Raw genomic sequence first — 136,320 nt, forward strand, 5'->3', positions numbered from 1 at the left:
GGACCATTTTCAGGGTTATTAAATTAATGTGTTGTGCCTTCTGTGTGTAAACACACACACACACACACACACACACACACCTCTCTCTCTCTCTCGCTAAATTTATCTATCTCCAGTAGGAGAACACTTCCACCTCTTTGGTCACTCAGTAACAGACTTAAAGTGGCAATTTTGCAACAGAAAAGCTTCAAAAACAGAAGCCAACGAGAAACTGCTGAGCTTGAATTAATATGCAAACTAGATACCAATAACTTGGGCTTGAAGAGAGACTGAGAGTGGCTGGGTCATTCCACAGATTGAATCGATTTCCCCATGTGAAGTATCCTCACACCTTTTTGACAACTGTCTGAAATGGGCCATCTTGATTATCACTACAAAAGTTTTTTTCCTCCTGTTGATAATTGCTCATCTTAATTAAGTAGCCTCTTAGAGTTGGTAATGCAACTTCTACCTTTTCACGTTCTCTGTATGTGTATATATCTCCTCACTGTATGTTCCATTCTATGCATCCGATGAAGTGGGCTGTAGCTCACGAAAGCTCATGCTGAAATAAATTTTTTAGTCTCTAAGGTGCCACAAGTCCTCCTCTTCTTTTTGCGGATACAGGCTAACACGGCTGTTACTCTGAAACCCTTGATTAGCTGAGGCAGTTTGAGAACCTCTAGATTAAGTCGAGACTTGTGGTTTTCACGCAGGTGATGCTTGTTTGACTCCTGGTCGGGGGGAAGAAACGAGATTTTGCTCAGCGAGAAGGCAGGCAGTGTGGCCATCAGGTCCATCTGGCCATCCACATGCCTCATTACTGACTGGCATCTGTGTGGTCAGGACCACCCGGGGGGGGGGGGGAGACAAGTGGGGCAATTTGCCTCAGGCCCTGGGCCCTCACGAGAATATAGTATTATATAGTATTGCAACTTTTTTTTTTAATGGAAGGGGTCCCCGAAATTGCTTTGCCCCAGGCCCCCTGAATCCTCTGGGTGGCCCTGTGTGTGGTCCCTGGCACAACAGGATCCCCAGGGTCTGTAAAGAAGGCCCTTGTCTCGATCATATGTGAAAATTGTGTCCTTCATCTTGAGAGGCCTTTCTGCCACACGTGGTGCAACAGAGACCCTGGTCTCAGTCAAGGTCTGTGTTGGTTGGTTATTACCCCAACCCAGTCCAAGTGTGCAGAGCAGGGGGGGGGCGATAGCAGCTTCAGTGGTTAAGGGCCACACACCACTTGTGGCCATTAACCATTCAAATTTCGATCGACCGCAGCACCCCTAGCTTTGTTGCTTTCGTGATCGTCATTGTGATTTTCCTGCTCTCTCTGGCGTAATCTTGGTCTTTTCCTTACCAAAGCATATAAAAACAAACAACCCCCCCTTTTACTTTTATTCTTTACTATTCCTTTTCTTCACGTTGTTGTTGGTGTCACTTAAGGAACATGCAACCACACAAACCAGACCATGCAACCGTTCTGGGTCCATGCAGCACCTCCCTGAACAGGATTTGTAGCGCTGCAGCCACCAACAGACACCAGAGCAGGGGCAGGCAAACTTCTTGGCCTGAGGGCCGCATTGGGTTTTGTAAATTGTATGGAGGGCCAGTTAGGGGAAGGGGACATGGCCCAGCCCCCACCTCCCTCCCTGCTTCTGGCCCTCTGACAGCTCCCCCAGACTCCTGGCCCATCCAAATCCCCCTGTTCGCTGATGCCCACCCCTCAGCCCCCTGACTCCCTGGCCCAGAACCCCTGCTGCCCCATCCAACCCCCTCTCCTTCCTGACTGCCCACCCCCAGGACTCCTGACTGCCTGTTCTCTGCCCTCTGACCACCCTGCCCCCTATCCACACCCCTGCCCCCTGCCAACCCCCCCCAACTCCCCTGCCCTCTATCCAACTCCACCTGCTCCCTGCCTGCTTACCGCGCTGCCTGGAGCACCAGTAGCTGGCGGCACTAGAGCTGTGCTGCCCGGCTGGAGCCGGCCACGTCACCGTGCAGCGCAGAGACCGGCTCAGGCCAGGCGCTGGCAGCCCCGCAGCCCAGAGTGTCACCTCCCAGGGTAGGAGCTCAGAGGCTGGGCAGGAAGGTCCTGCAGGCTGCACTTTGCTCAGCTCTGGTTTATGGGAAAATGTGAATGGGATAAAGCACAGGAATATAAAATAATTTTTATCGCCCGAACAGGGACTTGAACCCTGGACCCTCAGATTAAAAGTCTGATGCTCTACCGACTGAGCTATCCGGGCTCTTGGTTCACATGGGGAGGCTTTATCTTTTTAAACGTACGTCCTGCTCTCTGATTGGGCAAAAGATTAGCCAATCGGGGGAAGGGGGTGGGCACTGCCCCTGCAAACTGAAACCCTGCGCAAGAGATGTGACAACAGCCCAGGAAAGGGACCCCCCCCCCGGGGGTGCAAATCTCCGCTCTTGTAGCTAAAGGCAGGGGCACGGGGGTGTCATCCTGCTGCTCAGCACCTGATCATTAATTACCCTTCTAGCAGCAGCCTAATTACTGAGGAGGGGGAAAGGTCTGAGTGATGCAAGGAGGTGATTTGTCCAGGATTGTCAACCCCAGATACTCAAAACTAATGAGTTTGGCTCAGCAAAAATCACCAGCTTGACTTTAAAATCATGAGATTATGTAAAAATAAGAGACTCGAGGAGTTCATTTGTTTGCCTTCTGCTTTTGGAGCCTTTAGGGTGCCCATGGGGTGGGGTGTGTGTGTTGCATTTTGAAGCTTTCTCCACAGCCACCAGGGCCAGACACTTTATGTTTGCTTTAAGAAGGAAGGCTGAAGTCAATCCCATTGCTCACCTGACTCCGGGAGCTGGGGCTTTAAGGAAAACAATAATGATCTTTTCAGAATGGTAGCTAGGTGAATCTGTATCAACAAAAAGAATGAGGAGTACTTGTGGCACCTTAGAGAGGAACAAATTTATTTGAGCATAAGCTTTCGGGGGCTAAAGCCCACTTCATCAGCTTTAGCCCCCGAAAGCTTATGCTCAAATAAATTTGTTCCTCTCTAAGGTGCCACAAGGACTCCTCGTTCTTTTTAATGATGATTGTGAGACTGGTGACAAAACGATGAGAGTTGACAGCCCTGTTTTTCCATATTGTAACAATACCTTGCAAAGGGTGTTAGCAGAGACCCTAACATAGTAGTGATGACACTCTCTAGTGCCGTGGCTCTCAACCAGAGGTTTGTGTACCTGTGGGGGTACCTAGAGGCCTTCTAGGGGTCCACCAACTCAACTAGATATTTGCCTAGTTTTACAACAGGCTACAAAAAATGCACTAGCAAAGTCAGTACAAACTCAAATTCCATACAGACAATGACTTGTTTATACTGCTCTATCTTCTATACACTGACATGTAAGTACAATATTGCTATTCCAATTGATTTATTTCATAATTATATGGTAAAATGAGCGTCAGCAATTTTTCAGTACTAGTGTGGCTGTGACACTTGCGTTTTTTATGTCTGATTTTGTAAGCGGGTAGTTTTTAAGTGAGATGAAATCGGGGGTACGCCAGAGAAATCAGATTCTTGAAAGAGGTACAGTGCTCTGGAAAGGTGAAGAGCCACTGGGCTAGAGTCACTTAGCCCTTTGCAGAGAACCCTCATCAATGCAGCTAAAATGGTGAGTGCGAAAGACTGAACTAAACGTTTCGCATGTTACGACTGCAGAATCAGCGAAAACTGAGGGGAGGTCGCCAGTCCAACCTATTGGGCTGAATTGCGTCCATTTAAAAGAACTCTCCAGAAAACAAAACATGCTATTTCGTATTCCGCCCCAGGAGGAGCTACATTACTGCATCCAAAACGTTTGTATTAACACCGCAAGTACTGGACTTGAAAGCACTTGGAAGAGAGAATATTTTAAATACATTTAATATTTACTTTTTGCTAAATAACCTAACGTTTTTGGTGTGGCAGTGAGCCAGACTTCAAGACCCCTTTTTTGGGTCGTTTCATTTTGCGGCAGGCTGAAGGTTCAGCCCCCCCCCCCCCCGTACAATGTGTAACCCTGAGATCTGTTTCAGAGTGGTAGCCGTGTTAGTCTGTATCAGCAGAAACCCATTGCAGTGGGTTTTAGCCCATGAAAACTTATGCCCAAATAAATGTGTTAAGTTTCTAACGTGCCACAAGCCCTCCTAATTGTTTTCCCCTGATATCTGTGTAGACCCCAAACCCAAGCATCACGTGCACACTTTGATCTTAGCATGGTCTGTGTATGACCCCCATATTCCAGATCACATCATTCTCCAGAACAAGCCCCAGCACTCCCTTGCTCTTCTACATCTGGGGGTCAGTTTATGATTTCAAGCCCAGTGTGATGGACTAAAAGGCAGATCTTAGGCCTGGGCAATACCCTGAACATTGCCCTGAAGCACTTCACAGATTTTAGTGCCTTAAAAAAAATTTTTTACCTCCCTCCCCCCAAATAAAAATAAAAAGTAGCAAAAAATATAACAGATAAAAATAGCATTGTTGTTACAATACAACATATACAATCCAGTCAAGCCAAGCCAGGGTGTCCTTATCAATGGCTATTGAAGGGAGCAAGACCTCTGTAAAGCTGATTTCAGAGCAGCAGCTGTGTCAGTCTGTCCGCAAAAAGAACAGGACTTGTGGCGTCCAGTCACTGCCTGACGTCAAAGATCAAGACCGGCCGCCCCCGGCGCTTTGGTGTGAAACATTCCCTCTCCCCCCGGACAGGGGTCCCTGCGGGGCCCTAGCAAAGCGGGGGACCTCAATGTGTCCCCCCCCCGCTCCCAGCAGGGGACCCGCATTTAAATGTTTGCCAACCCAGCAGCGAAATTAATAGACTGACCCAGCCCGCAAGGAAAAATAACCCTACAACTCACTTCACTTTGATTCCCCCACCCTCCCTCCGTAGTTGCAAGTGAAGACGGTCCCTCGCTCAGCAGCGGAGATTTCACCGACTAGGGATTTCAGGTCGCGCCTGGGTTTCCCCATCTCCCCTTCCCGGGGTGGGAGGGTGGCAGCGAAAGTGGGTATTTGGCAAACATCGCTGCTTGTCCAGGGCGAGATTTTTGTTAGCAGAGGGGCAGAATCCTGTCACTGACTCTGGGTTACTGCGAATTATGCACCCTGACTTTTAACAAATCGTTTATGTGGGGGTCATCTAAGCACTCTATCCAGATATAGAGACACTTCTTAACCTGTGTATTCTACAGCTAGTGTTAAAATTCTATTCGGTTTTAATATTTGATTTTAATAAGCACTTAGTACGGGATAAAGAAGCACCACAAACTATCTGATTATTAAATCCTACAGAAGCCACTAACGTGGCACAGGAGAAACTCCCCCAGTCTACAATATTTAAAAAGTTGCACTGCCTTTTCATGTCAGGCGCAAGCAAGCCCAGCCCAGCGCAGCCCGATCCGGATCCACCTCCCACTTAAAGTTACTTAACATAAACAGACAATTAAAGGAAGTAAGAAGCCAATCAAGACTTGCTGAAGCCGAACACGACCCGGCAAAGCCCCCAAACAAGCAGCAGATTGAAGAAACCAATATGCACTTAGAATAACCAAAAAAGTCCAATATGTGCTCTGCTAGGAGCTACCGTGGCAAGACAAGTTGCTCACGCAACGTACAGCGATTGCAACCCTCTCATGGAGACAGTGGGTGGCTCTTAAAAGAGCCTTTGGGGTTTTGAAATTGACGTCTCTTTGGGGGAGAACCACGCGGCGCGGTTACTTGGAGCTGGTGTACTTGGTCACGGCCTTGGTGCCCTCCGACACGGCGTGTTTGGCCAGCTCCCCGGGCAGCAGCAGGCGCACGGCGGTCTGGATCTCCCGGGAGGTGATGGTGGAGCGCTTGTTGTAATGCGCCAGGCGAGACGCCTCCCCGGCGATGCGCTCGAAGATGTCGTTGACGAAGGAGTTCATGATGCCCATGGCCTTGGAAGAGATACCGGTGTCGGGGTGAACCTGCTTCAGCACCTTGTAGACATAAATGGAGTAACTCTCCTTCCTGGTCTTGCGGCGCTTCTTATCCCCTTTCTTCTGGGTCTTGGTCACCGCTTTCTTGGAGCCCTTCTTGGGCGCGGGAGCGGATTTCGCCGGTTCAGGCATCTCGGTCACTAGTCACACAGCAAATAACTAAACTAGCAATGCAATAATCCACTCGGCGGAGAGTCCTGTATTTATAGCGCCCCTATGCAAATGAGGGTAGCCTAATTCCAACCTTCCTATTGGCTGGTTACATGTTGGGCTGCCATTTGAAGTCATCACCTAAGATGCAAATAGCCTGACTCCAAATGCTGCGCTGCTATTGGACGTCAAACGCCTCTTTCTTTCCCGATTGGCGGGATTGCGAAGCGGCTTTCTCATTGGGTGTTTTGGAACAGAAGCATGAGGCAGCCAATCAGGAGCCGCTCGGCCTATCCCCGTGAGGCAATAAAAGGCCGGCAGCGCCGGCTTTTGACAATAGTTGTATTGTGTGTGTTCGCGCTGAGTTGGAAGTGGTCTGGGGTTAGGGAAGCGGCATCATGTCTGGCCGTGGAAAGCAAGGCGGGAAAGTGCGAGCCAAGGCCAAGTCTCGCTCCTCTCGTGCTGGGCTGCAGTTCCCAGTCGGGCGGGTGCATCGGCTGCTGCGCAAAGGGAACTATGCGGAGCGAGTTGGAGCTGGGGCTCCCGTGTATCTGGCAGCGGTGATGGAGTATCTGACCGCTGAGATACTGGAGCTGGCTGGTAACGCCGCCCGCGACAACAAGAAAACCCGCATCATCCCGCGGCACCTGCAGCTGGCTGTGCGCAACGACGAGGAGCTGAACAAGTTATTGGGGGGAGTCACCATCGCGCAGGGTGGGGTCCTGCCCAATATCCAGGCGGTGCTGCTGCCCAAGAAAACCGAGAGCCACAAAGCCAAGGGCAAGTGAGCGCGGATACCAGTTCCCCAAAACCAAAGGCTCTTTTAAGAGCCACCCACAATTTCAGAAAGAGCTGGGGATCGCTCCATGTGCTGCGGAAAGAGGAGGTGGGAGTGGCTAGAGAGAATATTTCTTTGTTCTCCTTGTTATGCCCACCTAGCATAGTTTTGGAAACCCTGTTCTGGTCTTGCACTAATGAGATCCCAGAACTACACACGTGGGTGAGTGGTTGTAGCTGCTGTGTCTCCTGGACCCCTTCCATCCTAGAGTTTTCAAACAGACCAACCTACACCCAGGACTGAAAACATTTCAAACTCCCCTAAAGGCAGTGCCTGGTTCATTTGGGGTTAAACCCTTTTTTATGCTCTGTTGTGCAGTTTTATTATTTTCATCTGGGATTGCTGTGCAGTGGTGCAAATAAACATCACACCCTGAAAACATTGGACTAAGCTCTGTCCTAAAAGTGCACAGAAAATATAGTCAAGCTGAGGAAGGAACCAGGCATCTGGGACTCAAGCTGTGTGTTTTAAGCCCTGGACCAAGGCTATCTGCTAAAGAAAAGGTGTAATTCACAACAGCTGTGGGTCTCCGCATTGCAAGAAATTTGAATTAAATTTGTTGCAAGTTTATCTGGCTAGCTGGCACATTACTTTTTGTGTTTTACTGGATTTTATGCATTATTTTTGTCAGTTGTAGGCAAAGTTAGCTGGGAGTGTTCTTGATACTGTCAAGATAACTAGGGATAATTAATTGTCAGGCCAGCAACTTTCTCAAGTAGTTGTTCCACTTGTCACTACTTTCAGATGGATCAAATCACTTCTTAACGTTGTCTGTATTAAGCTGAATAGAGTGAGCTCTCTGGGTCTATCACTGGGGAGAAAAATTATGCTACTATACAGAAAGAGTGTCTAGCCACTGTATGCAGTCTAAAAGATTTGCAGTCATGTCTACATGGGAGGACGTTTACTGTGTGGACACAGACCATTCACTCCTGTGGTTATTTTAGATGTAGAAATCTGATCCTAAACTCTTATGCTAGAACTCCAGAATTACAATATGGAACTATCCTATAGCAAAGACAATGAGGACCCAATTGCAGATCCTGAACTCTATCTACCCTAGTTCAGATGTGTTCCATTAAAAGTAAATGGTGTGCGTATGGTGAGAGATTTCTAAGAATGCAGCAGGAAGAGAGGAACACAACCCAGAGTCCACCCAAGGAAATTAATATTCAGCAGGTTTAATACAAATAAGAGGAAGTATTGTTTCACACAACACGCAGCTAACTCAGTGCCATGGGATGATGTTCTGCCCAAAAGCATAACTTGGGGGTCAGAAAAGAACTGGATACGTTCGGGGAGGACAGGCCTGTTAATGCAGCGTTTCTCAAAGGCGGCCACCAGGGGCTATTTTTGCAGCCACAGCCTCCTGGGCTGTGATTGGGGATGGGGGCAAAGCAGGGGCCCATCTCCCAGTGCTGCCATCAGGGATTGAGCTCTGTTCCCCTCTGAAGACACACATGCTGAAGGTGCTGGCTGGCAGCTGTTGAATTCCCCACTTTACTTGGGGGGTGGGGGGAAGACTTCAGCTGGAGGGCTTCAGGCTCTATCCATGTGATGGCAAACTCCAGCCCCAGGCTCACCATCCCCACCATAGTCCCTGGGCCCTGCTGCCTCCCTGCCCATCTCCCCACCCAGGGTTTAATTTGTCCCAGGGCTTGCTGGGGCTGAGTAAACTTTCTGCTGTGAAAAGTGATATTAATAAACATGCAAATATCACTTTTGACTGCTGCAGCCTTCCTAGCTAGCAAGTATTTTTTTTAAAAGCATCCGAAAAAGCAAAAGAAACAACAACAAAAAATGCCTTATTTGTGTTTTTATTCTGTTTAGGCCCAGTAAAGAATAGAGACAATTGTACATTATTTTCATGACCGAGTCCGACAAAAACCCTACATGAATAAATTACAATGATTTGGACATGTGTATTTACATATTCATTTGTCTGAAGCTAATTAAGTATTTTAGGAAGAATTGTCAGCGTGGCCACCAGCAAGAGTTGGTGGCTGTACACTTTGGCCACTAAAAAAATGTGTTGGGAGAACCCCTGCACTAGTGGTTCCATGTGACTCTAACTCTCTGACTACCGGGAGCCAGGAATGGAAGCCAGGGTAGATTACTCTGTGATTACCCTGTTCTGCACACTCCCTCCTGAAGCTCTGCTATGGACCACTCTCAGGGATAGGATACTGAGCAAAATGGACCATAGTCTACCCAATAGATGGCAGCTCTTATGTTCTTGTTACTGTCATTCTGGGTGGTCACAGTTAAAGAAGGGAGTACATTTTGAGAAATACAGATCCCCCCCCCCCATTTTTGTTTTTAACAGAAGTAAGAAGAGCTATATTATAAGGTTTGGCAAAGCATGTAGTTTAGGCATGTTATGGAAAACATATTTATTTTACTGGGCTTCCATTTAAAAGGCCTAGGCTTTTTGTGGAGTACATGAATGCAAAGGGAAAAAACAAAAACAAAGCAGCCCATGGAGAAATGAGTCAGGACAGCAAGTACGAAGGCACTGCAGAAAACCCCACTCAGAACCAAAACTTTGTGATGTGTTACTTTGGTTCTGAGACAACTTTAGAACCTTTTAATTTTACCTTAATTCTCTTATTTACATAACTTTGGTTTGGAGCAAATCCAGCTCTTTGCCTGCAGGCAGGGAAGGGCTTTTAGATGGAACATCTACTTTGTGAGTGTGGCTGAGGGTTCAACCCTCCCCAAACCCCCAGGTAAGGTGCGACCTTGATGTTTCAACATATACATCATATCCATGGTCTTCAGGGTGTTTCTCTTAGCATGTTCTGTGTTGAGCATTGCACTCCAGATCACGTTGCCAGGAAAACACTGAGCAGGCCCTGAGTTTCTTTGTGTATTAGCCCTAGAGTTGCCAACTCTGAAGTTATTTGGGGGAGACCCTCCCCTCCCCAACATGACTGTTGTTTTCTTAAAATAGCCTATTAAAATCTCCCAGATTGCTTTCAATGCTCACCTGGAGATGGATGCCAATTCCTGGAGACTCCAGGCCAAACCTGGCTAGGTTGGCAACCCTAATTAGCCCTGAGATGAGCTTCACATCCCCCTGTGTGGCAGGCAAGACACCCCCCAGGCTCACAAGTATCCTAAATATTGGATGACAATCCTGACTCCCTCCACATTCAAGGCAAGCAGAAGAACCACCTACCTGTACTTTACCTCCCCAACCCTATAAAGGTGTCGGTTCTCCTCTTCCACCAATGAGACCTCTTGCCCCACTGGCCAATCACCATACAACCCATACAGCGATTGCGCCACAGAGACATCTGCTTCATTTCCTATGTCCTCTCCACTTCTACACGTAGTATTCTTTCGTCGCAGTTTCTGGACCAGTGACTTGTTTCTATTACATGTCCTCTTTTATCATACAAGCTCCACGCGGTGTAACCACAATTGAAAAGACCGGTGCGGCGGGGCTGAGGCGAAGCCTCCCTGTGGGAGCAGAGATCAGCAAAGAGAAGCTAGTGAGGGAAAGGGACCAGATATGGATGGGGATAGAAACACGAATCAGTGGGTCAGTTTAGTGAATAACCCCCCCCCTCCCCCCTGACACACTAGGAAAAACAGAGCCACTTGGATCCAAATATTTGATTTCTTTCCTGCCTCCCCCAGTCCCAAACTCTTGCACAGGCGCAAACCAGGCTTTTCAGAGGGTGCATGAAACAGGGTCACCACTCAGTGTCTGGGGCTTTGTAAAGAGGCAGCTCAACCGGAGCTGGGGGGAACCTTTGGTTGGTGCTGAGGCGTTCAGCCCAAAAAGGGAACTCAAGCGGAACCGACGAGGATGGGATTCGAACCCACGCGTGCAGAGCACAATGGATTAGCAGTCCATCGCCTTAACCACTCGGCCACCTCGTCTTGTGTGCCAGCACTCCGAACTAGATCTTCATGGACACCAGATCCTGGGTGCTGGGCACCCCACCCATAGGCAGATGTGTTCAAAGGGAAAGAGGGCACTGATGTCCAGCAGGGGATGTAGCTCAGTGGTAGAGCGCATGCTTCGCATGTATGAGGTCCCGGGTTCAATCCCTGGCATCTCCACTTACCTTTTCCCCCCCTCTAATTATGTGAGGCAGGGAAAGGAGCAGGGGGCGGACAATGATCCCACTCACCTCAGTGGCCGTGTAGCTCGTGTCTCGCAGCAGCTCTGCTCCCAGAGAGGCTTTCCCGAGTGGTTGCAGCCAGGTGGGACAAGAAGGTCAAAATGTGAGGCGCGATGTATAATCCGGAGTCACCACTGAAAATAAAGCGCTTTCGGTTTTGGCGGAGGAAGGAAAGGCCGCTGAATTCTTCCCCAGCGTGCTGGAAAGCAGCGGGTGCGCGGCTGGGTTAGAAGGGCCAGCCAGGGCTTTCCACTCTGACTCCCTGCAAAGATGCAGCGTTGGCCGCCTAGGACAGCGGCTTAGCAACCCCCTGTTTGAAACCCTGTCGAGAAAAAGCAGCCACCGTCTCCCACACCCGGCTGCTCCAGGGGCCAGCTGAATAGCAGCAGCGTCTTTGAAGCCTGTAGCTTTGTGTCAAGAAGAGATTTCAATCCTTTCTCGAGTCGCCAGGATTTTTCTTTTTTACAAGACTCCGCTTGCCAGCAGCAAATGACAAGTAACATCGCCAGTTGCCCAGGGACCCAGGCAGCTCGGGGCGCTCCCTGCCTGCTGTGGTTTGAACTATAGGTGAGAGAAGCCATGACACTCCAGATTGGAGTTGCACAAGAAAAGCAGAAGCGAAGCCGCTCGCAGGAGCGTTGGTGGTATAGTGGTTAGCATAGCTGCCTTCCAAGCAGTTGACCCGGGTTCGATTCCCGGCCAACGCAAAGGTATTTTTATTTTTAATTAACAATATGGATTTTTGTGGGGTTAATTTCCCACCTATGTTCCTCTTTATTGGCAACTAACCCTCCAAAGAGTGAAGAAAGCAAGGAGCCCCCAGCATTTCCATTGCCGACAGCAAGCCCTGAAGCGGGCTGGTCGTGCAGGCAGTGCTGGGTGAATGAAACGCAGCAATGTCACCAACCCACAGTTCTCCCGGCCGGGCTCTTTGCTGCTCTGGCTGGTGCCGGCTGCAAGTGACTGCACGTACAACTCTGCAACTTCCAGTCCATTAAAAGGAAATGGTGTTAAATCCGGATTCCCTCCCCTCCATGCCACTGGCACAAGAACAGGAAAATGCATGACAACCATTGCTAGAGAAAGTAAAACAACAGCAGCAGAGTGGCGCAGCGGAAGCGTGCTGGGCCCATAACCCAGAGGTCGATGGATCGAAACCATCCTCTGCTAGGTATGTTTTTCTGTCCCAACAGGGCTAGAAACTTTTTCTGGTTTCTTTTTCAATATAGCACAAAAACACACGTGCGCTGACTTTTTCCTGTTTGACAATAAGAAAAGACAGGGTTGCCTATGTGGGAAAAATGTTTTTTTTGGCATTGATTTAGTTTTTTTTCCAGTCTACGCTGCCTCGTGTCCACAGACAAAAGTTGGATGTGCTTGAAAGAGCTATAAATCAGCTTGGCAAACACTGTACCATTGTAAGGTGTGTTCACGCTTCGGTATTTTGGACTGATTAAATTGCTTCCACTAGTCCACACCCGCTTTGCATTGTTTCACATCTGGATGAGCCTAGTGAGATACATGTATGCCTTCCCACCTCCCTGTTTAAATGCTGACCCACACTCAAGCATCTGGCAGGTGCCTTTGGATCCAGATGCCAGGCTGAAACCTGCTTTTGTTCCCCTTGGGGCTGTACAAATCCCTGGCCCTACCTTTCAGCCTCCAGGAGGTGCCCGTGGCCTGCCAGCGCCAGGTGAATCAGTTACTGCGGGGGGATGGAGAATTTTACACTAGCATACATTGATCTTTGTGCCATTAGTCAGATCTGGGAGGACTATGTGTCCCAGGTGAAGTGGGGAACCGTGTCGCCTCCTGGATGCATGGCTGACTGTAAAAGCTGAGATGTGAAAGGTGGGGATGGCAGAGATGTTGTATCTGGACCACAAGGTGGAGTGCGGCTGCCTAAAGCTGGCCAAGGTGGGGACGATCAGAGACTGGCCCGCTCCCCAGACTAAGAAACAGGCCCAGTCCTTTATCGGAATGGCAGGGCACTACCAGAGGTTTGTGCCTCACTTTAGCTCCATGTCAGCTTCCATCACTGAGCTACGCAGGAAGGGGAAGCCAGGCATGCCAGTGCCAGAGGGCTTTCTCCGCGCTGAAGGAAGATCTAGTCAAGGGCCCAGTGCTGGGAAACCCAGACTTTGACAAGCCCTTTATGGTGTTCATATGGCGTCTGGCCCAGGACTCCACAAGATGGCCTTTGCTGAAAGTTACTGATTTGTGTCAACAAGCTCTGCTCTACGCTGTGTCCCTGTTGACTAATAAACCTTCTGTTTTACCGGCTGGCGAGAGTCACGTCAGAATGTAGAGTTGAGAGACAGGGCCCGCTGGCTCCCCCAGGCCACCCCCGGTGGACTTGCTGCAGGAAGCACACACTGTGGACGTGAATGCTGAATGCTCCAAGGTCAGACCCAGTGACAATCTACACTACAGGATAAATTCGAAATAGCTTAAACCGATTTTATAAAAACGGATATTATAAAGTGCGCATCCACACTAGGCACATTAATTCGGTGGTGTACGTCCCTGGTCCGAGGCTAGCGTCGATTTCTGGAGCAGTGCACTGTGGGTAGCTACTGTAAAATAATCAGGCCAATAACGTCGATTTGCGTCCACACTAACCCTAATCCGATATAGTAATATCGATTTTAGCATTACTCCTCTCGTTTTGTAGGAGTACAGAAATCGATTTAAAGAGCCCTTTAAATCGATATAAAGAGCAGTGTAGTGTGGACGGGTGCAGCATTAAATCGATTTAACGCTGTTAAAATCGGTTTAACAGCATAGTGTAGACCAGGCCTCAGTGACACATGCTTTCAGTGATCCCCTCAAGTACTAGTGAAAAATCACACACACACACACACACACACACACACACACACACATTGTAATGAAAGAGGTGCTGAGGCTCAATCAATTTTTTTACATTCATCACTGATGCAGCAAGCCTAGAGGTGCCAGGACTATGAACTGCCAACCCGAACCCCAGCAAGGCCTGACACAAATTAAGCAGTGCCCCGCCGTTTGGAAGCAAAAGCATCGCATCTGTTGGCAGCACCTTTCTGCGCATGATCTAAAATCAGGCCCAAGCGCCAAAATTCCCTCTTTAGCATTTAAAATAGAAGGCTAGCTCAGGATTGGCTGAGGGTGCGATGCGCTGTGTCTCATTGGTGGGAATGGAAGGAACGTCAGCAGGTACTGCTGAGAAGGGGGCGGGAGAGGGAGTTCCCGCCGGCTTCCCTCGCAGTTCTCCCTCTGGTCCGCCCACAGCCTAGTTAAGTTCTGGCTGCCGGTGGTAAAGAAGTTTTATTGCTGAGGTGGCGGTAAAATGTCTGGTCGTGGTAAGGGCGGAAAGGGGCTGGGTAAGGGAGGTGCTAAGAGGCACCGTAAGGTCTTACGAGACAACATCCAGGGCATTACTAAGCCTGCGATCCGCCGCTTGGCTCGCCGTGGTGGGGTAAAGCGCATCTCTGGGCTGATCTACGAAGAGACCCGCGGGGTGCTGAAGGTTTTCTTGGAGAACGTGATCCGCGATGCGGTGACCTACACCGAGCACGCCAAGCGGAAGACGGTGACGGCCATGGATGTGGTGTACGCCCTGAAGCGGCAAGGGCGCACCCTGTACGGTTTTGGGGGTTAAACTTTTAGCCTAGAAACCAGAGTAACTGTAGCAACACAAAGGTCCTTTTAAGGGCCACCCACTTCTGCACAGAAAGAGCTGGGTTTGTGAGACACAGAAATCTAGGTTTTCTACTACAAAAACTTATTTCTATGCTATTGGAGTTGTATTAATGAGGTAGCTTCTGCTAACACTTGTTGTCTGGAGTCTGTTGAGCACTTAGCTTTTTAGTATTTTTACAGTTTAAATTAATTTCAATTCATAACTGTAAACTGGCTCACCTATACTACTCAGTATATAGTATTCTATTATTCAGAGCAAGGAATTTCAATCCATTTCTGAAGAATGATGGAATAGGAGAGGTTTCACAGTAGCAGCTATATTAGTCTGTATCTGCAAAAAGAGTAGGAGAGCTTTTCCTGAAATAAAGAAACAGTGATTTCCCTGCGACTGAATAGGTGAGATGCTGTAGGGGTGTCATGACTCCTCTGTCGTTTGATTTCTCTGAAGAATCTGTTAGGAGGAGACAGCGCTTGTGATGTGAAATCCTCCTGCAGCTGACCCTAGCTGCGAATCATTGGATTCGCAGGTAATGTCCAGCTTTTCTTTGGGAATAAATATCTTCCTTCTCCCCTGTCCCTTTGAAACATTTTGATGGTAGTTTGTAATAAAGCAGCTTCCTTGCATTCCGCAGGAAATTGCATTTGAGTGACTGGAAATCTGGTATTTTCATAGTAACCTAAGGTTGACTAAACTGAAATACTAAAATTGTCACTTTCCTTTCTCAGAGAATGGTCCCTTGCAAGTCGTTCTCTTTTGAGCTGCTTAAATTTTTCTACATTTTATCTTCCAAGCCCCTCATTGGTGATCAGACATCACTTCCTTTCATCTCAGCTCTACACACCTGCTGTAACAGCTTGTTCTGCCTGTGGCAATTGTCTTGTTCCCAACTTGTCCAAGACTGCAACTTGCCGGGATCCCGTAAGCGTGTCCCTGGTTTGTGACTAAGCAAAACAGGTGTTTACTACAGCCTGTAACTGAATGATTTTAGTTTCTTCTCAGCTATTTTTAACAGCGTTTCTTCTGCGCCAAATAGAGTTCTCACTGAAAATTCAGATCTTAAGCTGTCAGACATCCCACTGCCAAAATAGACCGGTCATCAGATAGCGTCATCATCAAGAGGTGTCCCTGTCGAAATGCTGCTGAAATTCGGTGGCATTTCGGCGGGTGCTCTCCCGGGGGCCAGGACGTGAGGGCATTAAGATGCCCCTGCGGGCGCTGTGTTGGGGCCCACTCCCTGGACACTCAACAGACTTATAAGTGGCTATTCTTCAACAACAAAAACAGACCTTAACGAGAAACTGCCGAACTGGAATTAATTTGCAAACTGTAACCATAAAACTGGTCCTGAATAGAGACTGGGAGTGGCTGCTGCTCCCAAAAGTCATTTTTCCTCTGCTGATACTCAGCCTTTCTTGTGAACAATTGGAAATGGCCAACCTCCACCTTGATTGCATTGGCCTCCTTAACACTACAAAATGTCCCCGCTTGATATTCACCCTTGTCAACTGTGAGAATAGGCCACTTCTACCTTAATTGAAATGGCCTCTTTAGCACTGACCCCCTTAAGGCAACTCCCATCTTTTCATGTGCTGTGATATATACACCTGCCTACTGTATTTTCCACTCCATGCATCCAGTGAAGTGGGGTTTAGCCCACAAAACCTTATGCCCAAATAAATGTTAGTCTCTAAGCTCCCACAGAACTCATTTTTTCTTCTTCTTGAACAATGCAGTTTCTTAAAGAAAGTACAGCTCTTTAAGTATTACTGCTAGTTTATACTCTCTAGAGTTATATCATTACTGTAACAAGAACAGGAGAACTTGTGGCACCTTAGAGACTAACAAATTTATTTGAGCATAAGCTTTTGTGGGCTAAAACCCACTTCATCAGATGCATAGACTGAAACATATAAGGAGATATAGATAGATACACACACAGCATGAAAAGGTGGAAGTAGCCATATCAACTCAGACTAAAGCAATTATCAGCAGGAGAAAAAAAAAAACTTGATTATCACAAGATGTCTTGTCAACTGTCTGAAATGGGCCATGTGAGGATACTTCACAGGGGGAAATAGATTCAATCTGTGTAATGACTCAGCCATTCCAAAATGGTATCTAGTTTGCATATTTATTCAAGCTCAGCAGTTTCTCGTTGGAGTTTTTAAAACTTTTACTGTAACAGTATCACTAACATTGTAGTAACTTAGTTGAAAACACATTTAAATTCTAATATCCATACCAGATTTAAACACCATGTTAATATCCATGTAACTTAGATAATGTTTTTACTTCAAGGTCCCAGAGACACAGACAAGGTTTTCATCTTGAGCCTAAAAGACCAAAATCACGAAACTTGATCACAGCCTTGGATAAGCCAAAAGACTACTCGCGCTTGATCTTAGCTCACAATACACAGCAAGACCAACTCTTTTTATGCAGCAGTGAGTGGCCCTTAAAAGGACCTTTGTGTTGAATAGTTTCTAGGCAGGGTTCGAAAAGAAGATCAGCCCCCAAAGCCGTACAAGGTGCGGCCTTGGCGCTTCAGGGCGTACACCACATCCATGGCGGTCACGGTTTTCCGCTTGGCGTGCTCGGTGTAGGTCACCGCATCGCGGATCACGTTCTCCAGGAAAACCTTCAGCACCCCGCGGGTCTCTTCATAGATCAGCCCGGAAATGCGCTTCACCCCGCCACGACGAGCCAAGCGGCGGATCGCAGGCTTGGTAATACCCTGGATGTTGTCTCGCAAGACCTTGCGGTGCCTCTTAGCACCGCCTTTCCCCAATCCTTTCCCACCTTTCCCGCGTCCAGACATAGCACCGTTGATTGAACAAAACAATATAACTCTTTACACAGCTAATATCAGCGCTTAACTAGGCTGTGGACGGACCAGAGGGAAAACTACGAGGGAAACAGGCGGGAACTGTTCGCCCCGCCCCTTTTCCAGCCCTAGCTGGTGACGCGTTTGACACTCACCAATCAGACACCGAGTATCACACCCCAGCCTATTATTAGCCAGTTCTTAACTTTAAATTTGGAGCCCGGCCTTAATGTTGAGCATGCGCAGAAAGGAGCTACAAGACGCGTGTGAATAAACACTTTATCCTCAGTCTTGTAGGACCCAGGAGCCCCCACCCTGCTGCAGTAAGTGGCGGGAGAGCTGCTGCGGCCGGCTCCCCAGCTGCCCGCGCTGTGGCAATCCGGTGTTGGCATTAACTCAACAGGGAGGGTGAAACTCTAAAACAGAATCTGTCATCGTGCCAAAACCTTCAATATCTTCTCCCAAAAAAATCGCTTCTCCCGCTGTATTGCATGGAAGGCTGGGGATGCACTTCCCGGGGATTTTTCGCTCCTCTTTCCTTCTGCGTGTAAATGCCTAAAAGTTGTGAACTCTGTTCCGAACACTACGGGTTCAGCGAGTTCTGAGTACATGGAAATCCTTCCGAAAACTGTTCCCAGAACTAGCTACACTCTTAAGGTTTACTTCATCTTTGCTAAGCTAGAAACTAGTTTCTATTCCCCTAAGTTTTTAGTCCCCTTATTGCAACTAAAGGATCCTATTACTACTCCCCTACAGACCACTTCACAACACAGTAGCGTAACCAGCTCTTTCCCTGGAAGAGTGTGTGGCTCTTAAAAGAGCCTTTGGGTCGACTAAATGCGTTTCACGCATGGGAATACTGAATCAGCCCCCGAAGCCGTACAGGGTGCGGCCCTGGCGTTTCAGGGCGTACACAACATCCATGGCCGTCACCGTCTTCCGCTTGGCGTGCTCGGTGTAGGTCACCGCATCGCGGATGACGTTCTCCAGGAAAACCTTCAGCACCCCGCGGGTCTCTTCATAGATCAGCCCAGAGATGCGCTTCACCCCGCCGCGGCGAGCCAAGCGACGGATTGCTGGCTTCGTAATACCCTGAATATTATCCCTCAATACTTTACGATGCCTCTTAGCACCACCTTTCCCCAACCCTTTCCCGCCTTTCCCACGACCTGACATAGCCACAAAATTACGAACAACAAACTTAAACAATACAATACTTCCTTACAGCTAGAAAAAGGGTTTATATAGCCTATAGCCCGACCGGAGTGAGAACCGACAAGCACAAAGGGGGTGCACATCTCTCCCCGCCCTCTCGCCCGCCGAGGATGACGTTTGCTTTCGCACACCAATGAGACACTTAACATCGCTCCCTGGCCAATCATTAATCAGAAATTAACTTCAAATGCAAACAGTTTGGCGCTGCATCTCTTCTCTATACCTTCACCCACGCAATGATCAGAGAGTTGCTATACAAACATGCTCCGCTTTGGGAGCCTTTGGGGACAGGGAAAAGCAGGAGGGACCACTGACCCAGATCCCTGTAGGACAGTAGTTCTCAAACGTTTGTACTGTTGACCCCTTTCATATATCAAGCCTCTTGAGTGCAACCCCCCCCCAATAAATTAAAAACACTTTTAAAATATATTTAACACCATTGTCAATGCTGGATGCAGAGCGGGGTTTGGGGTGGAGGCTGACAGATCACGACCCCCCTGGGTAATAACCTCATGACCCCCCCCGAGGGGTCCTGACCCCCGGTTTGAAAACCCCTGCTGTAGGACCGGGGAACCAGCCCTGAATGAAATGAGCCATGTGGGCAGCAGACCAAAAGGACACAGTGGTTCTGGAACAATTTGTATAGTGCAGGGTGCTGAGAGCCATTGCACCAAACTGTAAACCCTGTACATGATGGAAACCATTTCAAGCCAGAGGGGTGCAGCATCATCCTGAGTACAAGCACTTATGAAAAGACAAGGCTGCCAAGATTTTTTCAGCAACTGGGAGCAACGTTTGACCTGACTCTGAACAATCGGATGATGCAGTTCTCCCACCAAAAAAGCACAGAAGGGAGTTTGCAGTCAGCCTCCAACGGAGTCTGCAGTCCAGCCAACTTGTGGATCCCATGCTGCCCTTGGTGCTAGAGAGCCAGCTGGTGGGTCTGCTAATAGAGGAGGCTTGTCACCCTTCTATCCACTGAGGGACTTTGTTTTGCTTAATAGAATGTTCATAGAATCACAGAACTGGAAGGGACCTTGAGAGGTCATCTAGTCCAGTCCTCTACCCTCATGGCAGGACTAAGTATTATCTAGACCGTCCCTGACAGGTGTTTGTCTAACTTGCTCTTAAAAATCCGCAATGATGGAGATTCCACAACCTCCCTGGCCAGTTTATTCCAGTGCTTAACCACCCTGACAGTTAGGAAGTTTTTCCCTAATGTCCAACCTTAAACTTCCCTTGCTGCAGTTGAAACCCATCTCTTCAATTACAGCCAGGATGGTTTAGGTTGGACTTTAGGAATACCTTCCTAATGAGGATCCAGAATGCACACGGGGTTTGGTAGGGAATGGACCGTGGGAAAACACAGCATCATCCCTGCTGCTATAGCAGCTGCTTGGCAACAAGCAACCCAGCTTCCAAAACAGCATTTCTCCAGCCCTGCTTGCCCAGGGCCTGGCCAAGCAGAGTCACTGGCTGGATGTTCTAAGCACACCAAGGAGATCTCTAAACAGGTGCAGATGTTCACCAATACGATATGAGTCCAGCAGCAAGGCAGAAGCCCAATGGCCGTGGTGGGGGGATACCCAGAAGGTAAGACCGTTTTGACCAGATTGGTGGACCCATCTGCACTGAGATGGCCATAACAACAGGAGGGGCTCACAGAAGGGAGTGGCTTTAAACAGAAATTTCTTGGGGTGGGGGACCAAGCCCCAAAAGGGACAACTATTATGTCCAATTTTTGCGTGGGAATGCCAAGTGCCCAGTCATCCTCCATGGTGGACAGATGAGTGCATTTCTGGACACTGGTTCCCATACGGCTATCATCTGGATGAAAACAAATTCTTCCATCCCAGATCAGAGCGAATAATGGTGCATCCACCAGGGAGACGTCAAGTACTCATAGGCCTGATGATGGCATCTTTTATTCTACTCCATATGATTCCTGCAAGCCCTTCCTCATTGTAGGGTGTGTAGGGAAGTAGACAGCTTGGCTAAAATCATTTATAAAATGTCCCTCTCACTTTCCCCAAATCTCTCTCTGTTGAGTGGCACCAGGGCCAGTAAGAGGTGAGGAGGGACCCTCCTGAGCACTGGATTCCTGGCAGAGGAAGCTAAATTTCTCAGCCCCAGCCAGGGTCTCTGGCTCCTGAGGGGAGCATCCCAGGAATGGGAAGAGGGGGGAACCTGGTGAGGGGGAAGGGATCCTGAAGTGACTGTAGGAAAGTGGCAGGGGGAATCCTGAGAGTATAGGAAAGGAAGGAGAAGATCTTGAAGGCCAGCATCTGGCAGCCCCCCAGGGTCAGGGCATTTGGAGCCACTACTGAAGGGAAAGTGCGGGATAGGCTCTTCTCCTCCTTCCTTTCCCCCCACCTTCACCCCCCCAGAATGTTTTCACCAGCTGTCTACGTTTTCAGCTGACATTACTTCTCTGGGGCGGAGCTCAGACCAGTTTGGGTAGTGTTTGAGGGGGGATGACGAAAGGTTTTTCACCCTCAGTACAAAGAGGATTTTTCATGATCTTTCATTAATTGTGTAAGTATCAGGATATTCAGTCCCCCCACCATTCACAAACTGAAAATAACAAGGAGTACTTGTGGCATAAGGACTCGTCATTCTTTTTGCTGATACAGACTAACACGGCTACCGCACTGAAAACTGAAAATAGACCTGCACTCCGGCCCCCCATTCCCACCTCCCCCCAAAAAATATTTTGGCATCCTTTGTATACCAAACACCTTTCGCTCTGGTTTGTCAGAGACCATAAATCTAGCATTGGGTATTCAGCATTAAACTATTGTAAAGATCAATTTAATGAAGGTTTTAATGAATAACTGGAAAATAAGCCACTTTGAGAGATATTTTTTTAAATGAAAAACCTTGCCCCTGGGGAAGCAGAGAGAAATCTGAGAAAGTGTCAGGGATCAGAGCCTGTGTGTGGTGTAGAGGCCACCTTAGGTGTAGTGTGACTGGCTTGAAAATGCACCTCTCTGCACAACTGTCCTGCAGACCTGCCACCCCCAAGATCTCTGTAGTCTCAGAGTGAGGTGCTCCTTTGTGAGCTGGAAACTTTGTGCCTGGTTCCAGCAAACAAGGAAAGTACGATTAGCACAGCCCTACCCAGACTACAGGAAGAAATAGATACATTTACTACCGTTTGTGTCAGACTAAGAGCTGGATCAGTGTCTTGCCTGCATCTGGAAGTGACAGGCACTCTGCCTAACATACACTAAATTCCCATATCAGTGTCATTATAGCATTTCAGACAAAGGAAATCTCATTGCCAAGAATATTCTCCCAGAAACATATGTCATTTCTATGCATTCTTAAGTTTGCCTGAGTCATGTGTGAAAGCCTGTGTGAAGCTTGAAGGACTAACAATTCTGCAAGATACTCCTTCTTACCCCACAATCATAGAATTGTAGGACTGGAAGGGACCTTGAGAGGTTGCCTAGTCCAGTTCCCTGCCCTCATGGCAGGACTAAGTATTGTCTAGACCATCCCTGACAGTGTTTGTCTAACTCGCTCTTAAAAATCCCCAATGATGAGATTTCACCACCTCCCTCAGCAATTTATTCCAGTGCTTAACCACCCTGACAGTCAGGAAGTTTTTCCTAATGTCCAACCTAAACCTCCCTTGCTGCAATTTAAATCCATTGCTTCTTGTCCTATCCTCAGAGGTTAAGAACATTTTTTTTCCCTCCTCCAGCTGTAACAACCTTTAATGTACTTGAAAACTGTTATCATGTCCCCTCTTGGTCTTCTCTTCTCCAGACTAAACTCAATTTTTTTCAATCTTTCTTCTCTGTTGATTTTGCAGCAGAAAATACGAGCTGTAACAATCATCCCATATTGGTTTCCCAAGTCTATATATGCATATATCAGCTGTGTGTGTGTGCATGTGTGTGTGCGCGTGCGTGCATGTTAAGAAGATGGTTTCCAAGAATAGCTGGAGTTGTATAGACCTGAAGGTGCTCAAGATTGTTTCAGATACAGCATCATAGATAAAATTCCTGAATACTTGTGGTCAAGGACCAGTGTTCTGAGCTTTCAAATTCAGACACACTCTTTGTTGAAGACAGAGATTCTAAAGAGTAGTTACTATATACACGGATGAAATATGCAGAAAGAAAGAATGGAAAGGATTAATATTTACCAGCAGGTGCTAACAGTGTGCGGTGGAGAAGATGGAAGAATGAGAGCTAAAAGGCAGGGCTGGGGGATGAGTAATACTTCTGTAGCGCTACCTAGCCACCATGGTGGGGATTATCCATGACAGCACTAGGGTGACCAGATGTCCTGATTTTATAGGGACAGTCCTGATTTGGGGGTCTTTTTCTTGTACAGGGTCCAATTACCCCCCCACCCCCTGTCCTGATTTTTCACACTTGCTGTCTGATCACATTAGACTGCACAGATCCTGTGAAGGTAAATACCACAAGACATACTTCTGGAAGGCTAGACTGACAAGGTATCTTCTGGCCCTTGGTTGGTCCAAGCACTCGATTTAAGCCCAGGAATGCGACAAGATGGATTATCCTGCCAACGATGCACTGGCTGACACTTGAACTCCTGACGCTGGCTCTGACCCTTGGCTCCAGGAGTACTGGGACAATTTGTATAGTCGGGGTGCTGAGAGCCATTGAACCAAAGTGGCAACCCTGCATGTGATGGAAACCACTTCAAGACAGAGGGTGCGGCAGCCCCCACAGTTTCAGCACCTCTTCACCCTATGCACCATTGTGCTAATCTTTGTACCAACTATACCTTGCGAGGTGTTATTTGAAAACGGTGTGCAGCACCCTGCTACGTGAGGTTAGGATGATGTGGGTGGCAGTCACGGGTGCAAAGCTATCTGGCCTGGAGTAGGCAAATCTGCTCAAGCAGGCCTTAAACAAAGGGCAAATTGACCCCTCTAGCCCGGTGTCATCAAAAGGGATGGGCCATCACTTATCAAAAGGCCTTTCTTTGGCAAGGGAGGGAGGGAGAAATACGGGCTCAGATACCAGTTACTGAGGGATTTAAAAGGTGCTATAGCAACAGTTCAACATGGAATAAAGTTATTAAGACTAAAGAGGTCAGTCCTTGTGTGCCAGTGGGATTATTCCTGGAGCAGGTAAACACCTAGGAGGGATTTTATTCCCATAGTCACCAGGGGAGGATTTACAAGTGTTTCTGACTCGGGCACAGTGCGAAAAGCTGCAGCCGGCGCACTCCCTTCTTGCAGCTCGCCCATCTATTTGTAGAAATGAGCAAAAGGCGGCACTGGAGCTGCTTGGCATGAAAGGGAAAATTGCAGCCCCTTTCGCAAGCCGGCGCCGTGGCTTAGTTGGTTAAAGCGCCTGTCTAGTAAACAGGAGATCCTGGGTTCGAATCCCAGCGGTGCCTTTTCAGCAGACAAACCTTTAATCACCGCTCCCGGGTCCCTTCCGCTTTTATGGGGCCCGGCGCTGGGCAAAGAAGCCAGGTCCGGCGCGACTGTACGGCGAGAGACGCCGGGTCGGGGCTCCGGGTTTTTCTGCTTTGCAAGGCTCTCCCCCACCTCGCGGGGTTCCTGGTTTGATTTGCCCCTGCCGGGGCCAAAACCTGCAGCTTCTGCGGGCAGCAAATCAACCCAGCTCCGGTTCTGTCTGCCTGCTGGGCTGCCACCCGGGACGCGCGTGGGGCTACAGCAATTTGCCTCCTTTGGTGGGGGTTGTGGGCGGATCCTATAGCGTGTTCTGCCCAGAACGCCGCAGGGCAAAAAGTAAAATAAATAAAAATTTAAAAGAATGAATCCTTCCCTGACCGGGAATCGAACCCGGGCCGCGGCGGTGAGAGCGCCGAATCCTAACCACTAGACCACCAGGGAGGCGACGAAAAGTAGTTTCTATAACACGGTGTACAAGGGAAGAAGCGGCCCTTCCCTGCTCCGTGTGAACACACACAGCCCAAACCGCTTCCCTCTGCTTAGCTAGCACGAATTCAGACCCCGCCCGGCTTTAGCACCGCGCCACCAGAGTAAGTGCCCGGATCAAGTCATCATAAATGCACGGATAGACCCTGACAGCGGAGAGCACCTCTCTCCCCCCACTGCGGGTGGGGTTGAGTTCTGGAAGAGACCCGGCCACTCCTTTCCTTCGCCCCATTCCCCTGGGGTGCTGGAGCCGGGATGCTGGCACAAGGGTAGGAGCCGTGTTTCACGCTGTTTGTTGGGAGGTTGGGAACTGACTTTGTTTGGAAGCCTCGACACCCACTTCTCAGGGGGGTTGATTGAACTTGGGGGCACCAGTGGCGGGCAGCGGACCGGAGAGGGGCTTATTTTTTCTGAGCTGCTGTAATCAGTTGATCCCTGTTTTCCCCCCGTCCCAGTCACTTGCATATCGACCCACCCTCTAGTGAAGGAGGCGGGGTTGAATAAAATGGCTATTTGAAAAGAAAAACAAAATTTTCCTCCAACTAAAGCTGCAAATCCTGAGCCGGATCCGACTCTGAATCCTCACTGCACGGTTTCGAAAGAGGCTTGAAAACAAGCCAGAAACATAAAACAAATTCGATCGATTCTTTTCCTCCCCCTAGAGAAACTCACCGTGGCCGCTTCCTTCCTCCAGCCACTCAATCACTGTATCGTCCAACTACCAGCCTTTATGTTTTCTTGTTCCCGGAATACCAGGACCCCGTCTGAACGTGCTGGTTTGAGCATTGGAGAAGCTACGTTTTTAAATAGGGCATTTTAAAGTGAAAATGCTCATGTGAATACCCACATGCATCCAACGAAGTGGGTATTCACCCACGAAAGCTCATGCTCCAAAACGTCTGTTAGTCTATAAGGTGCCACCGGATTCTTTGCATGTTTGCACTGAACTCCTTCCGCTACAGGGAAGGGATTTAACGCCTACGGGTATTGCCTTGTAAAGTTAGTCAGGTTAAATTCAAACTTTTCCCTTCAAATTGTTATAAACAAACTCGCAATTATAAAACGACCTAATTGCGAAATTATAGGAAGCCGAGTACAAGTTTTGCACCGATCCGGTTCTATGTTTAGAAAAACCACTAGGAAAACTTATTCCGGATTAAAACGGGACAACGGATGAATTTCAGCTCTTTCACGTGGGCACGTGGTGGCTCTTAGAAGAGCCTTTGGGGTGGTTGCCGGGAGCCGGCGGCTCGATACGGGGTAGCTCTAGGCCCTCTCCCCGCGGATGCGGCGCGCCAGCTGGATGTCCTTAGGCATGATGGTGACTCGCTTGGCGTGGATAGCGCACAGGTTGGTGTCCTCGAAGAGCCCCACCAGGTAAGCCTCGCTCGCCTCCTGCAGGGCCATGACGGCCGAGCTCTGGAAGCGCAGATCCGTCTTGAAGTCCTGGGCGATCTCCCGCACCAGGCGCTGGAAGGGCAGCTTGCGGATCAGCAGCTCGGTGGATTTCTGGTAGCGGCGGATTTCCCGCAGGGCCACGGTTCCGGGGCGGTAGCGATGGGGCTTCTTCACCCCACCCGTGGCGGGGGCGCTTTTCCGGGCAGCCTTAGTGGCGAGCTGCTTGCGGGGCGCTTTCCCGCCGGTGGACTTACGAGCTGTCTGCTTAGTACGAGCCATCCTCGGTGCTGCACGTTACCAACCTCTCTCCAGGCCAGGCACAGAGCAATAAGCGCCCAGCTCTTGCTGTGCGCAATTTATAGCCTAACCCTGTCTCCTGATTGGCTATGAACAGCCCCGCGACCGTTGAGGGGTTTAAATTTCCCGGGCTCAGCAGGGATTGGAAAGAGGTGACCGAGCCCCTCTGCTTCCGCTCCCTAGAGCAAGGAGCTAAGCGCCTGGGGGGAGGGGAAAGTGCGTTCTTAGTGCTTGGGGGGGATACATGGGGGGCTTGCCAATGCTCGGCGCCTGGGGGCGTAGAGTGGCACTTGGGGGGACAGAGGGGACACTGAGAGGAGCTTTGCTCAGTGCCCGGGGGATAGACGGGGAGTGGGGGACTTGCTTGAATACCTGGGGGACCACAGAGGGGCAGTCTGGGGGGTTGTGCGCTCAGTGCCTGGGAGAATAGAGGGGAAGTGGGGGGCGTGCTCAGTGCCTGGGGGGCTACAGAGGGGCAGTCTGGGGGGTTGTGGGCTCAGTGCCTGGGGGCCATAGAGAAGTGGGGGGTTGTGTGCTCAGCACCTGGGGGGACATAGAGGAGTAGTCTGGGGGGTTGTGGGCTCAGTGCCTGGGGGTCCATAGAGGGGAAGTGGGGGGCGTGCTCAGTGCCTGGGAGAATAGAGGGGCAGTCGGGGGGGTTGTGGCCTCAGTGCCTGGGGGGCTATAGAGAAGTGGGGGGTTGTGTGCTCAGCACCTGGGGGGACATAGAGGAGCAGTCTGGGGGGTTGTGGGTTCAGTGTCTGGGTAGGCATAGAGGGGCAGTCTGGGGGGTTGTGGGCTGAGTGCCTGGGGGGGGCATAGAGGAGCAGTCTGGGGGGGCGTGCTCAGTGCCTGGGAGAATAGAGGGGCAGTCGGGGGGGTTGTGGCCTCAGTGCCTGGGGGGCTATAGAGAAGTGGGGGGTTGTGTGCTCAGCACCTGGGGGGACATAGAGGAGCAGTCTGGGGGGTTGTGGGTTCAGTGTCTGGGTAGGCATAGAGGGGCAGTCTGGGGGGTTGTGGGCTGAGTGCCTGGGGGGGGCATAGAGGAGCAGTCTGGGGGGGGGTGCTCAGTGCCTGGGGGAATAGAGGGGCAGTCTGAGGGGTTGTGGGCTGAGTGCCTGGGGGGGCCATAGAGGGGCAGTCTGGGGGGGGTGCTCCGTGTCTGGGTAGGCATAGAGGGGCAGTCTGGGGGGTTGTGTGCTGAGTGCCTGGGGGAACATAGAGGAGCAGTCTGGGGGGGGGGTGTGCTGAGTACCTGGGGGGGCATAGAGGAGCAGTCTGGGGGGGGTGTGCTCAGTGTCTGGGTAGGCACAGAGGGGCAGTCGGGGGGGTTGTGGGCTCAGCGCCTGGGGGAACATAGAGGGGAAGTGAGGGGTTTGCTCAAGTGCCTCTGTTCTGCGCTTCCTGCGGATTTTCATTAACTCGTCGCAGCGGCAGTTCAGCTGTTTGAATTTCAGGGGCTGCGCGGGGTTGGCCGGAGATAGAGCCCTCCATCGCATACGGGCGCGCTGCGAAGGGGCGTGTGCGTTCCCTGGGCCTCCTTCGCTGATGGCTGGCGCGCAGCAGTTTGTACCGTTTGAATTTGCCGGGCTGGGGTGAATTCCACCCCTAGCCCCCCGCACATATATTCCACCCCGCTTCCCTCAGATTCCGCTGCGGGAGAAGGGTCGGTGGCTGAGCCATGTCCCGGGACTGGAGACAGCAGCTCATCCAGAACTCACCTCTCCTCACGCCTCTCCTTTAAAGAGACGCACTGAACCTGTGGCTGTCGCCCCTAGCAATCCGCACAGGAGCCCCTAGCAAAGCCTGGCCTGCTCCTGCTGTTGCTGCGTGGAAGGGGGGCAAAAAGCGTTGTGGGTTTTGAAATAAAACCAACCGCGCTTGCAAGGCACTAGCCAGTAACCTCCCCCCACAAAGCGCTCTCGATTAGTCACCTCCCTCTTCCTCTGAAAAACCAGCAAGTCTCTTGTCCTATTTACTTGCTCTGTTCGCATTTCAGCTTATTACACCCACTTTCATTCTCTCTGCAGCACTGGACCCTGGCAGAAGACAGGACACGGGGCTAGATGGACCTTTGGTCTGACCCAGTGTAGCCATTTTCTTACTGCTCTTCGCCCTGATACAGCCTAACAGCCTCTACAGCAAGGGAAAACGCGCAACCCGACTCGAGAACGAAAGTTTTTCTCGCTTTATTAAAGTCATGACCTGTCTCCCGCCTCATGTACCTGGCAAAAGAGCTTATTTCTTCACATTACCAGGAGCACTGTTTCCAGTTCTCTGGAAAGGGATCAGGTTTTCTATCCGTGGGGCGTTGTCCTGGAGAACATTTAGGTTCCTGTATATTTTAGCCACCCGTTTTCTCCCGGGAAAGCACTACCAGTTTTTCCTTAGCAACACCCCCCAAAACACCAACTTCATGGCGACAAAACAGGGATTAACAACTCTTTGCCTGACGTTGTGAGTGGCTCTGAAAAGAGCCTTTGGGGTTGAGATATTGAGTGGAAAAACCTCCCTCGCCTATAACGCAGCAGCAGCAACCTGCTCACTTGCCCTTAGCTTTGTGGCTCTCGGTTTTCTTGGGCAGCAGCACCGCCTGGATGTTGGGCAGGACTCCACCCTGAGCGATGGTGACTTTGCCCAGCAGCTTGTTCAGCTCCTCGTCGTTGCGGATGGCCAGCTGCAAGTGCCGGGGGATGATGCGGGTTTTCTTGTTGTCCCGGGCGGCGTTGCCAGCCAGCTCCAAGATTTCAGCAGTGAGGTACTCCAGCACCGCAGCCATGTAAACGGGCGCGCCGGCTCCCACTCGCTCCGCGTAGTTCCCCTTGCGCAGCAGCCGGTGAACACGACCCACAGGAAACTGCAGCCCAGCACGAGAAGAGCGAGACTTGGCCTTAGCCCGAGCTTTACCTCCCTGCTTTCCACGGCCAGACATTATGAAGCTCTTTAGAGAACACACAAACACTGCGCGAACGAAATAAAACGGAACAAAGTGTGTTCTTTGCTTTTTATCCCTTCGTTAGCGATCAGGCCAGACACTCGTGATTGGCCAAGCAAAAAAAGCTCGTGAGAGAACCAATGGGAAGCCGACTTCTCAATCTGACCAATCGTAAGACGATTCAGTTGTGGTGTCCAATAGGATTGCGAGACTTGGAGTGGCCCTTTATTTGCATACGAGTTTGTAATAGAGACAGGTAACTGAGTATTTAGTATCCAATAGGAAGGCAGGAATTAGGCTACCCTCATTTCCATAGGGGCGCTATAAATAAAGGTTTTCCTACACTTGCAGCTTATCTTTCAGTGCGTCTTGTGTTTTGTCAAGCGAGCTGCTTTGAAGTCACTATGCCTGATCCAGCCAAGTCCGCTCCCGCGCCCAAGAAGGGTTCCAAGAAAGCGGTGACCAAGACCCAGAAAAAGGGGGATAAGAAGCGCCGTAAGACCAGGAAGGAGAGTTACTCCATTTATGTCTACAAGGTGCTGAAGCAGGTTCACCCCGACACCGGCATCTCTTCCAAGGCCATGGGCATCATGAACTCCTTCGTCAACGACATCTTCGAGCGCATCGCCGGGGAGGCGTCTCGCCTGGCGCATTACAACAAGCGCTCCACCATCACCTCCCGGGAGATCCAGACCGCCGTGCGCCTGCTGCTGCCCGGGGAGCTGGCCAAACACGCCGTGTCGGAGGGCACTAAGGCTGTGACCAAGTACACCAGCTCCAAGTAACTGGGGAGCCTCTAAAAAAACACAACGGCTCTTTTAAGAGCCACCTACTTATCCATGAGAGAGCTCTGGTTACTTTAACTGACCGTGTTTAACCTCTAACTTCCAAATGTACTGAGAGAGTCTGTAATTTTTCTTGCAGTTTATCCCCACTGTTAAATTTCACTAATTTATGACATCCTGGCAAATTACAACTCTAGTTGATATCAGGGGATAAGAGATGGGATTTACGTGCACAGTGAGTAAGTGAATTTACTCTTCACTTAAACGGACCTGGTAACTGTGTTAGAGAAATATCAGAACTTTGAAGGATTATGCTTTTCAGCAGTTTTTAATATATTCTTTCCCCCCCAGCCCTGCATCCCTGGAGCAGTATTAATCAGTTTAAACAATACATTCCATTTTATATTTAGCTATGATACCCCCCAAGTACATTTTCCAGACGTTTGAGAACTAAAAGCTTATCTCTCAGATAACAAAACTTTATTTCTGTATTTTTTTCTGAAGTCTGCACCTTTTCTCCAGAGACAAGGTGAGTCCAGTAATAAAATATTTGAGTCTTAACAAATATATTACCTTGTTTCTCTCAGTGAATTCAAGGGTATTTTGAAAAAATAGAAATATTCCTTTCTCCATTCTGTCAATTTTAAGGCATTAGAGATATTCAGCAACATTCTGTGTATCAATTTCCTCCCAAAATATAAATTCAGTGATTTAAACAAACTTAATTTTCCTGATTTTTCAAATAAAAATTATATATCTTTAAAATTGCTACACCAAGGGACAGATTACTGGTCTCTGGGGGAAAATAGCGGGGATTGCAACTCAAAGACCTAAAAGAAATTGCACTAAAATGTTTCAAAGGGATAAAAGAACAGAGAAGGCCTGGAGACGTTTGAGGTTGTGAATGTGCAGGCTGGAGGGGTGAATGAGGGTTAATGAAAATATTCTTAATTTAGCTACAGGTGGAAACAATTCTTCAATCGTTCTTGAAAGCTCTTGAACTGAAAAAGCTTTAATCGGTGTTTCACACTACGTTCTATTGTTAATTTCTTCTAACTGGGACTCGTTTCATTATTGATCAGATCAATGAACAGCGGAGCGGGGCTGGCGCCAAAAGGCAACTTTTTCAATTTGAAGTTAAGCTCTGGCTAATGATTGGCCAGAATTTGCTCTGCGGTGCCTCATTGGTTGGAGTGAAGACACGTCACATTATAGGGCAAGTCTGGATCTGTAAAAGCAGCAAAAAATCCTGTGGCACCTTATAGACTAACAACAGCTGTAACACCAGTCTTTCAAATGCTTAACTCTGTGGCTCAGGTATTGTATTGCACAGAACATCCTGACTGGCTGTATCCAGCTAATTCATTATTATTTAACCCTATCCAGCTAATTCATTATTATTTAACCCTGTTATTGTAGCAGTGCTTAAGGGCCTCAGCCAGGGTGGCCTCCACAGTGCTACCATAAAATAAATGACAGTCTCTAGGCAGAGTTACAGTAAGAGACTAGTTTCTAAAGGACCAGTAGAGACCACTGGGGTCTGAATTCTAGCCCAACAGAAGCCATCGGCCTTTCCCAAAATCCTGTTTGAACTAGAGCACATGCATTTAGTAGAAAAATCATCCCATCTTGATTTTATAATTGCCAGTGCTAGACACTCCACTATAACCCTTGGTAAATTGCCCCAATGATTAATTACCTTCACGGTTCTAAATATACACCTCATTTCCAATCTAAATTCCCCTAAACCCAAAATAGGATTTTTGAGTTGCAGAAATTTTTGCTTAATGTATGAGTATACATTTCCAACCCATGTAAAATTTGAGTTACACAAAGCTTTCCAGAACGGAACGATTGCGTAAGTGGGAGGGTGTCTGTACTTACAGCGCATAGGGGATAAAAGTCACCCCTTAATCTTCTGTTTAAGTAGATTGAGAGAGTCAAGAAGCTCACTCAGGGGCACTGGAACAATTTGTATAGTGGGGGTGCTGAGAGCCATTGAAGCAAACTGTAACTGTGTATAATGGAAACCACTTTAAGCTGGCGATCAGGGGGAAAACACCTCACACACCCTGAGTTCCAGCACCTCTCCTCTAACACGTTTTCTGGTCTTTTAATCATGCTTGAGGCTCTTCCCTGAACCCTCTCCAATTTGTCAACATCCTTCTTTAATTGTGGGCACCAGAGCTAGACCCAGGATTAGAGCAAAAAGAACTGGAGTACTTGTGGCACCTTAGAGACTAACAAATTTATTTGAGTATAAGTTTCCGTGGGATAAAACCCACTTCATCAGATACAGGTAGTGGAAAATACAGTAGGAAGTTATATGTACACAGAGAACATGAAAAAAATGGGTGTTGCCATACAGACTTGTCACGGAGTCACCGGGCGATGCTCTGGAACTGCTCCCCACAAAGCCAGTCAGGACTTTGGGGAGCCTCCTCTCCCTTGGAGCAGACTTGTTCAGGGCAAGAAGCTCACACGTCTTCACCTCCTGGGTCCCTCGGAGCATTCAGCATCCTCTGCCCCTCCGTGCGCTTCCCACAGCGAGCCCGCCCCAGCGGAGTCCTGGGGAAGCCACAGGGTCCTGCACCCCCACTTTGCAGTCAGACGTGACTCTCAGCCAGCCAGTAAAACAGAGGTTTATTCGATGACAGGAACAGTGTCTAAAACAGAGCTTGTAGACACAGCGAACTGGACCGCTCGGCCGGGTCCATTCTGGGGGACAGTGAGCCAGACCCCTCATGTCTGCTCTGCACTTCACTCCTCGACCCCAGCCAGCTCCTGACTAACCACCCCCTCCAGCCCCTCCTCTCTGCTCAGCCCCTTTCCCGGGCCAGGAGGTCACCTGATCTCTTTGTCTCCAACACCTTCAGTTGGCACCTTTGCAGGGAGGGGCCCAGGCCATCAGTTGCTAGGAGACAGAGTGCCAGGCATTTAGGTGCACTGGCCCTTTACTCTGCCAGATACTTAAGAACTGCCTAGGGGACACTGAGGCACCAACACAGTATTCAGAGAAAACATTAAGAACATTCCTAGTTCATCACAATTACTATAACAAGAGTGATCAGTTAAGGTGGTCTATCATCAGCAGGAGGGGAAAAAAAAACCTTTCATAGTGCTAATCAGGATGGCCCATTTCCAACAGTTGACAAGGTGTGAGATAACAGTAGGAGAAAATAATCCTGGGGAAACAGTTTTACTTTGTGTAATGATCCATCCACTTCCCTTTTTAACCCTGTTCTAGTCCCGGCCTTCACAACCGCCTCAGCCAAGGAGTTCCACAAGTTGACTGTGCACTGCGTGAAGAAGAACTTCCTTTTATTTGTTTTAAACCTGCTGCCCATTCATTTCATTTGGCGACCCCTAGTTCTTGTATAATGGGAACAAGTAAATAATTTTTCTTTCTTCACTTTCTCCACATCACTCATGATTTTATAGACTTCTGTCATATCCCCCCTTCGGCTCCTCTTTTCCAAGCTGAAATGTCCTAGCCTCTTTAATTTCTCATCCTATGGGACCTGTTCCAAACTCCGAATCATTGTAGTTGCCCTTCTCTGAACCTTTTCCGATGCCAGTAGATCTTTCGGAGATGAGGAGGCCACATCTGTATGCAGTATTCAAGATGAGGGCATACCATGAATTTATATAAGGGCAATAAGATAGTCTCCATCTTATTTTCTATCCCCTTTTTAATGATTCCTAACATCCTGTTTGCTTTTTTGACCGTCACTGCGTGGACATCTTTAGAGAACCGTCCATCGTGATAAATCTGGATAGGAGCCATTTGAAAGCACAACTACATGAGTTACACCTCACTCAAGTGCCTCAAAAGGTCCCTCCCAGTTTTTTTCTGTGCAACAGGAGCAGGTTAGAATTTAATGAAGTCACAGGGCTGGTCTCTGGTGCTAAAGGCAGGAGGTGCGGGTTCCCCCTGCATGGAAGAGGCTCTGTGCCCAAGGAAGGACAGAGACTCATTCCACAGTAAATCAAACAGGATTATGGGCTGAGTTGTTGAAGGTCTTACACACAAGTTGATGACAGTTATCTGTAGATCTGTCTGTAACACAGTAAAGTTGGAATCTTGCATCCAGTCAATTCCAAACATTCAGGAAATGGAAATAGTCCAGGCATCAGCGATCAGAATGATTTTGGAGGGTGGGAAGAAGTCAGAAAGCGAAACAAGAGAAACATTAAGCTCCTGCCAGGTCTTTAGCACAGGCCAACCCTTGCCTCAAGCGTTTCTGCTTTTGTCTGTAGATTAAACAACTGGTTGATAGTACCCATTAACCCCCTTCCAGTATAACCATACACACCCCATCTTATCCCTGCTTCTTCTCTATAAACCCTCCTCTTTTACACTAGCTGAGCGTTGCTCCGGGCTAGAGAACAGGGTGGCATTATTCCCTCTGGGAGTGGAGGCCCCAGGGTCCAGAGCGAGTGGACTCCCTGAGGGGGCCCACGGCGAGAGACAGGGGTGCTAAGGCTCAGAGAAATGTAGTTCCAGGAGGCAGAGTGATTTGACCCGAGAAGGGCTTTCACACTGAAGGGGGTTCCCCGCAAAGACCGCATGGAGCCAAGAGTGGGCATGGCCTGTGAGTCCATGACACCGACCAGTTAACATATTGATATGGCTATGCCAAATGACTTTTCTCCTACACAAAAATGGGGTTGGGGGGCAGGAAGGGAATGTGTTGGCATTGGGAGAATGTACAGCCCCTGACACAGGAGTTAAGAATAAAGGACCTTCATATTGAGGAAAGAGGAAATGTGGCATGCAGACACCCTCACATGGGAAGGAAGGAGGTAACAGGAGCTCACTCAAAGCCCCTGCTGGAGAAAGGAGAAATGGGGGCACACAGAACTCGTGCCACAGAAGGGAGATTGGAAGGCCCTGATACGGGAGAAAAAAGAGTGGAAAAAGGGTGCACCCACCCAGCACGGGGAGCACTTAATTAGGGTGCCACATTTCTATAAAACATTTCAGTGTGGCCCAGAAGGAAGAGGCTCTTCTCCTCCCTCATGTTTTCTCCATATAAACAATCATATAAAGCAGCAGTTCTCAAACTTTTCTGCTGGTGACCACTTTCACATAGAAAACCTCAATGCAACCCCCCTTATAAATTAAAAACACTTACATATTTAAACATTATAAATGCTAGAGGCAAAATGGGGTTGGGGTGGAGGCTGACAGTTCACAGCCCCCCCCCATGTAAGAACCTTGTGACCCCCTAAAGGGTCCCGACACCCCATTTGAGAAGCCCTGATATAAAGGAAATACTTCACTCAACACAACCTGTGGAACTCCTTGCCAGGGGATGTTGTGAAGGCCAAAACTATAACAGTGCTCAAAAAATAATTGATAAATTCATGGACAGGTCGCCAATGGCTATTAGCCAATATGGTCCAGGATGGAACCCTGAGTGTCCCTAGCCTCTGACTGTTCTGTTCTGTAGCCTCTGTTCTGTTGATTCAGTCTGAAATACTAGGCACCCGCTACTACTGAAAGACAGGATACTGGGCTAGACAAACGATTGGTCTGAACCAATACGGCCATTCTTACATCACCATCAACGTCCAGGTTTGGATTTTAATCTGTGCGGCTCATTGATTGTAATAACTCACTGTTTATTTCACATATATTCCATAGCATGCTCTCAGCTTGTGAAAAAATTGTAAACAACCACTTACTTTGTGAAAGCAGGAAAACGTGGGTAGTGAAAAAAATTAGTAACCTCCCTTTTTCTGCAGAGCTGGTACTCATATCCATCCTGCTGAGCCAAGAGAGACTGAGAACGCATTCATACAGAAGCACAAATGACAGAATGAGAGCAGGAAAAAGTATTGATTCTTGCATCTGTACTCACTTGCTAAACTCACACCAAAATACAGAATGGAGTAATTATTTAATCTAAACCATTTTCTTGAGAAATACCTAAAACCAAGTAAGAAGCAGCAATTGTACTGTCAAATTTAAGTACAGACCATTCTCCATTTTAGCAGCTGTATGTGGAGCACGTTCATGCATTTCACTCCAAACTCCTTAAAAGTGAGATTGCTCTTTTAAATAGAAAAATATAAATCAGTTTGACACCAAACCTCAGCTGCCTGGTAACAATCCAGCCACAGTAAGTTACCCTCAGTCTGTTGCATGCATCTCTAAAATATTTACTTGTACTTATGCTTCCCTCCCACTTATGTTGTGTTCAGAGACCAGCAGCTCTTTTCGAACTTGTGGGTGGCCCTTAAAAGAGCCTTTGGGTTCCATGAATTCGAATTCTGGCCACTTACTTGCCCTTAGCTTTGTGACTCTCGGTTTTTTTGGGCAGCAGCACCGCCTGGATGTTGGGCAGGACCCCACCTTGAGCGATGGTGACTTTGCCCAGCAGCTTATTCAGCTCCTCGTCGTTGCGGATGGCCAGCTGCAAGTGCCGGGGGATGATTCGAGTTTTCTTGTTGTCCCGGGCGGCGTTACCAGCCAACTCCAAGATTTCAGCAGTGAGATACTCCAGCACCGCAGCCATGTAAACGGGCGCGCCCGCTCCCACTCGCTCCGCATAGTTCCCCTTGCGCAGCAACCGGTGCACGCGGCCCACAGGGAACTGCAGCCCAGCACGAGAAGAGCGAGACTTGGCCTTAGCCCGCACTTTACCGCCCTGCTTTCCGCGGCCAGACATGACAACACTCCACAAACCAACAACACCCACTTACACAACTCTACAAACGCATACTTGGAATTGTACGGGCCCAACTTTTATAGGCTCGGGCAGATGAGCCACGCGACTTCTGATTGGCTCTCTCTGTATGATCCAATGAGAAAGCTACTTCTCTTCCTGGCCAATGGGAAGTAAAGATGCTGTGACTATCCAATAGGAAGTGCAAGAATTAGAGTCCGCGTCCTGTGTTGCTGGGTTGGCCTCGGGGGTGACGTGTAACTTGCTATCAGCCAATAGGAAAGGAAAAGGTAGGCTACCATATTTACATAGGTGCGGTATAAAAAGAGCGCCACCGCCGCAAATTACGTTATTGTGTTTTGTAGATTGTTTGTCAGACCTCAGTATGCCTGAGCCAGCGAAGTCCGCTCCCGCGCCCAAGAAGGGCTCCAAGAAAGCGGTGACCAAGACCCAGAAGAAAGGGGATAAGAAGCGCCGCAAGACCAGGAAGGAGAGTTACTCCATTTATGTCTACAAGGTGCTGAAGCAGGTTCACCCCGACACCGGCATCTCTTCCAAGGCCATGGGCATCATGAACTCCTTCGTCAACGACATCTTCGAGCGCATCGCCGGGGAGGCGTCTCGCCTGGCGCATTACAACAAGCGCTCCACCATCACCTCCCGGGAGATCCAGACCGCCGTGCGCCTGCTGCTGCCCGGGGAGCTGGCCAAACACGCCGTGTCGGAGGGCACCAAGGCCGTGACCAAGTACACCAGCTCCAAGTAAACGGGGGCTGTGCCTGTCCGGGAAGTTGTTACACCTAAAACCCAAAGGCTCTTTTAAGAGCCACCTACTTTCTCAATGAGAGCTTGAGTTGCTGTTTCATTGTCAGAAAGTAACTAAAGGCACCGTTTTAAAACGTGCTTTGAATATCTAGGCTAGCCCTAGTCCTGTTCTTTGTTTCTTGAGTTTAACACCGAGTCAAGCGTATCGTGTGATCATTTAAGGAAGGCTTCATAATGCTGTGAATGTTAGGTATTGTGTTGGCTACTAAGAATATGCAGTAGTTAGATAGGTAAACGGTACAGGAAATGCAAAACCCTGCCCTTCTAAGGGACACGTGTTTAGGTGACTCAACATGAAATGTCTCCTTGTGTGTCCTTTCCATTTCATATAGCTTAGAAGAGCTCTCGTCTTTATTCCTTTCATGCCTGAAACCCAGTGTGTTCTCTGGATGGTCTTTTATAGACAATAAATCGAAGGGTTTTTTGTTTGTTTTTAACACCAGATTTTATAGGGACAGAGTCAATGAATTATACCCTAAACCAACTTTTCTCAGTTTCCCCAGGAGGGGAGAGAGCTGCTATTCATTTCCCGGTATCTTCAGGTGGTTTGTTTCCCAGATGATTGTTAATCTCTATTAAATCTGCCTTTCTAAAACCGGATTTGGGGGCTTGGGGAGACTGGAACCAGGGGAGCCGCTCATTTGCGTTTGTTATAAAAACGGCGCCAAAAGCGGAGCGGGGGAGGGAGATTTCCCGTTTGCGACCATGTGACAGCCAGATGTTGGAACAACTGATGAAGCCTCATTCATCTCCGGTCTGAGGGGGGAGAGGGAACCTTCAACCATATGCACCCCAAGGAAACCACCAGCTCTAGGCTCACCCCAACAGAGAGAATCTCAGCGAGAAGGCAAATCTTTGTGATCTCAGTCTGGCCAACCGCAACTGTTCAAAAAGCAGGAGACAGATCACGGGATGGGCTTTAAAAATCATGAGATTATGTCATAATATAGTTTATTTGTCTTCAGCTTTTTAAGGTGTGTGTGTGTGTGTGTGTCACATTTTGAGGCTTCCTAGGATAGTCAGTGGCTTTTAGTCAGGCTGGGCAGGGATGGTGTCCCCAGCCTCTGCTTGCCAGAAGCTGGAAATGGGCGACGGGTCGGATCACTTGATGATTCTCTGTTCTGTTCATTCCCTCTGGGGCACCTGGCATTGGCCACTGTGGGAAGACAGGACACTGGGCTAGATAGACCTTTTGTCTGACTCAGTCTGGCCGTTTTTATGTTCCTCCACATGCAGAAAAGCTAGAAACTTATTTTTTTCCTTAAGAATGAAGGCTGAAATCATCCTATTATCCTCCTGGCTCCGGGGCGGGGGGGTCCTTTAAGGAGCACAGTAATTCTCACCAGACTCATGACAAAATGCTCCTGCAAGCTGGCAACACAGTGTGGCCTCCGGTGGAAATTCAGCTTCCCGCAACACCCCCGAGTCTGGAGTCGCCCAAAGACCAGGGACAAAGCTACAGTAAAATGCCCGTTTTCTAATGCACCAATAACAACGCGTTTGAAAGCAGGACGTCTCAGGAGGCACACAGAGAAATCGGAGGGCACAGGAATCGGGGAGCGGTTTGTGCTTAGCAGACTGCGCCATGGACTGCACAGTCCACCTGTAAGCTGGGGCCCTGGGGAGCTGACTTGCAGGAGCATCTCTGCGGAAGGAAATTGGACTGATGTTTATTTCCAAGTGTGCAATGGGTGAATATTCAAAAGCGGTGGGGTCTCCACAGCCACCGGGGTGCAGGGAGGGTGGATCACCGGCTGTGGGTGCTAGTCAATGATAAATAAACCCCTGCGTCCCATTATAGGTTTTTGGGGGTGCCTGAAGGCGGTTTATCGCCCAGCCCTGTTTGCAGTTTCCCGCTGTGCCACACTCGAGCGCCAAACTCCACTTTTTGAATTTCAAATTCCCCGCGTAATGTTATGATTGGCTGAGAGGCGAAGGCTGCCTTCTCTCATTGGTGAGAGCCGAAGCGTCCTTCCGTCTGGGCGAGGGGAGGGGGGACACAGGCCGTGGCGCCAGTTCTCACTCAGGTCGGACTCTGTGCTATATAAACACTCGCAGGCTCTTTATTTTCTCACACAGCGGTGGTGTTGTGAGTTGGTATTTTTCGCCATGTCAGGTCGTGGTAAGGGCGGAAAGGGGCTGGGTAAGGGAGGTGCTAAGAGGCACCGTAAGGTCTTACGAGACAACATCCAGGGCATTACCAAGCCTGCGATCCGCCGCTTGGCTCGCCGCGGCGGGGTGAAGCGCATTTCCGGGCTGATCTATGAAGAGACCCGCGGGGTGCTGAAGGTTTTCTTGGAGAACGTGATCCGCGATGCAGTGACCTACACCGAGCACGCCAAGCGGAAAACCGTGACCGCCATGGATGTGGTGTACGCCCTGAAGCGCCAGGGGCGCACCCTGTACGGCTTCGGCGGCTGAGTCGGCTTTTGATCCCCTACAAACTATTTCTCTAAGGCCCTTTTAAGGGCCACCCACTGGTGCATGGAAAGAGCTGGGTTTGCTCGGCGTAGGGAGCTAAAAGGTCAGACTGTTCTGGAGCTACCGCCCTGATGCGAGGGTCCCTCGCGATGGTGGGGTTTCTGTTTAAATTACGTGGTAGGTGGGCTGGCTGCTATATTGCACCCGGCTTCCAAGGAGGGTCTTCTGGGTTAATAGGTTTTTAAGTGCACCAACTCCAATGCATGTTTCAGAGCTCCCTTGCTAGTAGTTTTTTCCTGGATGCTTTTCTGAGTCTGCTGTTTAATCTTTGCACTAATTCACCCTGTTCCTGTTAAATATTAGTGCTATGCACGTGTATTAACAGCCAACGTGATGAGAGGATCCCCACGACCATCCAGTGCTTAATTTGCAATGGCAGGTGTTGCTCTTTTTTTTTTTCTTCTATAACCGAGGGGGCAAGGCCAGGGGTGCTGGGGCTCTGAACTGTTACAGGTGCTTGGCTGCAAATTAAGCCCTAACATCCCCTGGTACCTTTGCAATGGGGACACAATTGTCCCTACTCAGCATGTGCTGAAGGGTTGGAGCTGCCCTGTCCTTCTCTTCTCCCCCCCCCCCCCCCCACCTCCTCCAGCAGCTTATTTGGTGTTACAGCAAAGGGGGATTGGACTAGCATCCACTACCTAGAGATCCACCTTGTGCTCACTGGGATACACTAAGCTGTTGTCACATCTGTGCAGCGGGTTTGTCTGCCAGGACCAGGGCCACCCACTGATCCTGCCGTGCTGCTGTCCCTGGCTTCGTGCGAGCTCTGGCCTTGAGGGTCAATTCCTGCCTGGCCTAGGAAATTCAGACTCTGCCTCTGGTTACATTCGTGCTGCTATAAAACTTCTCAGGGCAGCTTATGGGTGGCTGGTGAGGTTTTTGCCCCAGCACCCAGGCACTTTGGCTGCTCCCAGAGCTCTCTTGGTTTTTCCAAACTCCCACGTGAGCTGCTATGCTCTGCTCTGCTCCACTCTCTCGCTCTCGTGGCTGCTCCACCAGGCGCTGGGGAAGCTCCCGGGGCCCCAGGAAGGTTGCTGAATGGTCTGGTGCAATGGAGGGGAGTCTGTGACACCTGGAAGTGTAGCACAGTGGGGATGGCCTGGGCCCCCTGCTGAGCCCCAGGCTGTATAGGCTCCCCAGGGTGAGGCTTGCACAGAACAAGCACCATTCTCGTGTCCCATTGTTGCTTCTGTCCCTAAAACTGGGCACCCAAATTCTCAGTAGAACCCAGGGGCAGGGGGCCAGGAGCCCAGAACTCCCAAGTCTTGCATAGGTGAGTCCTGGGTTGGTGGGGGGTGTCAATGGCTGATACATGACAGCATCAAAAGTGCCGGTTGACCCACAGGGTTGTTAGCGTGTTCACAATTCAAATCTGCATTAGAACTTGAATCTGGCCTGGCCCTGCCCTGATTAAAAACATGACCCGCAACTAGTGAAACAGAAAATTTATTGGGGGGGGGGGGGCAGGAGGGGTGAAAAATCAAGTGTGGCAGGAGGAGAAATTGGGAGCCAGAAACAGGTTCCCGCCTTGGGAGCAAATCATTTCACAGGACACCAAGGAGCATTTCAACGGAGCATCCACCACGCACCATTGCGCCTTGCCACAGGGCAGGCTGCTGATTTCTAGCAAATACTCAAGGCCACAGCAAAGGGTCATTTTCCACAAGTGCCTACAGGCAGCTGGTTGTCAGGGGACAAAGCGTTGCCCGAAAAGCATTGTTTTTGTCATTGGCAGCAGGTGCAGCAGCCAAAAAGGAACCGTGGGCATCTGATTAGCTGCAATACAGGTGTGAGGAACTGTCCTTTCGGAAGAATGGGACCAGTTCACAGACTCTGCTTTGCCCCAACATTTTCCCCCTGCCTCTAGGGCCCGGCCTAGCCTTGTCTTCGTATGGGACCCCTGCAGCACTATCGGGCGAATCCTCTGCAAGTACCATACCCCCTACACAACCTGCCGGATGCACTGGGGCACTGGCTGCCCCCCGCCCCCAACATTTAAACCCCACCGCCCCCCTCTTTCATGAACACGGTGCTAAACACCTGGCAGCAGCTGACAGCCCAGGGCTCCTGATGCGACTACCGCGAAAGGGAACAGGCTTGCAAAACTCCTGCCCCCCCCCCCCAACATACAATAGAGACTGGGCTGACAAGAGAACAGTCATGCAGCAGGGTGATGTATCGGGGATAGCGAGGGAGGGAGGATGAGATGCAGAGACGCTCCTAGAACAACCTGCTGATTGTAGAAAATCAGGGAACGGGAGGAGATTAAATAAGCAGCCCCAGTCCCTAAATACTAATACAACACCCCCGGACCAGCCCCCCTCACCTCTAATACTGCTCCAAATTGCAGCCCTTACCCAGATAGCCCCTGACCAGCCAGGGGGGGCCCAGTGAGGCTATGTCTATACTACAGCTACTGTTGGGGACGGATTCATTAAGAGCTCTCTCCCGCCGTCGGCTTGGAGCGGCTCCTAAGAATGGGCCCTGCCCGCTGGGCAAAAGGAGTGAGCCAAAGTGAGCAAGACAGCGTGCAAACAGGCGCAAGCAAGCGAAAGACACAGGGCAGGGCGAGGAAAGAAAAAAGAGACATGAGCGCAGAATTCACGTCCCCCGCAGATTTTCTTTCCCCCGCCCCATAGAATAATCCAAATCCAAAATGGCCCCTCTCTCGCCACGGCTGGCTGCTCTCGCTTCTGGCACCACAGCAGCCCCTGGTTGGTGAAAGGTGTCATTGCCGCGCCTCCCCGGCAGAACTGATTATTCTACGGGGCGGGGGAAAGAAAATCTGCGGGGAACATGAATTCTGCGCTTCTGTTTCTTTTGTGGAAAAAGCCAGGGAGAACGATTCTCCCACTTGTAAAAGTGTGTGTGTGGGAGGAGGCTTCCCTGCCCTGCCTTCAGGTTCCAGCAGCGAGCATGCGGCCAGGGGAGAGACAGAGAGAGAGAGAAAGCGAGCACGGCAAGGCAAGAAAGGCAGGATGAGCAAACAGGCCGAGCAGGAGCGAGTGAAAGAATGAGCGGAGAAACAGAGCGAGCGAGCATGCAGCGATGGGGAGAGCAAAGGGGCATGCAAGGGAGAGGGTGCAACAGCAGAGAACGAGATGAAGCCAGAGCAGCAGGATGAGCAAACCAAAGAGAGAGAGAGAGCCGATGGCAAGGCAAGTCAAGAGCAAGCAGAGGAGAGAGCGAGTGAGCAGCAAGCAGAGGAGAGAGCGAGTGAGGAGCAAGCAGGGGAGAGAGCGAGCGAGGAGCAAGCAGGGGAGAGAGAGCAGCACGCAGAGGAGAGAGTGAGCGAGGAGCAAGCAGGGGAAGAGAGCGCAGCAAACAGAGGAGAGAGCACGTGAGGAGCAAGCAGAGGAGAGAGCGAGCGAGGAGCAAGCAGGGGAGAGAGAGCAGCAAGCAGAGGAGAGAGCGAGCGAGGAGCAAGCAGGGGAGAGAGGGAGAGAGCAGCAAGCAGGGGAAGAGAGCGCAGCAAGCAGAGGAGAGCAGGCGAGCGCTCGAGCAAAGGGGCCAGCGAGCGATTGACAAGCAAGCAAGAGAGAAGAAGTGCACGCAGCCAGGCAAGCAAACAGCGGAGCAGGAGCCAGAGAGCGAGGAGCCAGGCCGGCAAAGGTGTGAGGACGGAGGGGAGTAAAAGGCGGAGCAGGGGGGAGAAAGGGAACGTGGCAGGAGAGAGCATCTGAGCAGCCCGGCGAGCGCAGGGAGAGGAAGCGAGCCCCAGGCTGGGCTACATCACCCCGAGCGACATGACAGGCCGATGTAAGCGCCAGTGGGACCAGAAATGAGACAGACCGGCAGGGTGAGCAAAGGGGGGGTGAGGACAGAGCCAAGCGAGCAAGAGCCGGGCTGGACGAGCAAAGGCGCGAGCAAGAAGCGTGTCGGGGCAAGCGAGCCGGCGAAGGAGAGGGACTGGAGCAGAGGGGCGCGCCGGGGGCAATTGCACGGCCAGCGCTGGGACGAGAAGCCAGGAGCGAGCAGTGCTCAGCGAGTGAAGAGCACGTGAGCGAGCACCTGCAGCTGGGCGAGCGAAAGTAACAGGCAAGCAAGGGGGCAGGGGGGCAAACGGAAAGGAGCTAAAGAGAGAGAGAGCTAGTGCAAGCCGCCGGAGGAGCAAAGGGGAGAAAGACCCTGAGTCTCCCTTGCCTTTGTCTCTGTCTCACGTGCATGCACACACACACATGCACGTGCACACACACACACAGAATTGGGATAATAGGCGTCTATCACACACACACACACACAGTTGGGGGGATAACAGGCGTCTATATCACACACACACACACACAGAGTTGGGGGGATAGTAGGCGTCTATATCACACACACACACACAGTTGGGGGGATAATAGGCATCTATATCACACACACACACACACACACACACACACACACACACACACACAGAGTTGGGGGGATAACAGGCGTGGATATGAGAAAAAGTCACAAAAACGAGACTGTCCCTTTAAAAACAGGACATCTGGTCACCCTCACTGGAGGGCCAGGATGAGAAAGGCCAGGCCCTCAATGCAGGGGTGGGATGGGGGGGGGGACCGCAGTCAGTGACCCCAGGGGCAGGAGGGTGTAGAGCCAGCCATGCTCTCACTTCCCCAGGGTCTGAGCCTCCGAGCACACAGAGGCAACCTCACTGGGGAGTCGCCATGGGGCAAACCCGGCCGGGATGGGGCACTGACGGGTGCACTGCAGCCAGGAGCCCTACACTGGGGACGGGGTCTGTCCCAGTTGACCATGTGGCTTTCCTGCTCCATGCAACCGGGGCAGCTTGGGCAAGGGGGACCCTACATCTCACCCCCCATCCTGCAAAGAGCCAGGTCCTTCTCCTAGGTGGCACAGGGCAGCGAGGGCTGCGCCCGCCCGCAGGCACCAAGCTGCTGGAGGATTACTCGCTGTACTGCCCTGTGCCCCGGGGCCCCGCAGCCCTGCCAGGAACCAGCAGCGGGAGGGAAGAGACAGAAACGCAGCACGAGAGAGACAGAGCGTGAAAGCGAAAGGCCGGAGAGCAGAGCCGAGAGCAGGGCTTTATTACAGCACAAGAAAACGGGGACAGGAGGGAGGCTTTGGCAGTCGAGCACTTTCCCTGAGAGACCGCGCTGGGGCGAGGCCGGGCGCATGCCCTGAAATCCGCCATGGTTCAAAGAGCTCGCAGCTCAACCTGCTTTCAATGCAACCCCGGCCTGGGACAGGCCCCCAGCCTAGTGTTTGCTGAGCACAAAAGACACCCCCCCACTCCCGCGGCACCAATGTGGAGCTGAAAGAGCGCAGGACTCATGCAGGAGATAGGAGCGTTGGGGGGGGGGGGGGCAGGAGAAAGCTGCAGAGAAATAGAGAGAGCCGAGGTAGGGCACTGAGAGAGACGGGCACTAGTTGGAAAAGGAATTCGGTCAATGTCGGATCCCTGAGCCCAGGGACGAGATGCTGGGAAATTCAGTCTCATCTTCCCTGCTTAGCGGCTGCCTGAGGCCTCTGGCCACGATCCTGAGAACAGCCCTAGGTTTAGAATTTCCCCAGTTTTTCTTTTTTCAGTGGCAGTGGCTCCCAACCGGGGGGGGGGGGGGGGAGGGGACCCACAAAGGTCTCCCGGGGGTCCGTCAGCTCATCTAGACAGTTGTCCAATTTTACAACAGGTAACATAAAAAGCACCAGCCAAATCATTCCAATTTCATACAGACGAGGCCTGGTTTGACGGCTCGACAGACTATATTCTCCGGTAATGTCCCGTGTGGACTCGCACTGTATTAGACACGCATTTGGTGCCATTTACTCATGCGTGCAAGCCAGGGCTGAAACTCTCAGAGAGTATTTCCCTCCCCTCAATGCCTCCCGTGCCCCAACATGCTATAAAATCTCCAGGGAGTTGGAAAATATTTCCCAGAGCTCCGCTCCGGACATCAGCAGCAGCTGAATTTAAGCCCTGGTGCAAGCAGATGCATGAGGCTGAGGTCGTTTTTAAGAGGGGTGAAACGTAGGGGGAGGCAAGACAGATCAGAGTCCTGAATGGGGTACGGTCGTCTGGGATGGTTGAGAACCACTGATTGAAAAGACCAAACCCCACCCTTTCCCGTGAGTGAAAGGGGTGAGGCCACCCAGCACCATCCTGCCCCGGGTGTGACGCAGGGATCTGATATTAAACACTGGCCAAATTCACCCTCGTCTCCACTGCCTGGGGGGCAGCAGTGTTCCCCCCTCTGCACGTACCACCCCATTGTCTCTATGGCTAGGGGACCGGGGCCAGGCAAGAGCTGGGTAACAGGACACTGGGACCAGGCGCCCCTCCCCACAGCAGATTCGGGTAACACGGTGCCGGTGCCAGGCGGGGTTCCCCCCAGGGGATTCTGGGTAATTGGTCTGGGGTGCTAGAACCGGATGTCCCAACCCATCCGTGTTGGGGGCAGGGGACTTGATGGAACATGCCCGTCGCTATTCACACCGAGATCTCAGAGTCCACTCCCCAGGCCCCTTCCCGTCACGGCCACCGGCCTTGTCAGCCCCTGGTTCCTCAGTACGGCGTGAAGCGGTTGTACCCTCCGCGGTACAGGCTGGCCTGCCGGGGCAGAGAAGGCTCCATTAGCATCAGTCGCTCGGCGGGGTGGGGTGAGAGAGGGAGGGGGCACCGGCAGGGCAGAGTGTGTGTGGGCAGGGGCTGCCTAGCAGCGTCTGGGGGGGGTGTCTCCCAGATGGGACTGAGGTTCTGGACAGGAGGACGAGGCCACCAGGCTGGGCTTAGGGGCGTGAGCGGATCTGCCCAGGCAACCGCCTCGGTCAGTGAGCAGAGTCACCTCCCTGGAAAGCACCGGTCTGTCGGCTGGGGGTCATGTTCAGGGAGACCCTCTGCCAGGGAGGAGCAGGGCCACCCGTGAGGCAGGCGGGGGCGAGGGTGCCGGAACGTGCCTGCCCGACGCGGGGTGAGGCAGGGAGAGAATCGGGGAATGGGGCTCAGGGGCGGGCCCAACACGGGGCAGGGAGTCCCACCAGCTGCTGCTCACCATGGCCCCGACGCCGTAGGCTGGAGTGACGGCGTGGTGGTAAGGATCTGCTGTGGTGTAGACCCGGCCGTACCTGGGGTAGCAGAGCAGAGGCCGGTGTTAGGGAGTGAGCACTGTTTGCACACACACACACACACAGAGCCAGCTGTGCGAGGAGGAGCTGGTAGCAGCGGTGCCAGAACCGGCAGGGACATGCCCCCCCACCCACATTTTTAAAAAATGGGCCCCCCACTTTTAAACAAAAGACAGATAAGCGCAGCATTCATGTCCCCTGCCGATTATTTCCCACCCCCGCAGAATAACTGATTCTCCCGGGGAGGCGCTGCTGTTATACCTTTAGCCCAGCAGGGGCTGCTGTGGTGCCAGAAGAGAGGGCAGCCGGCTCACCGCCGAAGCAGCCAGCCGGGGACAAGAGGGGGGTGCTCTGGCCTTGGGCAGAGGAGGCCCCCCCACTTCTACAGCGCCCTTGGCTGGTATTCCCCTTGCCCTGACACTTACCCGTCGGTGTACGCCGCTGCCGTTGCCGCTGCCCCAGGGGGTTGTGCCACACGGTAAGCTGCATAGCCCTGAAACAGCCAGGACGGGGGGTGAACCCGCAGGCAGCCCCTGCATCCTACACCCCCCACCCACGATACCCTTCGAGGGCAGATCATGGGGGGAGGTGAGCTTCCCTAATCACTCCTGCTCCACAATGAAGGACCAGGGCTGATTCCCAGGGAGTGGACGTCTCCGTGCGCGCTCAAGGGAGGAAAGGGGCACTGAGGGCACGAATGGGGTGTGTGGGGGGGTCCGGTCTCAGGCTGTCATCCCCCCCTTTCCTCCCTCTGAGGCTGAGACAGACAGAGGGGTGGGGCAGCGCTCACAGGGCAGGGGAGAAATGCTTTGACCCCCAGGCCTCCTCTGCCCCAGCCCCTGCAAATTCCTAAACCCCAGCCACATATGCTGGCACAACCCAAGTCCCCCCCCCCACACACACACACATACACACAGCTCCCCGGAGTGTAGGGCAAGGATTCAGGAGCCCGGGATGCTCCCACAGCAGCCCAGAGAGACAGGGACCCAGCGGGTAGGGGAGACATGCCAGGCACTGGTGGAGACCAGGTATAATCCTCCCCCCCACACACACACACCCCCCACACACACACACACAACACGCCCACCGGAGCGCCAGAGGCTTACATAGATGTCGGTGCCATATAGCCCATCCGGGTACACCACACTGTGGAGAAAGGAGAAGGATCAGCTCCGGCCGTAAGCCCCCCCCAGCACTGATACTGCCCCCCCACCCCATCCACATCCCCGCCCCAGATCCAGCTCCTCTGGCTGCGGGGTGCAAAGAAAGCGCCCCTCCAAAAGTGTCCCCTCCGCCCTCCTGACTGCCAGGATCGATGCCCAGCCTCCCCCACACCCCCTTGCCCCCGTTCCCGCCCCCCACGGGCTCACCTCCCATAGGCAGGAACGGGCGACGGGGCGGGAGCTGCCCGGATCGGGCTGTAGATGGCTCGGCCACGGCCCCGGAGGCCCCCGCGATAGGCCAGTGCCGCCGGGGCCACCATCGGGTAGGGGATGGTGGCCACTGGGAACAGAGCAGACAGTCAGGACCACAGGGTGTGAGTGGGGGCGGGGGGGGTATAGGGGGCGAATGGGGGATGAGAAAGGGACGGGGCATGGGCAGTCGGTATAATAGGCCAGGGGAGGGTTGGGGCCCCACCTACGCTCTGCCCTGAGCCCCTACCCTCGCTCCCCTCTCCCCCCAGATTGGCGGGGGCTCAGGGGTCAGGCTGGTGCTCGGGATAGCCACCAGCCGTGGTGGAGGGCTCCAGCCGGGGGTGGGCAGGATGTAGGGGCGGGGCTTCAGGCTTAAAGGGGGGCCAGGGGGGGCTAGCCTCCCTGAAAGTGGGGTTCACCCGCTGCCCCGAAGGGGGGTTCACCCGCCGCCCGTGATGGGGGGGTGACGGCGAAGCAGCAGACATGGGGCAGGAAGAGGAGAAGATCCTCGTGGGGCCGGACAGGAGAGGGGGGTGGAGATGCTGGTGGGGGGGACAGGCCTGGGGAGACACAATGGCAGCATGGAGGAAGTCCCACCTGTGTAGAGGTCGGGGGCATAGACAGCACCAACCAAGGGATTGATCTTCCAACCTAGCCGCCGAGAGAGAAAGGGGGGCATCAGACCGGACGGGGGAGCCCAGCCCCCCTTCCCTCCCTGCCCCCCCCAGCTCAGCCCACGGCACCGGTCTCTCCCCACAGACCCGGCCTGGGGCACGTCCGAGACAGCCGCCTGCCCAGATGCCGGGGGATGGGGGCGTCCCTGTCCCCTGGCGCCAGCAGCAGGAGGGGCCTGCACCGTGGCAGAGTGGGGGCCCTGCCGTGGGGGGGACACACCTCACCTCCCGCCCCACCCCCTTGTACCGTTCACGGCAGGCGCTGCTGGAGGCTTCTTGGTGACCACACGGGCCGTGGCGTTGTTCACCTGCCGGGGGGGGGGAGGGGAGAGGTGAGCGAGTCTGGGGTCACAGCAAAGCCAACCCCCCCCCCCACACACACACACATACAACCATGGGGCTCAGAGCCAAGACACTGGACCCTGCCCCTGTGCCAGCTCCCCACGCACATCCCCCCACCAGCTGGGCACAGAGCAAAGCTACCCCCCCCCAGAGTGAAACCACCTGGGTCCCACCCCGTCCCGCCATGGGGCACTGACCTCGATTTTCCTGCCCTCCACAACGGTGCTGTTCAGCTTCTCTCGCGCCTGGTCTGCATCCTGGCTGCTGTCGAAGGTCACAAAGCCAAAACCCTGCAGGACGGGGAGAGGCCGGGGAAGGATGAGGCTGCGGCTGGCTGGGGAGAGAGGGCGGCTATGGGGTGTGTTTGGGGGGGGGCCCACACAAGGGGTCATGCAGCTGCTCTGGCCAGGCCCCGCTGGGGGCTTTTAAACCCTGCCACATGCCCCATTTTCGTCCCCCTCAGGTTCTAGGGGCTCCCACCCCACACGGCTCCTCCTCCACCCCAGTGTGTCCTGTCTCGGCCCCGGGTTCCGTCTAGTCCCCAGCATTCACACACATACACACATGCACACACACACAAACACACACACTGTCACACAAACGCACACATGCTCACACACGCACACACACACTCACACGCGCACACACGCTCATGCACACACGCACACACGCTCACATTCTCACATACACACACTCGCGCGCACACACTCACAAACGCGCACACAAGCACAAACGCACACTCACACGCACACACTCACGCACACACACGCTCATGCACACACGCGCACACACGCTCACATTCTCACACATACACACACTCGCACACACACTCACAAACGCACACACAAGCACAAACGCACACTCACACACACACACATGCTCACACAAAGCACAAACACACACACACAAAAACACACACACACTCATGCACACACACACATGCCCACAGCGTCCATCCCTGCCCCACGTCCCGGTTCGTGACCCTCTAGACCTTCCCGCATGGGGGTCAGTGCCATGGGCAAAGCCTTGGCTGCAGAAAACCCACACACACTCACGTACACACACACACGTGCACACAGCGTCCCTCCCTGCCCCACGTCCTGGTTCGTGCCCCTCTGGACCTTCCCGCATGGGGGTCAGTGCCATGGGCAAAGCCTTGGCTGCAGAAAACCCAGCGAGGCCCTGAGCCATGGCAGGCAGGCGCTGCACTGGGTGGGCTCCGCTTCCAGACAATCCAGCAGCTGCCACCTTTCAGCCAGGCCAGGAACCTCCCCCGCCACCAGCAGCCTCTGCTGGGACCCCCCGGCTCCCCCCTCCCCCCGACGCCCCCGCACCTTGGAGCCGCGTTCGTTGAAGATGATTTCCACGTCTAGGATCTTCCCGAATTGCTTGAAAAGGGGGGGTGGGGGGGACAAGACAGGAATCAGTGACCAACCCTCCAGAACCCACTGGGGCCCCGACCAATCACAGGGTCCTAGAAGGGCCCTCGGTGACACACACACACACCCACACACCCCTAGGCCATCTGGGCCACAGGTGGTACCTTGTCCCCCCTTCACCAGGGGCACGCGTGCGCACGCACACACACCCAGGCCATCTGGGCCACAGGTGGTACCTTGTCCCCCCTTCACCACGGGGCACGTGCACGCACGCACGCACGCACACACACACACACAAAGCCCTGGGCTGCGGGACTCACCCCAAACATCTGCCGCAGGTCGGGGTCACGGAAGCGGAAGGGGATATTGGAGACATGCAGCCGCTTGGGCTGGGATTTGCTGTCTTCGCTCTCTGCCTCCCGGCTGTCTGGGCTGAGCGCGGCCACGGGACTCTCCTCGGCTGGCTGGAGGGAACCCCAAGAGATAAACCGGACAGAGCTGGGGCAAAGAGACACTGGGATCCCCTGCATACCCCCACTGGAGCCCCAGGATCCCATTACAACCCCCCCACCAAGATTCCCTGCTATCCCCCTCCCCTGGAATTCCCCGTCAACCCCCACAATGGGATCCCATAAGAACGGCCACACTGGGTCAGACCAAGGGTCCATCTAGCCCAGGGTCCTGTCTTCCAACATTGGCCAGTGCCGGGTGCCCCAGAGGGAATGAACAGAACAGGGAAATGTCAAGTGATCCATCCCGTCGCCCGTTCCCAGCTCCTGGCAGTCAGAGGTTTAGGGACACCCAGAGCATAGGGTTGCGTCTCTGACCTTGGCTAATAGCCATTGAGAGACCAATCCCCCATGAATTTATCTCGGTCTCTTTTTTTTTTAACCCCGTTCTACTTTTGGCCTTCACAACATCCCCTGGCGAGGAGTTCCACAGGTTGACAGTGCGCTGTGTGAAGAAACACTTCCTTGGGTTTATTATAAACCTGCTGCTTATGAATTACACTGCGTGACCCCTGGCTCTTGTGTACTAACGCTTCTCTACTCCCTTTCTGCAGGCTGTTCGTGATGTTATCCCCTCCTTAGGCATCTACTTTCTATGTTGAACAGTTGTGGGCTTTTTCGTCTCTCCTCGTATGGAAGCAACCCTGTACCCTTAGTCATTTTTGTTGCCCTTTGCTATACTTTTTCCAATTCTAATTTATCTTTTCTCGAGATGGGGCGACCAGAACTGCACGCAGTATTCAAGGAGTGGGCGTAGCATGGCTTTATGTGGTGGCATTATGATCTTTTCTGCCTTATTCTCTATCCATCTCCGTCTGGTTTCGAACATCGTTCGCTTTTTTCAACTGCCGCTGCGCATCGAGTGGATGTTTTCAGAGAACTCCTCTGCCATGGCTCCGAAATCTCTTTCTTGAGTGGCAACAGCTAATTTAGACTCCATCATTTTGGATGAGGAGTTGGGATTATATTTCCATTTCCAAAAGCCGTGTTGACTCTTCCCCACCGTATCCTGTTCATCCGTGTGTCTGATCATTCTGTTCTTTACTAGAGTTTCTACCAATTTGCTCCTGACGTCAGGTTTAACAACCTTTAATTGCCAGGTTTCAGAGTAGCAGCCGTGTTAGTCTGTAGCCACAAAAAGAACAGGAGTACTTGTGGCACGTTAGAGACTAACAAATTTATTTCAGCATGAGCTTTCATGGGTTACTGCTCACTTCTTCGGATGCATCTCTAAGGTGTTACCAGTACTCCTGTTGTTTCTTTAATTGCCAGGATCACCTCTGGAGCCTTTTTAAAAAACCAGCGTTACATCATTCATGCGCCAGTCACCTGGTCCAGAGGCTGATTTAAGCGATAGGTTACACACTACACTTAGTTGTGCTGCAATTTCACATGTGAGTTCCTTCTGAACTCTTGGGTGAATCCCATCTGGTCCCGGTGACTTATTACTGTTTAGTTTAACATTTTTTTTCCAAAACCTCCTCTACTGACACCTCAATCTGGGACAGTTCCTCAGATCTGTCACCTAAAAAGAACAGCTCAGGTGTGGGGAATCTCCCTCGCACCCTCTCCCATGAAGACCGATGCAAAGAATTCATTTAGCTTCTCCGCAACGGCCTTATCGTCCTTGAGTGCTCCCTTGACCGGCCAGTGGCTCCACTGATTATTTGTCAGGTTTCCTGCTGCTGATGTACTTAAAAAAATTTTTTTTGCTCTTAGTTTTTGTGTCTTTTGCTAGCTGCTCTTCAAATTCTTTTTTGGCCGCCCCAACTTTACTTCTGCGGCTGACTTGCCAGAGTCGATGCTCCTTTCTATTTTCCTCAGTAGACTTTGACTTCTAATTTTTAAAGGATGTCCTCTCGTCTCTAACCACACCTCAGTTGTTTAGCTATGGGCACAGGTTTTGGGGGAGGGGGATTGTGGTCCTCTTACTTCTTTTTTCTCAATTTGGGGCATACATATAGTTGGAGCCTTTCTTACGGGGGCTTTAAAAAGTGTCCATGCAGTTTGCAGGCATTTCATTTTTGTGATGCCTCTTCTCCTTTTGCCAGCACACCGGGATCTCCAGCTATCTCCCTTTTACACCTCTCCCCAATGATATTCCCGTTTCCCCTCCCACCCTTGTCCTGTAGCACCTCTGCGCCGGGGGGGAGCTGTGGAGGGAACAGCCTTGACCATCTCACTTGCAGGTTCAGTGATTCATGCCCTTGTCCCTTCAGAGTCAGTTCGGGAGGGAACCACCCCCCACCACCACCACCCCATTCAGTGGGTGCTGCAAGCACCGTCCCCCCTCCCTCCTGTCCCCTGCAGCATTGCCTGGGAGACAGGCCCCTGGTGCCCCGGCATTGACACCGGCCGGGACCGAGACAGCAGCTCTGGCTCCTGATCCCCCGTTCAGGGCCAAGGATCAGGGGGTCTCTGGCCCCGTCGGCGGACAAGCCGGGGCAGGGGATCAAGGGAGACTCAGTGCTGGGACCTCTGGCTCCCAGCCGAGAACCAGGTGTGAGCCGTGGCTGGGCACAAGATGCTGAGCCGTCGGGGAGCAGGCACGAACGCACCCAGAGGTCCTGGGCCGTTGGGTTAGCACACGCTGGCACAAGCAAGGCAGTTAGTGATGAGAAGCAAGGGGGGTTTAGTGGGGGAGAGGGGGCCGGGATGGCTTTTCCACCGCGCTAGGAACTGAAGGAATCCCGCCCCTCCCACAGGGACGGAGGCTTCTCTCCTCTGCCCATGCAGACGGCTCAGCTCAGCCCAAGGCCTCAGATCTCAGACATCCTCCAATGCACGGGCCAAGATGCCACATCCGGGGTGTCGCCCGCCGCACGGAGCACAGCCACCAGGTCAGAAGGCGTGAAACCGGTTAACCCAGCTAGAGAGACGGGGTTGAACTTGTCTTTAACCTTTTCCCTGTGGCCTCTCAGGAGGCTCGGGGCATGTGCATTCATGTGTGTGTGTGTGTGTGTGTGTGTGTGTGTGTGTGTGTGTGTGTGTGTGTGTGTGTGTGTGTGTGTGTGTGTGTGTGTGTGTGTGTGTGTGCGCACGTGCACATGGGGAGAGTGCGCACACGCCCATGTTCCAGCCCAGGCATGGGGCTGCGTGCAAACTATGTGGGTGCCTGTGGGGAACGTGTGCCCTGCAGAGTGTGTGTGGATGAACATGTGTGCACATGAGGGGTGTGCGGGTGAGGGGGGGGGTTGGATGCTCACACAGCAGGAGTGCATGCAGTGCAAACGCCCCCGTGCATAGGAGTGAAGAGTGGGCGTGCGCCCTCAGCTCAGGCACGCGGGGGGAGGGGCGTGCACGCATGGCAGGACTGTCTGTGAAGTGTCGGTGCGTGCGTGTGCCGGGCTGGTGTGTGCGGCCTCCGTGCAGTGGGGGAGTGTGCAACACACCTGGTGGAGGTGCGACGGGGGGTATGTGTGATACGCTCACGTAAGCGTGTGTGCACGACTGTTTGAAACATCCCTTTCCCTCGGCCGTGTGAACAGTCCGATGTGCTGCAGCCACACCCAATGCTCTGCCCTGGGCCTCCCAGTGGCTCAGAGCAAGGGGGTTCACCCGAGCAGCTTCCCTCTCTCTAGCTATGTCCCTGCCCCCCCGACCCCTGCCTCCAGCCCTCCCCCAACTCTCCATGGACCAGTCACCTAGCCACAGAGCCGCTCTGCCCTTAAAGACAAGTTCAACCAGGATCGCCCCTGCCGAAGCCCAGGGACGGTATCCAGCCGGGGTGGGTGGGAGTGGTGAGGGGGTGCAGAGAGAAACTGAGGCAGGCAGGTGCGGCGCCGGGGGGGTGAGTAGGGATGATCGAGGCGGATCACGGATTAATGCTACTAGGCCCGAGAAACGTGACGGATTCCAAGATGCCTGGGACAAAAACCTGCTTTTGCTGGGAGATCCGCCAGCGCCGCTCCCAACGCCCCAGGGGGGCCCTAGCCGGAGAGGGGGGAAAGAGACAGAGTCATTCGCCACATCGCTAGGAGCCAAGAGGCGTCTGATCCGCCGGCGGCCGCGGCCAGTGGGAGGAGAGGCCCTCGGAGAAGAAACCCCCCTGCCAGCCACCCGGCCAGGCCTTGCACGGACACCCCGGTGATTGTATCCCACACACGCTCCTCCAGCATTCGCCGCGATCTCTCCTCGCCGGGCTAGGACGTTTGGCAGGCGTAGCTTGGGGGGAGGTCACAGGTCTCGAGGGGACCCATTTCCCAGTGGGCAGGCGGGGAACGCTCGGCTGCAGAGTTACGTCAATGTCCACACTCCAGACTTGGTCCCACCGAGGGCCCTGGAGAGCCTTCCCAAAAGTAGGGGGGGGGCTGGGGGCCCCCCCGAGGCCCTGCCCCCCAAGACCCCTTCCCTCCAAGGGCCCACCCCCACCCCTCTTCTTCTCCCGCAGGCCCCAGCCAAGCCAGAAGCCAGAGTGGGGCTGGGGAGAAAGCAGCCCCCTGCCTGTGTCTCCGACCCCCAGGACCCCCACCCAGGGCAGGTGGGGGGACCCAGCCTCCCCACAGCTGACAGCGCAGGTCTCCCCGACCTGGCTCTGGCAGGGGGGCCTCAGAGACGCAGCCCAGCCATGATAGGAGCCAGGCGGGGAGCTGTGGGGAACCCACGTAGTGTCGCAGACCTTCCACCTGCTCTGGGCCGGGCGGGGATCCCGGCGGGTGGGGCCCCAGGTTGGGGGCTCTCAGCCCCCCTGCACCATGGGCAGGGGGAGGGTCCGCATGGTCCCACAACTGCCCAGGCTCCATGCCGGGGGCCAGGGCCTTAGGGGGGAGAGGTGGAGAAAGAGGTGGGGTCCGCCCTAGTGAAAAGTGGACAGGCCATGGCCTCCCCTCCCAGCCCCCATTTCCAGCACCCCTGGTCTCACCAATGTATGTTCCCTATTACACCAATATAACACCACCCCGGGGGCTCCCCACTCCCAGCTGGGAGCCCAGCTGCTGGGAGGCTCCTAGGAGGGAGGTGGGAACCTCGGGCGGCTGAAGTTTCTCGCGTACACATGCCCTGCCTAGTCACCCCGCATCTCGGCGCTGAAGCCGCCAGACCAAGTCTGTTTGGAGTCCCCAGAGGATTCAAGTGCATTGTTGCAAACTCTCCTGCGGTTTGGTCATCCGCTTCAATCCCCAGCTCTCAGAGTCACGTGATTATGAGAAGATCTCACCTAGCATTGACAATAAAAAAAAAACCCCACAACCCCGAAAAACTGGATGCTTCTCGCCCACCTGGCTGAGGTGGGAAACGGGACGTGAGGCCGAGTGCGCAGAACCCGCAGTGGGCTGTTTCGCTCATCTCACGATTTTGGGGGCCGCATTGTGGGTTTTGGACACGGGGCGGGGGGCTGAAATGCTGAAGTCACAGGTCTAAGGCAACCATCCCAGCCTGGCAAGGGCACAAAAGCATCTCCCTTTTGGGAGGGGGAGGGGGCATGGCACCCTCTGCTGGCTCCATGAGGTGCTGCAAACACAGAGCGCCTCAGCAACAAACCCAGAACTCTGGGGCAGCCCAGAGCCCCTTGGGGATTCCCAGCCTAGGCCCGCAGTTTGTTCTCACCAAACCCCAAAGCAGGCCAGCGTCTGGGTGATGGAAGCTCCTTGCAGGGCATCCAGAAATGCAGCCACCCTCACTGACAATCTGAGACTCAAACTACCAGCACCGGGGGGCAGAGGGGGACCACAGGGCCATGCCCCTCCCCCTTTTAGCACAAGAAACATAGCGCAGAATTCATGGTCCCCGCAGATTTTTCTTCCCCTACCGCAGAATAATCGGTTGGGCTGGGGAGGCGCCGCAATGGCACATTTTGCCCACCAGGGGAAGCTGCAGTGCCAGAAGAGAGCAGCTGGCAGAGGGAGGGGCCACTTTGACCTTGGCTTGCCCCCCCTCACCCCCACCACACACACACTCACATACACACTTCTACAAAGGTCCCTTCACAATCTGCTGCCCCCAAACTCCTTCCAGACTCAGGCCGGACCTCCTGAAATCCCGCTCCACAAACACCAGCCTGGGGGCAGCTGTCCAACCCCCATCTCCGGCATGTCCCCACCCCCCAGCCCCTTCCTGGCTACCGGTACCGGTACCGCGCTGCTGGCTGCTGCGTCATTTACCGTCCCTGGTTGCTCAGCGTTGCTCTCACCCCGGGGCTGGAAGGCTCTCATCTTGCAAAGGGCGGCACAACAGGTTCGGGGTGGCGGGGGGACGCAGGGTCGGTTGCCACTGAGCAGAGCAGATGGGGGTGGGGGGCTTTTTCTAGGGCACAAAGGGATCTGAAATATGGAGGGGGGACTTCTGAGCAGGGGGGGAAGTGGAGGGCTCTGTGCCACCCCATTCTGGGTGTAGGGGCAGGTTGGGGGGGGCACCCAGAGATTCCCAATCAGTGCAAAAGCCCCTGGTTGAAGAGGGGGGGCTAGTTCTGAGCACCCAGCTCAGGACTCCAGCCCCGAACCGACATCCCCAGGATTGGGGGGTGGCCAGGGGCACTCCATGCTGCCACCGCTCCCACCCCCCGCATCCATGCTCTCTATCTGGGGACCCCAAGCAGCAGGGGCATGATCTGGATTGATGAGCAGCCCAGATGACAGTGGTGCGGAGGGGAGGTGGATTCTCGGGGGTGAGGGGGACTCCCTGGGGCAGGGAAATGTCTCACTGGGGTCCCCCAGGGAGGTGATGGGGCGTGGTCCCTGTTTCCCAGGGGTTCAGAGGACACCATGTCCTTCCCAGAGCTGTTTGTGCATTTGTGGCTGGGGGGGCGGCGTGGGGAGGGGACCAGGAATGCACCATTTGTTCCATGTGGAGATAAACAGCTGCCGGCGTTGGGGGGGAGGGAGGAATCCGATCCCGAGGGGGCAGGCGACACCATGACCCGATATGGGCAGAGAGCTCCAGAGCCCAGGGAAGGGGACGCCCAGCTGCCCGGAGATCGGGGGGGGGGGATCACCTTAGCCCCCAGCACCGGGCGTGAGGGGGGTGTCCAGTCCTCCCCCCCAACAGGGGCCTGTGTCACACTGAACCTGGGGCCTCCAGGGCCGAGGGCAGGAGCCCTCAGAGCAACTGGCTGTTAGCTGAGTCTGTAGGGCAGATGCATTTTCTCTCTAAGGAGGTCTCGGTGCCCCGGCGTGTGGGTTACATGTGCCCCCACTTCCCCACCCCCCAAACACACAGATCTGGGCAGCCGAGGGTCAAGGCACGAGGGGGGGAGCTTGGGATCGAGGGGAAAGTGGGGGAGAGTTAGGATCCAAACACCCATGGGCCTCACCACTCCATGCCGGAGAGATCATCCCCTTCCCTAGCCCAGCGCTGGCCGAGCAGGGGCACCAATACCCAAGGGGGGGCTGCAGAGCAATCTGCACTCAGGCGAAGCGGCCACGTTCCTCCTGGCCCCTGTGGGCCCAGATCCCAGCCCCCCCACAGCTACGGAGACGCCACCAGTGCCCTCCAGCCATGACCCCGATCCGCCTCCGATGGGGGACGCTGGGGGGCAGAGAATAGACACAGCGCCGTGCGCCCTGATCCACCCCCTATGGGCCTTGGGGGGGCAGAGAACAGCCACAGCACAGTGCGCCCCGATTCCACCCCCTATGGGCCTTGGGGGGCAGAGAACAGCCACAGCACAGTGTGCCCCGATTCCGCCCCCTATGGGCCTTGGGGGGCAGAGAACAGCCACAGCACAGTGTGCCCCGATTCCGCACCATATGGACCTTGGGGGGCAGAGAACAGCCGCAGCACAGTGCACCCTGATTCCGCCCCCCTATGGGCCTTGGGGGGCAGAGAATAGACACAGCACAGTGCGCCCTGATCCACCCCCTATGGGCCCTGGGGGGCAGAGAACAGCCACAGCACAGTGCGCCCAAACCATGCCCCAATCCACCCTCTGTGGGGTCCACCTTGGCTACAAAGGCCCCATGCCAACATCTCTGCCCACTTGGCACTGGGGCGGGACGGATTCCTGTAGGAGGGGTTGCTGGAGGGAGCGGCAAGGGGGGCGCAGGGAAGGAGGCCTGCGGGGCCCCTGAGACATGCAGCAGAAGAAAGGGGCAGGAGGGCATCTCCCAGGCGAAAGGGGCCAGGCACTCACCGCGGGGGGAGGAGGCAGGGCTGGCACCAGGGGCTCCGGTGGGGCGGCGTGCTCCGGGTGGGGCTGGCCAGCCGGGTAGAGGCACAGACCGTGCTCAGCAGGGGTCTGCGGCGGGTAGTCCTGCAGGGCGCCGGGTGGGCGGAAAGGTGGGGGCAGCCGGGCCGGGGCCGGGGGGTACGGGGCGGGGTACGTCTGAGTCATGGGGTCAGCGGGGGCAGTGGCATCCTGGCTACCCTGCCGGGGAAAGAAGAGGAGAAGTGAGACCAGGAGCAGGAGCCAGGCCCTCCCCCATCCCCACTTAGCACCAGCGAAAGGGTCTCCCCTGCCCGGAGTAACACACAACATCTAGCTGAGAATAGAACCCAGGAGTCCTGGCTCCCAGCCCCTACCCTGGCTCTAACTCACTAGACCTCCCAGAGCTGGGGAGAGAACCCAGGAGTCCTGGCTCCCAGAACCTCCTGCTCTAACCCACCAGAGCCCTCTCCTCTCCCAGAGCCAGGGAGAGAACCCAGCAGTCCTGGCTCCCAGCCCCCCTGCTCTAACCCACCAGCCCCCACTCCCCTCCCAGAGCCGGGGAGAGAACCCAGGAGTCCTGGCTCCCAGCCCCTACCTTGGCTCTAACTCATTGGACCTCCCAGAGCTGGGGAGAGAACCCAGGAGTCCTGGCTCCCAGACCCCCCTGCTCTAACCCACCAGCCCCCGTGCCCTCCCAGAGCTGGGGAAAGAACCCAGGAGTCCTGGCTCCCAGACCCCCCTCCCTGAGCCAGGAGAGAACCCAGGAGTCCGGGCTCCCAGACACCCTGTCACAGGGAAACCCACCCACCTACACTGAGCACCAGCCCCATCCCAGCAGCTGCCTGGGGCACCCGGCCTGGCTGGGGGATGCTGCCTTTGGCCCCCGGCCCAGGGGCTATAAGGCCAGCTGGGGGGGGGGGGGGGATACTGCATCCTAGCAGCAGCCAATGGGGAGAGTGACGGGGTGCGGGAGGGCGTCCCATTGGCCGCCCCTTATCAACCCTCCCTCCACCCCCTAGGCCCTATTTGGGCTGTCGCCTTTTTCAGCTGTTTGAGGATTTTCTAACCCTGCCAGGGAGCAGCCCGACAGCTGCAGGGTCTGCCGGGCCCCCCCTCGGGACACCTCCCAGCCCAGGGAGAATCTGCCCCCTTGGGACACCCCCCAGCAGCCCCCAGCCCACGGAGAACCTGCCCCCTCGGGACACCCCCCCAGCAGCCCCCAGCCCAGGGAGAACCTGCCCCCCCAAGACACCCCCCCAGCAGCCCCCAGCCCAGGGAGAACCTGCCCCCCGGTACACCCCCCAGCAGCCCCCAGCCCAGGAAGAACCTGCCCCTGCCCCCACAGACCTGGGGAGTCAGCGTCCCTGCCCCAGCCCCAGCCCCAGGCATGGGGCAAACCCAGCACCCTGCTCCCCAGGAAGTGGGCAGGAAGTGAGGGGTCCCCACATCTCCCTCCACACCCCCCTCTGCACCCTTCCCTCCTGCACACCTTCACTCCCCCCTCCCTCCTGCACTCACCCCTCCCTCCATCCATTTATATAAGAATTCTTCCAGCCCCCCTCTACACACACAGTGACCCCCCCGACCCTCTCTCCCTGCCCACATCCACCTCTGTATGCCCCCAGCCACCCCTTCGGGAGCTGACCCTCTCCCGGGTTCAGCCTGGTCTGTGCCCGGCCTTTGTCCCGCTGGGCCCTGGGGAATCCGTTCCCCTGCTAATAACCACTGGGGCTGGATAGGACCAGCCCTGGCGCTGAGGTCCCCGTCTAGCAGGGTAAGGGGGCTTCAGCCCCCAGCGCCGCTCTGCCCCTCGCTTCCTTCACCCCACTGCAGCTGCTGCAGCTCTGCACCCCGTTCACGGGCTCTGCGCTTTGTCCTGAGCGGACGCTGGGGGCCTGCGAAAGGCCCAGACTCGCCTCCTCCGGCCGGCGCGTTAAGACTTCGCGTCTCCCGGAGTTCAGACTGGGGGGGTGATTGTGTAATATCGCAGCAGGAAAACGCCCAGTGAGGCAAAAAATCAGCTGGGGTCACGTCGGGGCTGAGGGTTTAAAGGGGGGGGATCCGCAGGTCACAAGCCACATGGTGGCTCTTTAACAGTTCAAGGGTGACCCATGGAGCCTCCCTCCCGCCAGGCCCCCGCCCATTCTCCGTCTACCAGACTGGAGGGGGCACTTGGGGTTTCTGTCCTGCGGCACGGTGGGGGGGCTTCTGTCCAGTGGGGAGAGGGCACTGGGGGGGTTCAGCCTCGTGATCCCCTTCCTCTCAGCCCCGGCGGGTGCCTGAGCCCCCTTTCCCCGCAGGGCAGAAGCCCCGAGCTCCATCAGGCCTGATTTTGAATCGTCCAAAGGGCGGCGTAGGCGGCTCGGAGGGCAGGAGGTGGGGCCACCCCGGCTTTACGCGGCGCCAGCACCTTGTTCTTAAACCCACCGGGCGTTTCCCCGGTCCCGCGCTGACCGTCGCTGCCTCCCCGCCCTTTGCCACGGCTTTGGGCCGCCACCAAGCGGACGGGGCGAGCGGCAGCGGGACGGTTTTGGGTAGACAACAGCCCCTGGGGGGGCCTCCTTGCAGGGGGAGCGGGCAGCAGCAGGTCCCCGAGAAGTGGTTGGGGCCTGACGCTGAGCTCTGATGGGGGGGGTATTGCAGGTGGGTCGCCCCGAATGCTGGGAGCAGGGGGAATATAATCAGAGCCCGTGCGGGCCCTGAGCAGGAATATTCCCCCCCACCCCACCCCACCCCACCCCACCCATCCTAAACCAGGCAGGTTCTTATAATAAAAAGTGAAGGGGGGGAGAACTTGCTGCTCCAGGCTTAGTCTGCCAACCCCACCCCCATGTGGGGCCCAGCCTCTCATACATAGATAAGACCTCCCATCCCCCCCCCCCCCCCAGCTGCTTTCAGCAGCCGCTATCAAGGCATCTGGCTGGATATAAATAGCAACACCTTCCCCAATCACTCAAGGCATGGGGGGGGGCAGCGAGGGGGGGAGACAAAGGCCCGTGGGTCTTGCCCCTCTGCCTTCCGGACCCATGGAGGAGGGGGAGGGACGGGGGGTGGGATACAGGCGCCTCAAACACCCATCACCCCCCTGGGGTGTCTCTAATCCAGGGGTGGGGGCAGGGCTGCATAAACACAGTGTCCCCACCTCCCCCCAGTCCCGAGGGGCTGGGTCCCCCCTTCATGTTGCACTCGACAACGCCCCCCTCCCACATGGGACAGGCTCCAAAATGGAGCTACCATGGCCGAGGGGCAGGGATCCGCAGTGGGTCTCAGGAGAGGCGCCCACGGGGGGGAGACAGGTGCAGCGAGGGGACAGGGATTGGGAGGGTGTGTGTGGGGGGGGTGCCACTACCTGCCCCTTCCTGTAAAGCCACAACCAAGGGGCAAGTTGGCAAAATGCCACGGCCACAGATTCAGACCAGACCTAAGAAAAATGCTTGGCCAGGGGAACTCTCTGCTACATGATCTCGCTGAGAGCACAAGTTTAGCACGGGCTGGCTGAAAGCAGAAAGGACGGCGCCCCTGCTTCCTGTTGCTTTGGGGGCAAACCCTGACATGAAGGAGGCTGGTTATCTCCCCCCCCACCCACCCAGCTGTGGGTTTCTGGCCCCTTCCTTTGTAGGGAGCTGGTGCTGGGCCACACGGGTCCCCAATCCAACGGGTGCTGGCCTGGGGCCCCTTCATCCGGTCCTCGCCGTGCAGCCCCAAGGCACAGCAGCACTGCGGTGACAGAGGCAGAGGGTGGTGTGGGCTGGGACCCTTGGACACAACTTACATCGGGGCTCACCAGGCCAACGGGGGAGCACAGACCAGCAAGGGCCCCCCTCCCCCCGACTGCAGAGGTAGGTGAGCACCCATCTGCTCTAAGGTCAAACCCCCCCAGGGTAAGGGCAGAAGATGTGAATCCTGCCACCCCTGAGGTAACTCTCAGACCCGGAGAAGCTGAATTCACTGGGCCCCCGGCCTCTCCAGCCTTCCTCGAGAGCTACAAATAGCACTTCCCATACATGGCCGCCCGTCTCCGCTGTCTGACCTCCCGGGAGACGGGGGCCCCCCAGAAAGGAGACAAGGAATCCAGGAAGCAAGGGGTTATCTCCCCGCGGTGCTGACAGGCCCGAGGTGTTACAGGGGCTCCTGGCTCCCAGGCACGGCCAGTCACCGCAGGGGGCCACACACACACACGCACACACACGGGAAGCGTGTACCTGAACCAGGCCCGGGTAGCACTGGGGCACCTGCGGGTACACAGGCAGGCTGTACGGGTGGAGCACCACAGCCGGAGAGGACAGCATGGCTCGTAGGCCCCGGCCCCACACAGGGCGGCGCAGCGAGGGTCCCACAGCCCCAGCAGCCAGCTACACGGGGTCCGTCTCTCCGACCCGAGCTGCGCGTTGGGCACTTGGTGGAGGGGAGGGAGCCGGGGGCTGAGTGGCAGCTGGGACAGTGCCACTGAGAAACACCGACAGCTGCTGGGACTTGGTGACGCTGCCACAGGTGGGGGGGGGGCAGGCCCCTCCTCCCCAGCTCAGCAGAGCCCTCCTCAGAGACAGGGACCGACTGACCCCAAAAGCAGCTCCCACTCCCAGCTGTTCCAAGCACCTGCGCATGCAGAGAGGTGAGAGACGAGGACCGGGCACACGCAGCCGGCTCTCCGCAGCAGGTGCCCGCACCCAGCCCTCAAACACACACCTTCCACCCCCAAACAGCCGGGTGCTCGTCGCACCCAGCCAGTGCCCACGAAAACCTGTCTGCAGCGTGCGTGCCCGTATCCCCCAATGCCCAGCCAGTGCCCACGCCACCCAGTCATGTAATCCCCAAGCCCAGGCACGAAGCACCCACAGACCACACAGGCAGCTACGCAGCGCTTAATCTGTGCCAGGGCTGAGCCCTGGCACCTCCGGGCCTGGCCGCTCCGACCCCCCCGGGCACCTCCGGGCCTGGGCGTGGGAGTTATGAAAGTAAAAAAAAAAAAATTTGCTTGAGCCCCAGAACCGCTTCCATTAGAAATGAAGCCCTGCAGCCAAGATAATGCCCCGGGGTCCCCAGCCAGTGACAGGCCCCAGCCCCCAACGGAGCCCAGCACCAATTTTCTCCCCACACACAAAGACACCTCCCCACTGGCGAAAGCATAATGGCCAAGAGGCTTCAACCGGCAACGCAGGCACATCTCCCCCCTGGGGTCCACTGAGTAAGGGAGGGGGCAGGGAGCTGGGACCCTTCCCCGGGGCTGAAAGCGGGTGTGTGCGGGGAGCCGGCAGGACCTGTCCGCGCCTGAGCTGAATAGAACCCAAGCATCCCAAAGTCTCAGCTGGGTGCCCCCCAAACCCTCAGCCCCTGTTCCCACCCCCCACGCTGCCCTCAGTTCCCTCCCCCACAAGAAACCCAGCCCCGGCCCCACCCCAGGCAATCACTCCAAGGCAGAGTGACCGTTGTGTCCTTTATCATAAACTTTGCAAGCACTTGCAGCTGAGACAGATACCCAGCAGGGAGATGGGGCCAGGCACCCTAAGCCAGGTTTCCCTGTGGCCCCCTGGTGCCGTCTCTGGCTCCAGGGGCCGTGGGGTGAAGGGACCCCCCAGTGGAGTGAGAGCAGCATGCCCGGAGCCGTGCACTCCTCAGGGCAGATGGGATGGAGTATCTGATGCCAGCACCGGGGGGGTGGGGGCTGTGACTAAGCCAGATTCAGCATGTGGGTCCTGCCCCCCCAGCGAGGCTGCTACGAACAGTCAAAATCTTTGGTATCTGCGGCATCACTCTGGGTTCAACCAGCCGCCGGATTCCTCCACGGCCCGGGACACGACCAGCAGCACTTCACAGGGACCCTGGGACAGGAAATCCTGAAGGAAAGCCCTGCGGGAGGGGCAAGGAGATGGAGGGGGAGTCAGACCAGCCCCTGCTTTGCACCCCCCGTCTTATACATCTCGCCGCGCTCCTGCCCTGCACAGCCCCTGGTTCATACACCCCTCCAGCCCCCTGGTCCATACACTCCCAGGGCCCCCTCATCCACACACCCCTCCGGCCCACCCCCTGTACAAGCCCCCTCCAATCCCCTGCACCTCAGCTCTGCCCTCTGTTCTCTGGCCACCCCTGCCCATGTCCCAGACCCGAGCTCCCCACACACACCCTCACTGCCCCCTATATACCAGCTCTCCGAGCCCTGCCCCCTGCTTGTCCCCCTATCCCCCTCTTCCCCCCACATAGCACCATAGGGCTGGAAGGGACCTCGCGAGGTCTCCAGTCCAGTCCCCTGCACTCACAGCAGGACTAAATATTATCTAGACCGTCCCTGACAGGGGTTTGTCCAACCTGCTCTTAACAATCCCCAATAATGGAGATTCCACCACCTCTCTCGGTAATTTATTCCAGCGCTTAACCAGCCTGACAGGACCTTTTTCCTAATGTCCCAACCTAAACTGCCCTGGCTGCAGTTTAAGCCCGTTACTTCTTGTTGGATCCTCAGAGGTTAAGAACAGTTTTTCTCCCTCCTCCTTTTAACACTTTCTTCTGTACTTGCAAATTGTTCTCCTGTCCCCTCTCCGGCTTCTCTTCTCCAGACTCAACAAACCCCCTTGTTTCAATCTTTGCCCAAAGCTCATGTTTTCTAGACTTTTCATCATGTTTGCTGCTCTTCTCTGGACTTTCTCCAATCTGTCCCCATCTCTCCTGCACCCAGAACAGGACCCAGTCCTCCAGCTGAGACCGTATCAGGGCGGAGCAGAGCGGAAGAATCACTTCTTGTGTCTGGCTTACAACGCTCCTGCTGATACAGCCCAGAAGGAGGTTTGGCTTTCTCACAACAGTGTTAAACTGTTCACTCACCCCCAACCTCTCACCCACCCGAGCGCTCCTCCCCACCCCTTGCCCGTCCCCCACACCTGAGCTCCCCCTCTCCGCCGACACAGGCCGGGGCCTTCAGCTTGGAGTCCAGGTTGTAGTAGGTGCCTCCCACCTGGCGCACGGCGATCCAGTGCTTACGCCGCACAGGCAGCGACACGAAGCCCAGGGACACGTTGGAGGGCACGTTCACGATGAAGCCGTGCACCCGGCTCAGTACCAGCTGCTCCAGGGGCCTGCCGGCAGGGGGGTACAACCAGGGGTTACACCGAGACCGACAGGCTGGAGGGGTGGCTCCAGAGAAACAGCCAGAGGGGAACATGATCGGTGGATACGCAGCAGGGAGGGGAAGGCAGGTGGACAAAGAAAGGCACCGGGGCAGCAGGGAGCATCCTCCAGGCCCAGGGTATTTCAGGGCATGAGAACATAAGAACGGCCAGACTGGGTCAGACCAAAGGTCCATCCAGCCCAGGATCCTGTCTACCAACAGTGGCCAATTCCAGCTGCCCCAGAGGGAGTGAACCTAACAGGTAACGATCAAGTGATCTCTCTTCTGCCATCCATCTCCACCCTCTGACAAACAGAGGCTAGGGACACCGTTCCTTACCCAGCCTGGCTAATAGCCATTAACGGACTTAACCTCTGTAAATTTACCAGTTCTCTTTTAAACCCTGTTACAGTCCCAGCCTAACAACCCCCTCAGGCAAGGAGTTCCACAGGCTGCCTGTGCGCTGCGTGAAGAAGAACTTCCTTTGATTTGTTTTAAACCCGCTGCCCACTAATTTCATGTAGTGACCCCTAGTTCTTATATTATGGGACCACGTAAATAACTTTTCCTTATTCACTTTCTCCACATCACTCATGATTTTATAGACCGCTGTCATATCCCCCCTTCGTCTCCTCTTTTCCATGCTGAAGAGCCCTAGCCTCTTTCATCTCTCCTCATATAGGACCCTCTCCAAACCCCTAATCATTTTAGTTGTCCTCCTCCGAACCTTTTCTAGTGCCAATAGATCTTTTTTTGAGATGAGGAAACCACATCTATACACAGTATTCAAGATGTGGGCATACCATGGATTTCTATAAGGGCAATGAGATATTCTCCATCTTATTCTCTATCCCCTTTTCAATGATTCCTAACATCCTGTTGCTTTCTTGGCTGCCTCTGCGCACTGCAAGGACATCTTCAGAGAACTATCCACGATGACTCCAAGATCTCTTTCCTGAGGGCAGACACTGGCCTCTCAACTAGGGTGATCAGATGTCCCAATTTTATAGGGACAGTCATGATTTTCGGGCGCTTTATCTTATATAGGTGCCTATTACCCCCTACTCCCTGTCCCAATTTTTCACACTAGCCATCTGGTCACCCTACTCTCAGCGCCAGCTGGAGCCAGGCCGGGGTCACACATGGCACCAGGAGCCTTTAAGCGCTCTGCTATCGGACAGCGCGGGGTCTGCCCCAGCCTGCCCGCTCCTGCTGCCCCCGCCGCCACCCTCTCACCGGCGCTTGTCCCACCAGATGGCCGCGAAGTCCAGGCTCTGCAGGGCTGCCATGATCACATTGACATCGTAGTTGCCCGTGCCCAGGACGCTGCGATGCGGATTCAGCCGGGCGTCCGGCGCCAGCCTGGAGGGGAGAGACGGGTGCCAGTGAGTGACCCAGGGTGGGGTGGGAGCGTCGGGTGCTGGGTGGGGCTAACGCCAGGGGAGACAGGGGGTGGCAGGAGGCAGGCGAGGTGGGGGGGGGGCCGCCTGCCCCCTACCTCTTGCAGATCTCGTCGGCCGCCTCCTGGGTGAAGCGCCGCTCCTGCAGGACGTTGTTCAGGGCGTGGACGGCGCAGAGCTCCAGGCGCTGGCGTTCGTGGTACACCCGCGGGCCCCCGCCCGGCTCCGGCCCCCCGGACATCGCGCCCCCCAGCCTGGGGGGGGTGGGGGCGGCCTCACGGCGCGGCCCCGAGCCCGGCTGCCTGCAGAGGAGAGGGGAGAGGCGGGGCTAGGCCCTGGGACCCCCCCGCCCCCTGCACGGGGCCGGCTCCGCCCCCCCGGACCCACCCTGGGGCTCCTCCTGCAGCCGGGGGGGCCCGTCATCCCCCGGGCCGGGGAGCCTGAGACCAGCCCGCAGCCAGACTACCGCTCCCGGCATGCACCGCGGCCACGGCACCATTGCTCCCGGCATGCACCGGGGCACGGGGACCACCGCTCCCGGCATGCACCGCGGCCACGGCACCATCCCGGCATGCAGCGGGGCACGGGGACTACCGCTCCCGGCATGCACCGCGGCCACGGCACCATTGCTCCCGGCATGCACCGGGGCACGGGGACCACCGCTCCCGGCATGCACCGCGGCCACGGCACCATTGCTCCCGGCATGCACCGGGACACGGGGACCACCGCTCCCGGCATGCACTGCGGCCACGGCACCATTGCTCCCGGCATGCACCGGGACACGGGGACCACCGCTCCCGGCATGCACCGCGGCCACGGCACCATTGCTCCCGGCATGCACCGGGACACGGGGACCACCGCTCCCGGCATGCACTGCGGCCACGGCACCATTGCTCCCGGCATGCACCGGGACACGGGGACCGCCGCTCCCGGCATGCACCGCGCACCACCGCTCCCGGCATGCACCGCGGCCACGGCACCATTGCTCCCGGCATGCACCGGGGCACGGGGACCACCGCTCCCGGCATGCACCGGGGCCACAGCACCATTGCTCCCGGCATGCACCGGGGCACGGGGACCACCGCTCCCGGCATGCACCGCGGCCACGGCACCATTGCTCCCGGAATGCACGGGGACCACCGCTCCCGGCATGCACCGCGCACCACCGCTCCCGGCATGCACCGCGGCCACGGCACCATCCCGGCATGCACCGGGGCACGGGGACCACCGCTCCCGGCATGCACCGCGGCCACGGCACCATTGCTCCCGGCATGCACCGGGGCACGGGGACCACCGCTCCCGGCATGCACCGGGGCCACAGCACCATTGCTCCCGGCATGCAGCGGAGCCAGGGCACCATTGCTCCCGGCATGCAGCGGGGCACGGGGACCACCGCTCCCGGCATGCACCGCGCCCTACAGCTCCCGGCATGCCTTGCGCCGACGCGAACTACATCTCCCAGCATGCACCGGGGCCAGGCCAGCGCCCCCATAGCTCCCAGCATGCATAGGGGCAGATCAGCGCGCTCCCAGCATTCACCGGGACCAGAGCATCACAGCTCCCATCCTGCCTCGCCGAACTACAGCTCCCAGCATGCCCCAGGGCCAGAACAGCCCATCTCCCGGCATGCACCGCGCCAACACAAACTACAACTCCCAGCATGCACCGAGCCCCTTGGCCCACAGCTCCCGGCATGCACTGTGCTATGAGTGACAGCTACAGTAACAGTCCCCCCCCCAAATGACGGTTCCCAGCATGCACCACTGACCTCAGTGACCCCCCCCCGTTCCCAGCCCCGCCGGGCTGGGGGGGGGGGGGATGTGTTTTCAGTCCCTCTCTGCGCCCCGTCTCCAGGCTCCTCCGAGTTGGGGTCGCTGCTCTGTGCCCCCCCAGCCGGAACCTCTGCCCCCCTTGTGCCATGTCAGTCTCTAGTGATTGTATTTGCTGCCCCCCCAGACGAAGGGGGGGTGCCGCGCTTTGTGGGCCTCCCCCTTTCCTTTTGGCCTAGGGAGACCCGACGTCCTGATTTTATAGGGACAGGCCCGATATTTGGGGCTTTTTCATAGATGGGCCCTTACCGCCCCCCACCCCCGTCCCGAATTTTCACACTTTCTATCTGGTCACTCTATTTTGGCCAGGCCTTGGCCTGTCCGTCCCATTACCCACAATCAGGCAGCGGAACGGGGGAGCCAGGAGGCCGTGGCTTTGCCCTCCCATTTTTTTTACTGTCCATAAAGGGCGAGTGGCACAGGGAGGAGGGCAGAGAGGAGCGGGTGGGGGCAGAGTCTTAATGGGGGGATGGGGTCTTGGGGGGGATGGGAGATGTCAGTGCGGTGCCTTGGGGGAAGGGTGCGCGGGGGGGGCACGGTTCAGGTGCTGGTGGGCCCCCCGCTTTTAGGGAGTGTCCATCGCTCCTTCCCACAAAGGTACAGCTCCCAGCATGCACCAGGCCCCACGCATGGAAAGCTTACAGCAGAACTCATTGAACTTTATCTCCCAGGCGGATCGGATGTGCATCGTAACTCTGAAATGGCCGTAACTCTGTACAGGTGCTTCTTGCCAAAGTTTACCGCTGACCATTGACGACCTAGTGCTTTGAAACTTTCCTCTGCAGAAGGAAAAAAGGCTGCTTTTAACCCTGTTCATTTAAATGAAACAAGCCCAGAAACAGTTTCCTCGCCTCGTCAAATCTTTCTTTTTTTTTTAAACTTTCCGTTTATTTTTTGTCGTCGTTTACATTGAACACAAGACTGTACTGGCTTTGTGGGTTTGTCTCTGCGGCTGTTGCATGACTGCGTACGTCCGGTTTACAAGATGGGGTGTGGTTAGGGTGACCAGATGTCCCGATTTTATAGGGACAGTCCGGATTTTGGGGTCTCTCTCTTATATAGACTCCTTTTACCCCCCACCCCGTCCCAATTTTTCACACTTGCTGTCTGGTCACCCTAGGTGTTGTTGACCGGTCAGTTCATCACGCGGGTGTTCATAACGCTGAGGTTCTACTGTACCGTTCCCATCATAACCCAAAAGCAACAGCCGACATCAGTCTCTGCAGGAGGGGGTTACATACCCTGTGACTCCCACTCAGCTCCGGGGAGCAAGAACTAAACCCCCCATCATGCCTCTGGGACCAAGTATGAAAAATTTCCCACCATTCCTCCCTGCCACCCTGCCCTTTAATGATCTCTCAGTCAGAGGGGACACCCCCCAACCCCCAGCAACACACACTACCAGCCCCACTGGCTTCAGCCAGGTCCCTCCGGCCCAGAACCAGCATCAGCACAAAACAACATGCCTTCGGTGGCCCTGGCAGGCTGCGGGGAAAATAAGAAGGGGAGGTCAGAGGGGCTGATCTGTGGGGCCCAGGCCCCCCTACCCAACTTCTTCAGGAGAGCCCCCAGCCTGCAACCCAGTTACCCCATGGAGAGCTCCCAGCCCAGGGTACCTCACCCCACCACAGAAGACACCTTGGCTCAGGCGTTAGTCCCTGCAACCCCTAGTGGCAACTGCACTCCTCAGGTCTGGGGGACCCCCCCCCCCGTGGTGGCCCCCAGGAGTCGGTCTCCCTCCAGGAGTCGCCCAGGGCTCAGTCTGTCCCAGCAGGCAGATTCCTGCCCCCCCATACACATCCAAGAGCGCCCCCACCCCCTCTTACCCAGCAGGCTGCTCCAGAAAGAAGGGAAGGTAGCCGCGCCGGTGACAGCTCCGGGGGAGGCTGGGTTCCTGCGGCTGGTGGTGACCGTGAAGGCCTGGTCCCTGCGCTCGCCGGACGGGCCAGTCACCTCCACCTCCACCACATGCCAGTCAGGGAGGCTGTGGGGACAGGAAGGCAGGGAGGTCAGTGGGGGGGACCAAGCTGGGGGAAAGAGAAATGGAGAGGGGGATGCAAAGATCAGGGCACGGAGTGCCACTGACCTGGCTGGAGCGGAGCAGAGAACTGGGGGGCGGGGGGCGGTCAGGGAGCAGGGAACTGGGGGGATGCATGGATCAGGGATCAGGGTGGTCAGTGGGGGGGGGGGGTCCAGGGAACTGGGGAGGTCAGGGAACGGGGAAGTGCATGGAGCAGGGATCCGGGGCTGCAGGGAGCAGGGATGGGGGGTGCAGGGAGCAGGGAACTGGGAGGGGTGCAGGGATCAGAGGGAGCAGGAAACTGGGGGGTGCAGGGAACTAGCGGGGTGCAGGGATGTGGGGGATGCAGGGAGCAGGGATGGGGTGCAGGGAGCAGGGAACTGGGAGGAGTGCAGGGATTGGAGGGAGCCGGGAACTGGGGGGTTCAGGGAGCAGGGATGGGGGGGTTCAGGGATGGGAGGATGCAGGGAGCAGGGAACTGTGGGGGTGCACTAACCCGGGGTCAGCAATGAGGCACCCCTGGACCCCGTCGAAGCCCAGGCTGGGGGCGGCCATGCAAGCGGCCGCCATGGTGTTAACATTGTTGGGGGCCAGGGGGCAGAGACCCCGCACGGGCCCCTCGTACAGCACGGCCCGCTCAGCCCCCAGCCGCTGCCTTAGCGCCCCCTCCAGCCGGAAGCTGTCCGGGTGCTTGATCATGGTCACCTTCAGGCCCTGGAAAGCAACGTCAGAGAGTTAGCCCTAGGGGTGGGGGGCAGGGACAGTCCTCCCTTCCCCCCACCCCCACTTCCCCAGGAGAGCAGAGGCAGTTCCTTGTCACTGTCCATCGCCTCACACCAGGGTCCACGTGCCCACCCCCCAGGCAGACCCGAGACCCCCACCTGCAGCACGCCCCTGTCATCCATCCGCTGGATGTCCTCGCCGCCCCACAGCGCCCCCCGGGGCACGTACAGCGTGTGCCCCCCACGCCGGGCAGCTTCCCGCAGCCGCATCTCCGTGGCCTGGTCAGCCAGGGCCGTGGGGGAACCCACCTGGGGGGGAAGGGCAAGAAACCTGGTCACGGGGAAGCTGCAGGCTCTAAGCCAAGACCCCACACACACACATACACCGCAGCCCCCCACCAGGGCACCCTCACTCCCCTTGGCACCCGCCTCCCTGCAGAGTACATCCCTGCCCACTGCCACCTCATCCCCCAAGCCATCCCCTACATGGCACCCTCACAGCCCCAGGGTGCCCCCTCGGGTTCCCGCATCCCCGGCAGGGCCCCGTGCTGTGCCCGCTCCACGCCACCTCGCTCCTGGGTACCCCGCTGCCAGCCAGGGATGGTGCCGCTCCGACCCCTCACCATGAAGTCTGCCCCGGACAGAAAGGAGGCGCCGTGGTCCCGGACCACGCAGGGATGAGCCACTTCGACCACCAGATCCACCTCGCTGTAGGGACACGAGACAGTGACCGGGGGGGGGCACATTAACCCTGGCACTGCCTGTGCTGGGCTGGGCTCAGGCAGGAGCCACAGGGTCCCAGGGGCCAGGTTCTGCAGCTGAGTTGGGGATCGGGAATCACTCACCGCTCAGGGAACCGGGCCAGGTCCTGTGGCGGGGGTTGGGGGTGGAATCACTCACCGCTCGGGGAACTGGGCCAGGTCCTGCAGCTGGGGGGTGGGGGGGTCGGGAAGCACTCACTGCTCGGGAACCAGGCCAGGTCCTGTGGCTGCGGGCGGAGTGGGGGGGTCGGGAAGCCCTCACTGCTTGGGGAACCGGCCAGATCCTGCAGCTGGGCGGGGGTGGAATCACTCACCACTTGGGGAACCGGCCCAGGTCCTGCAGCTGGGGGCGGGGGGTGGAATCACTCACCACTTGGGGAACCGGCCCAGGTCCTGCAGCTGGGGGCGGGGGGTGGAATCACTCACCGCTCGGGGAACCAGCCCAGGTCCTGCAGCTGGGGCCGGGGGGTGGAATCACTCACCGCTCGGGGAACCAGCCCAGGTCCTGCAGCTGGGGGTCGGGGGGTCGGGAAGCACTCACTGCTTGGGGAACCAGCCCAGGTCCTGCAGCTGGTGGCGGGGGAAATCACTCACCGCTCGGGGAACCGGCCCAGGTCCTGCAGCTGGTGGCGGGGGAAATCACTCACCGCTCGGGGAACCGGCCCAGGTCCTGCAGCTGGTGGCGGGGGAAATCACTCACCGCTCGGGGAACCGGCCCAGGTCTTGCAGCTGGAGGGAAACCGGCACCTTCCCCTGCAGCTTCCCCACGTCCCGGTTCCAGACGAAGGCAAGTTCCAGGCCATGCCGGGGCCCCTCATCCTGGAGTCTCTGCACCAGATACTGGCCTAGGGCGAGGAGGGGGCTTGACTGACATGGCTGGGAACCCCAGACGTCCGTACACCCAACTCCCCCATCCCCACCAGTACAAAGCCCCTCGCGTTGTGGGGGTGGAGCTGCCCCCCACCAGGCCCAAGATTCTTGCAGCAGGTGCTGTGGTGCTGCCCATTACACCACCCCACCCCACCTGTCTTTCCCTCTCCACTCCCTATTTCAGTCCCCCAAGCCAGCCCCCCTCTGTCCAGCCCCCTGCCAGGGAAGGAGAAGCCCCCCAGCCCCGAGTGAGCCCCAATCCCCCTGGGAAGCAATTGAGGGGGGTGTTTATGACCTACCCAAATGCCCAAAGCCCAAGATCCCGACCTTCCGCCTGGCCAGCCCGTCGCACATCCTGGCCCGCTAGCCCCTGGGCCGAGACACAAGGACAAGCGGGGGAGCGTCACGCCGGCCCCACAGAGCGGGAGTGGGTGGGACGGTGTCACTCTTTGGGGAGCGGAAGGGATGTTGGGGCCCAACACACGGCCCTTGTGCGCCAGTCCCAGCAGAGGAGAGCACGCGACACAGGGTGGGGCTGGCTTGGGGTGGGGTGTGGGGGGGTATGACAGGTCCCAATGCCAGGCCGGCAGGACAGGGTCCTTTCCCCACCCCTACAGGGCTGCAGTGTCCCCGGGCCAACACGGCTACCGCAATATCTGTCTAGCCCCAGGCACACCCGGCGCCCTGGCCCTCCCGCCCCCGCCCCCGTCCCATCCAGCTGGCTGTCCGTCTGGCGCAGGGCGGTGGTGCTGTGCTGGCAGGATCGGGGCTGCCCCCCTCCTCACCCGAAGCCAGAGTGGACCCTGGACCCCAGGGACCTTCGGTCCCACTCGCCCTTGGGAGAAGTTAATGGTCAACCCAGAGCGTTTAACCCTTTGTGGGGTGCAGGTGCCTTTGGTGTCCTGGTCCCTGCGACTCCTTCCAGTGGGGACACAGGTGCTTCGGAAGACCAGGGCTGTGCGCGCGCGCGCACACACACACACACACACACACACACACACAGAGTCCCTGCCAGTACATAGTCACACACACACTGGCCCTGCCAGCGCACAATCTCACACACACACACTGTGCCTGCCGGGCAGTGCTTGGGAATATTGCAGGTGGCTGGTGCCTTGGGCCAGCCATTGGCACCTGACCCAGCCTCACCCAGTGCCCAAGTTGCCTTGGGCCCTGGTGTCTGGGGCGGGGGGGGGGGCAGGAATGGGGCCTTTGGCCCCCAGCTCTGGATGCTGTTAATTGGGAACTGACGAGGCCCTGGCGTGAGCCCAGACCAAGGGTCCTTTCGCCCCCCCCCCCCCGCAGGGAGCCGAGTCAGGCTAGACTGGGGGGGCTGGGGGCTGCGGGCCCAGGTAGCCCCATGGCAAAGCGCAGTGTGCCTGGCCCAGCTGCAGGTGGCGCTGTAGGCCTGGCATGGGGTGTGCAGGCGCAGCTGCTACCAGGAGGCAGGACCTCTGCTCACAGCTGGGTTCTGCAGGGGGGGCGGGGCTGAGCCAGGACTCCTGGGTTCTCTCCCCGGCTCAGGAGGGGAGTGGGGGCTGGTGGTTAGAGCAGGGGGGGAGCTGCAAGCCAGGACTCCTGGGTTCTCTCCCCGGCTCTGGGAAGGGGGTGGGGTCCAGTAGATTAGGACTGGGGGCTGCTGGAGCCAGGACTCCTGGGTTCCCTCCCCAGTTCCAAGAAGGATGGTGTCCCCCCACCCTTGCCCCATATCAGCATCTGTGTTCCCTAAGTCCCCCGGTACCAGGTACCTAGTGCCACTGGAGTCCCTGGTGCTCACAGGATCCTGGGCACCATCGGGGTGGTTGCGTGCCCCCTGTCCACACGGGATCCGTGGCTCAGGCTGCACTGACAGAGACTCAGCCGTTTGCCCACAGCCAAAGCCGGAGGGTGCCCGACTCCTGCCAGGCACAGGCAGGTGGTGGCCCTTCAAACGTTTCTCCCTCCCTGGGTTCACTGCTGATCCAGGCCAGACAGATTACAGGTCGCCCCCCAGCCCTGGGACAGGTGGGATCTCGTTGAGCAAATGCCCCCCCTTCCCAACCTGCAGCATCCGGTTAATCAGGCAGACAGTGAGGAACAGAGGGAGCTGCTCGGGGAAAGTGTGTGTGGGGGGGAGCATTTCTGCTGGAGATGCCCAGAGCTTTTCCAAGGTGGGGGGACCATGCAGGCAGCTGGCCACAGGTGCGTTATGCCAGGTGGTTTATAGACACCGACTGGGATTTGCCACACACACACACACACTGTGCCAGGCCCCTGATGGCGATGCCCCCCCATCATGTCAGGTGCTACACAGCCCCCCCCTTTCCAAAATGAGATAAGGAGCATCCTACACCAGCCACGGGGATCCACTGGCATCTCTGTTCCCTCCCCCAAGTGTTGGCATGGCAACCAGAGAGGGGGTGTCAGACAGAGAGATGGTCCCCCCCCCCCCGCAAGCACTCAGTGGTCCAAACACAGAGCTCTAGCAAGGGAGGTGTGGGACAGTCCGCACAGGGGCACAAGCGTGGTGGGGGGAGGTCACGTGCACGGTGCTTATGGTGACACCCATGTGCGATTACACGGGTTGGCCTATGATTCTGGTGGATCTCTTGTGGGGGTCAGCGTGGGTGGGTGCATGTTAGTGTGGATGGGTGCAGACAATTCAGTGTATGTGGGTCTGTGTCGGGATGGGCACGTCTGCCTGCATCCGTGTGATTCTGTACGCGTCTGCCAGCGGGTCTGTGTGTGTAATCTGTGTGCATGAGCTAACTCTGGGGGTGAGAGATAGATAGATAGATAGAGGGGGTGGCTGGGGATAGATAGATAGATAGATAGATAGATAGATAGATAGATAGAGCGGGTGGCTGGGGGTAGATAGATAAAGCGGGTGGCTGGGGGTAGATAGATAGTTGGAGCGGGTGGCTGAGGATAGATAGATAGATGATATTGCGATATATGGGGATAGCTAGGGAGAGATGAGGGGGGTGCACGAAGCAGGGTTGCCCACTGGCTACAGCCCAGGGTTGGAAGTCAAGACTCCTGGGACCTGATCCCATTTCCTCCCTGTCCAACCGGGTGAACTTGGGCAAGTCACATTCCCTGCTCTTGGCGTCTTTGTCTGTACAGATTGTGAATGATGCGTAGTCTGGGGCTGCAGAGCATCCGGCACGACAGGGGACCTTGATCTCAGTTGGGGCCTGGGCAGCGCCCGGCATGACGGGGCCCTGATCTCAGTCGGGGTCGAGGTCTGGGCAGCACCCGGCACGATGGGGCCCTGATCTTGGTTAGGGTCTAGGCAGCGCCCGGCGCGATGGGGCCCTGATCTCGGTCAGGGTTTGGGCAGCGCCCGGCGCGATGGGGCCCTGATCTCGGTTAGGGTCTAGGCAGTGCCCGGCGCGATGGGGCCCTGATCTCGGTCAGGGTCTGGGCTGCACCTGACACGACAGGACCCCATCTCAGGCAACGCCTCTACTGCTACCATCATGGGAGTAAATTACCCCCGGCCACTGGTATTTCCACATCCTAGATCCTTGCAGCAAAGTTTGGGGGGCGGGGGGCCTCCCTGCTCGTTCCTGCTGTGACACTGAACAGCAGTGTGGCTTCCACTGGCTACAACTTCACAATCAAAAACCACCACAAATCAACAAAGCCCCAGATCCCGTGCCCTGGCACCACTTACAGGCTGCAGGCAGAGTGTCCGGGAAGCTCACGTGAAGCCATCGCCAGAATGCCAGGGCCCAGGGCCCCACATCTCCGGTGCAAAGACTGTGGAGGGGGGGGTCTCCACACCCGGACCAAGCTGGCCCCTCCACACAGGCAGCATCAGGGTCCTTGGCCCCACAGTGAAGCACGATCCCACACTTAAACGGAGAACTCAGTTCAGTCTCCTCCATCTGTGAGGCTTTGTCATTACTGGTGGGGTGGGGCCAGAGTCACAAGAACAGTACCTGGCCGCACGTGCCTGACCCTGGCTGCAGGGTCAAGCAATTGTCTTGTTGATCTGCAATGTCTCCTACAACCCCTCACCCAGTGTAAGGCCTTTACCAGCCACTTACACCGCAACTGCAATGAGAACCCAGGCATCCTGCTGCTCCACTCTGCTCTAACCAGTAGCCCCCACTCCCCTCCCAGAACTCCCAGCCCCCACTGCTCTAACCCACTGGACCCCACTCCCATCCTAGAGCCAGGGAGAGAACCCAAGAGTCCTGGCTCCCAGTTTTCCCTGCTCTAACCACTAGACCCCCACTCCCCTCCCAGAGCCGGGGAGAGAACCCAGGAGTCCGGGCTCTCAGCCCCACCTGCTCTAATCCACTAGCCCCCACTCCCCTCCCCAAGCTGAGGAGAGAACCCAGGAGTCCTGGCTTCCACTCCAGTGCCCAGTCCTCAGGCCAGTATGCTGCAGGGTTGCCGGTGCCCAGGTTTAACCCAGTCGGTGCCCATTTCATGAGTGCCGAGGGGAAAAGCCTGGAGCTGCTGAGTGACAGCCCCACTACAATGAATCTCCTGTGTCCCGGGAAGGGCAAGACACCCTGGCTGAGATCCAGGGGCAATTTCCTGGCTCTGCCGCAGATTCCCCCAGGAGCTTGGCCCAGACATGCACCCCCTGGGCCCCAGTGCCCATCTGGAACATGGAGGGGTGGGTGCCCCGCTGTGGGATGGAGGGGTCGCTACAGAGGGGACCCAGAGGCAGGGCTGGGGCCAGGTAAATATCCTGGCTATAGCTGGCAGGGTGGCAGGGCTGGAGACACCCAGCTAGAGGGCTGTGTATCAGGACGGCCGACGCCCAGAGGTTGGGAGGAAGCCGTTGCATGCTCCTTGCTTTGCTTTAGCAAGGTTTGCGACCCCCCCTTCCCCGCCGCACACACACCCCCGACCCCCACGTCTTGCACCAGAGGGTCCCTTCCGGACTTCTGCTGCTGCTGGAGAGCGGGGGGGGGGGGGAGGGCTGCTGCAGCTCCCCCTCTCCCCACACACAGGTTCATGTTCCTGTCCAAGCTGACACCTGCCAGGCGCCCCCTCCAGCAGCGTGGGCAGGGATGGGGGCGCCTGTCAGGCCGTCTCCTCCCGCCTCGTTGCATGGTTCAGCCCAGCGATGGCAGCCTGTAATTCATCCAGGCACGTTTGGTCGGGGGGGGGCCGCCCTGGGGAAGGGGCCACGTGGCTGTGAAGAACGGGGAGCAGACAGAGAGGCTGGGAACCAAGGAGAGAGAATTCCCTGCAGCAAACACCCTGTATCCTGAGCCACAGGCGCTGCTGACAGCAGGGCCGGGGAGAGGGGGGCCGGTATATCCCGCGACCAGGGCTTCCTTTGGGCCCGGGCTGGCCAGGGCTGAGCCCCGGCACTTGTGGGCCTGGCCATTCCTAGCCCCAGCACCTCTGGGCCTGGCCGTTCCGAGCCCGGCACCTCTGGGCCTGGCCGTTCTGAGCCCCCTGGCACCTCTGGGCCTGGCCGCTCCGAGCCCCCCGGCACCTCCGGGCCTGGCCATTCCTAGCTCCCTGGCACCTCCGGGCCTGGCCTTTCCTACCCCCCCGGGACCTCTGGGCCTGGCCATTCAGAGCCCCAGCACCTCTGGGCCTGGCCGTTCCGAGCCCGGCACCTCTGGGCCTGGCCATTCTGAGCCCCCTGGCACCTCTGGGCCTGGCCGCTCCGAGCCCCCCGGCACCTCCGGGCCTGGCCATTCCTAGCTCCCTGGCACCTCCGGGCCTGGCCTTTCCTACCCCCCCGGGACCTCTGGGCCTGGCCATTCAGAGCCCCAGCATCTTTGGGCCTGGCCGTTCAGAGCCCCCTGGCACCTCTGGGCCTGGCCGTTCCAAGCCCTGGCACTTCCGGGCCTGGCCGTTCAGAGCCCTGGCACCTTTGGGCCTGGCCATTCCTAGCCCCCCAGCACCTCCGGGCCTGGACACTCCAAGCCCCCCGGCGCCTCCAGGCCTGGCCACTCCTAGCCCCCCGGCGCCTCCAGGCCTGGCCGTTCTGAGCCCCCCGGCACCTCTGGGTTTGCTGTCTCAGTTAGGAAAGTAGCCAAATTAAAATTGCTTGAGCTGCAGCCCTGCTTTCCTTGCAAATCAACCTCTGCCCGGCTCCAGCTGGGCAGTCGGGAAGCGGCTGCGGGGGGACGAAGGGGCTGCTGAGCCCAGCACATTCGGAGGGTGAGGGACTGGGGTGCCCCATTCCCGCTTCTACAGGCAGGCGGCTGAGACCACCTCCCCATTCCCACTTTCCCGAAAGGCAGGTGGTGCCTCTGCAGGCCACAAGGTCGCAGGGAGGACACGGCCCAGCCGGTCACTGGAGCATGGGGGGGGCTGCGGAAGGAGGGAGCAGACCTCTGGGGTGGGAGCGAAGTGGGGAGCTGCCCGGTGGAGATGCCAGAGATGCTGACAGTTCCCTTCCTTCCCCCCCCACCCGCCCCACCCCCTCAGAGCAGTCTGGTGCCGGGGGCACTCAGGGCCTATTCTGGGGCGGGGGGGGGGGGTGTAGCTCTGACTCAATCTCCCCCAGGCCCAAGTATCCTGCTCCCTGTGCGTCTGTCTGTCCTCCGGACACAGGCACCCATTGAAGAATCTCCCCCCCCACACAACACACACACACACACAGACACACACACACAGAAACACACTGCTGCGCTCAGCACTCACACGCACACACACACTGCTGTGCTCAGTGCAGGCTCACACACACACACACACACACGCAGTCCACACACAGAGAGACACACATACACATACCCCCTCCACACCCACAGGGACACACATGCACACACACACACACAAAGACACAGACACACAGAAACACACTGCTGCGCTAAGCACTCGCACACACACACACACATGCACTGCTGTGCTCAGTGCAGGCTCACACACACACACACGCAGTCCACACACAGAGACACACACACACACATACCCCCCACACTCCCACAGGGACACACACACACCCCTCTCCCCCACACCCCAGCTGGGTTTTGCAGACAACAGGGCCTGCCCCCGGCTGCAGTGTTGCTACCACCTGGAGCCTGTGGCGTTGCCATGGTGATGAGGATCTGCAGCCGCAGTTGCCATGGCGACGGGGATCTGCAGCAAAGAGGTTACCCTGGTGACCGGGATCCACAGTGCTGCCCCCTCCCGGAGTTACCACGGCAACTGGGATCCACAGTGATGTTGAGCATCACAGCCCCCTGGCTGGGGGGGACGTGTGTGTGCGGGGGGGGAGTCTTGGCATGGAGAGACACTTACCTCCCCTTACAGCTGGGGCTGTGCCGGGGGGGAGGGGCAGGGGATCTGCAGAGGGGCCCCAGGGCCCCAAGGGGCAGGCAGAGAGTAGACCCTGGGGGTCCCACGCTCCCCCGGGAGAAGCCAGTTCCCACCGCACACGGCACCGGCTGCCTGCCAGTGGGAAACGCCTGGCTCCCCGCTGGGAGCCTGCCAGCAGGGATTTAAACATTGTGTGTCCCCCCCCCTCGGGGGGAACCTCTCCCCAGGAGACACAGAAACACACTCCCCAGCCCCTGACCTCCTGCTTCTCCCAGCCCTGGGAATCGCCAGGCCATCGGGACCGCCCCCAGGCGCTAGGCTGAGATCACTGGGGGGGCTTGTTCCCTTTTGACCTACGCCAGTTTGGGAAGCCAGAGGCCGGAGAACAAAAGCCCCCTTTGTGCTTCCCTCTCCCCGTGCCCCCTGGCCGATTCCTGGCCCGGCTCCGCAGGGACAGACGGGCCTTGAGGCGGTGCCTGGCGGGAGCCAGCAGAGGGGGAGTCATGGGTCAGCACGGGAGGGGCTCTGCCCCCCTGCTCCCAGAGCCAGAGATAGAACCCAGGAGTCTTGGCTCCCAGCCCACCCTGCTCTAACCACTAGACCACACTGCCAGAGCCAGAGATAGAACCCAGGAGTCCTGGCTCCAAGCCCCCACCCCCCAGCTCGCTGTCTCCCAGTTGACTCTTGCAGAGCTGCGGCGCTCATTGCCAGGCTGCAGGCAGTTCCTGGCCGCGCTGCCAGGCCATCGCTTTCCCTCTGCTGGGTTTATGCGACGAAGAGGAGCTCAGAGGGAAAGGAGGCTGCACCAGCCGCACGGCAGCCCAGCCCAGGAGTAGGAGGCCGCGACGCCGCTCGCTGTGCCAGGCTGCAGAGAAGCAAAAAAGATGGTAACAGAGGAAAACATCTACCACAGAGGAAAACCTCATACCCCAAAAAATCTGCTCCTGGCAGCCCAGCGCCCACCTCGCACTGTGCTAGGGCATCGGGGCTTGGCCTGACCGCCAGGGACTCCCCGACCTGCAGTCCAGCGCCCCCTAGCATTGCCTTAGGGCATCGGGGCCTGGCCTGACGCCAGAGACCCCCCGACCTGCAGCCCAGCACCCCCTAGCCTTGACATAGGGCATCAGGGCCTGGCTTGACCTCCAGAGGCCCCGACCTGCAGCCCAGCGCGCCCTAGCATTGCCTTAGGGCATTGGGGCCTGCCCTGACGGCCAGGGACCCCCGAACCTGCAGCCCAGCGCCCCCTAGCATTGCCTTAGGGCATTGGGGCCTGGCCTGAACGCCAGGGGCCCCTTGACCTGCAGCCCAGCACCCCCTAGCATTGCCTTAGGGCATCAGGGCCTGGCCTGACTGCCAGGGACCCCCGAACCTGCAGCCTAGCACCCTCTAGTGTTGCCTTAGGGCATCGGGGTCTGGCCTGAGCCCCAGGGGCCCCCGACCTGCAGCCCAGCACCCCCTAGCATTGCCTTAGGGCATCAGGGCCTGGCCTGACTGCCAGGGACCCCCGAACCTGCAGCCCAGCGCCCCCTAGCATTGCCTTAGGGCATCAGGGCCTGGCCTGACTGCCAGGGGCCCCCCGACCTGCAGCCCAGCACCCTCTAGTGTTGCCTTAGGGCATCAGGGCCTGGCCTGACCTCGAGGGGCCCCCGACCTGCAGCCCAGCGCCCCCTAGCGTTGCCTATGAGCATCGGGGTCTGGCCTGACCCCCAGGGGCCCCCGACCTGCAGCCCAGCGCCCCCTAGCATTGCCTATGGGCTTCGAGGCCTGGCCTGACCTCAATGGGCCCCGACCTGCAGCCCAGCGCCCCCTAGCGTTGCCTATGGGCATCGGGGTCAGTCCTGGCTGCCAGCGAACACCCCCAGCCATGCTCCCTGCAGCACAGCGCCCCCTGGTGTCTCAGTGAGGGTGGGAGCCTGGGGAGGGGGCTGTTAGTGAGGCTGGGGGGGGGTCTTTGGGGCTTTGCACCTGCGGCTCCAAATCCCCTTCCAAGGCGCGAATTCCAGCCTGGCCCAGGGAACTGACATTCCCTGTTCTCCGCTCCTGGCCCGCAGCCCCCCGCCTCGCCCACCAAGCACATCTCCTCCCCGCCTCCCCCCAAAAGCCCTCACTTTGCCAGCCACAGAGAGAGGGCGGCGTACGGGAAGATTCTCCATAGCAACGCCGCTCACCATGGCGACGGGGGGATGCTGCTGTCTGGATAAAATACATAAATTCTATGAAGGAACCAGGAGTGTGTGGGTATCCCATAATACTCAGCTCCCCTTCCCTGGGATCCCACCCCACCGACTGGAGAGAGAGATGGGGGGGATAGATAGATAGATAGATAAAGGGGGTGGCTGGAGGGGGAGGGGTGGATGGGGATAGACAGACATCAGGAAATAGGTGTAGGGGGGGACTGGAGAAACACAGAGCTCCCCCCATGGCCAGCGCTCCTGCCCCACTCCCCACAGCGCCCCCTGCTGGGAGAGGCCGGGGATGGCATCAGCGGGAGCTCCCCCACACGGAGATTTCTCCCACTCGCTGGCATGCAGCACCTCTGAGGCTATTTTCCTTTAGTCCCAAATTCCCCTTCCCTCCCTCCGCCCCTGGCCTGTGACGCGTGGAAAACCCAGTTTCACTCCACAAACACAGTCTAAACGCAGCCCGGAGCCTGGTGTCACAACTTGTGGTGCGGGATGGGGGATGGGGCAAGGCTGGGGGAGGGTCTCAGGTGGGGGCTGGGTCTGACTGTCCCCTTCCGCCCTAGGGGTACATTGCAAAGGTCACCCCTAGAGCCTGCCCCCCCCCGGACAGCATCTCCACAGCTCCCTGCTCTAATCCATCCCCACCCCCTAGCCCCAGAGAGGGGGCAGCAGACCCACTGCCTCCCAGCATAGACCCCCACCCTGCCCCGAGCAGAGCAGATCCAACCGCCTTGGACAATCCTCGCTCTGCGAGCCCCAAACTCCCAGCAAGGCACGGGCCCCTCACAGAACAGCCTCCCGGGGTGTGTCATGCTAGCCAAGCAGCTGGGAGCCCCAGGATTCCTGGGTTCTCTCCCCAGCTCTGGGAGGGGAGGAGGGTCTAGTGGTTAGAGCGGGGGGGGGGGGCTGGAAGCCAGGACTCCTGGGTTCTCTCCTTCCACCTGAGTAGTAAAGGAGATGGGGGGGGGGCTAGTCCAGTGGCAGGTTCCTGGGGTCAAACCTGCAGCACAATTGGGGGCTGGGAAATTGCTAATAACCCCACACACACTGGGCACCACCCCACATCCTGCACAGCCCTCCTTGTCTCTCCCTGACCCCCCTCCACACACACACTTTGCAGGTCTTCCCCCCAGCCACATCAAGAGGGTTATTTTGCCTCCATTGGCTGGGACTCCCCGAAGGCAGCTCCCTGGCCGAAGTGTGTACGCTTCCCCTCTCACCAGGGGGGCGTTGAGAGAGAAGAGACACCCAGCCTAGGCAGACCCTCTCCTCCTCTTCTCTGGTGGCCCCATGGGGAACGGAGCATTTCCCACTGCAGGCCTCCGTGTGTGAGGGCAGCTGTGGGCGCATGCATCTGGTGCGGGGGGGGGAGGTGCTGAGGGAGGTAGGTGTGAGGGTGGGCGTGCGAGCTGATGCATGTGAGTGGACGTGCGAGCTGCTGTGTGTGAGGGTAAGCATGTGAACGGCTGCGTGTGAGGGTGGGCATACGAGCTGGTGCATGTGAGGGTGGGCGTGCAAGCCACTGCATGCGGCTGGTGCACACTCCCTCCTGCCCTCATCCTCCCTCCCCTTCACCCCCCTGCCAGCTCTCGGAGAGACGCTTGTAAACACCTTTATGGATTTTATTAAAATAGGAAACTCGGACGAGACCCAGAAATGGTTGGGATCACAGGCTCCGGGGGAGGGGGGCAGGAGTGCACCCCCTGCAACCCCCCCCTCCCGGCTCCCCCCTTCCCAAACCCCGCCCCTCCCCAGATTATTACAAATTAAAAAATACCTCTGCTCTGCGTTTCGCGCGGGGAGCAAGGGCTGGGGTGCCCGGAGTCACATAGTCATTAAAAAACCCAACAGCCTGTGCCAGCCATGGCCCCATGGCTGAAAATAGACTCTCGACCGAAACAGCCGCTACCACAAAATAATATTTTGTCGTTCCCTCCCCTCCCCCACCACCTCTTTCTCTGAGTGCCGGGTTTTTTTTCCACCCTCCCCCCCACCCCGTTTAATCCCACGACCACCAAAAAAAAAATTATTCCAGGGTTGGTTGGTTGCTTGGGTTCCTTTTTTTCGCTTTTAGTAATCTGGCACCCCAGGCGGGGCCGGGAATGCCCAGTGGTATCAAAAGAGTTTCAAGTTTCGGGGAGCGGGCCGGGCAGGGGAGACACAACTTCCTGGCCTTTGATTGGGGTGGGGAGGGGGGGGGAACGCAGACATCTCAGTCAACTGGGCACTGAGAAAACTGCCAAAATAAAAGCCAAAGGGCAAACCAGAGAGGTGGAAATTTCAGGGCAGGGGAGGGACAGACAGGTAGGGAGGGCGACAGGGCAGGGGGGACATAGAGGCAGTTGGGGTGGGAGCCAGGAATTGGGGGGACCTTCCGGGGGGGGGACATGGCGTCCAACGGGAGCCGATCCGTCGTGGGCGGGTTGGGGGGGTCTCTCTCCCCGGAGGCATTTCCCCGCTCCCTCTCCCGTGGCAGGCCGCCGGGGGGCAGGCGGGCGGGCCGCGTGGTCGGGGCGGGCGGAGGGGGGAAGGCAGGCCGCGAGGGGCGTCCCCGTCCTCAGATCTGCGTCTCCTGCACGTTCTCCTTTGAGCTGCTCTTGTACAGCAGAGGTTCGTGGATGGAGTTCAGCAGCGGGTTCTTGGCGCACGCCAGGGCCCCCGCGTTGTTGTTGTAGTGGGCCTTGAAGGCCGCGTAGTGGTTGAGGTGGTCGTGCTCCAGGGCCGGCAGGGCCAGGTGGCTGTCGCCGGGGGCACCAGCGGCAGCCGGCAGCTCGTCCTCCACGTTGATGATCTCGATGGTGCGGGTGGGGCCGTGGTGCTTGTGGAACTGGTGCTGCTTGCGCAGCTTGTAGAAGACGATCAGCATGACGGCCGCCATGAAGGTGATGGCCACGAAGCAGCCGATGATGATCTTGGTGGTCTTCATCACGTCGTCCAGGTCCTTCATGCCGCCCTCGGCCGCGTCTGTGATGGGCACAGTGTAGGGTTTCTCCGTGGAGTGGGTGGAGCGGGGCGTCAGGGACGTGGTGGAGTAGGTCACGTCCCAGCCCACGGCGGGCGTGGGGCCCGGCTCCTTCTTGGTGGGCAGCGCGTCCTCCTGGGCCGTCTCCAGCGTCTCCACGGTGACGGTGGTGAAGTAGGTGTAGCCGGTGGCGGCCGGGTCCATGGCCGAGACGTTGAGGGTGGCCGAGGCCGTGGTGTTGCCGGCCGAGTTGGTCACCATGCAGGTGTACTGCCCCGTGTCCTGCACCGTCACGTTGGTGAAGTTGAGCGTGCCATCGTGCAAGACAGAAATCCGCACCCGGTACGAGCCGTGCGTCATCAGCGTCCCATTGGGCGTCAGCCAGTTGACCGAGGTCATGGAGGTGCCCGTCCGGCACTTCAGCTCCGCCGCCATCCCCTCCGTCACGTTGAGGTCGGTGGGCGGCTCGACGATGACCGGCGCGTAGCAGGTGAAGTGGCTCTGGTCCAGCTCACCAATATAACGCCCCTTGAGGTTGGCCGGGGCGTGGCAGCGGGCGCAGCAGGTGGTGTTGTTGGGCACCGTCTCCTTCAGCCACCAGCTGAGCCAGAGGACGTCACAGTTGCAGTGCCAGGGATTGTGGTTCAGGTGCACCCGCTCCAGCCGGTGCAAGGGGGTGAAGAGGTCGTGGGGCAGCGACATGAGGTTGTTGTGGGACAGGTTCAGCTCCTCCAGCGACTTGAGGTCATCGAAGGCGTTGCGCTCGATGGTGGACACCTGGGCGTGCATCAGCCACAGCTTACGCAGGCTGGTGAGGCCCTGGAAGGAGCCGGGGCGGATCATGTCCAGTCGGTTACCCGACAGCTCCAGCTCCTCCAGCCGCACCAGCGCCGTCAGGTTGGGGATGTCCTTGAGGTTGCACATCCCCAGATTCAGGTACCGCAGGTTCACCAGCCCTTCGAAGGCCGCCTCGGAGATGTACTCCAGCCTCTTGAGCTCGCCCAGGTCCAGGCGGCGCAGGGAGGGCACCCGGTTGAAGGCGTAGGACGGGATGCTCTCGATGGGGTTGTTGCGCAGCCACAGCTCCCGCAGCTTGGAGAGGTACTCGAAGGCCTGGGTGGGCACCGTGGCCAGGCGGTTGTCGAAGAGCTCCAGCGTGTTGAGGTTGGGCAGGCCGTTGAAGGCGCCCACCTCGATCTTGCGGATCAGGTTCTTGCTCAGCTGCAGGATCTCCAGGTGCCGCAGGTGCTTGAAGGTGTCGGTTTTGATGAGCTGGATGTTGTTCTCCTGCAGGTTGAGGTACCGGGTGTTGATGGAGATGCTCTCCGGCACCTCCACCAGCTCCCGGCGCGTGCAGATCACCCGGCTGGCCTGGTTGCTGCAGGAGCAGGCGGCCGGGCAGGAAGTAGGCGAAGCTCCGGCCCACGCCAGTGAGGGCAGCCACAAGGCCAGCAGCAGGACTGACTTCCAGAGCATCCTAGAGGGACGGGGAGGCGGCAGCCCCCTCCGGGAGCAGCAACGGGGGGCAGCCATGTCCAACGTTCATGCTTTAATGGGCAAAACCTCCTCTGGGCAGGCTCTTGAATACCTAGAGACTGGAGACACAACGGAAGAGAGAGAGATTCGTTAGTGTCATCCCTGCATCACGGGGACCATCCCCACAGGGACAGAGACCAGGTTACATCGTCCTTGGGCCCCAGGGCCCGACCCCAGTGGGAGAGAGACCAGGTAGCATAGTCCCGGGGCCCTGGTTGAATTTCTCCCTCCATCATATATGCCCTGTGGATCACAGGCTCATCTTTTTGTGCCTCAGTTTCTAGTTGAAGTGCAGGGACCGTGCTGGGTTCTGGGGCTGGGGAGGGGGGGTACATGAAAGGCCCAGTTACTCTGGCAGGGGGGTCACATAAGGGGCAAGCTATAGTTAGCCTGAGACGTGGGGTGAGGGCCGCATCACGTCCCTCAATGGCCCAGTGACCTTTCTCCCCCACTCGCCACAATGCTGAGGTCAATATCGCAACAGGATCCACAATTCCCTTGGGGCTAAAATGACCTGCAACAATATTTCCTCCCTCCGCCGTCCCCTTTGTTAATAAACAAACACAAAATTTCCCTCCGTGAACAGTTCGCAAAGGCCCCAAACTTTCCCCCTCTAAATCCTTATGAAAACCTGAACACGCCCCCCCAATACAGTTTTGGAATCCCAAAGTTTCTTGTTTCCGCATTTAAAAAAATGGAAAATTTTCGATGGAACTAGGGAGAAACCAAACCTGAAGTGTTTTGAATTTCCCAGAACGAGTGACTGGCCAGTCGTGGGCAGCTGCGTCGCACAGAGGAACCAGGACTGCGACGGGGGCTAATCCAACGCCCAGGACGGTCACGTCCCAAGCCGGAAAACGCCTGGCTTCCCCCCTAGGACCATGGCGGCGTCCCTCTTCGAACCCCCAGCGCTAACTGGTTTGCCTCTGAACAACCCCATGACTCTTGCTGAATTCTTGGCTTCAAATGCCTCCAGCCCCACAGATGACCCATAGCTTCATAGCATTGAGGGCCAGAAGGAATCGTCCAAGCATCCAGGAGGTCTTGGATATCACAGGCCATGAGATCTCGCCCGGTTACCCCACTACTGAGCCCAAAGTCTTGACCTGCGGTTCTCAAACGGTGGGTCGTGACTCCGTTTCGAGCAGGGGGCTGAGGCCCCGAGCCCCCAGCTGAGTGAGACCAAAGCATCTCACTCCCCAAGGGACTACACTATTGTGCGCCACAGGGCCCCGTCTCCTCCTCTTGCCCTCCCCAGCCCCTACTGAGATACAGACAAGACACACGGGATAACAACCAACCAGACCAACCCGCGGTAGAGCAGCAACCCTTCAGTAACAACCGGCTCTGCACAGGGTATATCGCAACAACTACCCCACCACACAGTGTATGTATACCAGCAACCCGACATTAGCCATCATCCCCACACCCAGCACACAGCAACACCCTGCCACGGGAACAATCGTGCTCACGCAAGAGGTATATAGCATGACCAGGAAGCACATGTGAAAAATCGGGACAAGGGGTGGGAGGTAATAGAAGCCTATATAAGAAAAAGACCCTATAAAATCGGGACATCTGGTCACCCTAGACGTATAGCAACACCTCAATATTAACGCCTGTCCCCAGGCAGGATGTAGAGTAAGAACCGTGGAGTAAAAATCATCCCACCCCACACAGCAGACCATCGACTCTCAGACTTCCCCCAGCAACACTCCATAACGAACCGTACACACACACACACACACACACACACTATAGCAACATCTTACATTAACAACCATCTCCACAAACAGCATTTAGCAACAATTCTACATTAACAACCATCACTGCAGTATGTAGCAACATCTCTACAGCAGCAAACACACACACACACACACACACACACACACACACAGAGTGCATATCGGCGGCACACAGTGCATATTGACTTCTTAGCAATATAAGCCATCTCTATATCCTGGGTTACAGAAACAATCTGACCTTAAATACCGTCACGGGGGTGGGGGGGCAGGAGTGTAGCAACATTCCTACAATATCAACCGTTCCCCTGGATATTGCACAGAAGCAACCACACGTTAACCACCACCATACCTACAGTGTGGAGCAGCAATCCAACATTAATAACTATCCTCACACACAGGGGATAGCAACATCCGTCCCATAGCAACCCTCCCCACATGGACTGCAGAAAAACCACCCTACACTACTAACCAGCCCCATACACAGTGTTTAGCAACAGCTCTACAGTAACGCACATTTGCACACACAGTACAACCCAACATTAACAACCATACACACACGATTTAGAGCAGCAAACCTACATTAACAACCAACCTCACATGCCACATGGTAACAACACTACCTTAACAGCCGTCTCCACACACAATGTGTCGCAACAACCCTACGTCAACCAATGCACCACAGGTGTCAATGGTGCAACAGCCACACAACAACCACCACCCCTCACACACACACGATCTAGCAACATTCTTGCAGGAACAACCTTGCCCACACAGTGTGTAGACCAACCATTGTTCTTTAACATACCTCTTCACACACCACACATAGCTACAACCCTATATCACAGCCACTAGTTGACACTGTTTATTACCACATCTTCCAAGAATAACGGTCCCCACAGTGCATTGTAGCAACCCCTATACAACCAACCATCCACACTCGGTGTGCAGTGACCATTTTAATTAACAACCCATTGCACATCGTGCCTGGGCCCCGGGGCCCATCCCCTCAATCGGACAGTAACAACCCTCTCCACGGTGTGCTGCAACAACTCTGTACATACGGAGCCTGGTCGACACACACAGCGCAGATCAACATCCCGACCATAACAACCGTCTCCACACACGGGGTAGCATAGAAAACGTACACTAATAACTATTCACGCACACATGGCGTGCAGCAACCAGCCAACTGATTAAGCAACCACCCACCATAAAAAAACATCCCCACACACAGTGTAAAGCAACAGCTCTGCAACAACCACTGTCACTAGCGACTGTAATAACCGCACAATAAAATCCATCACCGCACACAGACTATAGCACCAACCTGACATTAACAACCATGTATACACACACAATATAATAGGCTGTATAGTGCCCGTCATCCACACCCACAGCATAGAGTTACAATCCTATACTAGCCACTGGTGACACATACAGTTTATTACAACCGTACCCACACACCATCTGTAGCAGCAACCCTACAGTCACAACCGTCCACAACGTGTACATGAGAACAGCCAGACTGGGTCAGACCAAAGGTCCATCTAACCCAGTATCCTGTCTACCGACAGTGGCCAGTGCCAGGTGCTCCAGAGGGAATGAACAGAACAGGGAATCGTCAAGTGTCCGTCCCCTGTCGCCCATTCCCAGCTCCTGGCAATCAGAGGCTAGTAACACCTTCCCTGCCCATCCTGGCTAATAGTCATAGATGGACCTACCCTCCATGAATTTATCTAGTTCTTTTTTGAACCCTATTATAGGCCTGGCCTTCACAACATCCTCTGGCAAGGAGTTCCACAGGTTGTCAGTGTGTTGTGTGAAGAAATACTTCCTTTTATTAGTGTTAAACCTGCTGCCTGTTCATTTCATTGGGGGACCCCTAGTTCTTGTGTTATGAGCAGGAGTAAATAACATGTCCTGATTTACTTTCTCAACAGCAGTCATGATTTTATAGACCTCTACCATGCCCCCACCCCAGTTGTCTCTTTTCCAAGCTGAAAAGTTTCAATCTTATTAATCTCCCCTCATACGGCGGCCGTTCCATTCCCCTCATCAGGTAGAGCAAAGACCTTACCATAAAAGTGGTGCAGACACGTGGATGCTGGGCATCAGGTTTGGATAATTTTTGGTGGTGCCCAGAACGGGTCCAAGCAGAGCCATCTTGTCCATAGGACGGAACAGGGCAACCATCCCAGGCCCCACACTTTGGGGGGACGTGGGGTCCAGGATGGCCTGGGGGCTTAGTGTGGGGGGTGGCACTGGCAGCAGCAAGCAAGCCAGCCCCAGCCCACCCCTGCTCTGCCCTCTCCCCGCCCCCACTTCCCTCCTTCCCCCAAACCCCCGCCTCTTTCCGGCTTCTGCCCCAAGTGACACCAGGAGCCAGCAGGGCGGAGCGGGGCAGGCTGGGGCCGGGTCGCTCGCTTGCTGCTCCCAGCGCCAGGCCTCCCGCTAACCCCCCAGGCCAGAGGGGACCCATTAGATCGTCTCCTCTGACCTCCTGTCCCACCTCACAGGCCCCGCACGCTAAACCCAGCGACCGAAACGAGACCCAGGTGGTCTCCCAGGCCACAGGAGACTGGGCTATGAGGCACCACAGGCAGATGGGGGGGACCGAGGTGAACCAGTGTCTGAGGCGGGCAGACCCGGATAATCATGGCACATGACCCGCACCCACACACTGCAGGGAAAGGCGAAAAGCCCTCGAGGTCACTTCCAATGTGACCTGGGGAGGGGGGGTGAGTTAGACCCTACAGGCCAGCAAGACCCACCCAAGAGGGAGAACGCGCTGGGCCATCCCGCCCAGCGTCCTATCTCCAGCCATGGGCAGCCCTGAGGTTTCAGAGGAAGGCGATTTAAAAAAAAAAAGAAAGTTACCCCTCTTCCACATCCCCACTGCCTCAGAAGGAAACTGAGGCAGCAGGGCAGGCCTGACACTGGATGAAGAGAGACCCTGCCCCGGACACAGTTCCAGGGCAGTGTGTCCCTCCGTCCCCTTGCAGGTTTCAGACCCTGCATCTTCACCACTTACGGAGACCGTGCCCAGGACTACACCTCCCAGGTACCAATGCGGCTGCCCCAGTGGGTCCGACTGGGACTGGCCCCCGTGGTTCTCCCCTCTGTGCCCACTGGGGAATCCAGTGCCCCGGGACAGCCTGCTCCAACCAGAGCCTGGGCTACCCAGAACCTCCCCACCCCGCAAGGTCCAGCTCCGTCGGCCCCACCAGTGGTGTCCGTGCATCTGTTCCTCCCTCCCCACCCCCAACCTCTGGACACACAGGGCCCTTCTAACGAGTTATCCGCCGGGTTCACAGCCTCGCTGAGGCTGGAAGGCAGGGTCTTCCCAGCAGCGAGCTCTGGGTTCGCCTGTTCACTCACCTGCCCCCAAAACCTTTCTGTTTGTTCCCCCCCCCCCAGCCCTGGACATATAACCCACTATATCCACCCAGCCGCCACTTGCCAGCTTCAGCCGTCCGGCGACCTGTGCCGCTATCAGACCACCTAGCAAAACGCCCTGCTATTTAACCCGAAATCAAGCACCCCCAAAACTTTGCCCATCACAGCCACCCCCCACCCCTCAGGAGGGATTCGGCGACTGTTTCACACGGCAGTCCATCGACTTGCAGCAGCAGGAGCCCCACGGCGGTTAGCGCATGGCAAGCTAGCGGCGGGCCGTAGGTTCGCTCGCTGTGCTCCGTCGACAGGGTCTGGAAGCCATTTCCTCCCCGCTCGCCAGACCCAGGGTCTCCAAGAATATAGAACGGGAACTGGGAGAATTTTCCGTTTTGTCCCCAAGATTCACATCCAAAGCCACGGGAGCGATTCTTCCTCTTTGCCAAAGAGCAGGGGGAGGAGATCAGGGAAGACCCCTGTCCCTCTGGAAAAAAAATCCAAACTTTTAAAAAAGAAGGAGCTTCAAACCGAAAGGGAAAACTCTGCATGGCGTTTGCCCCCTGCTCCAGCGGCGAAAACAATGGAGGAAAAGTTTTCCTTTTGTTCTCCTTTTTGTTGGAAGTAGCCCCCTCTCGTTTTAAAAAAGTTTTGATTCAAACTTTTTCCTTTCTTCTTTTACAACAAAGAAAATAAAAAACTTCTGGAGGGAAAAATGAACTTTCTTTGTTGACATTTTTTTTTCCCAGCAGCCCCTGGGATAGCCATCAGCCCCTTTCACCGTGTCTGGTTCGACTCCCATTAGATCCTACTCCCCACCTCCGACCTGCTTCATTTTCAGCCCTTTTCAGCCCCTGGTAGCCACCAGAGCCAGAAGGGACCATTAACTCAGTCTAGTCTGATCCCCACTGCGTCACACAGGCCGGAAAGTCCCACCCAGTTACCCCTGTGCTGAGCCCAACGACTTCCCGAGAGGCCCCCAAGTCTGGAGCTGAAGACGCCAAGAACCAGAGAATCCTTAACAAGCTCACAGCCAAAGCTGCGACTTTAAACCCATTTTGTTCAGCCGCTGCCAACCCTGGGCGGACGCCACTTAATCCAATTGAAACCTGGCTCAGCCGTATCGATTTAATCCGATTTCTGCCAAGCCGGGTTGAGCCAGGTTTAAGGGATCTCAAAGCAGCTGCACTTTTCGCCAGAAGCTTTGTCGGCCCGCCGCACCCGCATCGCTTTGCCATGCAGCCCGCTGGCATGAAAGGCGGCATTCTCGCGGTTCCAAGCTCAGGGGAGAGCGACACCACATGCACGTGAACGCAACCCAGATCCACTCGCAGCACCCGCCACTGCTTCCCCCAAGTTGGCTCAGAAGCGAAAAACTGCGCGTAGCCGACGTGCCGCTCAATTTCCAGTGATTCACCGGTGCAAGGCGGGTGCTCTGGCAGCTCTCACGCAATATCTGGTGCTCTTCCCGCCCAGCCCTGAGCTCCGTATCCTTAGAGAGGCCCAGAGCCCAGAAGGAACCATTAGATTATCGAACTTTCTGTACATCTCAGGCCGTAAAATTCCTCCCATCTTCCAAGTCGCTGCGAGATGGAAGGGTCCATCAATCCCCATGGGAGTTCAGTCCAGCGGTGACTCCCCACCGCCCCGCCCCAGTTCAAAATTGCACCCAATTTTTATATATATATATATATATATATAAATCTCGTGATTTTTAACCCAACGCGTCGTTTTCAGGGATGCCATCACCGACGCGAGCTACCCCACCACTACAAACCGGATTCACATCGGTTTGCAAGTCCACACTCAAACCGGGGCCAGTGGCCACTGAGGCAAGGTGGGGACAGAGGGTTGGGGGTCCCCCTGGTAGCACCCCAGGGTAAGAGGCACCAGGGTCCGGGAGGGACACCAGGGCCTGAGCCAGGTGAGACGCTGGACAGCAGAGGGCCCGCCAAAGCTGGTGAAGAGCTAATTCCCAAGATGACCAGCAGGAGGCGCCACAGCAGTGAGTCTCACTTCACCACAGGAAGACAAATCAGCCTCCTGAAAGGGGGACGGTGGTCTGGACAGGTTGAGAACCACTGTCCTATGGTCACACAAAGAGTTAAATAATAACAGTAAGGTAGAGAAACTGCAAACTTTAGCACTACGGGCCCTTCATGTTGATATTGGCAAGCAAAGAGCTACATTAAAAAAAAGTTAAGGTTGCAAAATCAAGCCCTGTAAAGTTAGGGGCTGCCAGCACCAAGGTGAGTACCCTGAACTCTGACCCCCAGAGCATCTGCATGATCATAGTCAGTAATGCCACGGCCACATACCATATTTTCCACAAGGCCCCTGCCCGATTCAGGGCACATGAGAAAGAGGCCTCATGGAATGAGCAGCTATTCGACAGATCTTTGCATCTGCATTTCTCAAGACCAGATTTACCGCACACCATACCAATCCCATTCTGAGGACAGAAGTATTCAGGGTCCGGCAGGTTTTTCAACGGCCTTCACCGCGCCCATCCCAGAGCACTCCGCGAGCACGAATAAATGCACACTGTGGAGCGAGGGGCGGCATTCACCCCATTTTGCAGACGGGGAGCAGCGAAAAGCCAAAATCTGCCAAAGCACTCGCTGATTTCAAGTGCCCCATTTGTAAACTAGAAATTTCCTCATGCGTCGCCCCACAGACCATCCCCACAGGAGGCAACCAGCAAGGCTCGGATCTTTAGAGCCGCCCCGCGTGCCTGTGCACTTGAGCTGACCAAGTGACTGGTAGCACTAGAAGGCTGTTATCCTCTCTGTGGGCCTAGTCACCAGAGGATGACGGAGACACACACATGGCCAGGGGCATTCACAGCCACTTGGGAACTCAGGACTAAGGGTGGTCGATTCCCAGAGCTGGAGGGGAGCATGCTCCAGTGGTTACAAACCCTTCTGCCCAGGTTCCCCCCACCTCTCTCTGTTCCCTTCTGCTCCTAACCCACCGCCCAAGGTCCTGCCCCTGTTTCCTTCCCATTTGTACCCCTCTCCGCTCCCCTTATTCCAAAACCCTCCTGCAGACTTCTGACCCTTCTGCTCATCCCCTTGTTCTTCACCATGCCAGATTGGGCCAGGTTCTCACTGCAATGGCAAAAGGCACTTCCCTGGCCCTAGGGCAACTGCTTCCCCCACCCCAGCCAAATGCACTGAAGCATGGTGTTCCTGGGAAAATCCATCCAGCTTGGCTGGGTTATTAGGCTCTGAAAATCGCTGTTCACACATAAGGACAGCCATAATGGATCCGACCCCTGGTCCATCTAGCCCAGTGTCCTGTCTTTTGACAGTGGCCAGTGCCAGGTGCCCCAGAGGGAATGAACAGAACAGGGCAATTATCAAGTGATCCATCCCGTCACCCGTTCCCAGCTTCTGGCAGTCAGCGGTCTAGGGACACCCAGAGCATGGGGTCGCCTCCCTGGCTAATTGCCATGAATTTATCTAATTCTTTCTTGAACCCTGTTATACTTTTGGCCTTCACGTCTGCCAGCAACAAGTGCCACGGGTTGCCTGTGCACGGTGTGAAAAAATACTGCCTTCCATTTGTTTTAAACCTGCTGCCTGTTCATTTCTTTGGCTGACACCTGGTTCTTGTGTTGTGGGAAGGCGTAAATAACACTTCCCAGTTCCCTCGCTCCACGCCAGTCATGGTTTTACAGATCTTGTTCATATCCCCCCTTAGCCGCCTCTTTTCCAAGCTGAGCCGGCCCTGTCTTTTCAATCTCGCCTCACACGGAAGCCGTTCTGCACTCTTGATCATTTTTGTGGCGCTTCTCTGTACGGTTTCCAATTCTGATATATCCTTCTTCGAGATGGGGTGACCAGAACTGCCCGCAGTGTTCAAGGTGTGGGTGTACCATGGATTTATAGGGGGGCAATATGACCTTTTCTGTCTTATTCTCTCTCCCTTTCTTAATGGTTCCCAACATTGTTTGCTTTTTTTGATGGCCGCTGTGCACTGAGTGGATGTTTTGGATGTGGCATTGGGATTCTGTTTTCCCATGTGGGTATTTTGCATTTATCAACACTGAATTTCATCTGCCATTGTCTTGCCCAGTCACTCAGCTTCATGAGATCCTTTTGTAGCTTTTCGCAGTCTGCCTGGGACTTAACTATCGTGAGTAGTTTTGAGTCATCTGCCAACTTTGCCACCCGTTTTTCCTGTTCATTTATAAGTACGCGAAGCAGCGCTGGTCCCGGTACAGATCCTTGGAGGACTCTGCTGTTTACTTCTCTCCACTGTGAAAACTGACTATTTCTACCTCTTATTTCACATCTTTTAACCAGTTACTGATCCGTGAGAGGACCTTCCCTCTTACCCCCATGACAGCTCTTTGCTTAAGAGCCTTTGGTGAGGGACCTTGTCAAAGGCTTTCTGACAGTCTAAGTCAGGGGTAGGCAACCTATGGCGCACGTGCTGAAGCTGGCACGCGAGCTGATTTTCAGTGGCACTCACGCTGCCCGGGTCCTGGCCACTGGTCTGGAGGGCTCTGCATTTTAATTTAATTTTAAATGAAGATTCTTAAACATTTTAAAAACCTTATTTACTTTACATACAACAATAATTTAGTTCCATATTATAGACTTCTAGAAAGAGACCTTCTAAAAACATTTAAATGTATCACTGACATGTGAAACCGTAAATTAGAGTGAATGAATGAACACTTGGCACAGCACTTCTGAAAGGTTGCCGACCCCTGGTCTAAGTACACCATATCCACCAGATCCCCCTGGGCCACATGGGTTGACCCCCCTCAAAGAATTCTAGTAGATTGGTGAGGCGTGATTTCCACTTACAAAAGCTGTGTTGACTCTTTCCTCTACAAATCATGTTCATCCATGTGTCTGGTAATTTTGTTCTTTACTAGAGTTTTAATCAAATTTGCCTGGTACTGAAGTGAGGCTTATCGGCCTGTAATTGCCAGGATCACCTCTGGAGCCACTTTTTAAAATCAGTGTTACAATAGCTATCTGCCAGTCGTCTGGTACAGAGACCGATTTCAGCGATAGGTTACATACCGCAGTTAGTACGTCTGCACTTTCCTATTTGACTTTCTGACGAACTCATGGGTGATACCATCCAAACCTACTGCTGTCTAATTTATTCAATTGTTCCCAAACCACCTCTACTGGCAGGTCAATCTGGTACAGTTCCTCGGGTCTGTCACCTTAAAAGAATAGCTCAGGTGTGGGAATCACCCCCAGACCCTCTGCAGCAAAAACCGACGGAAAGAATTCATTGAGCTTTCCCAGAACAGTCTCGTTTTCCTTGAGCGCTCCTTTAGCCCCTCGATTGTCCAGGCTTCCTCCTTCTGATGTACTTACAGCAAAGATTTTTATTTTAGTTTTAATTTTTGCATCTTTTGCTAGTTGCTGTTCAAATTCTTTTTTGGCCTGCCTAATTATACTTTTACACTTGACTGGACACCGAGTTTCTTGTTCCTTTCTCTTTTCCTCAGGAGCATTTGACTTCCAATTTTTAAAAGATGTCTCCTTGTCTCTAATCACCTGACTCTGTTGTTTAACCGTGGCAGCATTTATTTATTTACTGTTTTGCTCCTCAGAGAGAGAGGGTGTGTTTAAGTCTGAGATACATATATAGTTTAAGCCTCTTTTATGCTGGGTTGTTGGGGGTTTCCATGCAGCTTGCAGGCATTTCACCCTGGCGACTGTCCCTTTTCATTTCCATTTAATTAGCCTCCTCGCTTTTGCGTAATTCTCCTTTTTGAAGTTAAATACGACTGAGGTGCTTTTTATTTTTGTATTTTCCCCCCTACAAGGATGTGAAATTTAAGTCCATTTCGTCGCTGTTATCGAGTGGTTTAGCGACACTCACCTCTTGGACCAAATCCTGTGCATCACTTAGAAACAAATGAAGAATCGCCTCTCCCCTGGTGGGTCCCCGGCCCAGCTGCTCCAAGAAGTTGTCATTTAGGGTGTCTAGAAATTTTCTCTCTGCCTCCCGGGCTGAGGGAGCATGTGCCCAGTCAGTCTGGGGCTAGCTGAAATCCCCCTTCTAATCTCCCTGAGTCACTATCACCCTCCTGGTAGGTGGTCAGTCGTATAGTCCTGCGGCTGTGTGCTTGTTATTCAAGCAGAGAAATGCTATCGATATAGATTCGACGGGACACTTTGATTCATTTACTATATGACTTGATGTTTTCTTTCATGTGTAGCGCCGCCCCACCCTCCACCAGCGCCACCCACTCTGTCATTCTGAGATACTTTTAATCGCTCTCCCCATGCCGCAGGGATTATCGTCAATCCACCAAGTTCCTGGTACATCAATAGCCTCACAGCGCCAGGCACTTAACTTCACCCCGTTTAGTATTTAGACTCCTTGCATTGATCAGATGGGTCGATATTTACTTGCCTGCCTTCCTGTGGGGTAATCAAAGGGGACACTCACGTTTGACGGTTTGTCTTCAGTTCCGACCTGTTCTTTATTGACCTCTCTCCTCTCCTCCTTACTAGGAGCGAGAGATTCCCTTTTCATAGCTCATCCCCTAAGGGTGTGTCCATCCAAAACCCATGCACCTCGCACTCATCGGCCCTTAGTGTCAAAACTCCTCTGGACTCATAGAAGATCAGGGTTGGAAGGGACCTCAGGAGGTATCTAGTCCAACCCCCTGCTCAAAGCAGGACCAACTCCAACTAAATCCTCCCGGCCAGGGCTTTGTCAAGCCGGGCCTTAAACACCTCTAAGGATGGAGATTCCCCCACCTCCCTAGGGAACCCATTCCAGTGCGTCACCACTCTCCTAGTGAAATAGTGTTTCCTGATATCCAACCTAGACCTCCCCCACTGCAACATGAGACCATTGCTCCTTGTTCTGTCATCTTCCCCCACTGAGAACAGTCTAGATCCATCCTCTTTGGAGCCCTCTTCAGGGAGTTTTTAATGTGACATGACAGGAATCTGGCTCCAATTTGGTTTAGGTGGAGTCCATCCTTCCTGTCAGCCGTGGCTCCAGGAACCAGTGCTCCAAGCGTGTGCCTGGGGTAGCAAGCCGCAGGGGGAGCCCTGCTGGTCGCTGTGAGGGTGGCAGTGAAGCTGCCTTCGGTGGCTTGCCTGTGGGAGGTGCCTGGTCCCGCAGATTCAGCAGCTTGCCTGCAGGAGGTCCGTGGTCCCGCGGATCCGGCAGCAATTCGGTGGCGGGAACGCCGAAGCCGCGGGTCTGGCGGACCTCCCACAGGCGCACCGTCGAAGCCATGGGACTGGGGACCTCCCACAGGCAAGCCCCCAAATCTGCGGGACCGGGGACCTCCCGCAGGCGCACCGCCGAAGCCGCGGGACCGGGGACCTCTCGCAGGCGCGCCGCCAAATCCGTGGGACCGAGGACCTCCCGCAGGCGCGTCGCTGAAGCCGCGGGACCGGGGACCTCTCGCAGGCGCACCACCAAATCCACGGGACCGGGTGACTAGGAATGTTCTTAATGTTTTCTCTGAATACTGTGTTGGTGCCTCAGTGTCCCCATGGCAGTTAAGTATCTGGCAGAGTAAAGGGCCAGTGCTCCTAAATGCCTGACACTCTTGTCTCCTGGCAACTGATGGCCTGGACCCCTCCTCTGCAAAGGTGCCAACTGAAGGTGTTGGAGACAAAGAGATCAGGTGACCTCCTGGCCCGGGAAAGGAGCTGAGCAGAGAGGAGGGGCTGGGGGGGGTTGTTAGTCGGGAGCTGGCTGGGGACGAAGAGTGAAGTGCAGACGTGGGGGTCTGGCTCACTGCGGGAAGCGCACGGAGGGGCAGAAGATGCTGAATGCTCCAAGGAGAGACCCAGGAGGTGAAGACGTGTGAGCTTCTTGCCCTGAACAAGTCTGCTCCAAGGGAGAGGAGGATCCCCAAAGTCCTGACTGGCTTGGTGGGGAGCAGTTCCAGAGCATCGCCCGGGGACTTCGTGAGACCGGGGACCTCCCGCAGGCACACAGCCGAAGCCGCGGGACCGGGGACCTCCCGCAGGCGCGTCGCCAAAGCCGCAGGACCGGGGACCTCCTGCAGGCGTGTCGCCGAAGCCGCGGGACTGGGGACCTCCCGTAGGCGCGTCGCCGAAGCCGCGGGACTGGGGACCTCCCGCAGGCGCGTCGCCGAAGCCGCGGGATTGGGGACCTCCCGCAGGCGCGTCGCCGAAGCCGCGGGACCGGGGACCTCCCGCAGGCGCATCGCCGAAGCCGCGGGACCGGGGACCTCCCGCAGGCGCGTCGCCGAAGCCGCGGGACCGGGGACCTCCCGCAGGCGCGTCGCCGAAGCCGCGGGATTGAGGACCTCCCGCAGGCGCGTCGCCGAAGCCGCGAGACCGGGGACCTCCCGCAGGCACGTCGCCGAAGGCAGCCTGGCTGCCGTGCTTGGGGCAGCGAAAAAGCTAGAGCTGCCCCTACTTCCTGTACAGGTGCCTCCTTTCCCAAAAGGTTCCCCAGTTCCCTAATAAACCTAAACCCCTCCTCCCTACACCATCGTCTCATCCAGGCATTGAGACCCTGCAGGTCTGTCTAACTGGCCCTGAGCATGGAACCGGGAGCATTTCAGAGAATGTGCCCATGGAGGTCCTGGACTTCGATCTCTTACCTAGCAGCCTACATTTGGCCTCCAGGACGCCTCTCCTACCCTTCCCCATGTCGTTAGTACCTACATGTACCACGACCACCGGCTCCTCCCCAGAACTGCGCGTGAGTCCGTCCAGATGTCTCGAGAGGTCCGCAACCTTCACACCCAGCAGCCAATTCACCCTGCAGTTCTCCCGGTCATCGCAAACCCAACTCTCTATATTTCTGATGCTCGAATCGCCCATGAGTATTACCTGTCTCTTACCTAGCCTCAGCATGAGAGGACACCGTGATCATCTGGAAGGAGGGTCCCAGCTACCGGATTGCTTCCCTCTGCTCCAGCTAGATGTTCTCCTTCCCCGAGACTTTCATCCTCCTCCGCAGCACAGAGGGTGTCAGACCAGGGGTGGGGGAAAGTCTGGGTCACTCTCTGTCTCCCTCAGCTCCTCCAGTGCAGCCACTCGGGTCTCCAGAGCCCGACCTCGGTCTCAGAGGGTCATGAGTGACTGGCACCAAATGCCCACATCCGCCCCCTGCCCAGACGGTGGGTAAGCCAGCACTGCATTCGGTGCTATAGACCGGATGGGCCCTGCGCTGCGGCTGGACGGCCGCCTGCACTCATTTACTCTTGCGGGGGGTTGTGTGTTTGTGTTCTTTGTGTGTGTGTGCGGGGGGGGGGGTTCTTTGCAGGGGCAGGAAGGGAATCATTGGCTTAAATTTCGAGAATGTTTATTAGGTGTCTCTGGCTCACATGCACCCTCTCTCAAGGCCGTGTCTGGCTGCTAAATTGTCCAAAAACAGTGTCTGCACAGAGTATGCTCCCGCCACACAGAGCTCCAACAACCACACAGAGCATGTTCCCGCCCCACAGAGCTCCAACAACCACACGGAGCATGCTCCCGCCCCACAGAGCTCCCTGAAAGCTGCACGGAGCATGCTCCCGCCCCACAGAGTACCCTGAAAGCTGCACGGAGCATGCTCCCGCCCCACAGAGCTCCAACAACCACACGGAGCATGCTCCCGCCCCACAGAGTGCCCTGAAAGCTGCACGGAGCATGCTCCCGCCCCACAGAGTACCCTGAAAGCTGCATGGAGCATGCTCCCGCCCCACAGAGCTCCAACAACCACACAGAGCATGCTCCTGCCCCACAGAGTGCCCTGAAAGCTGCACGGAGCATGCTCCCACCCCACAGAGCTCCCTGAAAGCTGCACGGAGCATGCTCCCGCCCCACAGAGCTCCCTGAAAGCTGCACGGAGCATGCTCCCGCCCCACAGAGCTCCCTGAAAGCTGCATGGAACATGCTCCCGCCCCACAGAGCTCCAACAAGCACACAGAGCACACTCCTGCCCGGGGCAAAATCAACTTAAGGGACTTACTGGTCCGCAGGGCAGCTGGGGGTTCTGAGCAACGGGGGTCGGGGGGAAGGGGGCTCAACAGAAGGGGCGGGGCTTCAGGCAGAAGGGGCGGGGCTGAGGCCCTAGGCTGCCCAGCTGGGCTGGCTACAGCTGCCCCTGCGGGTGGCACCAGGCACCAGAACTCAGAGCCCAGACGCCCTCGCCCCAGGGCGACCGGCTGGGAGGCAGAGGGGAGACGAGCAGGGGGGCGGGAGAACAGGGTGACCTCTCCAGAATCTGCAGCCGAACCCAGGAGTGGAGGTCAAAGGTCCCAGCCCACATGATGAAATTTCTATTTCCCCCCCACACCTCAGTTTATTTTTAACAACCTAGGAAATTAAAGGCAAAGAACCACGTCGACGAGCGTTACGGCGGCAAAGTCAAACCCACAAAAGGTGGGGGAATTCCAGGGTTAATAATAGGAAGTTAATTCTGCCCCCCACCACCCCCTCGCTCCGACCAGCACCGGGGCCTGCACTAGGATCTAGTCTCACATCCGACTTCTCTGCAGTGAGCGCACAGCGCCCCGAGATCAGGGTCCCCCAGCTGCTGCCTGGACGTGCCCCCCCCATCCGAGATCAGACACTCCCCCTCCGAAAATGCGATACCAGCCCCAGCGAGCAACAAAGAATCTGATCCGCGCTCTCTGTGCTGCCAGCTAGCATCCCATGGAGCGCAGGACAGAGCCCCCCGTCCCCCCATCCCGCGGGAGCCCGTCCCCTCTCATCCCCCAGTGGAGGAACATCCCTGTCCCCTCCCAACCCATTTTGAAAGGGCAGACGCTCATGTGGGGCTGTGTTCCTGAGGGAGGGCTTTGTGGGGGAGCAACTGCCCCCCAGCAGCAAATCCATGCTTCCTGCACTCCCTCTGAACCCCACAGACGTGCCCTGCCCCAAATATCCACCTGTCGTCCCCCCCCACAGGGGACCCTGATCCCAATACACTTCCCCTCTGCCCCCCCGTACAGGCCCCACACCCTCCATCCCCAATACACTCCTCCTCACATCCACTGTAGAGACGTGCCCCCTTCCCAACCAGCCTACACCTGCCCACCCCATCCCCAATATATAGCCCCTCCCCCACCCCAGCCCACACCCCCAACCCCAATGCACAGGTCCTCCCCCACCCCACACAGCCTAAGCCCCCCAGCACCTATATGCAGTCCCTCCCCCCACCCCACACAGTCTACACCCCCACCCCAATACACAGCCCCTCCCCCCACCCCACACAGCCTACCCCCCAGCCCCAATGCACAGCTCCTCTCCCCACCCCACACAGCCTACCCCCCAGCCCCAATGCACAGCCCCTCTCCCATCCCACACAGCCTACACCCCTCAACCCCAATGCACAGCTCCTCTCCCCATCCCACACAGCCTACACCCCCACAGCCCCAATGCATAGCCCCTCTCCCACCCCACACAGCCTACACTTCCCCACCCCAATGCACAGCCTCTCCCCCTACCCAACACAGCCTACACCCCCCACCCCAATGCACAGCCCCTCCCCCCACCCCACACAGCCTACCCCCCAGCCCCAATGCACAGCCCCTCTCCCATCCCACACAGCCTACCCCCCCACCCCCAAAGCACAGCCCCTCCCCCCACCCCACACACCCTACACCCCCGTACCCCCAATGCACAGCCCCTCCCCCACCCCACACACCCTACCCCCCCACCCCCAATACACAGCCCCTCCCCACCCCACACAGCCTACACCCCGCACCCCCAATGCACAGCCCCTCCCCCACCCCACACAGCCTACCCCCCAGCCCCAGTGCACAGCCCCTCTCCCATCCCACACAGCCTACACCCCCCACCCCCAATGCACAGCCCCTCCCCCACCTCACACAGCCTACCCCCCAACCCCAATGCACAGCTCCTCTCCCACCCCACACAGCCTACACCCTCACAGCCCCAATGCATAGCCCCTCCCCCACCCCACACAGCCTACACCCCCACAGCCTCAATGCACAGCCTCTCCCCCTACCCCACACAGCCTACACCCCCCACCCCCAATGCACAGCCCCTCCCCATCCCACACAGCCTACACCCCCTAACCCCAATGCACAGCCCCTCCCATCCCACACAGGATACACCCCCCAACCCCAATGCACAGCCTCTCCCCCACCCCACACAGCCTACACCCCCCCAGCCCCAATGCACAGCCCCTCCCCATCCCACACAGCCTACACCCCCCAACCCCAATGCACAGCCCCTCCCCCACCCCACACAGCCTACCCCCAGCCCCAATGCACAGCCCCTCCCCACCCCACACAGCCTACACCCCCCAGCCCCAATGCACAGCCCCTCCCCCACCCCACACAGCCTACACCCCCAACCCCAATGCACAGCCCCTCCCCCACCCCACACAGCCTACACCCCCCACCCCAATGCACAGCTCCTCCCCCCACCCCACACAGCCTACACCCCCCAGCCCCAATGCACAGACCCTCCCCATCTCACACAGCCTACACCCCCCAGCCCCAATGCACAGCCCCTCCCCATCCCACACAGCCTACACCCCCCAGCCCCAATGCACAGCCCCTCTCCCCACCCCACACAGCTTACACCCCCCAACCCCAATGCACAGCCCCTCTCCCCACCCCACACAGCTTACACCCCCCAGCCCCAATGCGCACACACACACACACACACCCCAGAACAATCTGACCGCAAACCCATTAATCTCTCTCTCACAGACACACGTGCTATTCTGGGGCCTATCAGCCCCCCTCCCCTCAGCCCTGCCCCCCCCCGGAGAAGATACCAGCCTGGGAGGGGGAGGTGGGGTGGGGGGGAGAAAGAGGAAACGGGGGGACGGATCAGTGGGGGAAGGGGCTTCAATGCAGGGAAAAGGGAAGGAGAAACCCCCCTCCCCCCCCAGCTCAATGGGTCGGCATGGGCCGCGCTCATCTCCCCCCGCAGCTCCTCGCATGGCTCGGGGGGGCGCTCCGAGCCGGAGGGATGCGGGGAAGGAAGGGGGGATGGAGGGAAGGATGCAGGAAGGAGGGATGCGGGGAGGGGGGAAGGAGGGACGCGGGGAGGGGGGGATGCAGAAATCAGCACCTTGTTGGGGGGAGGCAGCGGAGTGGCCCCCCCAGCCCTGGTCCCTCGGATCCTGCTTCTTCCCCCCGCTACGACCCCGGATCCTGCCCGTCTTCCGACGACACAACGCGCCTCCGTCCCCCCACCCCCCCGACGCTGCTCCCTTCCCTCCTTCCGCCGCCCCCCCCCCCGCCAGGAGCCCGACCCCCCCCCGAACCCCGCTCCCGCCCGGCCCCTGCTCCGGGCGCTAATCAGGGTTTCCAGTCACACTGCGGTGCAGGGGCCTGCGCGCTGCTCCCCGCCCCCGGGCCCAGGGCACGTCCCCCCCCCCCCGGCACCTCCCCCCACCCCCAGGCACTGCCCCCCGGTTCCTCCCACCCCCGGCACCTGCCCCTCCCCCGGTTCTCCCCAGCCAGGGCACCTCCCCCCTAAACCCAAGCACTTCCCCCCCCCCGTTCATCCGCCCCCCGGGGCAGCTCCCCCCAAACCCAGGGCACCTCGCCCTCCCCCCCCCCAGGGCATCTCCCATTCATGCTTCCTCCCCCCAGCCCAGGGCACCCCCCCCCAGTTCCTCCCCAGCCCCAGGCACGTCCTCTGGCCCCTACGGCACCTTCCCCCCAGCCCAGGGCACCTCCCTCCCCCCAGCCCAATGTGCCTTCCCTCCACCCACCCCCTGCTCTCCTGCCCCCCCATGCCAGCCCAGGGCACCCCCCCCCCCAGTTCCTCCCCAGCCCCAGGCACGTCCTCTGGCCCCTACAGCACCTTCCCCCCAGCCCAGGGCACCTCCCTCCCCCCAGCCCAATGTGCCTTCCCTCCACCCACCCCCTGCTCTCCTGCCCCCCCATGCCAGCCCAGGGCACCTCCCTCCCCTCCATTCCCACAGGCTACATCCCCCTCCCCCAGCTCCAGGTCCCTCTCCCCCCCTCCCGTCCCCAGCACCCCGACGCCAGGCAGGGCCTGTCTCGCCCAGCCCTTTGCCTCAAGCTCTCAGAGTAACTGGGCTGCTCCCCAGTCCTTCTCCCCAGCCCCAAGGGCGGATTAGTCACTGGCGCGGCCCCCATCCCCAGAGGAGCTGGGCGACTCATTCTCCTCACAGCCCCGCAGGAGGCAGGGTAGCACCACTAGCTCTGTGTACAGGTGGGAAACTGAGGCAGGGGGAAGGCAAAGGGGGAGCCTAAAATCCCACCAGAAAAGCAGAGCCTGGCACCCGGCTCACCCAAGCCCAAATCACTGGTCTCCGCTTCCTCTGGCGACCTTGGGATTTTGAACCCAGGACCAGAAACAAGCCCCTAGTCCCATGCCAGCTCAGGACTGGGTCCTGCTCTCTCACAGTGCTCCCTAGCTCGACCGCCCGATATGGGCTGGAGGCAGAAGTCGCCGGGCGACGTTCCTCGGCCGAGGGCTACGGAGGCAGCCAGACTGGATGACACTATCGTCGCCGTAAGCTGGGTCAAATTTCCCAAAGCGCCCGTGTGGCTTCAGAGTTTTGTTTGATGCAGGCACCTGGGGCGGGAGTGGGACACAGGCCCCTAGGGGACGGGGTCACAACACTCTTCGGGCACCAGCCTGCTGGCTGAAATGGGATGTCCCGCTCACTCAAAACCAGCGAGCAAGCAAGCCTGGGCTACCTACCTCCAGGAGAGCATCCCATCCCATCAACCAGGGGCCACCAGACCGTCCCTAGCTCTGCGTTTCACTCCGGCTCAGCTTGCTGGCTTCGGAGGAGCCGTCTCCATACAGGACCCTCCTGGGCCCTGTTCTCCCATAATCCCGCTCAGAAACGTCACCAACTCATTCTTAAAACCAGCTCAGCGTCTTGTCCCCATCCCGAACCTCCCCCGGCCTCATCTGCGGGTTAGAAACCTGCTCATTTCCAGCCTAAACTTCCTCATGGCCGGTTCTTGTGCCAATGGAAAAGGCTCCTCCACTTCTCTGGTGTTTCCCCCACCTGATCCCCTTCCCGGGGCTGCTCTGCACTAGGAACTCACGTCCGTGCGGCTGCGTCCCTCCGGTGCGAAAAATCCACAGCCCTGAGAGACGGAGCTAGAATTAGCGATCCCCCGGCCCTGGGTCCGACTTCTTCTGCCTCACCAGCGTAGGTCGAGGCTACATGGCACCAGGCGAGAGCGTTGTAAGTGTAGACACGCCGTTAGGTGTCTAACTCTCCCCACACCGGGGAGCTGAGGATCACACTAGGCTGTGAGCTTGTCTGCGCTCAAAACAGTGCAGAGCCACCATAGCCACGACCTATGCCAATTCTGCCCTCAGCAGAGGTAATCCATCACCCCAAAAGCCAGGAGCTAACTCGACTGAATGAGCCCAGCGGCGTAACACTGTCTACACCAGAGCTGCAGTGCATCCAGCCCCGTCTCTCAGAGGGGAGTGGGTTTTTCCCCGTAGCGACGCCGCTGTCAAACCCTTGTGCAGACCAAGGTCGCGGGTTGGGTAGCGTCGCGCCAAAGTACCTTTTGTGCAGCCAGCCCTTATCCGCCTTTGAAAGTTACTTCCCGTGTGGACCCCACCCCCAAAACAAGAGGAGACCCTCGCCAGACCCAGGAGATTCTCTTTGAATTGTTGTTGTTGTTGTAATCACGTCCCCAGCTGTGTCGGATGACTTTTTAAACACACACAGAGTGGGTGCGTGGGAAGGGGGAGGAATGAAACAGTTTTGCCACCTCTCACCCATCTCTGGAGAGGGAGGCACCCTACGAAACCCATGTCCCTGAGGGGACCCCAAGCAGCCAGGAAGTGGGAACAGCTTTTGGCTTCTGCTTGACTGGGCAGGATTCAGACCGGGGCCCTGCCCGCTGCGGGCATGTCCCCACATGCAACCCCCCAGGAGAGTGACAAAGTTCTTGGGACACAGGAGCAGCATCTCCCACACACTGACACCCCGCTCGTACCCCCAGGCCAGCTCCCCTTAGTCAAGCGCAATTGGTGGGAAAGCAGCCGCGAGAAGCCTAAGACCACAACATCCAAATCCAATCGTTTGCCACCCAAAAACCACTTCAGCTATTATGAATATGGATGAGGACTGCTTAGTGGCTGGCACAGGACTGCCGGCTGATCGCATTTGGGACTACCATAAAGACACGTAACAGATTCAGACTCAACCTGATTCAGAGATCAGTTGTTTTTTTTTTTCCTGGAGAGAATCCCAACCCAATCTGGTGATCAGAGCTCAGGTGCTGGCATCTGGGGCCCCTTCCCGCTGGTTTCCTACAGAACCACGGTCAAGCTCCTGCCCCTCAACGTGGAAAGGACTGAACCAAGGGGGCATCGCCCTGAGCAAGTCTCACTCACCCAGCGTCCGGTGTGTTTCGTAAAGCCCCAGCTCCTGGAGTCAGGGGATTAAGCGAGTTGCTCTGCGGCCACTTTTTTAAGCGAGAGTCATTTTCTCACGCGCGTGGCTGCAGAAAGGCGCTTGGAAAGCTGACTCGAGCAGAGCCTGAAGCCTCAGAAACCACAAGGCATGGAGAACACACTCAAAAATTGTACTGCTTTTTTTTAAAAAACTCTTGGGCTTGACAACACTGCATCCTCCTTGTTTCTTTTTCACCTTCTTTAAACCACAACCAAGCTCCTTTTCTGACTCCTTGGGAGCAGCACACCATGGCTGATGAGCCCTCAACTGACCCCCGTTTATCCCATCCGTGACGGCAGCCCACTTTCCCGCAAACACTTTGACGTTTCTCCTATGGGAATACGTCAATCTCCTCAGCCTCCTCTTGCTGGTAAATCATGGGTCAGGCCACAGAAATCAAGAGATTGGCTGTCAAATCATGAAATTTGAAAAGAAATCAATAATACAAGAACGGCCAGACTGGGTCAGACCAAAGGTCCATCTAGCCCAGGATCCTGTCTTCTGCCAGTGGCTAATGCCAGGTGCCCCTGAGGGAACGAACAGAACATTCTCAGCTTCTGGCAAACAGAGGTAGGGACCCCATCCCTGTCCAGCCTGACTAGTAGCCATTGACGGACCTGTCCTCCGGGAACTTCTCTAGTTCTTTTCCGACCCCTGTTCTAGTCTTGGCCTTCACAACTGTGACAAAGTTGGGGATTTGTGTGGTGTTGTACATGAATCGCAGGTGCGCGCCTCAGTTTCCCTGTGTGCTGCATGTTTAACAAGGTGGTAGGAGAGAATTTGTTGGTGCAGAGGACCAGGGGTGACCTCACCTGCTGGCTGGGACCCCGGACAAGGGCCTGGAGAGGGGGAACCCTAGCGACTGGTGACCAAGGGGCCCACCCCAGCTTGGAAGGCAGCCAGTTCTGGCCAATGGAAGGACAAAGGGCTGAGGAGCGAGGACCCCGTGAGCTGTTTACCTGGGACAAAGACAATGGACAGAGGAAGGGCTTGGGACCGGGGGTATCAGATGCCCAGCTGGGAAGCAGGGGGGCTCGGGGCTGGAGAGGGGGAGCGGGCAGATCCCCCCTGGCTGCAGGGGGACTGGGATGTGCTGGGCTGAGGGAGGCCAGGCCTGAGGTCGGAGAGTTTCCTGTGCTGGGTTCAATTCTCAATAAACCCTCCTGTGTTACGCTGGAGGAGAGTTGCTCCGGGCTAGAGAACAGGGGGCATTGGCCCCTTTGGGGGTGAGGAGGCCCCGGGGGGTCCAGAGCGAGGGGACTCCCTGAGGAGGCCTGTGGCTGAGACAGACGTCCTGAGGCTCAGAGAGGTGTGGCTCCAGGAGGTGGAGAGGCCCGAACCCGTGAGAGAGTGGCCCCCAGAGAAGGGCTGTTGCTCTGAAGGGGGGCTCCCCTCACAGACCGCACAGGGCCAAGAGTGGGCACGACCTGTGAGTCCATGACAAGATCATCCTCCGGCGAGGAGTTCCACAGGTTGACTGTGTGTTGGGTGAAGAAATACATCCTTGTGTTTGTGTTAAACCTGCTGCCTGTTCATTTCATTGGGTGACCCCAGTTCTTGTGTTCTGAGCAGGAGTAAATAACACGTCCTGATTTCCTTTCTCCACACCAGCCATGATTTTATAGACCTCAACAATATCCCTCTTTAGTCGCCTCGTTTCCAAGCTGAAAAGCCCCAGTCTTCTCACTCTCTCCTCATACAGAAGCCGTTCCAGACCCCTAATCATTTTTGTTGCCCTTTTCTGAACCTTTTCCAATTCCAATCTAGCTTTTTGGAGATGGGGCGACCACACCTGCACGCAGTATTCAAGGTGTGGGCAAACCATGGATTGATATAGAGGCAACATGATAAACACTGGGCTCATTTAATTCGTCTTGTTTTCAGGTCCTGTTTGGGTCCTGTTTGTAAACGTCTCTCTCCCACCCCCTAATTCCTGATTCTCCTTAAATCCCAGGACTCCAGCACCTGGCACTTTAGGAAACTCAAAAGACCACACAGGCTACCCAGAGGATTCAGGGGGCCTGGGGCAAGGCGGGGGAGCGGACATAAAAAAAGGTGCCATCCGCTGCGGTGCTTGTACTCACCGGGCGGTGCTCCAAGTCTGCGGTGCCAGCAGGTCCTTCACTCACTCCGTGTCTTCGGCAGCACTGAAGGACCTGCCACAGAAGTGCCGCCGAAGACCCGGATCGCCGCCAGGTGAGTAAAAATTAAAACAGTGCCTCTAGCCAGGGAAGGGATTCTCGGCCAGGGTTCGCAGGGCCCCTGTGGGTCTCAGGGCAAATTGCCCCACTTACCCCACCCCGCCCAGGGCAGCTCTAAAACCACAAGACTCCCAAACAACCTGCGCCCCTCCCCTCTAAAATCCCCTGCAGATTCACCTCCGCCTCGAGTCTCATTCCATGTCTTGCGGCTGCGCCTCGAGATCCCGACTGAGATCAGGGCCCCCGTCACACCAGCTGAGATCGGAAGCCCCACCATGTCGGAGGGAGGGGTGTTCTACTTCTTCCTCTCCCCCCCTTATGTTTAAAAATACCATCCTCCTTTTTCGTCTGGCACCAGCTCCTATCCTTCGGTTCTCATTCGGCATTCCCCCGCCAGATTAGAGAGCCCCGTAGTGTCCCGGGAACGCACGTCCTCAAAAATCTCCTTTGCCGGATACCGACGAAACCCCAGCAACGCGCAGCCTATGTCAGTACGCACGATGCCAACCACCGTCGTCTCACAGGGCGGGAAAGGACCTCGAGACGTCATCTAGTCCCGTCCCCCGCCCTCACGGCAGGACTATGTATTCCAGTGGCTTTCAACCAGGGGGACGCACCCAGGGGAAGAGCTCTGCATACCCCCAAGTTCGTAACAAGGGCGAGGGGAAGGAGGCACTTGCCTCGGGCGCACAAAGCGGAGGGGCACAGCTCTACCACGATGGGCGGTGCTTCGGCAGCAGCTCTCCCGCTGCCACTTCTTTGGCGGAAATTCGGCAGCGGGCCCCTGAGTGCCTCTTGGAAGGAAGGACCTGCCGCTGAATCCCTGCCACAGCTTCATTCATTCTTCAGCGGCAATTCGGCGGTGGGTCTTTCTCTCTGAGAGGGACTCAGGGCCCTGCCGGCCCTTTGCCTTGGCCGCAAAAAATTCCTTGTTACGGGCTCTGGCATCAAGTCCTCTAGAGATTCACCTAGTTTTACACCCAGCGACCCAAAAAGCCCTGGCGGAGTTTGCACAAACTAACCTTTCATCCGGGCCCTGGCTTGTTCGTACAGCTCTGTGCACTCAACACTGAAACGGCAGCCCGGTACTTCTGTTCCAGGGGATTTCTTTCACAATTTTATGGTAAAAATGAGGACGTCAGACACTTTTCAGCAGTAGGGTGGCTGGGACACGTCTGTATTTCGACGCCGGGTTTTGGAAGGAGGTCGTTTTTCGGGGGGGAAACTTGGGGTACACAAGACAAATCAGCCTCCTGAAAGGGGAGCAGCCATCTGCAGAAGTTGAGAGCCACTGGTCTGGATGCTCCCTGACGGGGGTTTGTCCAGCCTGCTCTTAACAATCCCCAACAACAGCAATTCCACCACCTCCCTGGGTGATTTACTCCACAGCTTCACCACCCGACAGTCGGGACGTTTCTCCTAGTGTCCAACCTAAACCGGCCCGGCTGCAATTTAAGCCCGTTGCTTCTCGTCCGATCCTCAGACATTAACGAGAACAATTTTTCTCCTTCTCGTAACCACGTTTTCTGTACTTGCAAACTCTTCTCCCGTCCCCCCTCCAGCTTCTCTTGTCTGGTATTTTGTTGGCAGGCTCCTTGGGGCAGGTTCTGTGTCTGAACGTGCCCAGCGCAACGGGCTCCTGGCACATGACCCGAGCGCCGAGCCCCAGGCGCTGCCAGGAATACAAAGAAACAACAATCCGCAACCCCCGACCCCCTCCCCATGGGCCCTGAGACTCACAGGCGCTGACTTCTAGTTTGCTCCACCCCCGCGGCAGCCTGAGGCTCCGCCCCCTCGCTCCGCCCCTCTCCTGAGGCCCCACCCTCTTCCCCACACCTGTTCCGGGGCGGAGACGGGGTGGGGGGGTGTTCAAATGGGAGAAGAGACATGCAAGTGCCCCCCCATTTTGCCCAGTTTGGGGGGTCTGACTCCCCCTTTTTGAATTGTTGGCGAGGGAAGAGAGGGTGCAGCCGATGGGTGGGAATGGGGGGCAGAAAGAGGGGATGGAGTGGAGGCCGTGGGGAGAGCCCGTGTAGCTGGTTAGTGGTGGGGCCGGATCTGTTGTGGTTTGGGCACATACTCATCTGAGGGGGAGAAAAGGCGGGAGGAGGGGGGCAGAGGATCAAAACGTAAATGAGTTAATTAAACAGCCAATGAATTATCCAGCCAATTGGTTCTGGGGCCGGCGAATGAACCAGAGGGAAGCGGCTGGGAGGCTCGATATCGAAATAATCCATCAGTGGGGCTGGGGGGCATGTCTGGAGGGTGCAGGGTGGGGGGCCAGCGCTGGCACCGGTCAGGGGAGGCTGCAGGTGGGGCAGATGTTTCCCCCAGGGTTTCTACCCTCGCTCTGGGTTCCAGACGCTGTGGACCCAGCAGGACCCGGCCTGATCCGCACGGGGTCACAACGCACCGAAACCCAGGGTCACTGCAGGAGAGGATCGAGGAGACGAGCATGGACCAGAACGTGGTCCCTGCCAGGGACCGGAATCTGTCACACGTGCCCTCAGAGACCTCCCCCCTTCCCCCCAGTCACCATGGACCCTCAGCGCTAAGGGGAGCCGCTCAGGAGATCTGGTGCAGGGCAGATAGTGGGTTTAGGGGAGTCAGGAGTCCCGGAGACTAGGGTCAATGAACGTGGGGTTACAGGCATCAAGGCTGGGCACTGGGGGCTGGGAGTTCAAGGGTTAAGGGGTTGGGGGTTAGGAGGGTGGGGGTTGGCAGGGGTTCGGGTTATCAGCGGATGGTTGTGGGGTTTGGGACGTCTCCCTAGGGCACCAGGCGCTCCCTCACACGTGTCCCCACATGCTGGTACACAGGGAACAACGGCGAGCACAGGTCCTGCCGACGGGTGGCTTCATTACACACACACACGGCCATGGCCCAGGAGCTTACGGCGAGCGCACAGGACCCCCAGCAGGATCGCCCGGTTCCATGTTCTCTGCACAGCGATCCCATGTAGAGCGATCCGCACAACACGTCATCCACATCGTCACCGGCAGCACATTAACCACACGGCAACCCAAAGTACACGTTAGCCACACGGTAACACGCAGCACACGTTAGCCACACGCAATTTCTTGGGCTCGATCTCAGACACCTGTTAGCTACAGGGTCACCTGCAACATATTATCCACACAGTAACCTCAGTATGCATTATCCACACACAATACATCGGGATCAGTGTCGGACACGTATTTGCTACACAGTAATCGCAGTACGCATTATCCATGCATAATACATTGGGATTGGTGTCAGACATGCGTTAGCTACACAGTAACCACAGTACGTGTTATCCACACACAATACATCGGGATTGGTGTCGGACACGTGTTAGCTACACAGTAACCGCAGTACGTGTCATCCACACACAATACATCGGGATTGGTGTTAGCTACACGGTAACTGCAGTACACGTTATCCACACACAATACATCGGGATTGGTGTCGGACACGTGTTAGCTACACAGTAACTGCAGAACGCGTTATCCACACTCAATACATCGGGATCGGTGTCGGACACGTGTTAGCTACACAAAAACCGCAGCACACGTCATCCACACACAATACATAGGGATCGGTATTAGCTACACGGTAACCGCAGTACACGTTATCCACACACAATGCATCGGGATCGGTGTTAGCTACACGGTAACCGCAATACACATTATCCACACACAATGCATCGGGATTGGTGTTAGCTACACAGTAACCGCAGTACACATTATCCACACACAATACATCAGGATTGGTGGTAGCTACACGGTAACCGCAATACACATTATCCACACACAATGCATCGGGATTGGTGTTAGCTACACAGTAACCGCAGTACACATTATCCACACACAATACATCAGGATTGGTGGTAGCTACACGGTAACCGCAATACACATTATCCACACACAATGCATCGGGATTGGTGTTAGCTACACGGTAACTGCAGTGCATGTTATCCACACACAATACATCGGGATTGGTGGTAGCTACACGGTAACCGCAGTGCACGTCATCCACACACAATACATCGGGATTGGTGGTAGCTACACGGTAACCGCAATACACGTTATCCACACACAATGCATCGGGATTGGTGGTAGCTACACGGTAACCGCAGTGCACGTCATCCACACACAATACATCAGGATTGGTGGTAGCTACACGGTAACCGCAGTGCACGTCATCCACACACAATACATCAGGATTGGTGGTAGCTACACGGTAACCGCAATACACATTATCCACACACAATGCATCGGGATTGGTGTTAGCTACACAGTAACCGCAGTACACATTATCCACACACAATGCATCGGGATTGGTGTTAGCTACACGGTAACTGCAGTGCATGTTATCCACACACAATACATCGGGATTGGTGGTAGCTACACGGTAACCGCAGTGCACGTCATCCACACACAATACATCGGGATTGGTGGTAGCTACACGGTAACCGCAATACACGTTATCCACACACAATGCATCGGGATTGGTGTTAGCTACACAGTAACCGCAATACACGTTATCCACACACAATGCATCGGGATTGGTGTTAGCTACACAGTAACTGCAGTACACGTTATCCATACACAATGCATCGGGATTGGTGGTAGCTACACGGTAACTGCAGTGCACGTTATCCACACACACTGCATGGGGATTGGTGGTAGCTACACGGTAACCACAGTGCACGTTATCCACACACACTGCATCGGGATTGGTGATAGCTACACGGTAACCACAGTGCATGTTATCCACACACAATGCATCGGGATTGGTGTCGGACACATGCGTTACTCACACACCCTCTGTTCCGCTCGATCGCAAACACGTGTTATCCACACGCAAATCCCCAGCTCCCGTGTTCCTCGCACACTGATCCCCAATGGTTCCCCACTCGGCGGCCACCTGCCAAACAGGGTGGGACGCGTCCAACCCCACTGCGATACCGGTCCCCAGTTCCGCTCCCCATCACCCGCCATCTCTCCCTCTCCTTTACTGCCAGACCCTCGGCCGGCTGCTCCCCTGTACCGACAACAACTCGGCAGGACACAGTGCATCCCGTGGCGGAGTGCGGAGACCTTGGCCCAGCACAACCCTAGGAGGGGAGTGGGGTCTAGTAGTTATAGCGGGGAGGGGGGCTGGGAGCCAGGACTCCTGGGTTCGATCCTGGCTCTCAAAGGGGAGGGGGTCTAGTAGTTATAGCGGGGAGGGGGGCTGGGAGCCAGGACTCCTGGGTTCTAGCCCTGGTCTGATCTCCTCAACCTCACACACCCAGGTCTATGTGCAAGAGGACAAGACAACACCTGCGTGGAGGGGGGGTGCAGCAGTGTGCCTCCCCCCATTGCCAACCCCACCCTCCTCAATGGGAGACGGGAGGGGGGTGAGATGCCAGGGAGGAGGTTAGCCCCAGACCCAGGAATCAGCATCTGATCCGTGCCACGCGGAGGGCGGAGCGAGGGGGGGAGGAAGAACCATCAGAGAAGGGAAGGTGGGGGGGTCATCAGGATTTAGATGAGCGAGGGGTTGGTGGAGCAGTTACCGAGCCCTGCCTGGGGAGCAGCGGGTTCTGTAACTCGGACCACAGCCAGGCCTCCCACTTTGTACCCTCCCCAAAGCTGTGTGGCCAAACACGTGACAGGTTATACGGAGAGACCGTGACAAAGCTGGGGAGAGAACCCAGGAGTCCTGGCTCCCAGCCCCCTCGCTCTAAACACCAGCCCCTACTCCCCTCCCAGAGCCTGGGAGAGAACCCAGGAGTCCTGGCTCCCAGCCCCTTCGCTCTAAGCACCAGCCCCCACTCCCCTCCCAGAGCCAGGGAGAGAACCCAGGCGTCCTGGCTCTCAACCCCCTCTGCTCTAACCACAGCCCCCACTCCCCTCCCAGAGCCGGGGAGAGAACCCAGGCGTCCTGGCCCCTCCGCCCCACTCCCCTCCCCTGGCAGTGCTGAGGCAGAACAGGAGGATTCCAGGCTGGCAGAGGGGGCTGGGGGGGCTGGGCAGGAGGCAGAGGGGAGGAGGTGTGGGGGGGGGATTCCCTAGCTGTGAGGCCCATCCCCCCCTCGCCCCCCACCCCATCTCAATGTCAGCGGCTGGAGCAGGGCTGCCTGGCAAACAGGACGTGAGGAGCCTGCAGATGCCGCACGATGCAGAGAAACTTCTCCCAGAACACGGCTCCCCCCGCCCCCGCCGCCCAAGCCAGGCAGTGCGGGCGGGGGGAGGGCAGGACGCCTGGGTTCCAAACCCCCTTCCCCAGTTCTTGTCAGATACCAAACACCCGTGGCCAGTGGCCTTCTCACCTGAACCCCCTGCCCCACCACTTCCTCCCCCCCAGAATTGGCAGCCCCCAATGGTTACGCCCCCCCATCAATCCCCCCCAGGCACTGTGCCAGGGTCAAGAGCATTTAAACAGTAGGGCCGAACGATAAAGGGGTTCCAGCAGACCCCATTCCCGACCCGCAGCCCCCTGCTAGCCCGGCCCTGACCCCCCCCCTAGACCTGCTGGTGCCCCTCACTCCCGACCCGCAGCCCGCTGCTAGCCCAGCCCTGACCCCCCCCCTAGACCTGCTGGTGCCCCTCACTCCCGACCCGCAGCCCCTGCTAGCCCAGTCCTGGGCTTCCCCAGCTCTGCTGGTGCCCCTCACTCCAGACCCGCAGCCCCTGCTAGCCCAGCCCTGGGCTCCCCTAGCTCTGCCGGTGCCCCTCACTCCTGACCCGCAGCCCCTGCTAGCCCAGCCCTGGGCTCCCCTAGCTCTGCTGGTGCCCCTCACTCCCGACCCGCAGGCCCTGCTAGCCCAGCCCTGGGCTCCCCCAGCTCTGCCGGTGCCCCCCACTCCCAACCCGCAGGCCCTGCTAGCCCAGCCCTGGGCTCCCCCAGCTCTGCCGGTGCCCCTCACTCCTGACCCGCAGGCCCTGCTAGCCCAGCCCTGGGCTCCCCCAGCTCTGCCGGTTCCCCTCACTCCCGACCCGCAGCCTCCTGCTAGCCCAGCCCTGACACCCCCCCCCCGGCCCTGCCGGTGCCCCTCACTCCCGACCCGCAGCCCCCTGCTAGCCCAGCCCTGACCCCCCCCCCAGACCTGCTGGTGCCCCTCACTCCAGACCCGCAGCCCCTGCTAGCCCAGCCCTGGGCTCCCCTAGCTCTGCCGGTGCCCCTCACTCCTGACCCGCAGCCCCTGCTAGCCCAGCCCTGGGCTCCCCTAGCTCTGCCGGTGCCCCTCACTCCTGACCCGCAGCCCCTGCTAGCCCAGCCCTGGGCTCCCCTAGCTCTGCCGGTGCCCCTCACTCCTGACCCGCAGCCCCTGCTAGCCCAGCCCTGGGCTCCCCTAGCTCTGCCGGTGCCCCTCACTCCTGACCCGCAGCCCCTGCTAGCCCAGCCCTGGGCTCCCCTAGCTCTGCCGGTGCCCCTCACTCCTGACCCGCAGCCCCTGCTAGCCCAGCCCTGGGCTCCCCTAGCTCTGCCGGTGCCCCTCACTCCTGACCCGCAGCCCCTGCTAGCCCAGCCCTGGGCTCCCCCAGCTCTGCTGGTGCCCCTCACTCTCGACTCGCAGGCCCTGCTAGCCCAACCCTGGGCTCCCCCCAGCCCTGCCGGTGCCCCTCACTCCTGACTGGCAGCCCCTGCTAGCCCAGCCCTGGGCTCCCCCCAGCTCTGCCGGTGCCCCCCACTCCCGACCCGCAGTCTCTCTCCCCAGGCTGTTAGCCCCAGATTTGCCTCTTCTCACACTTGTGTCTCTATGGACACATACATTACCCCCTCCCCCCGCCACTCACAGCTGCCCCCTGCTGGAGGGTGAGGCCAGCTGGGGGCGGCTCCTGCACCGGCCCAGGGACTGTTCCCCAGAGCAGAAATTGTCCCCCCCCAGGTCAGCCCCTGCCACCTCCCCAAGATCCCAAATCTCCCTTCCCCACTGCCCCTGGGACCCAACAGCCCTCCCCCGCCCGGCCTCTCTCCCCCATCTCCTCTTCCCCCAGCCAAGACCCTGAGCTCCCCTCCCCCACTGCAACCCCCCCCCCCATCTGGTCCCAAATATCTCAGGCCTGCCTGATACACACTGCCCCCAACACACCCAGCTCCCTGCTGTCCCCGGTCCTTCCCACTAACCCCCCAACAACCTCTGACCCCCCCAACCCCTCCCCCCAAACCTCCCTAGCCATCCTCAACAGCTGCCCCTCCCCCACCCACTGATCGGGGGGAGGGGATTCCCACCCCCCTGCCTGCTCTGTTCCCTGGCACCACGGGGTTGGTTGGGGGGGTCCCTGGGACTGGGGGGGCATCTCTCATCTCAGCCAGATCCCTGGTGAAGGGGGTCTCAGAGGCGCTTGCCGGGGGGGGAGTCAGGTTGTGACTGCAGCAGTCGGGGGGGGGGGCTACTGTTTAACTAATGGGAGAGGAATGGGGGGCATGGGGCCCATTGCCCAGCAGCGGGAGGGGGACGCCCGACTGTTGGGGGGGGCAGAGACAGGCCCACTGCAGCATCGCCCCCCCACACACCATGTTTCCATTTTCTGTCCCAACCCCATTTTCATGAGCTCCAGTTGCCGTGGAAACAGCTGCTGAGTAGCACATTGGTTTCTCCCTGGCGACTGCTGCATCCCCCCTGCCCCCTCACCCCAACCTGCCCCCCCATCCTCCCCTGTGTACCCATCCCCCAGGTACCCCCAACCCCCCATCCTCTCCTGTGTACCCCTCCCCCAGGTATCCCCAACCCCAATCCTCCCGTGTACCCCTCCCCCAGGTACCCCCGACCTGACCCCCCCACCCATCCTCCGCTGTGTGCCCCTCCCCTAGGTACCCCCGATCTGCCCCACACACACCTGCCAATCCATTGGATCCGAGACAGAAAATCTGCCCCCCCCCACACCTGAGGATGCACTTCCACTCAGCCCAGCCCCCCAGGCTCCCAGACACATGGACTCCCGCACCCCCAATCCAGCCTCTGAGACACGGTCCCCCCACCAGAAGGCCTAAGAACCCCCAGCTGCCCTTCCAGTCCCCCATCCCCCAGAACTGACTCAATTCCACCATCACCACCCTGACAGACCCCCCCCCCAGCTCGCCTCCCCTACAGGTCACCCCCCAACAATAGGTCAGTCCTCCACTCCACCAACATGGCACCCCTCAGCTCATGGGCTGTACCCCCAGTCTCCCCCATGTCCCAGCACCCCTCAGCTCATGGGCTGTACCCGCAGTCTCACCCCATGTCCCAGCACCCCTCAGCTCATGGGCCATACCCCCAGTCTCCACCATGTCCCAGCACCCCTCAGCTCATGGGCCATACCCTCAGTCTCACCCCATGTCCCAGCACCCCTCAGCTCATGGGCCATACCCTCAGTCTCACCCCATGTCCCAGCACCCCTCAGCTCATGGGCTGTACCCGCAGTCCCACCCCATGTCCCAGCACCCCTCAGCTCATGGGCCGTACCCCCAGTCTCACCCCATGTCCCAGCACCCCTCAGCTCATGGGCCATACCCCCAGTCCCACCCCATGTCCCAGCACCCCTCAGCTCATGGGCCATACCCCCAGTCTCCACCATGTCCCAGCACCCCTCAGCTCATGGGCCATACCCCCAGTCTCACCCCATGTCCCAGCACCCCTCAGCTCATGGGCTGTACCCCCAGTCTCCACCATGTCCCAGCACCCCTCAGCTCATGGGCCATACCCTCAGTCCCACCCCATGTCCCAGCACCCCTCAGCTCATGGGCTGTACCCGCAGTCCCACCCCATGTCCCAGCACCCCTCAGCTCATGGGTCGTACCCCCAATCCCCCATACACAACCGATCACCCCCCCCAGCTGGCCCTGATCCCTCCCCAATGGGTCACACACACCCCTGGCATCCCACCACTCCCCCACCCCAACCCTGCAGGACAATCCCACCCCCGCCCACACACCCAGCTTCCATCCTCAGTGGGTCCCCTCGCAGCATCCCCCATCTCTCCACCATGGATCACTCCCCCACTACAGGCCAGACCCCTCCCCGCCAGCAGGCTCAGCACCCCTGGACGGATCACACTCCCCCAGCATGTGTCCACAAACCCTGATCTCCCCCCCCCCCCCGCAACCTGAACATCCTGCCACCCCCCACACACATCCAGTTCCCCGCTGCTGCACCAATGAGAAGCAAGACGAGGCTGCCCCCTTCTGGAAGCCCAGGGACCTGGGGCAAGAGGGGCCACAGCTCACGGGGGGGGAGCGGGGGGGCGGGGTGCTGAGGCAGCAGGAAGGAGAAGCAACTGGCAGGCTGGGGGGGAGGGGGATGCTGAGGGTTGTGCGGGGGGGTGTTGGGCCAGCAGAGGGTGCAACACAGAGATAGTCGACTGAGAGGGGGCGAGGAGGAGCCTGGGGATGCTGGGGGCTCGGGGGGACAGGGGCCTGGTGGGGAGTCCGGGGATGCGGGGGGCGGGAGGGGGGTTAGGGATGCAGGTGCGGGAGCCCGGGGATGCAGGTGGAGGGGTGGGGGGCAGGGATGCAGGAGGCGGGGGGCAAGTGGGAGCCCTGGGGGTGCAGGGGGCGGGGAGGGGAGAAGAGGGGATGCAGGCGGGGGCCCCGGGGGTGCACGGGGAGGGGGGCGGGATGTGGGGCGGGGGCTGCCGGTCTCCGCTGCAGGCGCAGGAGCCGGGCACTCACCGGGGCGGCGGGGGGAGCATCCCCCTCCCCTGGGTCCTGCGTTGGGGGTCCCCGGCCCCGGCCGCTCAGTGGGCGCTCGCCATGGGCCCGGGGGCGGGGGGCGCGGAGCGAAGGCGGCGGAGCAGCTGCCCGGCCCCGCCGCGCAGCGCTGGATGCGGCAGAGTCTGGCAGGGCCGCGGGGACGGGAGGGGAATGTTAATGGGGGGGGAGGAGAGCGAGAGAGACCGAGGAGGAGACGGGGGGAGAGATCGAGGAGGGGAAGAGGGGGAGGAGAGAGCGAGAGAAGGAGAGAGACCGAGGGGGGGGAAAGAGAGAGAAGGAGAGAGTGGGGGAGAGAGAGACGCGGGGGGGGGAGAGAGAGAGAGAGAGAGGGAAGGAGAGAGACCGAGGGGGGGGGGAAGAGAGAGAAGGAGAGAGGGGGGGAGAGAGATGGGGCGGGGGGGAGGAGTGAGAACAAGGGAGAGAGACAGGGAATGAGAGAGAACCGGGAAGGGGGGAGAGAGAGAGGGAAGGAGAGAGACTGGGGGGGGGGAAGAGAGAGAAGGAGAGAGACTGAGGGGGGGAGAGAGAGACCGAGGAGTGGGGGAGAGAGAGGGGGGGAAGGAGTGAGAACAAGGGAGAGAGAGGAGGAATGAGAGGGAACCGGGGAGGGAGGGAGAGAGAGAGGGAAGGAGAGAGAGGGGGGAATGGAGAAGGGGAGGGGGGGCTAAGCACACAGAAGGTGGGGGGGGACTGGAGAAAGGGGTTGAGCCTGCAGATCTGGGTCCCCCTCAAACCCTCCCACCCCAAAGGCCGTTAACTTCTGGTGGCGCTAGGAGAATGGGGGGAACCGGGCCTGTCAGACCCCTGGTTGCTGCCACCAGTAATCCCCCCCCAGCCCAGCGCCCCGTTCCCTGTTACCCAGAATCCCCTAGGGCCCAGCCTGTGCCAGTGCCTCATTCCCTGTTACCCAGAATCCCCCGGGGCCCCAGCCTGCCCCAGCGCCCCATTCCCTGTTACCAGAATCCCCTGGGGCCCTGCCCCAATACCCTACTACCTTTTAGCCACAATCCTCTAGGGCCTGCCCCAAGTGACCTATTTTCTGTTACCTAGAAGCTCTGGGGCTCTGCCAGCTGTAGTGGCCCATTCCCTGCTACCCAGAATCCCCCAGGACCCAGTGCCACATTATCTGTTACCCAGAATCCCCTGGGGCACCCATTTTCTCTGACCCGGAATCCCCCAAATGACCTCCCCCATCCATGTGACCCCAGGCCAAGAGCCCCCCTTTCACGGAGAGGACAGGGCTGCTCTGGATTTACACTGAGTCCCCGTTGCAGCCCCAGGCAGAGCTGCAAAGAGCAGCCACGCGGCGCAAGGTGTGAGCCGGAGCTGTTGTTGACGCAGAGCATAAATTAGCAGGGCCAGGTCCCGTGGTCAGGCCCAGTCCAGGGGCAGAGTCAAGCACAAGAGGGCAGCTGGCTCTGGGGGGGGGCACAATACAGCATGAAGCCCTGGCACCGCGGGAGGAACGCCTGGGACCACCATAAACCGCAATAAACGAACAATGCAGGGTTCAACAGGGGGCACTCTCCCCTCGAAGTCACTGCTGACCCCAATGCCCCGGTGTGGCACTAGGGGTGCTGTGCTGCAGGAAGCGGGTGGGGGGGGTTGCTCCAGGTGTAGGGGCTGCTGTGCTGTTTCTGTAGGAAGGGAGGTGGGGGGCTCGGTCTCCAGTGGGGAACTCGGCCTGTCAGACCCTGGTTGGTGGCATCAATAAATCCCCCAGAACCCAACGCCCCAGTCCCTGTTACCCAGAAAGCCCTGGGGCCCACCCCATGCCAGCACCCCATTCCTTCTTACCCAGAATACCCCAGGGCCCAGCCTGTGCCAGCGCCCCGTTCCCTGTTACCCAGAATCCCCAGGGTCCCCAGCCTGTGCCAGCGCCCCGTTCCCTGTTACCCAGAATCCCCAGGGTCCCCAGCCTGCGCCAGCGCCCCGTTCCCTGTTACCCAGAATCCCCCAGGGTCCCAGCCTGCGCCAGCGCCCCGGTCCCTGTTACCCAGAATCCCCAGGGTCCCCAGCCTGTGCCAGCGCCCCGTTCCCTGTTACCCAGAATCCCCCAGGGTCCCCAGCCTGTGCCAGCGCCCCGTTCCCTGTTACCCAGAATCCCCAGGGTCCCCAGCCTGTGCCAGCGCCCCGTTCCCTGTTACCCAGAATCCCCAGGGTCCCCAGCCTGTGCCAGCGCCCCGTTCCCTGTTACCCAGAATCCCCCAGGGCCCCAGACTGTGCCAGCGCCCCGTTCCCTGTTACCCAGAATCCCCAGGGTCCCAGCCTGTGCCAGCGCCCCGTTCCCTGTTACCCAGAATCCCCCAGGGCCCCAGCCTGTGCCAGCGCCCCGTTCCCTGTTACCCAGAATCCCCCAGGGCCCCAGCCTGTGCCAGCCCCCGTTCCCTGTTACCCAGAATCCCCAGGGTCCCAGCCTGTGCCAGCGCCCCATTCCCTGTTACCCAGAATCCCCCAGGGTCCCAGACTGTGCCAGCGCCCCATTCCCTGTTACCCAGAATCCCCAGGGTCCCAGCCTGTGCCAGCGCCCCGTTCCCTGTTACCCAGAATCCCCCAGGGGCCCCAGCCTGTCCCAGCGCCCCGTTCCCTGTTACCCAGAATCCCCCAGGGTCCCAGACTGTGCCAGCGCCCCGTTCCCTGTTACCCAGAATCCCCCAGGGTCCCAGACTGTGCCAGCGCCCCGTTCCCTGTTACCCAGAATCCCCCAGGGTCCCAGCCTGTCCCAGCGCCCCGTTCCCTGTTACCCAGAATCCCCAGGGTCCCAGCCTGTGCCAGCGCCCCGTTCCCTGTTACCCAGAATCCCCCAGGGCCCCAGCCTGCCCCAGCGCCCCGTTCTCAGTTACCCAGAATCCCCAGGGTCCCAGCCTGTGCCAGCACCCCGTTCCCTGTTACCCAGAATCCGCCAGCACTTTTCCCAAAAGCCAAGAACAAAGTCCTGGCCAAACTCTGTCTAGTAAGAACAGGGCTGACCCAATCCACGCACATCACAACTGTGTGGATGGGTAAGAGGGTGCCTCTGGCGGGAGGGGAGGGGGCTGCTTCCCACTGGGTAGAGGGGGCCGTGCACACTCCCTGCTGTGTAGCTGTGCTCTGGCTGTGTGTGTGGAGTGGTGTCTAGGGATGTGTTGTGTATCCATTCATGCACGTGTGTTAGCAGGGGGGTCGCAAACTTCATCGCACCACGACTCCCTTCTGACCACAACGTTGCTGCATGTCTCCATATGGGGGGAGGGAAAGGGGGGCAAAGCCCGAGCCCCTCAGCACCAGGTCAGGGAGCAGCACAGGCTTCAGCCCTGGGCCCCAGCACATCTAATGGTGGCCCTGGTGACACCATGAAAATGAGGTCGTGACCCACTTTGGGGTCCTGACCCACAGTTTGAGAGCTGCTGAGATAGCGTGTGGCTGTTCAGGCTGTGCGTGTGTATGTGTGTGCGTATACACACATGCTCTGTTCTCTGCACACTGCTCTGGGTGGGCCAAGGGGAGCTGGTGGGTGGGTGTTTGTGGGTGTGCTGTGTGTCTGTGAGTGTGTGCACTGGCACAGGACTGGGGAGGTGTGCATGGGGGGGACTCTGTTACTCTCAGCCCCTTCCCCCCTCCCTCCTGCCTCTGGCCCCTCCTCCATTACTCCCAGGCCCCATAACCCTCCGCCTCCCACCCTGTCCCCTGCACCTATTTACCCTTTGCCCCCCCCCCCCCCCCACTCTGAGCTCAGATACCCCCGTTCCTGGGGCCCTTCAACCCCCTGCCAGTGGGTCGAGTTCGGTGCCAGCCCAGCCGAGGGCACCCTGGCCCCAGGACGCGATCACACCGTGACCCCCAGCCCCCCAAGGGGCCGGGCCCCTGGGTTAGGGTCTGCGCCCAGGGCAGCCGCCCCATGGCTGAGGAAGCAGCGACACCTGGTGGGCAAAACGCTCCTCTGCAGCCACCACCAGGATCCGGCGTGCAGTGAGTGAACAGTGGCGCAATGTCATAAGCCCCCACTTCCCCCAGGGGGCACTGCAAGGAAGTGGGGCAGGGCCTCCCTAGGGGGCGCTGGCCCCCAGTGCCCCACTGCGACGCTAGGGGGCACTGTGCTGCACTCCCTTCCCAGAGCTGGGGATAGAACCCAGGTATCCTGGCTCCCACACCCCCCTGCTGTGCCCAATGCAGCCATCAGAGGACGGGGACTCTCTCTCTCTCTCTCTCTCTCTCTCTCTCTGCACCCTCGAGTGTGAGGCTCTCACATGCTGTGTTACCGACAATGCAGCCAACCGGGCTCAGGTGAGTGGTGAGTATCCCCCATTCGACTAACGCTTGGATCCAGAGCGGGGACCCGGGATCAGCGCCATGGACTTTCACTGCGCAAGGCCCCCAAGGCTCGGAGCCCCCTAACACCATCCAGCTAAAATTCATCCCCAAATACCTCTCTACCTACTCAGCCATCTATCCCCCTACACCCATCTAGCCTTTCCCTACACCCATCTACACCCTACACCCATCTACCCCTGTACACCCATCTAGCCATCTATCCCCCTACACCCATCTAGCCTTTCCCTACACCCATCTACACCCTACACCCATCTATCCTCCTACACCCATCTAGCCATTCCTTACACCCATCTACACCCTACACCCATCTACCCCTGTACACCCATCTAGCCATCTATCCCCCTACACCCATCTAGCCTTTCCCTACACCCATCTACACCCTACACCCATCTATCCTCCTACACCCATCTAGCCATTCCTTACACCCATCTACACCCTACACCCATCTATCCCCTGTACACCTATCTAGCCATCTATCCCCCTAGACCTATCTAGCCATTCCTTACACCCATCTATCCTCCTACACCTATCTACCCCTGTACACCCATCTAGCCATTCCTTACACCCATCTACACCCTACACCCATCTATCCCCCTACACCCATCTAGCCTTTCCCTACACCCTACACCCATCTACCCCTGTACACCCATCTAGCCATCTATCCCCCTACACCCATCTAGCCTTTCCCTACACCCATCTACACCCTACACCCATCTAGCCATCTATCCCCCTACACCCATCTAGCCATTCCCTATACCCATCTACACCCTACACCCATCTATCCCCCTATACCCATCTAGCCATTCCTTACACCCATCTACACCCTACACCCATCTATCCCCTGTACACCTATCTAGCCATCTATCCCCCTAGACCTATCTAGCCATTCCTTACACCCATCTATCCTCCTACACCTATCTACCCCTGTACACCCATCTAGCCATTCCTTACACCCATCTACACCCTACACCCATCTATCCCCCTACACCCATCTACCCCTCTACCTACTCAGCCATCTATCCCCCTACATCCATCTAGCCATTCCTTACACCCATCTATCCCTATACACCCATCTACCTGTGTACACCCATCTAGCCATCTTGCCCCCTACACCTATCTGACCTTTCCCTACACCCATCTACACCCTACACCCATCGAGCCATCTATCCCCTACACCCATCTACCCGTGTACACTCATCTAGCCATCTACCCCCCTACACCCATCTAGCCATTCCCTACACCCATCTAGCCATTCCTTACACCCATCTACACCCTACACCCATCTATCCCCCTACACCCATCTAGCCATTCCCTACACCCATCTACACCCTACACCCATCTATCCCCCTACACCCATCTAGCCTTTCCCTACACCCATCTATCCTCCTACACCTATCTACCCCTGTACACCCATCTAGCCATCTATCCCCCTACACCCATCTATCCCTATACACCCATCTATCTGTGTACACCCATCTAGCCATCTTGCCCCCTACACCTATCTAGCCTTTCCCTACACCCATCTACACCCTACACCCATCTATCCCCCTACACCTATCTACCCCTGTACACCCATCTAGCCATCCCTTATACCCATCTACCCCTGTACACCCATCTAGCCATCTATCCCCCTACACCCATCTATCCCTGTACACCCATCTAGCCATCTACCCCTGTACACCCATCTATCCCCCTTCACCCATTTACCCCTATACACCCATCTAGCCATCTATCCCCCTACACCCATCTATCCCTGTACACCCATCTAGCCATCTGTCCCCCTACACCCATCTATCCATTCCCTACACCCATCTACACCCTACACTCATCTATTCCCATCTATCCCCATGCACCCATCTATGCATCTATTTCCCCATAAACCCATCTATCCCCCTACACCCACCCATCTATTCATCTATCCCTCTATATCCATCTATCTCCATACATCCCCGTATCTATCTATTTAGCCCTCTACACCCAACAATCCATCTATCCCCCTACACCCACTCATCTATCCATCTACCCCCATACACCCCTGTATCTATCTGTCTATTGCCAGAACCTGGCAAGGGGTGACAGAGGATGGATCACTTGATGATTCCCTGCTCTGTTCATTTCCTCTGGGGCACCTGGCATTGGCCACTGTCGGGAGACAGGACACTGGGCTAGATGGACCTTTCGGCCATTCTTATGTTAGGCAGGAGCAGAGCCCCACGCTGAGCAATACGCGGGGGGGGGGGTGCATAGCCCTCGCCCCCTCCCCGCACGGGGCTGGGAGGAGAAAGGGGCGCCCCTCACCGCGGCACCCAGAGAAGAAATGCCAGGTGGGGGCAGGCTGGAGTCCGTGGGTCTGCCCGGGAAGCCGAGGATTTGCCGGAGAAGGGGGCGCAGGACAGACAAGGGAAGCTCTCAGCCGGGGGCGGGCGGAACTGGGAACCCCCCACAAACACCCCCCCACCCCAACACATACACACACACACACACAGGGGTTACCGCTGCGCCTCGGGGGGGAGGGCTCGCTCCAGAGATCTGCATTGTGGGAGGGGGATACACGGAATAACCCCGCCACTTCGAGGGGGGTGTCCTCCCTTTCTCCTCCCCCCTCCGGCGCCTGGGCTTTCCCCAGGGCGCAAGCAGCCAGCTCTGGGGAGGAGCGTGGGTTCCTCTCCGGCCCCGCCGGAAGGGGGCGCAGGGCGAGTCCTAGCGGCGGGGGGACTGATGACGGGGGGGGCGCAGGGCGCAGGCGCTGGCCTCCCCATATAACATATAAACGCTGGGCCAGAGGAGACGCGGGGGTCCATGGGGGTCCCCTACCCGGACAACTAGGGTGGGGACCTATGGGGCAGGTCTGGAGGGAGTCCCGCAGGAGGGGGGTGGTGCTGATCTCGCGGGGCAGGTCCTGAGTGTTGGGGCGGGGAAGGGGAATCCCGGGCGCTAGGCGGGTCGGGGGGGCGCTAGGGGAAAGCTGGTGGGTCACTTTTGGCGAGCTGGGCTTTCTGGGTCTGCCCATCCGCCGTGTCAGACACAGCCCCCGCCGATCCCCCAAAAACACTCGGGGTTGCACGAGGACATCGCTGGAGCGGTGGCAGGGGGCGCCCACGACCCGCCCACCGGATGCCTGGAGGGGGACGGCTAGGGGGGTCCCCTCCCTCTATGGATCAGTGCGGGGGAAGATTTGGTGGAGAGCGAGCCCTGGAGAGTCTCCCCCTTCCCCCCGCCGCTTGTCTGCGCGAGTTTTAGGGATGCCTACCCTGGTCTCATCTGAAAATAGCTCACCCCCTTGTGCGCCTTTCCTGCTCTCTGGCTGCGCACTATTTTCAGATGAGCCACCATCCCCCAGTGTTTGCGACGAAGGGGGTGTGTTTCCTGGATCTGTAGCCCGAGGCAAATTTTTTTGGCCCAAGGGCCACATCGGGGTTGTAAAACTGTATGGAGGGCCTGGTGGGGACGGCTGTGTCCCCCCAAACAGCCTGTCCCCTGCCCCCTATCCTCCCCCTCCCTCTTCCCACTCCCGACTGCCCCTCTCAGAACCCCCGACCCATCCGACCCCGCTGCTCCTTGTCCTCTGACTGCCCCTCCTGGGACCCCTGCCCCAATTGCCCCCTCCCGGGAGCCCCAACCCATCCAAACCCCCCCCCACTCCCCACCTCCTGACTGCCCTGACCCCTATCCACACCGCTGCCCCCTGACAGGCCCCCCAGGACCCCACCCCCATCCAACTCCCCCCACTCCCTGCCCCCTTACCATGCCGCTCAGAGCAACAGGAACTCACAGCCCTACTGCCCAGAGCCCTGACGGGGGTGGGGGGCAAGCTGAGGCTGCGGGGGAGGGGGGACGGTGGGGGAGGGGCTGGGAGCTCAGGGGCAGGGCAGGACAGGACAGTCCCATGGGCCGTACTTTGCCCATCTCTGGTCCAGCCCCAGGATTCCAGATGCATCAGAGCCACCCCCCAGCCACCCCCACCTCCACCCCCCAGCGCCGAGACCGGCCTCACCTCATTGCACTGCGCCGGAGGGCACTGGAGATGGTTCTGCACCCCCCGTAACCCTGCCGGTGCCCCTCACTCCTGACCCACAGCTCCTGCTAGCCCAGCCCTGCTCCCCCACCCCCAGCTCTACCAGTGCCCCCCACTCCTGACCCACAGCCCCTGCTAGCCCAGCTCCCCCCAGCCCTGCTGGTGCCCCTCACTCCCGATCCGCAGCCCCTGCCAGCCCAGCCCTGCTCCCCCACCCCCAGCTCTGCCGGTGCCCATGCACCAGAGCTCCAGGCCACAAGACACGTGGGAGCCCAAAATAGCCCAACCCCCGCCCCTCCCCCACCTCCTGCCTGGTGGGGCTGAGGCCCAGGCACTAAAAATACCCCCCCTGCCCCCACAAACACACCAGGAATGGGGGGCATCAGCAGGGCTGGGGGGGCAGGGCTGGGCGAGCAGGGACTGTGGGTCGGGAGTGAGGGGCACCAGCAGAGCTGGGGGCAGCAGGGTTGGGCTAGTAGGGGCTGCGGGTTGGGAGTGAGGGGCACTGGCAGGGCTGGGCTAGCAGGGGCTGCGGGTCAGGAGTGAAGGGCACTGGCAAGGGTGGCCAGCAAAGCAGGTCCGCGGTGCTGAGGTCAGGCTGGGGGGCACAGCTCCCACCAAGCCCCACACAGTCATCGTCCTGGCTGGATCCGAGTCCCTGATTCTGGGGATGTACGTATGCAAGGGGGGGTGCCCCGTGCAAGGCTGCGGAGCATTGGGGGGGCACTAGGCCGAGGCCTGGTACATAGACTCGTGGGGCAGAAAAGGATGTGGGGGGTCACTGGGTGGGGTCCGCCCCAGGCCCCCCTCTGTGCCGAAGCAGGACCAAGCAAATCTGGCCCAGCCCTGACAGGGGTGTGTCCAACCTGGCTGGGGACCCCAGAGCTCCCCCTCCCTTAGCATTCACTGTTAGGAAAACTTGCCGGCCAAACCTGCCCCGCTGCAGATCGCGGCCGTGGCGTCTCATCCTGCCGTCAGTGGGCACCGAGACCCGCTGGTCACCAGTCCCCGCAGAGAACCTGCGACAGATTCGCAGACCGGATCCAGATCCGGAGCCCTCCCCCTTTGTCCTCTCCCAAGGCTCAGCTAGAAGATTTGCTCCCGCAGCTGCGTTACACCGCCAGGAGGGAGCTCGCCCGTCGCCATAATCAAACCAGCTCTCTGCCCCCGAGCGCTTACGGCAAAACTTATATCGCTCGGGGTGGGGTGTTTTCTCTTCATGCCTCAGCGAGAAAAGTTTTGCCGAGATAAGTGCGAGTGTCGGCGCGGGGCTGGGCGAGACCGTGGTCCCCTCCAGTCCTACACCCACTCAGGGGGGGTCCCCCCTTGCCTCGGCAGGCAGGTTTGCTAAACCTTTGGTCGGTTTTGGTTGCTCTTCTCTGGACTCCCAAGACCCAGTGCCCCGAACCGGACATGCTCCTCGAGCCGAGCAGGACAAGGAGCTCCCGTGTTTTGCAGCCACACGCCGGGTACGACAGCCCAGCTTCTTGGCACCACGGTGACTCACTTCCAGCTGTGATTCGCCCGGACTCCGGGGTCCCGGTTCTGCCGCCCGGCTCCCTCACCAGGCCTCCATTTGCAGGTGGGCACCGGATGCCTCCTTCCTTCCCCGTGGCGTTTGGCTGGATCGTGTCGATTTCACGCCTAGGGCTCCAGGAGCCTTTCAAGGGCTCGGCCCAGACGCCAGAGTGTTTCTGGTCCCGGTGCTGCTAACCCCACGGCCGCGCCAGGGCCAGCTGGGCGAAACGGGGGGTCTCCTCTCCACACAGGAGTCCCCCGCCTCCCCGGAGGGGTCATCATCTAACAGGGACAGAGCTGTGTGCTCCTGGCCTGGGGGGTCCCCACCCAATGCACAGCCACAGATGGAGCAGGACCAACCCCCCAGCCGCCAGCACCCCTGTCTAGTGAGGGTGGGGGTGAATCCTCCCCCTGGTAACCCACAGGCAGTGCAAAATCTCCCTGCTCCCCCCCCCCCGACCCCGGGCACAGAACTGTCCCAGGGAAAGATGGAGCAACTCTGCCCCAGGTGGTGAACCGCACCCAATGAAAGGGCCCTGCCATGAACCAGACACTTCTCCTTCAAACCGCCCCCCGCAACAAATGAGTGTTAATTAAAGAATGCCCTCCCCCGAGCCAGCATAGAACCCAGGAGTCCTGGCTCCCAGCTCCCCTGCTCTAACTACTAGACCCCACTCCCCTCCCAGAGCCGGGGAGAGAACCCAGGAGTCCTGGGTCCCAGCCCCACCCCCACTCTAACCACCAGACCCCACATGCCTCCCAGAGCTGGGGAGAGAACCCAGGAGTCCTGGCTCCCAGCCCTGCCCCCAGCTCTAACCACTAGACTCCACCCCCCTCCCAGAGCTGGGGAGAGATCCCAGGAGTCCTGGCTTCCAGCCCCCCGTCCCCGCTCTTTGCAAGCCAGGGTGGGTGGGGCAGCAGGGGGCAGTGTCTTGCTGTGGGGGGGCAGGGGAGGGGGGTCCGGGACACACCAGGCCCAGCCGTCACCTCTCACCAGGTTTATTGTTAAGGTCACATTAGCAGCAGCTCTGAGTTCCAGGGAGGCTATTGCAGAATGTTATGGACAGAGCCCTGCCCGCCCCCCGCCTGGGACGCTGGGTGCCCTGGCCTAGAGCTGGGGGGGGGTCTATGGCTTTTCCAGGGCGGTTTCCACTTGGTCAGGTGGGCCGGGGGGGTTGGGTTGGGTTTTCTGTTTGTTTTCCCACATACACACAGGCCGGGTCATCGGGGGACGGATGGACAGAGAAACACAGACGGACAAAGGTACAGACATGCGGGGGGGGGGGGGGGGGGGGACAGACCTGGACTGGGTGTCTGGGTTCTCCGAGACGGACTCCCCCACACCACCGTCCCTACACTCTCTTGGGGGGGGCATCCAGATGCCTGGGTTCTCCTCCCCCTCCACACCCACCCACCACGGCCAGGGGGGAATGGAGGGCAGACATGTTCATGCAAACCACCGAGAAACAAGTTGTGGAGGAGAGACACATTCCTGCCCCCTCAAGTCCATAGCAAGCATGAAGTCCCCGGGGGGGGGGGCTGACCCCCGTTTCAGTCGGGAAGCCAGGTGCTTTGGGGGTCACTGCAGACAGCCCTGCCCCCCCCAGATGAGTCAGTCTTTGGGAGGTGACGCAGCCACCACACAGTGCAGGGGTCTCCTCTCAGCACTGGGGGAGGCAGCAGGAGCTGATGGTCGGTTGAGTGTGGGGGGTGGGGGGGGAATGAGGCAACAGGCCCTTCCTCTTCAGGATGAAAGGCAGCTCCCCGGACACCTGGGTTCACAGTGCGTGGGTGCGGCTAAAGCCAGGCGACCGGGCCCCCCAGGAGGGGCAGGGGGTGTGGCCCCCCCCCATCCCACAACATGCAGGTCACTGAGTAGAGGGGGGCCAGCCTGTGCCCTCCCCTGCAAACCAGCTCCAGGGAGGGAGGGGCGTTGGGAGACAGCTCAGTCCTGGCTTCTCCTATGGCTTAGAGAAAAGATGACCCCCCCCCCGCCACAGTCTCCCCCTCAAACACACACGCAGCTCCTGACAGCGCCTCCCCCTGGACACGGAGAAGAGAGCAGAGCCAGAGAGACCAGCCACGATCCTGGGGAGGGAGAGAGAGAGAATCCACTCAGCTCTGCCAGTGCCCCTCACTCCCGACCCGTAGCCCCCCAGCCCTGCCGGTGCCCCTCACTCCTGACCCGCAGCCGCCCCAGCCCTGCCGGTGCCCCTCACTCTCAACCAGCAGCCCCTGCTAGCCTAGCCCTGGGCTCCCCCCAGGTCTGCTGGTGCCCTTCACTCCTGACCTGCAGCCCCCTGTTAGCCCAGCCCTGGGCCCCACCCCCAGCCCTGCCGGTGCCCCTCACCCCTGACCCGCAGCCCCTGCTAGCCCAGCCCTGGGACCCCCCAGCTCTGCCAGTGCCCCTCACTCCCGACCTGCAGCCCCCTGTTAGCCCAGCCCTGGGTTCCCCCCAGCCCTGCCGGTGCCCCTCACCCCCGACCCGCAGCCCCTGCTAGCCCAGCCCTGGGACCCCCCAGCCCTGCCGGTGCCCCTCACTCCCGACTCGCAGCCCCCACTAGCCTGGATACTCACGGCCCTTGGGGGTCTTGGGGGTGGCTAGTCCGATGGGACACTCTGCACTACAATGCTGGGCTTGTCGCGCTGGGTGCTTTTGGAGATGTAGCTGTTGAGGGTTTTCTCCTGGGGGGGGGCATTGGGGTCAGAGATGGCACCAGCCCCTTTCTCCCAAGCCCCCCTCCGAGCTCCACAATCCCCCTAGCATCCCTCCCTGACCCTTTCCCCATGGTATGGCCCTGCCCGTCCACCGCCCCTCTGCCCCATAGATGACCCCTCCCCGACCCCAAAGCCCCCCGTCACTCCCCCAGCCCATCTCCCCTGCACCCCCAGGGCCACCCCATGTGCCCCCAATGCCCCACAGCACAACCCACCTCTCCCCTGCCCCCTCCCCAACCCCATTACCTCCACCAACTGGTGCCAGTGCTCGATGGGTTTGCGGGGGTTGGCCAACATCTCGGCCCAGTGCTCCCGGCCCGGACCCTCGGCGTCACTCCCCACCCGGCACATCCCGATCACCTCGTTGTGCCCGATGCTGGGAGAGAGACCAACTGGTCAATGCTGGACCCCTCCCCTGCCATGGGGACCCGGAGCCGGAGAGAGAACCCAGGAGTCCTGGTTCCGAGCCCCCCCTGCTCTAACCACTAGCCCCCACTCCCCTCCCAGAGCCAGAGGTGGAACCCAGGAGTCCTGGTTCCGAGACCCCCCTGCTCTAACCACTAGCCCCCACTCCCCTCCCAGAGCCAGAGGTGGAACCCAGGAGTCCTGGTTCCGAGCCCCCCCTGCTCTAACCACCAGCCCCCACTCCCCTCCCAGAGCCAGAGGTGGAACCCAGGAGTCCTGGCTCCCGCCCCCCAGCGAGTGGCCGTGCTCCGGGCTCACCAGTCGTAGTCCATGACGGTGATGGTGAGGCTGACGTGCTCGGCGCTCTCGTGCGGGATGTCGAAGACGAGGGCCTCGTTGTAGCTGGGATTCAGGGTGTTCTTCTTGATGGACGTCTTGCGTTTCTTCAGCCGCCGCCCCTCGCACATGAGCGAGGCCTTGACGTAGGGGTCTGGGGCGGGGGGATCAGATATGGCCCAGATGGGGAGTGCCAGCAGCCCCCCTCCCCAGCCACCCCTTCGGTGCCTCCCCCAGCCCAAAAGCAGCCCCATCTCCCACCTCCTGTAGCACCCACAGCCCCGCCCCAGCACAGCCCTGCCCTCCCCCAGCCCCCTCACTCCCCCGAGTGCAGACCCCAGGCCCCTGACCTGAGAAGCCGGTCAGGTCCATGGCTTTGAGGTTGGAGGCCCGGATGATGGTCACGGTCAGGCGGCCGGCGGTGGGCAGGTAACAGAGGGAGAAATTCACCTCCCCCAGGTCGGCCTTCTCCTGTTGGGA

General features: G+C 57.5%; 13 protein-coding genes and 7 non-coding genes across 28 annotated transcripts in view; 7 read left to right on the forward strand and 13 right to left on the reverse strand.

The window, feature by feature from the left end:
- Positions 1-2,152: 2,152 nt before the first annotated feature.
- Positions 2,153-2,225, reverse strand: TRNAK-UUU (transfer RNA lysine (anticodon UUU)). The gene has a single exon. It is a non-coding gene; the product is annotated as a tRNA-Lys (tRNA).
- A 3,031-nt stretch (positions 2,226-5,256) lies between these two features.
- Positions 5,257-6,148, reverse strand: LOC127036788 (histone H2B 8). Its single transcript, XM_050928007.1, has one exon. The coding sequence runs from the start codon at positions 6,083-6,085 to the stop codon at positions 5,705-5,707; it is 381 nt and encodes a 126-aa protein (XP_050783964.1). The 5' UTR covers positions 6,086-6,148; the 3' UTR covers positions 5,257-5,704.
- Positions 6,149-6,470: 322 nt separating this feature from the next.
- On the forward strand, positions 6,471-7,509 carry LOC127036786 (histone H2A.J-like). The gene has a single exon (XM_050928004.1). It carries the CDS (start codon positions 6,502-6,504, stop codon positions 6,889-6,891), a length of 390 nt encoding a protein of 129 aa, XP_050783961.1. The 5' UTR covers positions 6,471-6,501; the 3' UTR covers positions 6,892-7,509.
- A 3,241-nt stretch (positions 7,510-10,750) lies between these two features.
- Positions 10,751-10,832, reverse strand: TRNAS-GCU (transfer RNA serine (anticodon GCU)). The gene has a single exon. It is a non-coding gene; the product is annotated as a tRNA-Ser (tRNA).
- A 111-nt stretch (positions 10,833-10,943) lies between these two features.
- On the forward strand, positions 10,944-11,015 carry TRNAA-CGC (transfer RNA alanine (anticodon CGC)). Its single transcript has one exon. It is a non-coding gene; the product is annotated as a tRNA-Ala (tRNA).
- Positions 11,016-11,712: 697 nt separating this feature from the next.
- Positions 11,713-11,784, forward strand: TRNAG-UCC (transfer RNA glycine (anticodon UCC)). The gene has a single exon. It is a non-coding gene; the product is annotated as a tRNA-Gly (tRNA).
- Positions 11,785-12,175: 391 nt separating this feature from the next.
- TRNAM-CAU (transfer RNA methionine (anticodon CAU)) lies at positions 12,176-12,247 on the forward strand. The gene has a single exon. It is a non-coding gene; the product is annotated as a tRNA-Met (tRNA).
- A 4,629-nt stretch (positions 12,248-16,876) lies between these two features.
- On the reverse strand, positions 16,877-17,732 carry LOC127036791 (histone H4). The gene has a single exon (XM_050928010.1). The coding sequence runs from the start codon at positions 17,575-17,577 to the stop codon at positions 17,266-17,268; it is 312 nt and encodes a 103-aa protein (XP_050783967.1). The 5' UTR covers positions 17,578-17,732; the 3' UTR covers positions 16,877-17,265.
- Positions 17,733-18,415: 683 nt separating this feature from the next.
- LOC127036793 (histone H3-like) lies at positions 18,416-26,483 on the reverse strand. Its single transcript, XM_050928013.1, has 2 exons — positions 26,043-26,483; positions 18,416-18,799 (listed from the first exon to the last, which is right to left on the reverse strand). The coding sequence occupies exons 1-2, from the start codon at positions 26,369-26,371 to the stop codon at positions 18,448-18,450; spliced, it is 681 nt and encodes a 226-aa protein (XP_050783970.1). The 5' UTR covers positions 26,372-26,483; the 3' UTR covers positions 18,416-18,447.
- On the forward strand, positions 24,113-24,186 carry TRNAT-AGU (transfer RNA threonine (anticodon AGU)). Its single transcript has one exon. It is a non-coding gene; the product is annotated as a tRNA-Thr (tRNA).
- On the reverse strand, positions 24,578-24,649 carry TRNAE-CUC (transfer RNA glutamic acid (anticodon CUC)). The gene has a single exon. It is a non-coding gene; the product is annotated as a tRNA-Glu (tRNA).
- Positions 26,484-28,775: 2,292 nt separating the features above from the next.
- Positions 28,776-29,385, reverse strand: LOC127036785 (histone H2A type 2-C-like). The gene has a single exon (XM_050928003.1). The coding sequence runs from the start codon at positions 29,319-29,321 to the stop codon at positions 28,932-28,934; it is 390 nt and encodes a 129-aa protein (XP_050783960.1). The 5' UTR covers positions 29,322-29,385; the 3' UTR covers positions 28,776-28,931.
- A 289-nt stretch (positions 29,386-29,674) lies between these two features.
- Positions 29,675-30,343, forward strand: LOC127036790 (histone H2B 8-like). Its single transcript, XM_050928009.1, has one exon. The coding sequence runs from the start codon at positions 29,729-29,731 to the stop codon at positions 30,107-30,109; it is 381 nt and encodes a 126-aa protein (XP_050783966.1). The 5' UTR covers positions 29,675-29,728; the 3' UTR covers positions 30,110-30,343.
- Positions 30,344-36,177: 5,834 nt separating this feature from the next.
- LOC127036787 (histone H2A.J-like) lies at positions 36,178-36,819 on the reverse strand. Its single transcript, XM_050928006.1, has one exon. It carries the CDS (start codon positions 36,784-36,786, stop codon positions 36,397-36,399), a length of 390 nt encoding a protein of 129 aa, XP_050783963.1. The 5' UTR covers positions 36,787-36,819; the 3' UTR covers positions 36,178-36,396.
- A 345-nt stretch (positions 36,820-37,164) lies between these two features.
- LOC127036789 (histone H2B 8) lies at positions 37,165-37,650 on the forward strand. The gene has a single exon (XM_050928008.1). The coding sequence runs from the start codon at positions 37,169-37,171 to the stop codon at positions 37,547-37,549; it is 381 nt and encodes a 126-aa protein (XP_050783965.1). The 5' UTR covers positions 37,165-37,168; the 3' UTR covers positions 37,550-37,650.
- Positions 37,651-45,780: 8,130 nt separating this feature from the next.
- On the reverse strand, positions 45,781-64,198 carry LOC127036777 (RNA binding protein fox-1 homolog 3-like). The gene is made up of 12 exons (XM_050927987.1): positions 63,765-64,198; positions 59,548-59,781; positions 51,294-51,437; positions 50,929-50,982; positions 49,792-49,884; positions 49,500-49,560; positions 49,176-49,229; positions 48,534-48,666; positions 48,270-48,309; positions 47,589-47,656; positions 47,091-47,163; positions 45,781-46,648 (listed from the first exon to the last, which is right to left on the reverse strand). The coding sequence occupies exons 1-12, from the start codon at positions 63,849-63,851 to the stop codon at positions 46,604-46,606; spliced, it is 1,086 nt and encodes a 361-aa protein (XP_050783944.1). The 5' UTR covers positions 63,852-64,198; the 3' UTR covers positions 45,781-46,603.
- Positions 64,199-64,982: 784 nt separating this feature from the next.
- Positions 64,983-68,517, reverse strand: JOSD2 (Josephin domain containing 2). The gene is made up of 5 exons (XM_050927992.1): positions 68,449-68,517; positions 68,160-68,363; positions 67,898-68,023; positions 66,435-66,629; positions 64,983-65,409 (listed from the first exon to the last, which is right to left on the reverse strand). The coding sequence occupies exons 2-5, from the start codon at positions 68,300-68,302 to the stop codon at positions 65,310-65,312; spliced, it is 564 nt and encodes a 187-aa protein (XP_050783949.1). The 5' UTR covers positions 68,303-68,363; positions 68,449-68,517; the 3' UTR covers positions 64,983-65,309.
- A 1,913-nt stretch (positions 68,518-70,430) lies between these two features.
- On the reverse strand, positions 70,431-78,175 carry ASPDH (aspartate dehydrogenase domain containing). Of its 3 annotated transcripts, none has more exons than XM_050927984.1 (7): positions 77,922-78,175; positions 74,094-74,238; positions 73,256-73,340; positions 72,792-72,941; positions 72,407-72,624; positions 71,717-71,874; positions 70,431-70,669 (listed from the first exon to the last, which is right to left on the reverse strand). In XM_050927984.1, the coding sequence occupies exons 1-7, from the start codon at positions 78,133-78,135 to the stop codon at positions 70,551-70,553; spliced, it is 1,089 nt and encodes a 362-aa protein (XP_050783941.1). In that variant the 5' UTR covers positions 78,136-78,175; the 3' UTR covers positions 70,431-70,550. The 3 variants fall into 3 exon arrangements, with proteins under 3 accessions (XP_050783941.1, XP_050783942.1, XP_050783943.1); XM_050927985.1 differs by having other exon boundaries at positions 70,586-71,110; XM_050927986.1 differs by lacking the exon at positions 70,431-70,669 and adding an exon at positions 71,302-71,375.
- A 7,681-nt stretch (positions 78,176-85,856) lies between these two features.
- Positions 85,857-130,940, reverse strand: LRRC4B (leucine rich repeat containing 4B). 4 transcript variants are annotated; one of them, XM_050927978.1, is made up of 2 exons: positions 130,843-130,940; positions 85,857-88,230 (listed from the first exon to the last, which is right to left on the reverse strand). In XM_050927978.1, the coding sequence occupies exon 2, from the start codon at positions 88,166-88,168 to the stop codon at positions 86,231-86,233; it is 1,938 nt and encodes a 645-aa protein (XP_050783935.1). In that variant the 5' UTR covers positions 88,169-88,230; positions 130,843-130,940; the 3' UTR covers positions 85,857-86,230. The 4 variants fall into 4 exon arrangements, with proteins under 4 accessions (XP_050783935.1, XP_050783934.1, XP_050783932.1 ...); XM_050927977.1 differs by lacking the exon at positions 130,843-130,940 and adding an exon at positions 122,496-122,585; XM_050927975.1 differs by lacking the exon at positions 130,843-130,940 and adding an exon at positions 112,895-112,989.
- Positions 130,941-134,972: 4,032 nt separating this feature from the next.
- Positions 134,973-136,320, reverse strand: part of SYT3 (synaptotagmin 3) — a 12,785-nt gene continuing 11,437 nt past the window's right edge. For all 4 annotated transcript variants that reach the window (XM_050928184.1, XM_050928182.1, XM_050928181.1 and 1 more), the window contains 4 exons: positions 136,191-136,311; positions 135,823-135,994; positions 135,346-135,475; positions 134,973-135,066 (listed from right to left, as the gene is read on the reverse strand). In XM_050928184.1, the coding sequence (XP_050784141.1) occupies positions 134,983-135,066; positions 135,346-135,475; positions 135,823-135,994; positions 136,191-136,311 (507 nt within the window). In that variant the 3' untranslated portion in view covers positions 134,973-134,982. The remainder of the gene's footprint in view (positions 135,067-135,345; positions 135,476-135,822; positions 135,995-136,190; positions 136,312-136,320) is intronic.

Source organism: Gopherus flavomarginatus, chromosome 18, assembly GCF_025201925.1.
Source record: "Gopherus flavomarginatus isolate rGopFla2 chromosome 18, rGopFla2.mat.asm, whole genome shotgun sequence".
Classification (NCBI taxonomy): Eukaryota; Metazoa; Chordata; order Testudines; family Testudinidae; genus Gopherus; species Gopherus flavomarginatus.

What these genes read in the sequence shown, in the direction of transcription:
- LOC127036788 (XM_050928007.1), bottom strand. Translation starts at nt 6,085, where the DNA reads ATGCCTGAACCGGCGAAATCCGCTCCCGCGCCCAAGAAGGGCTCCAAG.
- LOC127036786 (XM_050928004.1), top strand. Translation starts at nt 6,502, where the DNA reads ATGTCTGGCCGTGGAAAGCAAGGCGGGAAAGTGCGAGCCAAGGCCAAG.
- LOC127036791 (XM_050928010.1), bottom strand. Translation starts at nt 17,577, where the DNA reads ATGTCTGGACGCGGGAAAGGTGGGAAAGGATTGGGGAAAGGCGGTGCT.
- LOC127036793 (XM_050928013.1), bottom strand. Translation starts at nt 26,371, where the DNA reads ATGGCTCGTACTAAGCAGACAGCTCGTAAGTCCACCGGCGGGAAAGCG. An exon ending in CTCTTCGAGGACACCAACCT is followed by an intron (nt 18,800 to 26,042) that starts GTGCGCTATCCA and finishes GCTGTAAGGAAG; the next exon opens with TATTGTATTGTTTAAGTTTG.
- LOC127036785 (XM_050928003.1), bottom strand. Translation starts at nt 29,321, where the DNA reads ATGTCTGGCCGTGGAAAGCAGGGAGGTAAAGCTCGGGCTAAGGCCAAG.
- LOC127036790 (XM_050928009.1), top strand. Translation starts at nt 29,729, where the DNA reads ATGCCTGATCCAGCCAAGTCCGCTCCCGCGCCCAAGAAGGGTTCCAAG.
- LOC127036787 (XM_050928006.1), bottom strand. Translation starts at nt 36,786, where the DNA reads ATGTCTGGCCGCGGAAAGCAGGGCGGTAAAGTGCGGGCTAAGGCCAAG.
- LOC127036789 (XM_050928008.1), top strand. Translation starts at nt 37,169, where the DNA reads ATGCCTGAGCCAGCGAAGTCCGCTCCCGCGCCCAAGAAGGGCTCCAAG.
- LOC127036777 (XM_050927987.1), bottom strand. Translation starts at nt 63,851, where the DNA reads ATGCTGTCCTCTCCGGCTGTGGTGCTCCACCCGTACAGCCTGCCTGTG. An exon ending in CCCTGCCTCCTCCCCCCGCG is followed by an intron (nt 51,438 to 59,547) that starts GTGAGTGCCTGG and finishes GGTTCCCTCCAG; the next exon opens with CCAGCCGAGGAGAGTCCCGT. An exon ending in CCCGTTCCTGCCTATGGGAG is followed by an intron (nt 48,310 to 48,533) that starts GTGAGCCCGTGG and finishes CTTTCTCCACAG; the next exon opens with TGTGGTGTACCCGGATGGGC.
- JOSD2 (XM_050927992.1), bottom strand. Translation starts at nt 68,302, where the DNA reads ATGTCCGGGGGGCCGGAGCCGGGCGGGGGCCCGCGGGTGTACCACGAA. An exon ending in GCCGACGAGATCTGCAAGAG is followed by an intron (nt 68,024 to 68,159) that starts GTAGGGGGCAGG and finishes TCTCCCCTCCAG; the next exon opens with GCTGGCGCCGGACGCCCGGC. An exon ending in ATCTGGTGGGACAAGCGCCG is followed by an intron (nt 66,630 to 67,897) that starts GTGAGAGGGTGG and finishes CCCTGCCGGCAG; the next exon opens with GCCCCTGGAGCAGCTGGTAC.
- ASPDH (XM_050927984.1), bottom strand. Translation starts at nt 78,135, where the DNA reads ATGGAGGAGACTGAACTGAGTTCTCCGTTTAAGTGTGGGATCGTGCTT. An exon ending in ATGACAGGGGCGTGCTGCAG is followed by an intron (nt 72,625 to 72,791) that starts GTGGGGGTCTCG and finishes GTTGCTTTCCAG; the next exon opens with GGCCTGAAGGTGACCATGAT. An exon ending in TGCCTCATTGCTGACCCCGG is followed by an intron (nt 71,875 to 72,406) that starts GTTAGTGCACCC and finishes CTGTCCCCACAG; the next exon opens with CCTCCCTGACTGGCATGTGG.
- LRRC4B (XM_050927978.1), bottom strand. Translation starts at nt 88,168, where the DNA reads ATGGCTGCCCCCCGTTGCTGCTCCCGGAGGGGGCTGCCGCCTCCCCGT.